Below are 143,679 nucleotides of genomic sequence, written 5' to 3' on the forward strand. Positions count from 1 at the left end.
GCGGTGTGTTTTTAGACGTAAGTGGTGATAAGGCATCACTCATTATCGTTTGTACGTGTTGCATAACGGTTGCTAACTATGACAGTGCAATTATAACTAATTTGCACAGGTGATTTTCGCAAACCACGTTCTCCTCGCAATGTTTCTTTAGCAGTATGTGGAGTTGAGAAGTTCTGTAGTGCACCTTTCCCTACCCGTGTGACACATTTCCTTTGGAAGTAGTAAGCTAAGAGGCAGGGTATCAACCACCACTTGCGAAAAAAGCAAAAGAAAAGGCTAGCCCAAGAACTGCGAAGTGTCAACCTGTTGCGAACTATCATGGCTCTAACAACCCCCCTACCCGCCTTCTCGACATTCGCCGAAAATGAAACTTCCAGACGAAATTTCCAGGAACGAGAAAGTAGGTGCTACCACTTTCCCTATAGCAGAACCAGATGCCTCTGCCCAGTCTTCCCATGAACAGTCGGCTCAGTGAGGAGGAAGCCTATTCTCATTCAGGGAGCACAAGCCGGCCGCAACACTGAAAAGGGGGGCTAGTGTTCTTGCTGGCCCATCTCCCAAAAATTTTATTAGGCTACGTCCCTGCCTCACTTTTCTGTCTGGTGTTGTTGAACTCGTATTTACATTTCTGATCACCCCAGGGCACCCTACTTCCCCATTCTGGCTTGCATTCTTTGTTTTCCAGGTGTACGGCCGAAAAGAGAGAAAACAAGAAGGCACGGATCTCGCTTCCTTCTTTTTATTCGAACCGTCCTACCTACTTCGCTGAGAGTCACATGCGTTCAAAAAAAAAAACACGTAGAAATTTGTTTAGTGCGCCTTTGACAAACTTCCCCATTTGGCGAATCAGCCCATGACGAAAGATCAGATGTGACCAAACGGCCCATTACGGACATGCCTATAACGAAACGCCATGTGACCAACGGGCCGTATCCCCCAAAAAGCTTCCTCATTTGTTGAGTTGTTTCTTTTATTTTTGTTTTATAGGGAATTTTAGCGTGTTCATTGCTACCCAGCAAGCACAATTGAGGTTTATTTTTCATTATTACTGAAAAAACGCTGATGGGGCACGAGCCTTTTTTTCGTTACAATTCGAGCATGCATGCCGGGAAGGACAGACGCGTGACGGCGACATTTAAATTATTTTCCGTCTGTTTCCTTCCCCCTTCACCTGTGAACAGCGGATTCTTTTTCCCATTTCTAGCCTCTTCACATCCTGCGGAAGCGATGTTTAGTGCCGCGTTCGCGAAACCCGCCATTGTCCACCGACTGCCAAACAGGTGGAAGGTCGTACCGGACGGCGCAAACGGCGACGGGCCCACCGAGCACCCCCATGTGTAGGGGTCAGCCCTGACAAATTCCCCGAAGGTGTTGCCACCGCACAGGGCAAGGCAGAACGATTGCGAGTGGAAAGGGCAATGCACGGGGTGGGTGCGTGACCAGGCAATCGGTGCAGATGGTACGCGGATTCCCAGAGAGGACAGAGAGAGGGAGAGGGAGATGAGACGTTGGTGGAGGGGGAAAAAGGGTGAGCTGAAATACTCGGCTACTAGGTGCCACCGCCCCGCCCCCCCTTGGGCGTGCACAGGGCACTTCATAGCTTCTCTGTTTGGTCAGCCTCTCTCTCTCTCTCTTCTTTCTCTTTCTGCTTATCTGATTGGTCAGCGTACCTTTCTCCCGCCTGGACGAAGCGTATTTAAACCAGCACAGCTGGTCGAAGTCACTGGTTCTTTCTCACCGCTAGCAAGTGCCACTTTCTCCGACGACATGGATGTCGACGTGCGTGAAGTTCTCGCAGTGTCCTACGAGAAGCTGGACGCAATGGCCTCGTCCCGCCGAGACTTGCCCTTACGTCATGTGATCATGATAGAGCGCATGATTGAGAAGGCCCGAGCTCTCATCGAGTGGGAAGAGGCGGACAGTGAATGGGGTTCGTCATCCGACGAAGACGACGACGTGACAGTGGTTCTGTGAAAACTTTTCCCCGCCGCTTCAGGCAACTTCATCTGCGGCGGCGGAAGCCCAGCGTTATGTGACTTTCCCAACTTAAACGCGTTTCTAACTTGAGCCCCACCCGTAGCATTCGCCCAAACACCGCAGCACTGCTGACTTCTCACGTGGAAGGTCCCCCAGACCACGCGGGGGAAACTAAACGCAGCAACTTCTGGATGTAAAGCTTTACGACCGCAGAAAAATGAAAACCCTCCAACGACGCAGCCAACCTTCTGAACACCATGATTCACGATAGGCCCTCAGCCCGACCACCCGATCTAACGCTGACGTGACTCCCGAATACGAGGAGAGCAAAACGGCGCGACGCGTACCCGACATGACCATACCTGCCGCTGAGAATACGACGAAGACTACGACGCATAGGGCGCGACCGTCAACACGTACGTGCCGACATAAGACTCCACGACGCACCTCGAACTCCAGGAAGACGGCGTCCGACGTTCATATGACCATCGACAGCTTTGATGTAGTCACCCACATAGACACGGGAGCCGACTATGACGCCGGAACCGAACCCAGAACCCCGTGCTGCTGTAAGGATCGCCGATGATCATGTCCCCCTATCACCCCGCGCAAACTTGATCATCACCGTCTGCTGTGAAGATGCAGTTCCTGGCGTCGACGATCATAGAGAGGGACCAAAGGTTGCTTCCCATCCGCGGTGCCACTGTCGAAAGAAGCATTGCGCGCTTTCAGCAACGCCAATCCCTCATTTTGGTCACTAATTTCACCGACGAGAGCCAGTATTTAAATAAGGACGCTACAATTGCACCCGAAGATACCTTCAACCTTCCGAATCTCTTCGACGTGAATCCGCCATTACCGCAAGGAGAACGGAACCAATTATTCGATTTGCTGCGTCACAGCAGGACGTGTTTTTCGCCGAACTCAAAACTTCGTTAGACACCTCTAGCAAAGCACCGAATAATGTCGTCGACTTAAGTCGACGACATTATACAGCTATCGAAAAGCCCCTGGGCTGTGCCGGCAGTCCTACTGACGGACCTCGTAATGACCTTTACTGCAGAGCTTATGCAAGGAATGTTACGGTACACCAACACGGTTCACCGAAGAACGACGGCATACCTACCCCAAACGAACGGGCTAACGGAACGTCTGAACAAGACGACAGTGGATATGCTGTCTATGTACCTCGAAGTTGAATATTGCCTTTGGACGAGGTCTTCCCATATGTCACGTTCGTGCACAACACAGCGATCCAGGGTACTCCGCAAATGACTCCTTTCAAGCTTGTAAAGGAAGACGGCCACCCAAGATGCTCGACGCAATGCTTCCGCACGTAGAAGACGACAAAAAGGCAAAGACCTTTGGCTGTTTCAAGTTCTTGCGGGGTGCGAGCAACCCCTGGTCCAATTTGACCGAGCATTGCGTGAAGCCATGGTCGCCGCACATGCATCCAACTTTATTTCGCAGCAGGCGTAGATAGTCCCGCATCCGTTCTATAGTTGGCGCTTCAACTGCATCTTCGCCCACCGGGTCTCTGTTCCATGTCTGGGCCACCAAGAGCAGTGTCAGTTTTCTTTGCATCTGTCTTTGGGGCGACCATGGGAGCGGCAGCGTCAGCCAACGCAAACTTATCGAAGTCACCTTCTACCTATTAGCCAGAAATTCTACCTCTCTGCCAGTCACATAACGCTACGAGAGTTTTGCGCTAGAAAGAGACGCAAATGCCGTGGCTCGAGTCTGAGGTTGCTTTTTTTGAGCTCAAAAAACGACTAACTGCTCATTGTGGGTACACAGGGCAATCATGAAAACTAACCGGGTGTGCACTAGAGGCTTTGCATGATCACTGGGCAATTAGTTCCCCATGTGTGCAGCTTTGAAGTTTGCAAAACAAGATTTTTTCGGCGTCCCGTTGTTAACTTAACGACACTGTTGAGTCTACGATGCCAGTGTCCGTGTTTGTGCACCATCGCGACCATGCCATTGTCCTATGCCTAGGAACAAAATTCAATGACAATAAGACGCATTTGGATGGTTCTTCGAAATTCGTATGGCGCGAATGCAGCATGAGCGGCTCGAGAATATCACCGGGAAAACACCAGTCACCAGCTTGCGTTGACCCGCCATGTTGACAGCCTGACTCGCGGCTGGGTCGCTGCCGCTCGGCGATGCCTCCCCTCGCCAGGACGCGCGGTGGCGCTGCAGACGCGCTGAATGCGACCAAAGTATCGTATGTGACGAAAGTATCCGTCCAGTCCTCAGTGAGGGATCCGTCAAGCTCCCGAGGGCCCTTGGCTTTAAGGTTAGCAGAAAAGGGAATTTGACAGCAGTAGCGGTGCGTAAAACAAGGTTGGAATGTTGGTGGGAAAAGTGCAGAGAACAATCTGGGAAGACATGCGAACAAAGAAGTCAGACTAGCAGAAAAATTTTGTAAAAGGATATTCTTTTCATTTTTGTATTTTTATTTCTTCTGTATATATTTTTTGCGAGGTGATTGTATAGTGGCGCTGCAACTTAGGCCGCTGTGAAACGCTACCCCGGTGCAAAGGGGAAGCCGCTAAGCATCATCATCATCATGCAACGTCACATCGCTCTTGATATCCACTGAAATCGTACGGAATTTTCGCTAATCTACCAGAACCATTAGCACGAGAAAACTACGGACATCTTCCTGAGCGGGAGGACACAAAACTTTCTACGGCTCGACCAAAACTTGGCTTTTTACGGCCGCGTTCCGACACCGCTCATGGGAAGGCCGCTCCTATTTATATTCTTGATCAACCCAGGTCGGGTCTAGGAGAACTCGTCGCAGCCAACTCATCATAGGTGAATTCGTCACACAGGGCAAGTCGTCATAGGCCATCTCGCACTAGGGAAACTCGTAACCTAGGGCAACTGGACACTCGGCCAACTCGTCACAATGGACCTTTTTCCAGTAGCGTTCTGCGCATGCCCGGGCTGCCGGTCCGCCATTCCTTGCAGGCGCCTCTGGCAAAATAAACAAAAGGGCACCACCCCCCCCCCCCACGCTTCAGCGCTGCGCGTTTTAAATGCAGAGCATTTCAGTAACTCACGATGTCACCCGCGTTGACGTCCGTAGTCGTAGTCCGCACACCTACCCCTACACTATATAAAAAAAATACTATCCGGCGCCTGGTTTCGATCCCTTGACCCTGCGGGCGGAACGCAATGTACATGGTGCTCTACCCACTGTGCCAGAAAGCCGACACAGAATGGGACGCTACGAACGCAGCTTATATCCTTGACTCATTCAAACTACGTCAAGAAGCTGCTGATACAACGCATTCACTACCACCAACTCCCCAAACACTAAACGTTAACGCAATACACCCACCCCCTATGCGACGCATTTACTCGAGTCCCACTCGCGGGGAGATGGGCCCAATTACGATGGCAGTGCAACGCCGGCACGTGCGGGGAGAAAAGAACAAAGAGAACAGAACTCCCTCTGGCGCAGTTTCAGGCAGGGGGCGCGCGAGCACTGCGAAGGCGGGAAATTTGAATTGCATGGGGTGGTAGCAGTACGCGGATAACGGCGAGGCCACTATGGCGAATCACTGCTCTGCATTTCCGACAGCTTTCACATTGAGTGGAACGGCTTTTAATTTTTTTTTCTCTTTCAACAGCTCAAGTGGGTCCATAAGTGCGTACAAAAATTGGGCCCATCTCCCCGCGAGGGGGACTCGAGTAAATGCGTCGCATAGGGGGTGGGTGTATTGCGTTAACGTTTAGTGTTTGGGGAGTTGGTGGTAGTGAATGCGTTGTATCAGCAGCTTATTGACGTAGTTTGAATGAGTCAAAGATATAAGGCGCGTTCGTAGCCTCCCATTCTGTGTCGGCTTTGTGGCGCAGTGGGTAGAGCACCATGTTCATTGCGTTCCGCCCGCAGGGTACAGGGATCGAAACCAGGCGCCGGATAGTATTTTTTTTATATAGAGTAGGGGGAGGGGTGCGGACAACGACGGTGCGGACTACGACGGACGTCAACGCGGGTGACATCGTGAGTTACGGAAATTCTCTGCATTTAAAACGGCTTTCTAGGGAAAGGGGCCAAGACATTTCAGGCTGACCACGCTAGAAGCACATGGAAGGCAGTGAAAAAAAAGTAAAGAAAAAGGGTGCTTCGACCCCTGCAAATTAGTCACGGTAACGACGCCGGCTACGGTGATATTCACGTGAAAGGCATGGGTGACTGGTTGGTGCGGAAGGGGCTACAGTACCAGGATGTTTTTTGTGGACGAGTTCTACGAAAGCTCGACTTTTTGTGGGCGTGCATTGCTGCCAATTTTAGTTCGCCGTGGCGGCCGCTAGTAGGATCGGTACTTGAAAAAGGTCCATTTACGTTTTTCGTCTATCATGTCCAAATTATAGTCCCATGTTCAAACGAAAGAGTACAGAACCTTGTATAATTCTCACCTTATCCGTAAACATTCTTACACTCCTCCTTCAATTCACCACCCTTAATGTTTCCTTTGTCGCCTTCGAGGAACGCGCCAGCCAGACAGCGTATCTTATTTTTTTTGTGTAGCTAATTACGTGATCTTTTTATATTAGATTTCGTTTGCCAGTTCTTTTTTTCTAATACGTTTTTTTTATATTTTTGGTAATTAAGTGACGGCGCTGTATTGGGATCGCGATTTCGTTCTGTGTTTTCGCTTTTTAGTATCATGATCTTTTGTTTTCATGCCTGCTGACAAACGATGATTGTCAAGCTGGGTAACTTTCATTTTGTTAGTCTTCATATCACCTAAAAGTCAAGGCTGGACTTAAAAGTTGACCCCCCCCCACACACACACACACACTCACACAAAAAAGTGTGAAGAATATTTTTTAGACTGAGAAGAAAAGCAAAAAAAGAAACCGGAAGTTGTGCTGAAACCAAAAAGCATTTCAACCAACACCTTCAAACAAACAAGAGGCCAACATTTTGCCCTATTTATAGATATATGCACAAGCAGGCAAAAGACTTCAAAAGATAACGCAAAAAGAAAAAAGAAGAAAAGAAAAGAAAACGCAAAAGAAAGAAAAAGTCGACCCCCCTCCACAGAAAAAGCGTGACGAATATTTTTTGGAAGGAGAAGAAAAAAAATAAACCTGAAAAGAGACCACTTACCGAGTAAAAAAAAATGTGATTTTTTTTTTTGCAACAAGAAGGGAAATAAGAAGGGGACAGAGGAACATGTGTTAAAATAGAAAAACCATTTCAACCACCGCCTGCAAACTAACAAAAGCAGGGGACCCCCCGAACTCTGAAGAGGTCAACCTGGGAGTAATTATAAGATTAGAAGCCACTAACTTCCTCGCCCCATTTCATCGACATCGGCCAAAAATAGAACCGCGAGACGACTTTTCCTAGCACGAGAAGGTCAGTGCGGGATCCTAGTACGGGATCACCTAGTACGGGAGTAGTTCTAGTAGCTAGTGGTTCCTAGTACGGGTACCTACTAGTTCCTAGTAGTTCCGAGCACCTAGTACGAGTACCTAGTAGTTCCTAGGGGTCTAGGCCCACTCGTCACAAGTCCACTCGTCATAGGCCAACTCGTCACAGGTAAACTGGTCAGGAATGTCAACTCGTCACAGGGCCTTTCGTACGAGGACTTCTCGTATCACCGAAATATTGGAAAACTCGCATTACGAGCTTGTTTTGGAACGTTAAAGCGACGTTTCCGCCTCCTATACGTCGCCCATTTAAAAATGATGTAGGTGAGCGAGTGTTCTTTCAAAGTTTTTGACGTAGAAAGTTAGGTGAATATGCCGTCATACCCTGTTAATTATATTAAAATGATAATTGCATGCAAATTTGTAATAAAAGTCACCCAGAAATGGCACGCACTTCAAATGACGCATTGAACAGGTTGTACATATTGTACTTTGTAGTGTTGTACTATTTGTACTATTGCATTGTTGGCTCGCTGTCTCGTTGTGTAGGCGTCTTCAACGCTGGGTTCCGACGTTGTTCACGGCATCAGTTCAGAAGCGGATGTTGCGGGCAATATTCCGAAGCTTGTTGACTGAGGCTTCGCTGTCGTGATCAGCCAGGATTCTTGCGATGCGATCGTTGACATTTTGGTATTTGCGTGCGAGCCGTGGGGGGTGCTGTCTGACGATGACTACGACTACGACCGTGAAAAGCGACAACGGAACATGTTAACAAACAATTACGCGCCGCGGTGGCGCAGTGGATTTGACGTTGTGCTGTTGAGCCCAAGGAAGCGGGTTCGATACCCGGCCGCTTTTCTGGTGGAGGCGAAAAGCGAAAACGCTTGTGTGTTCGAGATTTCGGCGCACGCGCATTAAACATTTCCAGGGGGTCAAAATGAATTCGGAGCCCTCCACTACGGCGCCCCTTATCAACTGTGTAGCGTCGGCGCATTAAACCCCCACAATCAATCAAATCAACAAATAAACAATTTCAAACCTAATGCAATACCTGGTTGTGTGTCCTTCAGTGCTTACATAGAAAGAAATCATCCAGGTTAGCTATGGTTCAAGCTTAGTGCAAGCTTCACGAATTTTTATTTTTTTTTATTCGCAGACTGAAAGTGGGGGTGCGGGTTGTACTCAAGCGCAGCTTATACGCGCGAAAATACGGACGTACATCACCTCAACACCCGTGACGATCAGAACTTGAAGAAATGCAGGTCGCGCTGGCCTCTCTCCTCCCGCCCCTTCCGCCCAAAGAAAAAAAAACACATCTTTTTATGCCCACCTGCTGCTCACACAGACCTCTGCACGCCCTCCTAAAGAGCCGTAACGAATTTACCATTGTAGAAACCAGCCTCAGACCGGCTTTCAACGCCAATTTCCGGTCAGGGCTTTGAGGCTTTTGTTCACCCGGCCGCGGTGTAACGAAATCCATGTGACTAAAAGGCGCCTTGAACGAGAGTTCCTATCTCGAGATGGCACTGTACCAAAAGGCCGGCGTGACGAGTTGGCCTATGACGAGTTTTCCGGTGGCGAGTGGGCTTGTGACGAGTGGGATTGTTCCCTACATACTATACATACCATAATACTATACGATACTACACTATACAATAAATACTATAAAACTATACTATACGTTCACAATTTTTTTCAATGTTATTTTTATTTCCAGGTAATTGACGGCGCTGTAATAAGCAGACCTTCACGATTTCTCTATTTTTGGTGTTTCCTATTTTGATCTTAGCTTTTTAAGTCTTTTGATACAAAAAACTGCAAAAGAGTATGGGCTAAAATCCCAGACATGCTGGGGTACTACAAGGGGGGGGGGGGGTGAAAAAGAACCAACCTGTGGTATGGTGACTACTTTTGTAACTAACCTTTTTTCTCGTTAGTTCTAAGCAACGGAACGAGAACAGTAGAAGAAGATTTGGTAACCGGGTAATGGGGAGAGACTTTTGCTAGCGCTCCAGTTAGGTTTTTGACATTGGACTCACAAGCGGCAAGGAGTGCCTTACTGATTTAGAACTGGTTAAAGTTGATGCTTTGGCGAGTTGGTGTTCCATAATCTTGAATTCACAGCGCAAACAAGAAACGAGGACGATAGGGAGAGTGTCGGGCTCTCCCTATCGTCCTCGTTTCAGGTTTGCGCTGAGAATTCCAGATGATTTGGAACATACGCGCTGAAATAATTAGACTGTGTGTCGACACAAAAGCGGTTTATACAAAAAAGTACTCAGCATATCGAGGCATTCTACGCTATACGCCACAACGCCGTGACATGATTCGGATGAGAGGGGGACTATAGACACAAGCAGATTCGTTATGGCAGTAGCACCTGCGCAATGAACGGAACAAAAAATTGTGGAGACAAATTTCGCGCGCCAAGAAAAAGGACGCAAGAAATAAAAGACAACTAGTACAAGGACTACAAATCCTGATAAAAAGGCTCACTGTGGAGAAAAGATTGGTAAATTTAATGGCGAGAGGTAACTAAAAAACGTACAGCAAATTTTGTTACGCGAAAAGGCCGGGAAAACACTTTCTATAAAACCGCGTTCGTTAAAACGGCGGTCGATAAACTGTCCGGATCCCGTTCAAGAGCCATTTGTTGCCGTATCCCCAGTTAATCTAACCATCTTCGTTTTTTCTTTTTTTTCGGAATTGTGGTTTTGTTGTTCTTATTGTCAAGTCCACTATTTGGTTTAACTGACATTTGCGCTAAACTAATCTGTAGATACTTCAGTTCGGTGATGTCTCTTCAGTAAATTAGATGCAAAAAAAAGCGGGTGTAGGCCCGTTCGTCACATACGCCTGTTCGTAATAGGCCGTTTGGTCGTATAAGTTCTTTCTTCAGAGGCCCGTTTGCCCCTTGGGTGGTTTCTTCTTAGTCCGACTGAGCCCGACATGGTCCTACTGGGCCTGTCGTACCCTGTCGGAGAGGCCCTGTCGGGGCAAGTTGGACGCCGAGGCCGAATTCGCACGGCGGAAAGTTCGTCCCAGGAAGGTAAACAAAATTTGCAGTGTGTTTTTAGACGTAAGTGGTGATAAGGCATCACCCATTATCTTTTGTACGTGTTGCGTAATAGTTGCTGACTATGAAAGTACAAATATAACTAATTTGCACAGGTGATTTTCGCAAACCACGTGCTCCTCACAATGTTTTTTTTAGCAGCATGTGGAGTTGAGAAGTTCTGTAGTGCACCTTTCCCTACCCGTCTCACACATTTCCTTTGGAAGTACTAAGCTAAGAGGCAGGGTATTAATATCAACCACCACTTGCGAAAAAAGCCAAAGGAAAGGCTAGCTCAAGAACTGAGAAGGGTCAACCTGGTGCGAACTATCAGGGCTCTAACAACCCCCCTACCCGCCTTCTCGACATTCGCCAAAAATGAAACTTCCAGACGAAATTTCCAGGAACGAGAAAGTGGGTGCTACCACTTTCCCTATAGCAGAACCAGATGCCTCTGCCCAGTCCTCCCATTAACAGTCGGCTCTGTGAGGAGGGAGCCTGTTCCCATTGAGGGTGCACAAGCCGGCCGCAACACTGAAAAGGGGGGCTGGTGTTCTTTCTGGCCCGTCTTCCAGAAATTTTATTAGGCTACGTCCCTGCCTCACTTTTCTGTCTGGTGTTGTTGAACTAGTATTTACAATCCTTATCAACCCAGGTCACCCTACTTCCCCATTCTGGTTTGTATTCTTTGTTTTCCAGGTTTACGGCCGAAAAGAGAGAAAACAAGAAGACACGGACCTTCTTTTTATTCGAACCGTCCTACCTACTTCGCTGAGAGCCACACGCGTTCAAAAAAATAAAACACGTAGAAATTTTTTTAGTGCGCCTTTGACGAACTTTCCCATTTGGCGAATCAGCCCATGACTAAGGATCACATGTGACCAAACGGCCCATTACGAACCTGCCTATAACGAAACGCCATGGGACCAACGGGCCGTATCCCCAAAAAAAGCTTCCTTATATGTTGAGATGTTTTTTTTTTATTATTGTTTTATAAAAAATTTTAGCGTGTTCATTGCAAGCCTGCAAGCACAATTGAGGTTTATTTTTCATTATTACTGAAAAAACGCTGATGAGGCACAAGCCCTTTTTTGGTTGCAATTCGAGCATGCATGCCGGGAAGGACAGACGCGTGACGGTGACATTGAAATTATTTTCCTTCTGTTTCCTTCCCCCTTCACCCCTGAACAGCGGATTCTTTTCCCCATTTCTTGCCTCTTCACGTCCTGCGGAAGCGATGTTTAGTGCCGCGTTCGCGAAACCCGGCATTGTCCACCGACTGCCAAACAGGTGGAAGGTCGTACCGGACGGCGCAAACGGCGACGGGCCCACCGGGCACCCACATGTGTAGGGGTCAGCCCTGACGAATTCCCCGAAGGTGTTGCCACCGCAAAGGTCAAGGCAGAACGATTGCGAGTGGAAAGGGCAATGCACGGGGCGGGTGCGTGATCAGGCAGCCGGTGCAGATGGTACGCGGATTCCCAGTGAGGACAGAGAGAGGGAGAGGGAGATGAGACTTTGGTGGAGGGGGAGAAAGGGTGAGATGAAATAGTCGGCTACTCGGTTCCATCGCCTCCCCTTGGGCCCACAGGGCACTCCATGGCTTTTCTGTTTGGTCAGCCTCTCTCTCTCTCTCCTTTCTCTTTCTGCTTATCTGATTGGTCAGCGTCCCTTTCTCCCGCCTGGACGAAGCGTATTTAAACCAGCACAGCTGGTCGAAGTCACTGGTTCTTTCTCACCGCTAGCAAGTGCCACTTTCTCCGACGCCATGGATGTCGACGTGCGTGAAGTTCTCGCAGTGTCCTACGGGAAGCTGGACGCAATGGCCTCGTCCCGCCGAGACTTGCCCTTACGTCATGTGATCATGATAGAGCGCATGATTGAGAAGGCCCGAGCTCTCATCGAGTGGGAAGAGGCGGACAGTGAATGGGGTTCGTCATCCGACGAAGACGACGACGTGACAGTGGTTCTGTGAAAACTTTTCCCCGCCGCTTCAGGCAACTTCATCTGCGGCTGCGAAAGCCCAGCGTTATCTGACTTTCCCAACTTGAACCCGTTCCTAACTTGAGCCCTACCCGTAGCATTCGCCGAGCCAGCGCAGTACTGCTGACTTCTCGCGTGGAAGTTCCCCCAGACCACGCGGGGGAAACTAAAAGCAGCAACTTCTGGAGGTAAAGCCTTACGACCGCGGAAAAATGAAAACCCTCCAACGACGCAACCAACCTTCTGGATACCATAATTCACGATAGGCCCTCAGCCCGACCACCCGATCTCACCCTGACGTGACTCCCGAATACGAGGAGCGCAAAACGGCGCGACGCGTACCCGACATGACCGAACCTGCCGCTGAGAATACGACGAAGACTACGACGCATAGGGCGCGATCGTCAACACGTACATGTCGAGATAAGACGCCACGACGCACCCGGGACTCCAGGAAGACGGCGTCCGACGTTCAAATGACCACCTACAGCTTTGATGTAGTCGCCCACATAGACACGGGAGCCGAGTATGACGCCGTGCTGCTGTAAGGATCGCCTATGATCATGTCCCCCTAACCCCGCGCAAACGTGATCATCACCGTCTGCTGTGAAGATGCGGTTCCTGGCGTCGACGATCATAGAGGTCGACGACCAAAGGTTGCTTCCCATCCGCGGTGTCTCTTTCGCAAGAAGCATTGCGCGCTTTCAGCAACGCCAATCCCTCATTTTGGTCACTGATTTCACCGACGAGAAGCAGCATTTAAATAATGGAGCTGCAATTGCACCCCAAGATACCTTCAACCTTCCGAATCTCTCCGACGTGAATCCGCCATTACCGCAAGGAGAACGGAACAAATTATTCGATTTCCTGCGTCGCAACAGGGAGTGTTTTTCGTCGAACTCAAAAATTCGTCAGACACCTCTAGCAAAGCACCGAATAATGTCGACGACATTATACAGCTATCGAAAAGCCCCTGGGCTGTGCCGGCAGTCCTACTGCCGGACCTCGTAACGACCTTTACTGCAGAGCTTATGCAAGAAATGTTACGCTAAAACAACACGGATCGCCGAAGAACTACGGCATACCTACCCCAAACGAACGGACTAACGGAACGTCTGAATAAGACGACAGTGGATATGCTGTCTATGTACCTCGAAGTTGAACATAAGCCTTGGGACGAGGTCCTCCCATATGTCACGTTTGTGTACAACACAGCGATCCAGGGTACTCCACAAATGACTCCGTTCAAGCTTGTAAAGGAAGACGGCCACTCAAGATGCTTGACGCAATGCTTCCGAACGTAGAAGACGACGACGTCAACACCGACGTCCATGAATATCTCCAACGTGCGGATGAGGCCCACCAGCTCGCTCGGGTTCGCATAACGGACCAGCAGCTGGTGGATGCCGGCCGCTACAACCTCCGACGCCGATTACCAACCAGGGGATCGTGTGTGGGTTTGGACTGCCATCCGACGACACGGGCTCAGTGAGCAACTTCTGCGACGGTATTGCGGACCCTACCAGATTCTACGGCGTGTTGGTCAACTTACCTACGAAGGGGTCCCCAATGGTGATTCCGGCACATCACGACGACACCCGCGGCCCGAAGTCGTCCCCGTGGTTCGCCTCATTTACATACAAAGAAATCCACTGTTTACATAGAAAGAAATCCTCCAGCTTAGCTATGGTTCAAGCCTTGCGGGAGTTAGTGCAAGCTTCGCCATTTTTTTTTTTTATTCTTAGACTGAAAGTAGGGCGCGGGTTGTATACAAGGGCAGATTATACGCGCGAAAATACGGACGTACACCACCTCAACACCGCTGACGATCAGCTCTTAAAGAAGTCCTGATCATGCCTCTCCCCTCCCCCTCCCCAGAAAAAGAAAAAAAAACAGCTCTTTATGCACACCTGCTTGTCACACAGACCTCCGCACGCTCTTCTAAAGAGCCGTAACGAATTTACCCTTGTAGAAACTCGCCTCAGACCGGCTTTAGACGCCAATTTCCGGTCAGGGCTTCTAGGCTTTTGTCCACGCGGCCACGGTGTAACGAAATCCATGCGACGAGAAGGCACCTCGCACGAGAGTTCCTATCTCAAGATGGCACTGTACCAAAAGGCCGGTGTGACGAGTTGGCCTATGACGAGTTTTCCGGTCACGAGTGAGCTTGTCACGACTGGGCTCGTTCCCGTTCCTAGTAAGGGATCACCTAGAAATATATGCCCTCTTTGACCATTTCCCTATGACCAGTTTTCCTGGGACGAGTTGGCTGCGACGAGTGGGCCGGTTCCCCTCCAAAAACTTCATGTGGCACTGTATATCTCCTTTTTTCTATGTGTTTTTAGCCTTATGTCCATTTATTTTTCGGTATTTATGTGATCAAGCTTAAATTTGCGTTATTTTGCATTGTATTGTCCTTGCATTGCATGACCTCGTGGACGCCTCGTGGCAGCTGCCACGTTTTACGCAGGAAAACGTTTCCGCGATTTCACGTCATGTGAAACCACGTGTCGCTTGGGTCTTTTCTTAGAACCTCTTTCATCCCCGCATTCCCCCCCTGCGGTTTCCGCGCCCCAGCCCCCTCTTCCTTCGCTTTCTTTTTCTTTTTTTTTCCCTTTGTGTGTGTGTGTGTATGTTAACGCTTGCACTAGGCATCCGTAATTACCTCTGGTCTCTCCCACCTTTTTCTCCTCATCAGTCAATTTCCTCTGGTTCTTCGCATATTTTCAGTATTTTTGAAACTACCCCACCCTGTAGGTTGGCCTACCAGGCACCTGCCGCCAGAAACAGGTCAACAAACGAGCAGGAAACGAGCCCCTCCTTAGTTCTCACCTTCTTGCTTTCCCGTCGTGACTTCAGTACCTTGCAATGCTTTCCTTTTATTCATTAGCCTCGCCTGCCTTGATTAGGCCCCCTTTCCCCTCTGTTCCCAGGCACCACTGCAACGCCCCCCCCCCCCCCTTTTTTTTTCCCACACCTTGGGTTCTGCGACTTCGTATGCTTTTGTGTCGCGTAGAGCCTACGTTTTTTGCTTGATACATCTTCTTGCCCCGCCCACAACTGAAATGTATTTAAACCCAACTGATCTGCACTATTTGTATCTTTGAAGAAGACCGGCCCCCGGTCGAAACGCTAGAATAAATATGTTTTTCAATGTGACTTCTCTATCGTACAGTTAACCTTATAGCCAGGAACCTTTTCTCCTAACTATTAATGCAACGGATCCAATGATCCGCCGATGTTAATAATTTCTTTTATTAATTTATTATGTACTTATCCATATTCTTATTTATACATGCAACAGTCCAGCTTCTTAACCTTAAGACCCGGCTTGAATTTTAGAACCATTAGACGCGTAGAAGATGGGGCATGAAACCCAGTTGCATGATCATCTTGATTTATTTCGTGTTTGCTGTTCTTGAATTAAGATTGATCAAAGATACAATAGGGTGCGAAGAACCAAAGCCTACGAATATTACATTTTAGGAGCAAATTTCAAGCCATACCTTATGAAATATGACTGCTCCTGCGAATTGGAGAGATGCTATCCGGAAAACGAAAATGCTATACCTTCGAGTATATGCTTAACATCTCATTCTGAATAGCAAGAATGATGTGCGCACCTTTCACGAGCAAAAGCCGCCGATTGCACGAAGTATAGAAATCAAATATAGATATGCAAAACGGGCAAGGAAAGACGTAAAAGTCGCTTTAAAAAATAAGGAAAAGGAGGAGTGGATTTTATATGCCCCACCCTGGACAGTTGACGGAGCCGTGGAGACAAAATTCAACCAGTGTTAAATGGAGACTCAAATTCGTTTCACAGTGGAAGGTGGACTTTATTAGGCGTACCGGTACGTCTACATGGTGTGGTCAGGTGAAGTGAGCACCAAAGTTGTGGCCAATATGGCGACCGAAGCACAAGCCCGCGCGCTTCTTCGCTGTCGTCTTCAGAGATCCGTTTTTGTGCCGTTTCACATTCCATGGCCCATACCCATACGGGGAATGCAGCGGCTATGTCTCAAAGGCGTAGATGCAAACTTGACATTTTTAAAAGAAAAACGAGCCTTTCGTAACTCACTCAGCTCCATATTCAACCACGAAAGAAATTTTTTAACCACCACCCCCCCCCCCCCCAAAAAAAAAAAAAAAAAATTCAAGGATTATTGAAAGGCTTTTAAATTTTGCCCTACATGATGCCAGCCATGACGCAATAGAAAGAACACTAAACCATGGTTATCAGTGGATGTTAACTGCAGCTTAGCATTCAAGTGATGGGATCAAATGGAACTAAAAGACCTGCTGCAATTGCCCAGTCATGCATCTTGGTGTTCGGCTATAGGTTGGCGGCTGCCAATAGGTGACCGGTAAAAAGCGCAAAGGCTCATGGGTACATAGTCTGCTCCCGCGGAGTTCCGCCACTTCCGGTTCGAGAGCTCTCACGGCCTCCCGTACGCCGACGGGTTTCACGCGCGCGTGTACTTGTTTTTTATCTATTTCCACAGAAAAAAAGAACGCTCATATGCATCGCACATTCAATGTGCAACAACGATGAATCCTACTAGGGGCTTCTCTGAAAGGTAAGCACTCTGTGACAAATAAAGAACACGCACACACGCCGTGAAAGCCCCCGGCGTACGGGAGGCCAGACGAGATCTCGAACCGGAAGTGGCTGGAGCCACTTCCTGGAGTCACAAACAAAATTCCGTGACAACATGGAGAAATGGCGGGAACATGGCTATAGGCAGTCACCACTGCTTTATCCGTTTTCTTTAATATGTCGATTATTTGTTTAAAGTTTGCGCCAGAATTGGTATCTTCATTATCAGGACAAGGCAACCTTTTTAATGAACCAATTACACGTTGCCCCGATTCAAGTGCTAGCCACTACTCATGAGTGTTATTCTCGACACATGCAGTTAAAAAGTCTACGAGCACACGCATGCACACCAGTATAGAAGCGTTTGGTACTGGTTGACGTATCAAACAAATATTTGTAAAATATATACAGCATTGCAGCATAGTTAAAAGCTGTGATTTGAGGTAAAGCATCTTGAAATGATAAACATTTACACATTTGTGAAACCAATTCGTCTGATCTTCCCATGCAGGCAGCCGGGAACAAGCCAGCTCCTCAGAAAGCACGTCCACAGACTCGGATGATGACACAGACACTGAGTGAGTAATGGGTCTGCTAACAATTTGAACGGTCATTTTTCTTAATCTCAGAAAGGGTGCGTTCCAATTCAGCCTTTAGACAGCTTCATCGCCGTCTTCGCTGACAGTACGCCATTTTAAGCCCCGTTGCAATTCGAACAAAGCCGTCAACAAAAAATGCTTCACGGAGACAGCATCGAAGTCAGCAACGATGCAAGCTAACCTTCCTGTCCAAACTATCAAGTGACGCCAGCGCCACTGTTTTACATAGCAATATTGTTACAAGCCAGTTTGTTCTTGTATTCGAATACCCGCCGCGGTGGCTCAGTGGCTAAGGCGTTGCGCTGCTGAGCACGAGGTCGCGGGTTCGATTCCCGGCCGCGGCGGCCGCTTTTCTGATGGAGGCAAAAAGAGCGCCCGTGTGTACGAGATTTCGGCGCACGATAAAGACCCCCAGGTGGTCGAAATTAATCCGGAGCCCTCCACTACGGCGCGCCTCATCGCCTGCGTTGCGTCGGCGCGTTAAACCCTGCAATAAATCAATCTTGTATTCGAATATTTAGTATAGTTTTCTAGTGGTAAAGGTGATTTTGTTTCATTTTTAAATCACGTAATGTTTGTAATAATAACGGTATGCTATTTACGAAACCTGCGGCTTGCGTTCTAAACATGTCTGCTACGAGGTTGTCGTCTGCGTTGGTGTTGCTACAGTGAACTAGAATTCTAGTTCAATATAGTGTTGCAGATGAAACAGTTGCAAAAAAAAAAACAGATGAAACAGTGGTCACCCACCAGCTACTCTCCAGTGATTTCTCGACGATGTCTAAGGAATTGTTTGTGAGTTCAGCACCCAACAACAACCTAAGATTAGTTAACACACTGATAACCATGTTTCTAGTTACACTCCATACTACGTCACACCTTCCCATATTGCATCACTGTGGCGCGTCATTTGAAAGTTTTTGCAGATTTGTTGTGTTTTTCCGGTTCAAGAAAACCTCTTTTGAGTGGCTAAGATGGAGCTGAGTGCATATGTATACGATTAGTTCTTTCAAATTGAACCTTGTTGTATTTCGTCTTCATGACCCTGTTAGGCGTTACGCATGAAACTGCTGTGCGGTTCCAATACACTGCACCGCAGAGGGGATTTGTAGACAAACCCGAAGCTGGTGCGTGGTGACGAAAAAAAAGGCAGCTTTTTGCTTCATTTCCCTGTTATTATTTCTGGCTGCGCATACAGTTTAGTATCTATAGGTATCTTATTCCTATCATCATTGATATATCATTGAAGTTTTGTGTTTAAACGCATAAGAGTATACCATCATGCTCCGCCATAAAGTTTGCTTTCCTTCATTACACAAACGCCTGCAGTGAAGCAATTCACATAAAACGCTTTAGGGTAGGGCGCCACTAAATCGGAGCAGCCTACAAGGCAAAGACGCCACTGTTCCACGTGTGGTAAATAACAAGAAAGCTGTAATTTTTAGCCCTAATTAAGGTTAACGTTCGAACTGGTTAAATTTCTAAAATGGGATATTCTTGCTGACCGCAATCAAGCATGTTTGAATCTCCTCTGTTTATGCGGTATCACCTACACTAACCCTGACGTATATGACTTCTTTACAAACGTTAGCCAATGTTTCGGCCTTAAATGCATTGTTTTCATTTCCCTCAGCACTTCGGACCGCTCCCGGCCCTATCTCTGGCCCGCAATACTCAGCACTGCCGTGGTCGTCTGCGTCCTGTCCTTCGTTTTTGCCACCGCCATCTTGGGTGAGTAAGGGATGCCATCACCTTGATGCACCTGTGACTAGCTCGTTCTATGAATTTGTAGACTACCAGAACTGTCCACTCTGAACTCTGTCGCTACAGCGATGCCGTGTAATTCTCCGGGACAAATACTAGCAAGCAAAAAGAGAATATTGCGAATAATTATTACTGTAGTGCATGCCATTATGAACTGGAGACGACGTTGTAGCATGGAAAAGTTGCATAACCAACCGATACCAAGAAAACGAAACCACTTTTAACTGACGAGACTACTATCCAATAAATGAGGTTAGCGGCAAATTAATTCAGGCCACAGAAGTTTTACAAGATGAAGATAAAATGTCCCCTAGCCTCTGCATTTAGTTGATTAATACTTATGCTCATTTGAATATCGTTTCAATGTTAGAAAATTGCTCAGAATTATTCAAGTGCATTGAAGCCCGTGTGTCATGACACTTGGCTGCTGTGCAATTTCGCCTAAGAATTATACATGCACTTTTTAAAGGGACGCTGAAGTGCTTTGTAAACAATGCGGGATTACGAGCGCAAATTGTAGTCCGGAGTCCCTAGGCCCTGTTTCGACCACTCTGAGCGCGTTTACGCGAATTTATTTAGTAGAAAAATCAATTCGAAAATTCTGTCCTTCTCTCTGCACTCTCGCCCATTTTCTTTGGCGTTTTCGTGTGACGTCAGCAGGAGAGGAGCTGGCAATTGGCTGCGCTACTGCAGGCTCGCCGACCTTCCGCGACCGAGTCAGTCGGCCCAACGTTTAGCCCGCCGGCCGCCGACGGGTCATGGCAATTCGCTCGATCAGTTGAAACTAAGCCACAACACGTTTGTCAATGGAAGAATGTGCCTTTCTTTACTTCGTTAGTTTGTACTCTGTATCTATAGCTCCAAGTCAAGGTCGCTTCACACAAACGCTACACAAGCGCACATGTGACGCTTCGCTGACTGGTACGCCAGTAGGAAAATATAAGGCCTCTTGAAGGGGTAGAAGAGTCAGCCAAGTCAGTATAGGTACTAAGAAAATAAAATCAACTGATATTTTTACCGTACAGTGTAAACTAGGGTGCGGGAAGCACTTTTTTGCGCTGGGCGAACAAGCAAAGCGGTCAGCAGCACGACTACGCATCTGCGAACGCTTTTCCGTCTAAGAAATGCAATTGCTAGACGTGAGCTATTGTGGAAACTCGGGGGACGCTTACTGCACGAGCGCAATACAACAACTAGTCACCTAAGCTGCTTGAAATACTAAAACTAAATAAAAGTGTAAACTGGTTATACATTATATACCTTATATTTCAAGTGTCGGCAGCGCTCTTGCCCGTGGCCGTGGGAGCGCTAGGTATAACATCGCAAGTGTTTTGCCCGTCACAAGTTCGAATTGCCGCGGGTACAAGCTTTTTTTTTTTTTTTGTAAGGTAATTTTTTCGTTTTTCGCCGATGTTTTCTATACTGAGTTCACCTTTTTTTGGGCCGCAACGTTCACTGCTCCACGAACTAGTCCGCAGAACTCGCGCAGGCTGACACTGGCGCGCTCGCGAGTTCTCGTTGGCGTGCTGTTGCCATCAGCACCGACTGCTTGCGGGCAGTGGGCACAGGCCAGAATCAACAGACCCTTGGCCTGGTGCGAACACGCTTTTTACGATACAGGCATGAGTGAGGCAAGCTCCAAATATGGGGGAAAAGCGCATGCTTTTCTGCGGGTACGCGGAGGGCGTTCATGCACTGCGTAGGCCTCGGCTAGTGAATGCTACGATTCCAAGCCGTCTTGGGAGGCTTATCTTTATGCATTCTTACAGCTGACAACATGGTAGAAGCGCGGTACTACGATTACTGGGATATTGAGAATGCCCATCCAACGACGTCATCGGATGTCAAACATGTTGTTTTACAGAACCGAAACCGAAACCGAAACTTGTTTGATTGCTAACCTTGGGCATCGTCCAATCACGGTGCCCCCTCCTCCCAACGTCACAGCTTATAGTTGGTGCGGCCGCCGCAAACCGTGCATGGTAGTTTTTCTTCTTTCGCGCTTTGTAAAATAATTACCGATTTGTCAACCGGATAAACGATGAAAAGTGTGCTAATTTGAGCCAGTCTACGCAGTGCAAGCAAAAACGGGAGCTTGACAAATTCACTAAATTCACTTCAGTGTCTCTTTAAGTGCAGAGCACCTTAGGGGCTCGCCTCCTCATCGTAGCTCGCTCGCTCGCTGGACCGAAGTAGAGCCAGGTAGAGCTCCACGGCGTTCCGTTGTAGCGGCTGCCGTCGTGGCGTAACCCAGACGCTTTGAAAGCCAAGCGGTTTATATAGCCATAAGCGTTCGAAATTCGTGAACCTCTGGTGCTTGTCATACATCTCCCTGTTGTATAGCCCAAAAAACGCTGCAGGTACATTTGAAGCAAAATATACGTAATTAACCGGCAGCGCCCGCGTTCAATTAGGTAGGAATACTCGTTGGGTTGGTTTAAGCGAAAAAAATTGGCAGCGCAAAGCCGGCACGTGCGGGAGGAAAAACAAGCACAAAAAGAACAGAACTCCCGCTGGCGCAGTTTCAGGCAGGGGGCGTGCAAGCACTGTGAAGGCGGGAAATTTGAAATGCGTTGGACAAAGGACAAACCTCCATTGAATTCATCAGAAGAGAAATGAGACAGGGCGGCGAAGATCGTGATGGGCGGTAAAAATGAGCGGATAACGGCGCCACAGCCCGTTATAGCGAATCACGTGCTCTGTACTTCTGACAGATTTCACATTGAGTGGAACGGCTTTATTTTTTTATTATTATTTACAGGCGGGAGGGTCAAGTCTGCAGTAGTGCAAACCACCGAAGAAGAGTTCCTCCCCGATTCCAACGAGTTCGGCGCGATTAAAGAGAATATCGACGTGCCCAGCGCTCGGGCACACGAACCAGCTCTGGCAGAAACCATTCCCCCACTAGAAGAGAGTGAGAACGCGACAGAGGACTCACCAGCAGCCAATACGGAATCCCGTTGATGGACGACTCCAACTCCATTGGTTCATTCGTTCTTGTCTCAGTCAGTGGACCATTGCTTGTCTTGAGACTAGTGTGTTGATTGGCGCTGTTTGTTTTTACTGTGCCTATTTTAGTGGCTCTGCATTTCGTGTTGCAACACATTTTGTAACAAAATTTATACCCTCCTCCCCACTCTGTTTAGATACTGAAGGTGAGAAGACGGTGTATGTTTTAGAGCCTCACCGTTCCTAGCTCAGGAAATGTCAAGTGCACCGCCTGATGAGAAAAAAGGGTTAATTGGCACGGACTGCAATCAGTTTGCATATGTGCATGTTTAAAGCCAAGTAAACAATGCGGCAAAATTGCGCCGACTTGCCTCAAGCTGCTGTTGCATTAAAATCTCTGAAATATGTTTTTTTTAATAGCCGACAAGTTAATGTGAGAAAGGCAAAAGGCTGCCTCTCTAAAGGGACAGTAAACACCAATTAGGTTACAGTTTTGACGCAAAGATTCAACACAATACAAGCTAGACAATAGCTAGACAACGCATGATTCTCATTTCCTTAGTTTTCTTTGGGACACCACTCCGACATCGCCAATGGTGACAACACTTCACTTGTACTTAGTATTTGTAGCTTATTATTTGGATGCCTGTCGCACGCGTTGTTGGGAAGCCAGCAAACACACGTGGTAACAAGGTTTGTTAGCCGTATTGTTTCCCCTATTCCGCTTCCATGATATGCGACGTACACAGGTTGAAGGTTGATAGTACAAGAACATGATCACTAAGTCTAAAAAAAGCATTGGATTGGATCAGTTGTCATTCTTTTTCACTAACTATTCTGCTAGGCCAGTTTAATGCGTCAAGATTACACTAAATAAACCTCTGGGCAGATGGCTGGCATTGTATTGACAACAAATTCTAAGCAAATAAAAAATTACAATAAGTATAGTCTACTTTTTTTGCCTGGTGTCCTCAGTATAATATTTGCATTGTTAACAAATAAATGGCACTGACCAAACTTTTTATTTGTGCTGTATCGGATCGTCAATTCCACACCAGTGTTGATGAAACTTCAATTCATGTTAATCCACGACTTTACAAACAGCGCCGCTTATCCTGCTTAACTAGAAGCACCCACGAACACACACTAACCCCAATTTTTTCCGCACTGATCTTGTCAGCATTCTGTCTTTCTCCACACAAATAGTGTAATCGGTTGCCCACGGCCAAATTTTCGGCATGATTCAACTTTTGAAAAAGTGTCATCTTATTGCAATATTTAAAGGGGCCATGAAGAGAAAATACAACTTCGTGTAATTTGAAAGAACTAGGATTCAGTATCTCACTCGGCTCGATTACAGCCACAAAAGATGTTTTTTAACGAAAAAAAAGCAAGCATTTAACAATTTTCAAAATTTGCGCCACAGGCACGTGTTATGAGCAAGAATGACGTCATACGGGCCAACAATAAAACAATTTTCAGTGCGTTAACTGCACGTTAGCATTCAAGTGATGCGGTCAAATGGAACTAGAGGCCCCATTATAGACGTCCAGTCATTTGTCGTCGCGACAGGTCAGTTAGGCCTCCGCCAATCGCACAAACAAGGTTCCGTGACGTCATAGAAAAATTGCAGGAAATTGGCTAGGGGGTCGCGACTGCTTCACGTCTTCTTTAATATCTCCGTTATTTGTTCGAAGATTACGATGATAAATTGGTATCATTGTTATCGGGACTAAGCGATCTTTCTAATAGACCCAACTTGTATTTTGTCTTCATGGCTCCATTAAGCATGCATAGCAATGCTGCTTTTATCTAGTGCTATATCTTTTTCTGCTCCAAGTTCTTTTTCAATTTTTTTCCCTCTGTCCTGCCATATACGCTGGTTTGACATTTTCTAAACATGCACTACGTTAATGTTTGATCTTGCTGTGTTTGTAATGTACTCCCTCTTTTGTATATTTCTTTGCCCACTTGCTTGGTCTTTGGACTGCAGTATGTACTAAATAAATACGTACTAATAAATAAACAAATATTATTACTTGGTGCATTTTACTGCCTTTCAACATTTAACTAAGAATTCCAACTTCTTGTAAAAAGTTGTCAAACATGTCTGTCCTTTAACTCTTTTCTACCACTAGAAATTGTACGATAGTGTGAAAGGCTGCACATGCACGTCTAATTTAAAAATGGCTTGTGTAAAAAGTGTTTGTTTGCAAGTAAGTATGGTGGAACATCGATTATACATCCCCTGGTTTTATGATGAACCACTTCTCACAATGGATTACTGCAGTCCCGGCAAACTCCCTATAGAAACAACGCATTAAATTTCCCCATTATACAATGACCAGGTGCACGTTGGCAGCACGGCCACCGACAAGCTATTAAAGCTCGGCCTGCACAATATGGCAGACAAGCTCATCAAGCCCATCTTTCGAGCCAAAGACTGAGGATGGTTAGGTTAGGTTAGATTAGGATAGGCGTGGCCTCCACGATCGGCTGCCGGCGGCGCGCTGTTGCTGCGGCCGTCCCATTCGGCGCGGAGACAGGCGGAGAGGTGTAATTTTGTTAACTCCTATTACTGCCGCGAGGTGGCGGCCTTAGCCTAAGGCTGATAAGGTCCCTAAAATTTTAGGGGCCCTAAAGGCTAACGAGACGCTCGTCTGGCCAACACTGCCTGCGCTTTGAGCTGTAAATCAGCCTTCGGTGTCATGTTTTCGATGCCAGAAAAATCTCAATATATGGTCTATGTGTTTTGACTCGACGCGACTAATTGTTTAACTTGCGTTGTTTAACAACCACGATTGTCTTTGCACGCAGCTTTAGTGGTCGTTTGTTTAAAAGCCGAATTTCATAGCCCAGGGTTCTGTCATCTCGGCCAGAGTGAATGCCAGCGTGCTGAATTCTTTTTTTGTTACAGCATTTTCACGCGATATCGCAGAGAGAAAATATGTTTTTTTCTTTTCGAACGCTCTGGGTATCCGTTGTGTGCGTGCGTGCGTGAGCGAAAACAGCTTATATCAATAAGCTGTCTACGATAGTCAAATAATCCGTTAGGCTTCCACGGGTACAAATCAATCATTTTTTTGCGTTTTATTTTACGCAGTGTCAGTTACGTCCGACGGAACCCAAAATTGAAAACTAGAGTTACGTCCGACGGAACTTTAAGCTGGTTTCTAGAGTTACGTCCGACGGAACTTTAGGCCAATGTTTTGAGTTACGTCCGGCGAACGTAAAGCATTAAAAAAAATTACAGCTAGCGGCACCAAATACCATGACGCTCCATAGGTGTAATCTGTCACTTGTACGATACACGATGTACGATGCAGCGCTGTGGGTTCGAATCCCAGCTGGGTTGATGGATTTTTCAATTAAATAATTCAAAAATTTTCTGTACTAGTCCTTGTAGACTTCTTTCCATATCCAACACATGCAAAGAAAGGAGAAGGCAGGAATTAACAAAAATAGAATGTCTTGCCCTGGGCGCAGTGCCAGTTTGTAGGGTCTGCAGTTTGTGCCGAGAACGAATTTGCATGGGTCATCAGTCTTTTAACACATCTAATTAATTAGGCTGGGCGTCGGTTAATATTTTGCCCCGATTAATCGGCATCGATTAATGCGATTATGCATAGATGTTGTGTTGGTTTGGCAGAAAAAAGACCAAAAATAATTATTGATCAATATGCTCACATGCTTGTTCAGACACATTCCAGATGAACGTATACGTCATCATCACGACTCATGATGCGGGCGACACGCCTGTCAGCTCGTTCGTCACTCACACTTTTGTAGAATCAGGAACATCAGCACCCGCCGTGAGTGCCGATGGCACCAATTAATCGTGCTTTTCTTAATACAGAAATAGTTTATACAATGGGTTTTTTGTACCGTGTATATTTGTAGTTCTTATTTGAAATTTTGGCCTATCCATGAAAATACACGAGTTGAGAGGTGCAGTCTAAGAGTTGTCGATGAAATATTAAAGAGTTTTAGCAGCCCGTCTGTTCCGCCGTGTACGTACTTACCGCGTTGACCGGGACCCGTCTGGGCACTTGTGCATTTGTCGCGGTAGGGGGAATAGTTCCGGGGGCCGGCCTTCACCATGTCCGCGCATTCGTCACGGCGGGGTGCGCCTCCTCGCCCTTCCGCGCGCGCAGGCGCAGTCGGGTCCCGGTCAACACGGTAACTACGTACTTGACGGAACAGACGGTCTGCTACAGTCCGTCTGTTCCGTCGTCTATGGGTTACCGGGTTGACCGGGACCCGTCTGGGCACTTGTGTATTCGTCGCGGTAGGAGGATTAGTTCTGCGGGCCTGCCTAGCCACGTACGCGCCTCCTCGCCCTTCCGCGCGCGCGGCGTAGACGGGTCCCGATCAACCCGGTAACAATGTAAAAAAATGTGCGTGACGAACGAGCTGATAAGCGTCGCGACCGCATCATGCGCCGTGATGATGACGTACTTACCTCATCCGAATGTGTCTGAACAAGTGTATGAGCATATTGATCTGATATGTACTACTACATAATTATTTTTGGTCCTTTTTTTTTAAAAAAAACCGAATAATCCACGCATAATCGAATTAATCGATGCCAATTAATCGGGTTGAAATATTAACTGACACCCAACCCTATTAATTACTCTTGAAGGTTCAAGAGTCTTCAAGAGCTGTAAATTTTTTGTGCTTTACATTATGCCGGACATAACTCAGAACATTGGCCTAAAGTTCCGTCGGACGTAACTTTAGTTTTCAATTTGGGGTTCCGTCAGACGTAACTCTAGAAACCAACTTAAAGTTTCGTCGGACGTAACTCTAGTTTTCAATTTTGGGTTCCGTCGGACGTAACTCTACAAACGGACCTAAAGTTCCGTCGGACGTAACCCTAGTTTTCAATTTTGGGTTACGTCGGACGTAACTCTAGAAACTGGCTTCAAGTTACGTCGGACGTAACCCCAGTTTTCGGTTTTGGGTTCCGTCGGACGTAACTAGACACTGCGTTTATTTTAATATGAATTAGGGGTCTCAGGTAATATACTGCAATCTCGCTACCAAATTATTTGCCGTGAGTGAAAAGGTCACGGTAAATTTCCGCGATGCGTTTCACACCGCTATCGACTTTGCATGTGTATTTTTTTCGAAAGAATGTTTCTGAATTTCTAGATTTGCTGGGGTAATATTCTGCACATAATTTGTTGACATGACATATAAGGGTATTATTTTTTCGGTGAGCAGTTAAGGTGTTCATAATATATGCACAACATCGGCCGTAAGTAAGTTGTTCGGGATATTAGTAATAAACACACCAAGTAGAGAGCTAGCAATTCGTACCTCGGGTAAATATTTTTGACATTACTAGAGCATGTCTATTTATGGTAGACTGGAAGTCTCTTTGTGCGTTTGTTTATGCAAGCATGTATGCATGCATGCCAATAATAGGCACGTTTACCCTGCCTATTGCGGAAGAAATAGCCATTTGGGCAGTATACACTCCTGATGCTGTAAAAGTAAACTCTGTAAAAGTTGGGCCAAACGTATCAAGTAGTGTTGCCATGTCATTTACTTTATCTGTCAAAGACCGCACGTTTCAAGGAGAGAAAGGGGAACGACATAGGTGGTACTATTTTCGTGTTTACTAATGGTTGGATTTCGGTCGGTTGAATTCCCATAATCTGGTTCTTGCTCGGAGCGCGCGGAACATGCGTTCCGTGCGGTCCAAACATGTACGAGATTTTCAGAAATAAATTAGGGAAACGTGTTGTTTTGGCACCATGCGGGACACTACAAAAAGGACTGCTTTGCATCACCCCGGGCATAGTGTACTCAAAGGTACCAGTTGGTGTGTGGTAACTTTTTTTTATTATTAAACGTCGCACACAGGCTGCGAAGGCCGAGTTTTCGTCCTCTGCGCCCGCCCGCGCCAGGGAAAGCGACCTTCAAGGCCCCTTAAGTACAGGCACCTTAGCGACCTTTACAGCCACTAAATAAGCTTTGCTTCATAAACCTTTATTTAGTGACATTCCTTGGGCTATGCGCGCCGCGGTGCGGCGAAAACGCGGCCACGCCCCCTTTTCAACTTACGCTCTCCGGGAGATTGGGACGGCCAGAGCAACGGCGCGCCACCGGTAGCCGATCGCGGAGGCCACTAGGTTAGGTTAGGTTAGGTTAGGCTAAGTTTGGTTAGGTCAGGTTAGGCTAGGACAGGTTAGGTTAGGCTAGGTTATGTTAGGTGATGCTAGGTTAGGTTAGGCTGGGTTGGGTTGGGTTAGGTTAGGTCAGGCTAGGCTAGGCTATGTCAGGCTAGGCTTGGTTAGGTTAAGTTAGGTTGGGTTAGAGGAGGACTCTTCTTTCTCATCTGGGGCTCACATCCCCTCTGCAGCGTCAGACATCTCAAATGAGAAATATCCACCACGTCAGGAAACAGCTCTACATTGTGCCCCTCCCTTTTTTAAATAGGCGTTGAAATTTTTTCTAGAACCTCCGGATTTCAGCTAGGGGTTCACAAATTACATGAGAATGCTCTAAATAAGTTCTTACCCCACCCGTTGCACGAGACCATCTACTAGGCCAGCATTCACCTGTATTACACCCTCATCATACGACGCTTCCGTGCGGTCCTTCAAAAGTCGAACTATCAAGGTTCGCTACTTCATTAGTGGCTTGCATATTTCCGAGCAAAAGCATCATGCCAAATTTTCAGAATTGACACAGTCAGCCTTGGAACAACTTGGAGCATAAATTTATTATTTACACAGCCGGACAGAGCACAGCCTCAATCAGTCGAGAAAGAAGATGTTTTGAAACTGACTGGCACACAACCTCTTCACTTCATCTGCAAAGGATAAAAACGGGAACAAAGAATGACATTAGGCGACGTTGCTGACAACAGCAACCAAAGCACATTTACTGGCAAACAGAAAAAGCAATCAATACTGAAAATACATTTCTTTACAAAGCGCTATTCTTGAAATGTCAAAGCACACAACGTGGAACGTATGCAAGTTGGCCGTGCGCACTTCGATGGCGTTTGCTGATGCCGGCCTCAGCCAATCACACAGCTGGGCACATATGACATCATAGGTTCTGTCGCGGGAAATGAGCTAGTGAGTCGCATGGCCATTTCCTTTTTTCCTAATTATACAGCTTATTTGAGCGAAGTTTAATTTAAAAGTGGTGTCAGTATGATTCTAATGAGGCAATCTTTCGAATGAACCTAACTTGTGTTTTGTGCTCATTAAACCTTGGTGGCACGAGTGGCAAGGAACCATTTCAAATGCCCATTTCAAACCCCAAGTTTAGTGAGCTGCAAAATTAGTTCCAAGCAGTGCATCAAAAAACCACATCCATTATTGCATTCACCGGGGTTCATTGAAAATAGAAAGATTACAGTTTTATGCGCAACACTGTTTTGTCCAATTTTCCCCACAAAACGGCTAATTACCTTTAAATATCTTGGTAACTAATTGACCAACTGAAAAAATGATGGCACATCTGAAATCAGTGGGAAAAAAGCAGCAAGACTGGCAAGTTGCACAGAGTTTGCTTAACAATTACAGCAAGCTGTTTTAAGAGCAGGCAGGTCCCCCTTAAAGAAAAAGGGGTGACATGGGTGAAATCGTGATGGGTGGTGTGGCTATCCACACTGACCGCACACAAATGGACACAGGGGTAGGCACACAATTAGACATAGAATGAGAGATAGGGAGCCAGCGCGCACGCACCCTGTATCTGGATGATGTTGGCGCTCTTCTGGTTGAGCACCACGTAGAACTCCCGCTCATCAGACAGCTTTCCCACGACCCACCACTCGGAGGTCGTCTTGGCCGTCATCTCGCCCGCATCCTCCAGCCTGCGCTCACACAAGGCGTGGGAAAAGAGGGACACAACAGAGGCTACTTTCAGGCGATACAGTCGAATCCCACTACAACCAAAATGATGGGGCGTGCAAAAAATTTTGTTGAAGCTGAAATTCGTTGCGGCAAAAATCTGCCCCAACACACATGCAAGGGGATCAAAAATAGCCCCGTAGACTATCCGCACCATAACCACACAACGCAATGTTTAGAAAAACGAGTGAGAGGCAATACGTCATGTTTATTCGGATAACAGACGTACGAATGTGTATCTCGTTTTTTACCTGCACGTAAAGTGTGTCACAGGGGCGGGCGGAGGGAGAAGAAATGCAGTCTCAAAACGCATAGCTCCAAACAAGGCATATCATCCGAGCTGATTACTTGTAGATAGCTGCTAGGCCACTGGAAGCCACCCTCTCACTTGTGGCAGGAGCAGCGCCCATTATCTAATCCTCTGACTGGGCATGGCGGCATCTGACCTTGCCAGGTGAGCCTGGTGCGGCACGCTTGCATTTATCGCGACCGCGCACTCGTGATTAAAATAGGATAATGCAGGTTCAAGACTAAACACGAAAACATTATTTTTGCTTTTAAGGGGGGACACTGCTCTTAAAAAAACCTTTTTAATTTTTAAGCAAACTTTGTGAAACTTGCCACTCTTGCTGCTTTTCCCCCACTGATTTCAGATATGGCATTATTTTTTTTGTTGGTACATGAGTTCCAGAGATAATTAGAGGTAATTAACCAGTTTTGGAGGAACAATAGGCAAAACAGTGTTGGTCATAGCACTGTAATCTTTACATTTTCCAACACTATGAACCCTGATGAGTGCAATAAGAGAATCAGTTTCTTGATGCATCGCTTGGAACTAATTTTACAGCTCATTAAACTTCAGAGCTTGAAATGGGCACTCAGAATGGTTCCTCGCCAGTGGTGCCACCAAGGTTTAATGAGCTGTAAAATTAGTTCCAAGCGATGCATCAAGAAACTGATTCTCTTATTGCACTCATCAGGGTTCATAGTGTTGGAAAATGTAAAGATTACAGTGCTATGACCAACACTGTTTTGCCTATTGTTCCTCCAAAAGTGGTTAATTACCTCTAATTATCTCTGGACCTCATGTACCAACAAAAAAAATAATGCCATATCTGAAATCAGTGGGGGAAAAGCAGCAAGAGTGGCAAGTTTCACAAAGTTTGCTTAAAAATTAAAAAGGTTTTTTTAAGAGCAGTGTCCCCCCTTGACTTCGAAGAATGGCGGAAGGAAAACTGCAATGACAGCTGCTCACAACGCATAGATGATGGCACCGTGCCAGCAGCAGAGCCCATTCGCGCGATTTCAACTGGATATGGATTGGCCGTAGCTCTGGTTTGGCGAACTGGGCCTGCACCTCATGTAAAGATGGTCAGCCACACTGTTACCTCTACCGAACAATCGCATCAATCTACGAGTTTGCTTTTGCTTATGGGTGGTCGTGTGGGCGCACGGCGCTGTTTTCGATGAAACTAAGCGCCACGAACGTATAAAAAGCTACAGATGGCTGACATTATGCTAATGTTATCGTAAAATAAATTTTCAAACCCAGCCTCACAGAGGGAAAATTTTGTTGAAGTGAAAACAGGCCAGACGATGTGAAACGTTAATTAAACTTGTTGATGTGCCACACCCAGCTCCTAAACTGAGGTAGAAGGTACCAAACGAACCTCATTTATGGAAATAATATGTATAACTGTGTGAAAATATTGTTTTACAGTTAAAAGATGTCACGGTTCTTGCAAAAAATTCTGGCCCAGCTGGTGGTCTAACTCGGTCCGTTCGTGCTAAAGCCCGTGATTCTATTGGCTGCACAGTTTTCTAGAATAAGCACTCAGGCTGTGTTTCAGAAAGTTTGTTTGTTTATTTTAAGTGTTTGTTCTAAAAAAACCACTCAGGCAAGCTGCACCAATCCCACACTTCAAAATTCAAGATTCATGATGTCACAAATCATGGTGCGGAAAAGTGGCGGCGAAACCTGTTTTGACACTTTCGGCATTTCCTGCGTTAATAAGCAACTGCTCTTCTCCTGGGAGTTACATTTGCATTCTCTGCCCTGTTTTCTAACTGATAGAGGTAAATTTGTTTTTACACATTAGTGTCCTTTTAAAGGTGATGTGAGGTGCAGTTAATGTGAATTTCCCTCCAAAGCGCAGCTTCGCCGCAATGCGCTGTGATACATGCGCTGTCACAGCCATCGTTTCATTCTTTCCCTTCCTCTTCACTGGCTCATTGCCAAAAGCAAACAGAGAGCAACCTTTTGCTTTTTAGTCCCAGACACTGCTTTATCCCATCTTTACGGCAAGCCCTTAAAAGCCTTTTACCGGTCCATGCCCCCATGCAGCCTCATCTACTTAGTTAAAGCGATAAATACGACCAGATAACAGGCGCACCACTAACGGCAAGTAATAAGAGAGCTCCTTACAGACTAGCAGCTAATTTAGGGCAGCTGATGTGGCAGCCACTAACGACGGACAGTGCTTTCTCTTCTGCAACACCCATTACAAGTACAAGGCGCCAGACTTTCATTATCAAAGAATGGATTACGTGAACTACAGTGCACAAAGCAGACACAGTTAAAGGGACACTGAAGTGAATTAGTCAAGCTCCTGTTTTTGCTTGCACTGCGTAGATTGGCTCAAGTTAGCACACTTTTCATCGTTTATCCCGCTGACAAGTTGGTAATTATTTTACAAAGCGTGAAAGAAGAAGAACTACCATGCGCCATTTGCGGCGGCCGCACCAACTAAAGGCTGTGACCAAGGGAGGAGACACACCGTGATTGGACGATACCCAAGGTTAGCATTCAAACAAGTTTCGGTTTCGGTTCTGTAAAACAACATGCTTGACATCCGACGACATCGTAGGATGGGCATTCTCGATATCTCAGTAATCGTCGTACAGCGCTTCTGCCATGTTGTCGGCTGTAAAATGCATAAGATAAGCCTCCCAGGATGGCTTGGAATCGTAGCAATCACTAGCCGAGGCCCACTAAGTGGATGAACGCCCTCCGCGTCACCGCAGACGCTCAAATACATGCGCTTTTCCCCCATATTTGGAGCTTGCCTCACTCGTGCCTGTATTGTAAAAAGCGTGTTCGCACCAGGCCAAGGGTCTGTTGATTCTGGCCTGTGCCCACTGCCCGCAAGCAGTCAGTGCTTATGGCAACAACACGCCAACGAGAACTCGCTAGCGTATCAGTGTCAGCCTGCGCGCGTTCTGTGAACTAGTTCGTGGAGCAGTGAATGTTACGGCCCAAAAAAAGGTGAACTCAGTATAGAAGACATCGGCCGAAAACGAAAAAGTCAACTTATAAAAAGAAAAAAGAATGTACCCTCGGGGATTCGAACTCGTGACTCGCAAAACACTTGCAATAACATACCTTGCGCTCCGGACGACTTGGCCATGGGCGAGCGCAGCTGACTGTAGAAATATGAGGTATATAATGTATAACCAGTTTACACTTTTATTTATTTTTGGCATTTCAAGTACCTTAGGTGACTATTTGTTGTATAGCGCTCTTGCAGTAAGTGTCCCCTAAATTTCCAGAATATCTCACATCTAGCAATTGCATTTATTAGACGGAAAACGTTCGCAGATGCTTACAACTGTGCTTGTTCATCCAGCACAAAAAAGTGCTTCCTGCTCCCTAGTTTTGTGCTTTATGGTAAAAGTTTCAGTTGATTTTATTTCCTTAGTACCTATCTTGACTTCGCTGACTCTTCTCCCGCCTTCAAGTGGCCTTATATTGCCGCGAACCATACATTGGGTTTGTTTATTTGTGTTTTGCTTTTACCGCCCGGCTGCGCCGGTCTGTGTTATCTCTGCGCCAAGGGAAGCGCGTGTTCCATTCTTTCTTTCTGTGCCGCATGTGTTATCTGTTCTGATAGGGAGAGCATTCCGATCTAACGTGAACATCCCGGAATAATCTTCTTGCATCTACAATGTTCTCGATGCGAATCGACGGTTCCAGAACTACGCGCGCCGAAAGATAAAAAGCCTGCAGAGCAGACGCCGGGGCATTCGATTCGACGACACTCGCCAACGCAAGTCACTTTGTTGACCGCTGCTTCGCCGCCTCTGTATTCTTTTGAGTTGTTAGGGGAGCACAAGTTCGCTCCAATAAACGTGTTTCTCATTCAAGACAACTGCATCGTCCTTGTCTTCGCGACATCTGGTGGAGGCGCTGGGAACTAAGCCTTTATGCCCTCTACGACATCTCGAAGCCGCCAAGCCAGTCCAACCAGAGAAAGCCCCCGACTGCAAGGATTGCTACCCGAGTTCGGTCTTCTGCCAGAAGGGCCCAAGAGAAGGAACGCTGCAACCAACACCATGGTGCAAGAAACAACGTCGCCAATCGTCCTGCAGCAGCCCCGAGAACCACCATCGTTCCGGGGAGCCCCCGCTGAAGACCCCGAAGAATGGTTGGAGAAGTTGGAGCGCGTCCGCATCTTCAACAGGTGGGACGACGAAGAAACATTCTGGCATGTCTTCTTTTACTTAGAAGATGCTGCCCGAACTTGGTTCGAGAACCATGAGAGCTCTTTGACCGACTGGACTCAATTCAAGAGGGAGTTCCTTAAGACCTTCACTACCGTGGTGAGAAAAGAGCGAGCTGCGCTTTTGCTTGAAACTCGAACGCAGCACCCCAACGAAGGAGTCGTGATTTTCGTTGAGGAGATGAAGCGACTTTTTCGTCGTGCGGACCCTAAAATGACCGAGGAAAAGAAGCTCAGGTTTCTAATGCGAGGAGTGAAGCAAGAGCTTTTTGCTTGTCTAGTCCGTAACCCTCCGAAGACAGTGGCCGAATTCGCGTCTGAAGCGGCCGCGATGGAGAAGACGCTAGAAATTCGAACGAGGCAGTACGACCGCCCTGTCAACGCGCTGTTCTCGGAGACCATCGGTGCTGCAAATGGAAGCTCCGATACATTGCGAGAGACCATCCGAGCAGTGGTCAGGGAGGAGCTTCGGAAGTTTTTTCCAACGACGCCGCAACCTCAAGTGGCTTCCCTGACCGACGTAATCCGAGAAGAAGTCCAAAACGCACTGGGAACTTCTACGCCGTCGGAAGCACCCCGCGAACCACAAGCCATGACCTACTCCTCGGCTGTTTGTCAACCCCACCCTGCTCCAACCCGTCGTCAAGAGGCCGAGCCATACCATCGTCCAACGCCGCCCGCCCGACGCCCTGTAGACCAATACCAGACGCCAAGGAAGACCGACGTGTGGCGAACGCCCGATAATCGCCCGCTGTGCTACCACTGCGGAGAGGCCGACCACATCTACCGTCGCTGTCCCTACAAGAGGCTCGGTTTGCGAGGGTTCTCCGTCGACGCCCCACGCCCCCGATACGGCCAGCGCCCTGCTGAGATCGAAGAATACCTCTCCAACACCAACCGAGGACCAGCCCGCTTCAACCGTTCACCGTCGCCCTACCCGTCTCAGTCACCGAACCGCCGCAGCACTGCTGACTTCTCACGTGGAAGGTCCCCCAGCCCACGCGGGGGAAACTAAAAGCAGCAACTTCGGGAGGTAAAGTTGCACAACGGCGGAAAAATGAAAACCCTCCAACGACGCAGCGACTCGCTGAAGACCATCATTCACGGCATGCCCTCATCCCGACGACCCGACCTAGCCCTAACGAGACTCCTGAACACGACGACAGCTACACGGCGCGACGCGTACCCGACCTGACCGAGACGTCCGTTGAGAAAACGACGACAACGACGATGCACACTGCCTGACCGTCAACACGTACAAGCAGAGATACGACGCCCCGACGAACCCGGAACTCGAGGAAGACTGCATCTGACGTCAAGGTGTCCATCGACGGCTTTGACGTAGTCGCCCTCGTAGACACGGGAGCTGACTATTCGGTAATGAGCGGACCATTTGCGTCTAAACTGAAGAAAGTTATGACCAGATGGGACGGTCCGCACATACGCACAGCAGGAGGCCACCTCGCGACGCCAAGTGGAATGTGCACATCGCGCGTCACCATAGACGGCACAACGTACCCTGCGGCGTTCGTCATTCTGCCTAACTGCTCCCGCGACGTAATTCTTGGAATGGACTTTTTGATGGACAACGGTGCAATAATCGATCTGCAGACCAAGTCAATAACTTTTTCCCCCCATCACTCCATGACGCCGGAACCGAACCCCGAACGACGGGCTGCTGTAAGGATTGCCGATGATCATGTCACCCTGCCACCCCGCGCAAGCTTGATGGTCGCAGTCTACTGTGAAGATGCTGCTCCTGACGTCGACGCTATCGTAGACACTGATCAAAGGGTGCTTCTCGACCGTGGTGTGTCGGTCGCAAGAGGCATTGCGCGCTTCAAGGAACACCAATCCCACATTCTGGTTACTAATTTCACCGAGGAGTACCAGCATTTAAACAAGGGCGCGGCAATTGCATTCCTCGAAGAAGCGCAAGAAACAAGTGATGTGATCGCGGTCGCCGACTTTGAACGCACACCCGTAGAAACCTTCAAGCTCTCGCTGCCCTTCGACGTGAATCCGGCGCTACCGCAAGAACAACGAAACAAATTATTGGCTTTGCTGCGTCGCTATAGCGAATGTTTTTCGTCGAGCGCAAAACTACGTCAGACCCCTCTAGCGAAGCACCGAATAATAACCGAAGATGGAGCCCGACCCACCCGACAGTCACCGTACCGCGTCTCTTCACACGAACGGGAAGCCCTCTGGACTCAAGTCGACGACATGCTCAGCGACGACATTATACAGCCATCGAAAAGCCCGTGGGCTGTTTTCCTACTGACGTACCAGTCAGCAAAGCGTCGCATGTGCACTTGTGCAGCGCTTGTGTGGAGCGACCCGGACTCAGAGCTTGATACAGTGTACAAACTAATAAAGTAAAGAAGGGCACATTCTTCCATTCACGAACGTGTTGTGGCTTAGTTTCAATTGAGCGAGCGAATTGCGACGACCCGCCGGCGTCCGGCGGACTAAACGCTGGGCCGACTGGCTCTGTTGGAAGGTCGGCGAGCCGTGCAGTAGCGCAGCCAATTGCCAGCTCCTCTCCTGCTGACGTCACACGAAAACGCCACAGAAAATGGGCGAGGGTGCAGAAAGAAGGACAGCATTTTCGAATTGATTTTTCTACTAAATAAATTCACATAAACGCGCTCAGAGTGGTCAAAACAGGGCCCAGGGACTCCGGACTACAGTTTGCGCTCGTAATCCCGCAATGTTTACGAATCACTTCAGTGTCCCTTTAATACTTTGATTATCCACTTCATAGTTGCCTTCAAAGGGGCCACGAGGACAAAACACTCGCCTGGTTCATCAAAAGACAGCATTAATGTCCCCGTAACTATGATGGTGATTTTACCGCGAAAAACACTGAAAATATTAGGAAAACGGATGAACCGGTCACTTTCCAGCAATTTCTCTACAACGTCACTGGCGGCCGCCAACCACAACCACTACCACAAAATATGCCTGAATGACTCCAGTGAAGCACGTAGTTCCGTTTCCTCACTAGGGGGCCTTGAATGCTAACTTGGATGCTAATGTGCCATCAACACACAGATAACTGCGCTTAATGCTAGCCTCTATTGTGTCACTCCTGCTACGTTGCCTCACGGTGGCGTGAAATTTGAATGTTTTTCTAAATTTCTTGCGTTCTTTCAGTCAAAGATAACGCCTCACATGGCAGGAATGGATCTGAGTGGTTTACCACAGGCTAACTCTTTCAAAGTGAACCAGGTTGTATTTTGTCTCCATAGCCCCTTCAACGCACCCAAGCTGCATGTCCTGTGCTCTCACCCGTACCTCTTCGATAGAAGGGCTGTAATTCATTTTCGAAACCTTGAGGCAGTTCTCCCTTGCTCCTATATCCATGACAGTGCAATGCAAGATGCAAATGGCTCATGTCATTCTAGTCACCCTTGCTAAATACAGTAAAACCTCATTACACGAGACACTGTTAGAAGAGACACTTGGTTACAAGAGACATTAGAATGAAAGTGGTTTGGTTGGTTTCCCTATGTTCGCCATGTTAGTGACATTACATACAAGAGACCTTGGTTACAAGAGACGCGTTTTTTGGCTTCCTTGAGTGTCTCTTGTAACGAGGTTTCACTGCACAGCGATTACGACAAGAACACCCACTGCTGGAGGTCCTCGTTGATGTCGGCCAGGAATCGGACCAGTTCCGGCGGAACCACGATGCCGCTCCGGCGCTCCGAGTGCACGGTGGACTTCTGGGCCAGGTTCATGCGGTTGAAGTAGATGTACTTGCTCTGGCTGTCCGCTGGGGAGGAGGACCTGCAACCAGGGGGGGTAGTAGCGGGTGGACTCAGAAGGAATGCCCTATTTTCCTATCCGTGTAGAAACTCAGCAGATGCAGCTAAGGATTGTGAATGAGAACTGGTAAAGGACAGTAATGAATTTCATTTTCTTTTTCAACATTTTTTACCATTTATTTCAAGCGCTGAATCTTGCAAAGCACACCTAAGCGCAACAGCCATGTGCGACACTACAAGCAGACACAAAAACGAAACCCTGATGTACCAATTCACCTTCACGGCCATTATGAATTCTCAGCTTTGAAACTGCAGGCTTCAAGTTGCAAAAATTTCACACCTTTGCCGCTCGCTGCAAGAACTCTCTAGAAGAAGCATCATGTCGAACTTACTCTTGCAAGGGCTACCTGGTCTCTTGGGTTGGTACAACTCAATTTAAAACAGGCTTCATCACCGTTAAAAAAGACTGTTTTCATCACTTTAAACGGACCCTGCAACACTCTTTGAGCAGTGCAAGTAAACCTGCGCGGCGTTGAGATTACACTGTCAGGAATACCTGAGCCAAATATTAAATGTCCATGTGAAGCGGTGAGCACGCAAATTGCTGAGGAAGACGCGGAAAAACCAACCGCGCTCTCTTCAGTTTTCCTCATTATGCGCACTTGGCATGGCCTAAACGACTTCATTGCGCCCATGCCTGCCCTATTGGCGCAGAGTTTCTACCAAACATCAGCAACACGAATACCTGGCTACATCACCTTCTTTTCTTTACCATGGAGTGATGACACGCTGATGTTCATCTGCGCGTTACGCTTCCAAAGCCATTCTGTCGGCTCGATAAATAAGACCAAATTAAAATAAGTTCCGTGCCACACAGGCCGTTCATATTTGAGCCAGGGTGTTCTGGTGAGGAAAGGAAGCAAACTGCATTAAACTTTAACCTCCAAAATTGGTGTCAATACCTCTGTAAATGAATTTGTAACATACTACTTTAAAGGGGCTCTGCAGACAAAGCACAAGTTTGGTTCATTTGAAAGATTGCCTCGTTAGAATTACACTGACGCCACTTTTAATGTAAACTTCGCTCAAATAAGCTGTGTAATTAGGAAAAAAGGCAACGGCCATGCGACCCACTGGCTTATTTCCCGCAACAGAACCTATGATGTCATGTGTGCCAGCTGTGCGATTTGCTGTGGCCGGTAAAAGCAAATGCAAATCAGGCAGCACTTATAAGCTTGCCGAACAAGCTATTTGCGCTTAAATTTAGGGCACATTCTTTTTATAGCAGTAATAATTCTGGGGTAAACAGTGCAAGTTACGAAAGCACACGTAAGCATAGAAGTACCAATGCGTACTGCTGTTGGTACTGCTCGCACTATGCTTGTTTTAGCTACACAGCAGTCCGCCGCTTTGGAGTTGTCTCAGACGACACTGGCCAATCGGCGCCAGTGACGGTGTCTTACGTGACCCTCTTAGTCGAGAAAACACCCTGTTTCATGAAACGATTATTGTCTACCTGAACAAAAACAACTCAGGTGCAAATACAGTCAAAAACAAAGCAAAGGCAGAAAACACCCCGCTATGGTATGGTGGCCTCATATAGAACGACTGACGCTAAACAAGGCTCCGCAGCACACTAGGTTTACCTTGACGACCTATTGTTGTGATGGATGCCATTGCCGACGTCGTTAAAACACAAGATTTGGCGGAAGAATCCAAATTTTAACTTAAACTGATTAACTTCTCAGTGAATAACACATCGTTTGCTGCCGGACAAGTGCTGGGGGCACTACAAAACACGAAATCTTTCGAATAAAACAAACTTGCATTTTGTCTGCATGGCCCCTTTTCAGGTAATGCTACGAGACTGTATGAAATGCAAGAAGAGAAACCCGAAGGTGTCACTCACAGGCTGGACAGCTTGGTGCACTGCTTGCCAATCTCGTTGGCAAGCGCCGTGAACTCCGTGGCGAGGTAGCTGTCCAGGCTCTTCAGGAAGGCCACCGACAACTTGTGGGTAGCTGTCGAGGGGAAAAGAGACAGGCACAGAGGGCATTCTCAATTTAGCAGTCTTGGACAGCCCGCGAGAAGTCAGAGGACTGCATTCGGACCGTAAGTTCCACAGAAATTTATTAGAAAATCAAGCGCCGAATCGTGTCTCAGGCAGTCCGCGGACGATCCGGGACTGATAATCGAGGAGGCCCAGAGTATCGCACCGTGCCAAACCTTTTACCCCACGTTTACAAAAACGAAAAAGATGCCAAAAAAAAATTCCAAGGAGACTTGATCAAAGCAAGAAGTGCGGAACTTGCTGCTCCTTGCTCGCTTGCTTGCTGCTGCCTATGGTACTTGGTGCGCGGAACATTTGGGAGCACTGCAAACACGCGCAAGCCGCCATGTCACATGGTGTTTTTTTTGTATTTCGCGGGCATCTTCAAGAAGCTGAAAAACACTAATACTACTTAATGAACAGAAGGGCAGAAACTGTTTATTCTGACGTCTTGAATACCGTCCTGGAACTTTCTTATTGGGATTTTTTTGCCTAGCTTTTGGGTTCCAAAGTTGGCCAAGTAAAATTTACTAATTATCTACTTAAACAAAACACAAAAAATAACGTGACAAGCTACACACAAAAGTGAGCATCGTGCATTTGGTTGTGCCGTCTTAAAGTGCATCGACACATTTTTAAACTGTGGCTAAAGTTATGTGAAACACCCTGTATATTCATACAAAACTATGGGTTCAAACCAAACACACTAACTTGCATGAGTTTCTACAAGTTTGGCTTCTGGTGAATTTGGTGCCACTTATCCTTACATTTTGCCTTTGTTCTACATTTACCTAGCTTCTCATTAATGCCCTTTTCAATCCACAGAGCACATTTTCCTTCATTCTTTTTAGTTTATCCCTTGAGGCTGTTCGATTAGCAAGACATTGCTGATTTTCTTTGTTAGATGGCCCCAGGTTAGTTTTGACCGACTGAAAACCTTTAATGTGCGTCGAAATCTTGACGCATGGGAATTTTTTTCTTTTCACCTCCATTACAAAAGCGGCCACCGTGGCCAGGACTGAACTCGCATCCTTGGGGTCAGCAGCACAGCACCTTAGCCACTGAGCCCCTACGGTAGGTTATATGGGATAATTTATTATAACGAGTAATTCGTTAAAGAAGAGATAATTCATTCCAAAGAGAGCCAGCGGTACCATTGACGAGCAGGCAGAGGGTGGCGCTGTACGCTCGGAAGATGAGCAGGTGGCACTGCTCCCGCTTTCCCAGGGCGTCCGACACGTAGATCCGTGGGGTCCGCGACAGGGTCTCCTCCTCGTCCACCGCGCCGTAGAGGAACCTGCATTCGCCAAGGGCACCACAGCCGCTTCCGCAAGGGGCCACACCCGATGATTCATCCCCCTCATGCCTTTTCATCAGCGCGTAACCCTCTCACTCATATGGGCGAGCAGTGAAAGCACAGTTATAAGTGTGTTGCCTCCACGTCAAGCAATCAGGGGATACAACTAGGCTTGTGCGAATATTCGGGCACTTCGAATATTCGAACGAATATTACAGTATTCGAATTCGCTTCGACTCGACTTTAAAATTTCCGATATTTCGAAGTATTCGGGATGAACGAATATCAAAACTTCGTTCAAGTTTCGGTTTCGTTAGGCAAGCCGCAGTGCCATCGACATCAGTCCTACATCTTGACTACATGTGGAGCCAAGACAAGCTAAGTTACCCTTCAACCCAGCGTCCCGCCTAATTGTGGTCGTAGCGCCAAATCCTCCCCTGGCGAGCCTGGGCGGGCAAAAGTGAGTTGTAATTGCCATAGCAACGTCACCGCCATCTTGAGCTTGGAGGCGTACTAATTGTCATGGCAACACAGCGAGGAGGCGAAAAATGGGGGGGAGGAGGGAAGGCTGATGCTTTCCTCCCCCCGCTTCTTCCCGCCGCTCCGCTGCCGGCCCCGCTAGCCCTGCGCATCGCCTCCTTTAACTTTAAGGAGGCGATGCCCTGCGCCGCCTGCTAGGCCTCGCCGAGACCGGCGCGCCTCCATGCAGGCGTACGTACGCAGCTGGGACAGTAAGACGGCAGCAGAAATCGCACTTCAACACTTTATTCATGTTACGAAAATACGACCGAGCACAAACGCAACGTGCCGTGATAAGCACTGATGTTCGACACGGCATAGCATAAGTTGACATCGAACACGGTACAAGTAGTTGTACAGCTCACGACACCGGCGCTATCGTTCAGATTAAATTCACGCTTTACGAACAAGTGTCTCACCTTTTGCTAACACGAAGCAAAATCACTTCTTGCTGCGCTTCCTCCCTGTGCATGGGGCATATAACCGCTCTTCTGTGGTCTTCAGAACGCTGTCACGATATTTCCGCTATGCTACGACTCGCACACGAGCCCCGCGGCTTCTCTCGCGCACCGGCGCCGCTGTTGCTCTGGCAGCTGCGGCGACCGTTACCCCGCTGTCGCGCATGCGCGCCTAAAGTTGCGCCGGGAAGAGGTAGAGTGGGAAAAACAGTGAGAGAAGGAGGAGTGTTTTGCTTGCCCCGCGCCGCTGTGACTTCCGCTGTGACTTGGAGCGCGTAAATCAAAGAGGAACTAGCAAAAAGTCACCTCGGACTGGCTAAGCCACATTCAAAGCGTTGTCGCTTCGTCACAGCCTTCGCGCATGTTCGGCAGGGTAGTCGAGACTCCTGTTTCCTTGTTTCAAACAATGAAATTGTTCCCACTGCAACAATGGGAAAAATTTCGGCTCTCGCGAACGGGCCTGCGCGGCCCGGCGGATGATACAAACGAGCCAGCGAGGCGCCCGACTGACGAACGAGCGAGAGACGGTGACGTACGGGCTCTTTCTCCAGGAACGGCCGAGCTGTTGTTTTCTGTTCGCGAAAACGCGCCGCGGACTCCACAGGCGCGCTGACGCCGCCGCGAAACCACCTGCACGTTGCCGGCCGGCCGCGGCAACCAGGCGGCACCTTCGGTAGCGAAGTGGTGCGGGGCGCTCGAGCCACCGCTTCTAACCTCTACTTAAGATACCGCTCAAAGCACACACGAAGTTTCTTGTGCGGTAAACAAGCTAACAATGTGGGCGAAAATGGTGCTATAAAAAATCATCCGCGCCGCGAGTGAAAGCTGCCGAGGTGCTAAGCCTAAACGTCTCCTGTGGAGCCAGCCAGCTGTCTCGAGCGCTTCGAAACTGCCGCCCTGAGGTGCACGCCTTCCCATTGGCGCCAGGCTCCTCCCACTGCCACGCGCGTCATTTTCTGACAGGCACAGGCGACCGCGAGCGCGGAAGCGCCGAGGCGGGCGTTAAAATCGCGCGCGCAACGCCGACGCGCATGAATCGCGTGCAAAAACGCTCCTGTAGTGAGCTTGGGCACCGCGAGTGAATAGACGAAAGTCCAGAAATTACCGCTCGGCGACATGGAGGTTAAGAACAAGCAGAAAAACGTCACGGATTTCTCCATGCGAAAGTAACAAAACAATTAAACGAAAACTTTTTTAAGTGCTCAATTTCTTGGTCTGTGTTGGTTCATACGAATTTCGGATGATACGAATATTTTTCGCGGTCCCGCGATATTCGTATCATCGAGATTTTACTGTAGAACGTTTTTACCGGAATGTCTCAGTGACACCTGACAGCTATTCGAATTCGCTTCGAAAGTATTCGACCACTAGGACTATTCGCTTCGAATTCGCTTCGAACTAAAATATCACTATTCGCACAAGCCTAGATACAACCAAACAGAACCAGGGGCCTTACAATGCAGCGATGTTTCTTGATAGTGAATTTGGTGAGCAACTGCCAGTCGCACAAACAGATTTGGTGACGTCATCTAAACATCCCCAAAAAGTGGCTCGTGAGTGGTCACTGCTTCACTGTTTTCGCCGATACTTCTGTTATTTGTTTGAAGTTTGTGACCCCATCACTGCCATCGCTGCTGGGACAAAGCAGTCTATTTAATGAACCAGGCTTGAATTTTTTTAGTTCTTAGCCTTTTCGCTGTCACTGACGTACCGGTATGTTTTTGCATTTGCCCTCCACTGTCGTTGACGTACCAGTACACTCTCCATTGTGCGTTAAAAAATTCGTTCCATAGCGCAAAGCTGGCTCACCAGGACTGTTCGTGCCATCTGCCGAATCTTTTTAGTAGCCCCTATTTTCACTCACAAGCTCTCGACGACAGTATACTGAAGAGTACGGCGCGACCATGCCAACCCTTCGTTGCTGGGGGGCTTGGGCGCTCCGTGCGCTGTACTCTCTCAGAATTAGTGACCATGCGGCACGCGTGCGATATGGGTGCAAGGGTTGTTGGGCCATCCGCAATAGATTTCTAGTTTTTTTTTATTTTCTAGTACAATAAGAAAATCAGTTTCTTAATGCACCGCTTGGAACTAATTTTACAGCTCATTAAACTTTGGTGTTTGAAATGGGCATTCGAAATGGTCCTTTGCTACTGGTGCCAGCAAAGTTTAATGGGCTGTAAAATTAGTTCCAAGCGGTGCACCAACAAACTTCTTCCATTATTACATTCACCAGGGTTCATAGTATTGGAAAATGTAAACATTACAGTTTTATAACCAACACTGTTTTGTCCATTGCTCCTCCAAAAGGGCGTAATTCTCTAATTATCTCGTAACTAATTGACTTACTCAAAAAATAATGGCCCATTTGAAATCAGTGGGGAAAAAGCACCAAGACTGACGACTTTTTACAGAGTTTACTTAACAATAAAAGGAAGCTGTTTTAAGAGCAGCGTCCCAGATACCGCTCGCAGTGAAGGAAGGACTACCATCTTCAATCATTGCAATGCACCAACACTGGCGGTCACCTGCAGTGGGTGGTGGCACTGGTAGCGGGCCGCGAGAAGCTGAAGCCCGGCAGGAGCTCGCTCTCCACGGTGCTCTGGAGCACGTCGTGCACCAGGTGCTGGTACAACACCTGCATGTCGCACTGCTCCAGGCCACTCCTGCAACGGACCACAGGGGGGGGGGGGGAACAACAACAGTCGATCTATGTAAGTGAGGACCACCACAGAGTTTCGTGCTAATGTAAGCTAGAGGCAAATCTGTCGTGTGCTGTCAGGGAAGCCGCATTAGGAGCTAGAAGCATTCTTCTTTCACATCGCCTAGCTGGCAACATGCCTCTTTATGGCCCCTGGCAACAAAGGAAACAGCAGGGGACACATTCTCATTTTTCAAACATTCTCATTTCTTAATAAGGGGGACCGTTTGGCGCTGCTTGATGTGAAAAGCTAAACAGACCGTGGCATGCACAGCCACTTGCTGACGAGACTCAAGCAAGCAGGCAGGTACTGGCGGGCGGGAAGCTTAAAGGGGCCATGCAGACAAAATACAAGTTCGTTTTATTAAAAAGATTTCATCTTTTATAGTGGCCCAGCATTTATCCAGCAGCAAATGATGCTTTAGTAACTGCAAAATCAATCAGTTTAAGTTGAAATTTTGATTATTCCACCAAATCATATGTTTTAACGACGTCTGCAATAACGTCACAAGAACGGGTCTTCAAGCTAAAAACTTGGTGTGATGCAGAGACTTGTTTACCATTAGTCAACCTAGATGGCGCCACCATACCATGGTGGGCCGTTTTCTGCCGTTGCTTTGTGTTTGACCGTATTCGCACCTGGCTTGTTTTTGTTCAGGAAGAAGATAATCGTTTCGTGAAACATAGGGTATGCTGGACAAACAGGCTCATGTAAGATGTCGCTTACGCCAATTGGCCAGTGCTGTGTAAGACAACGCCAATTGGCCAGTGCTGTGTAAGACCACTGCAAAGTGGTGGACTGCTGTTCATCTAAAACAAGCATAGTGTGCCCAGTACCAACAGCAGTGCGCATCGGTGCTTATATGTTTACGTGTATTTTCCAAACTTTCATTGATTACACTATTATTCTTACTCCTGTAAAATGAATATGCATTACATTTAAGCGCAAATAGCTCGTTCAGCAAGCTTATAAGCCCTGCCTAATTTGCGTTTGCTTTTGCCGGCCTCATTCAACTGCAGAGCTGGCACGTATGACATCACAGGTTCTGTTGTGGGAAATGAGCTAGTGGGTTGCATGTTCTTTCCCTTTTTTTATAATTATATAACTTATTGAGTGAAAATTACATTAAGAATGGTGTCACAAGGATTATAATGAGGCAATCTTTCGAATGAACCAAACCTGTGTTTTGTCTGAATGCTCTAACCTTCGACGGTCCCGCGCAGCAGCAGAGTGCCAACGCGCCAATCGCGAGAACTCAAAGTCCATGTGGCCAACGGACCACCCATTTGAAGCTCCCATGAAGCCGACGAATGTTGTGGCTTCGTTCCTTTCTTTGCTGCCTGTTCTTCCATCGCCGCCTCGTACTACCCTTCGTTTCACTTCCCCTTCCATCGCCACACTCTACGCCACTGCCTTTTCTCCTCTCAATTTGCTCGGCCACGTCAGCTTTACCAGCTTACCCCGTGTGCGCGAGGCACATGGCGATGGGATAGCGCAGACACTGAGGTGGAAGAGGGGGGGCACAAAATAGCCGTTTTCTTTTAGAAACTTGAGATTTCAGTAAGGTTCTCACAAATTATGCGAAAACGCGCTAAATATAGTACTGTATTTTCCGGTTTATAAGTCGCAGTTTTTTTCTGAAATTTTTGTTGGTGCGTCTTATCCACAGATGTGACTTATGTATAGAATAAATTTGGTACGTGGTCCACGCTCAAAAACGTGCCTGTGTGCTGCATGATGTCAGTGCACGTTAAGAGACACAGCTCTATGATCTAAATGAATGAATTTTGTTAGCAAGACGGAAGAAGAAGCCTTCGATGGTTTTGCCTAAACGCCGTCTGTAAGTACATGCCATCTGTGTGTACCAATAAATCATTTTTGTCAAGTTTGTTGTCCAGACTTTGGACGGTATATGCACATGTCTAGCACTGCTTACCGGGGGATGCGTTGAGAGGCCGCAGCTGCCACAACCATGCACTTTCGCCGAACTTTCTAACGAACTGATCCTCTAAGACAGGGGTCTCAAACTCACATCAGTGAGCGGGCCGCAGTCACGGAGTTTAGTCCCGCAAGGGCCGGGTGGGGGGGGGGGGGGGGGGAGGGGAGGGGATGATTAACAAAATGTCAGATAACGCTGCCTTTCCAGCATGGAACTGGGCGTCAGGATTCGCAAAACGTATCGATACCAATCTCCAGAATGACTAAAATGTGGATGCCTATTCTGAAATATCAAATATTTGTTCCACGATTATGCTTCAACATGTGGTGACTGTATTGGGTGCCTCACAAAAATAGGATTCAGGGCAGCTGCGTCACCGTATCGTACTATAATAAACGTTATTGATAGTAATTGAAGAGAAAATATTGCCAGTTTCATTTATGAAAGTCACAAAACTTTATTCCTTGAGAACCTCGATGTAGCTGTTATTGTTCTAAACATGCTGGCTTGATGCCTGGCAACGCTTGGCTGCGACTAGAGAAGAAATGTCCGCATGAACTTCTTGCGCGGAAACGACCCTCATGGTCGATCGCAGGTGCTCATCAGTCATCCTCGACCGGAGAGCTGACTTGTTCACCTTCAGCAAGGAAAACAGATGTTCGCACAAGTAGGTGCTTCCAAACATGGCAGTGATCCTTGCAGCCTGTTGACGAAGCGCCGGGAAAATTGCATCGTCAAGAAACTTGTAGAAGTCTGGTACAGCCACGTCCTGAAATGTCTGCTTCAACGGAGTATTAGCTTGCAGCTCAAGAAGTTTCATCTGTAACTCGGGCGCTGCGTCATCCACCGGCACCGAAAACGGCAACGAAAAAATCCGGAATTCATCGGCGAGGCTGGTGATGTCTTGGAAGCATCCTTCGAATTCTCTTTGAAGATCATGGAGGAGGTCAGCGAAGTTATCACAGGATTGTTTATCCACGTTCTCCAGCGACTTCAGGGTTAGAAAATGATCAAACTTCTGAATTCTCATCTGTCTCTCCCAAAGCTGCAATTTGGATTGAAAGGCTTGAATGTCGTCATGCATTTTCGTGATCAGTTTGTTTTTTCCCTGAAGTTTAACGTTGAGGCAGCTCAAATGATCAGTGATATCACTGAGGAACGCAAGGGAGTGAAGCCACTTTTCGTCTGACAGCTCAACAATGGCCCTGTTCTTGCTCTTCATGAAGGCGCCTATTTCCTCTCGGAGATCAAAAAATCGTTTCAGCACTCTTCCACGACTCAGCCATCGCACCTCTGTATGGTACAAAATTTCACCATATTCGCTGCCAACCGCTTCTAAAAGAGATACAAATTGGCGGTGGTTAAGAGCTCTTGAACGGATGAAGTTCACTGCGCTGAGCACGATTTCCATTACGCTCTTCATTTGCAGAGACTTGGCGCAGAGTGATTCTTGGTGCAAAATGCAGTGAACCGCAGCAAATTGATTGACGATTCCGAGTGCAGCGAGTTTCGTCCGCAATCGACCAACAAGCCCGCTCTTGCATCCCACCATTGATGGCGCACCGTCTGTAGCCAAACAAACCAACTTTTCCCACGGCAGTCCAGCGTGTTCGGCCACTTTTTCAAGAACAGAAAGAATATCCGCCCCTGTGGTCGTGCTTTTCATTGGGATTAAGTCCAAGAGTTCCTCAGTGACGTTCAGGTTTTTGTCTACACCCCTTACAAAGATAGCACATTGTGCCTTGTCAGTAATGTCAGTGCTTTCGTCAACTGCAATAGAGAATGCTTCAAACTCGTGGCATCGGTTGATTAATCCTTTTTCAATGTCTCCACTGATCTCGTTAATTCTCTCGGCGACTGTGTTTGGAGAGAGGCTTATTTTCTCGAATGTCTTTTTCATGCTGGGACAGGTAGCATCAGCAACTCCGAGCAGGCACTGCTTAACGAACAGGCCTTCAGTGAAGGGCTTGGAAGATTTGGCAATAAGCTCAGAAATTACGAAGCTTGCCCTTACCGTTTCGTCGCTTGCTTTAGCCGACTTTTTGAACAGGTTTTGCTGCTTTCCCAACGCCGCCTTCAGTTGAGTCACGGTGTGCTCGCGAACGTTGCCAGTAAGAGCACCATACTTCTCGTGATGGCAAGACATGAAGTGGCGTCAAACATTGTACTCCTTCGGCACAGCCACAGGCTAGTGGCAGACAAGCACAACACCTTGTCTCTTGATTCTGTGAAGAAATAAGAAAGTTCCCGTCGCTCCTGAAAGCATCTCTTCTCGTCTTCCACTTTGCGTTTTGCAGACTGCTTGGACAACGACATTGTGGCTCCCTAGACTTCCACAGCAGAAAACTTCGTTTGCAGATCGTCCAAAAGGTCAAAAAGACACCTGTCAAATTTACGGAGGCGACAGGCACGTAGGAGCACAATTATGTAGTGCGCTCTATCATGATTGACTTGGGGCGCCGCTACCATCCACAGTGCTGTCAACAGCTTGCGAGTCGGAGGATAGGCGCTTGGTTTGGCGTCTCAATTTAGCGCACGCGAACAGATATGTGGCGTTTGATGTCTGGAAGTGCACAGTTTCGAAGGGCAATGTGCAATCTTTTCCTGTCACTCTCTCCCAGGCCATAAATAACGCTGCGACACGCCCCTAAACGCACGTGGGTGCATTTTAGAGCCCGAACCTAGAGTCCGACGTGCGGCAGCGTCCTTTTCTCCACAGCTGCAGCGCAGTAAAAGCATTTTACACAAAGACGAACAGGAAAGCAAATATCCACAAACACCATACAACGCCCGGAAACCGTCGCGCTTTCGAAGAAGCCTGGAAAACTCCGGACAAGCCGCCGTTTTCTCATTAGTGACGTGCAGCCAGCCCCGTTCGCAGAGTCGTAAAACGCCGTGGGCAGTTTCTCCGCGGCCTGCGCTCGCCCAGCCCTGTGCGCACTGCAGAGTGCTCGATCCACAAGTCGCAGTTGCTTGTGACCATTGTGCACCCGACTTAACGCCTTCGGAAAAGAGGGGTGTCCGCTCTGGTAACAAGAAGCCGTGAAAGACGATATCCACACGTTTTCGAGCAGTCTCTGGCCACCTGTGTCCTTGGCTACACAAGCAGGGCGCGCACTGCTCACTCATTCGCTTAAAAAACAAAAATAAACCAAGACACTCATGAGAGGGCCGCGGGCCGCAATAGAAGGGTCCGCGGGCCGCATGCGGCCCGCGGGCCGCGTGTTTGAGACCCCTGCTCTAAGAGATTACCTGCTTAACAAGTGCATTTTGTACACCGGTGGGTCTGATAAACCGATGCAACTTATATACGGTTTTTCTTTCTCGGAAAAACTGCTGTTTTGAGGGGGGTCCGACTTATACAAAAGTGCGACTTATAGACCGGAAAATACGTTAGTTTAAATAAGTTCTTAGTTCACCTGTCGCATGAGACCATCTACTGGCGTGGCATTCACCCGTATTCTGATCACACGATGCTTTCGCGTGGTCCCTTAATTGGAAGTTGTATTACTATGGTTTCACTGTATTTTACACCGGAAAAAAAAAATCTTTTTTAGGCTTCAGCATCTGTTCAGCATGAGAAGCACACAGGATGCAATAGGCTAGTGACAACCCCGTCAGATCAAGATTCCTTTCCAATATGAGTTAAAAGATTCAGTGACTTAAGTTAAACACAAGTGTCTTTAGTTTCAAAGGTTTTAGGGGCGAAGCCCCTTTGGGGTTGGGGCTGTTGGCGTCTCATGTTGTCGCCGTCATTATCGTAATCGTCATTCGTCTCATGTAGTGACGGTACTACAACACCGGAAAACTTGTTTACATCTCTCGTTAGAACGTAACGTGCACTAAAAAGACACTGGGACACTCGTTTACGCTTCATGCTGGAGCGCCTACTAAAAATACACCGGGACATTCACTCATTTACACCTCTCGTTAGAGAGCTTCGTGCTTCAAAGACACGAGACTTTTACAGCAAAGCTGTACACATCTACCCCCCAACGGGTTCATCTCCGTTGGCAAAAACACTAAGGCGCCAAGAATAGACTTATACACTGCAGGCTTCGCCCCTCCCCAGGTTTCACGTTAGTGGGAATGGCAAGGGATTTTTTCCTTCTCTTGTTCATTTTGCAATATCATAAAGAAAGAAGGAAGTGTAACTAAGAAGTCAAACTAGCTCCCAACGCATCCTAACAAAGACAGCAGACCACACATAAGTGGTCAAACTCACCAGACAAGTTGGTCGTTGCACAAGAACACCGAAGACCGGATCTCCCTGAAAAGTTCGGTCTCATATTAGGACCCACACAACCACCACTTCCCTTCACTTCAGGTATGGTTTAGAAAAGGGAGAGAAGAAGATCGAGGTTTGCGGCCTGGACATCTGCCGGTGATGCAACCCAGTACCAAAAAAAATTAAAGCAGTTCCACTGAACGTGAAAGTGGCCGGAAGTCCAGAGCAGTGAATTATCTGCCAGAGGGGCTGTGGCACCATTATTTGCTCATTTCTGCCACCCCTAACTCCCTTCCCCTCCCTGTCTCCCACCTCTCTTAATGAACTGAACAGAGCTTTCGTCCAATGCAATTCGAATTTCCCGCCTTCACAGTGCTAGCGCACCCTCTGCCTGGAACAGCATAAGCCAGAGCTCTGTTCTTGTGCTTGCTTTCATCTCGCCTTACTGCGCAGTTTTGAACAATTTGTTGTTTTTTTTTGACTCCTGCGGCCACCTTTTCTCTCACTTCCATAAAAACCAACCTAATGAGGGTTGCTAACTAAATAGATGCGGGGCTGCCGGTTAATTACACAGATTTTGCTTCAAATGCACCTGCAGTTTTCTTTGCACCAAATAATGGGGAGATGTACGTCAAGTGCCAGCGGTTCAGGAGTTTCAAACAGTTACGACTATACAAACCGTTTGTTCAAGTATGCCATTAAGTCTTGGCCAGAAGGCTGAATCGAGAGACAAGCGGGTTTGGTTCCATAACACCATGTGGCCCTGTTTGGGTTCGCGACACCGCCTGATTGCTGTGGCTAGATACCATGATAGCCAATAAGGTACGACGGCAAGCCGGGCCCCTAAAGTGCTCTGCACTTAAAAGCGTGCTGCCTCACAGGACACAACACAAATGTCAGGGAATGATGAACACAACAAGTTGACCGTTATCTGAGAATGGGCACCTTGATAGCTGAATAAAATGTTTCAGGCACCAACTGAGTGAAAGCGTTTAGACCTCCGGTGCTCTTTATTCCAAGTGAAGTAAAGGGGTGCTATTTTGTGAACCGACCGCTCCTCACCTTGCAAGGGTTTGAATGATGGCATCACTTTCTACAGTTGTTATAAAAACACACCCCATAACCACAAAAAAGCATCGCATCCAATGCTTGACGCCTTACACAAACTACTCAACTCTGCCAAGTGCACAAACGCACACCAAGTAGCATATCAATAGCAGCTTCAGCGCGGCACACTGCTAGGCCTACTACTGACCCCGATCTCCCTTAGCTACCCAGAGTCGTGAGAAAGTGGCACAAAGCGAGCTCCTAGAGAGAAGAACAGGAGCGGGGCTAGAGCGAGCACCTGAAGCGTCCCTCGAGGCGGTTGACGAAACACTGGACCCGCAGAAAGGCATGCTTGTCTAAGGGAAGAAACTGCACCCCTTGGAACACGTCCAGAAGGTCGGCATGCTGGATCCTCAAGTGGGGGATTTGCTGCACACACAAAGGGGAAGGGAGGGGTGAGGAAACGCATTCCTGACAGGACGCCAATCAATGATCACGTAGTACCAGTGAATGCAGTCACATTCACTGACAGCAATACCAGTTGAAACAATGCATTAATGAGGCCGTAATCTGCCGATTCCAAAACACACGTTCCTTCTCCTAGAAAATTGGGTTTGAAAATATCATACGTGCTGGAATCTGGCACAAATTGAAACCCTGCTAGTACCTGCTTATTGTTATTTACATTAGGGGATAACCACAGTTGCCTGATTTGCACAAGCAACACATCAAGTATATTCCAATTGCTGGTCCCCTTTCTCCCTTGCATACCCCAAAATACAGTCTTTACACGTTCTTGAACCGCACTGTATATTAATTTAGACAAGGGAGGAGCACACAAAGATGGAACGATGCACGATCGTTCCGTCTTTGTGTGCTCTTACCTCGTCTAAGTTTTATTACAGCGCGGTTCCAGAACATGTATGACCAACTAGCCCCCGTTTTAGCTTCACTGACAGTCTTTACATGGTTTCAGCTTGCCTTCTGACAGTTCGGACTTATCAGCACTTCTTTACATTCAGCAGAAAGTTACTGCATTCTGCATTTCACGCAAGGAGCACGGAACCAACTGAGTCAAATTATGTGACATTTTAGTTAATTAAGCTCACAAGTAAAGCGAATGCAAAAAGACAGCCGTCTCACCCAGTCGAGAAAGTCCTTGAGCACGGCCTTGTTGGAAGCGAGGACCTCGGACAGCGAACCACAGAACATCTGGAAGAAATAGAAATTGAAAAAGGTTCTACAAATTCATAGAAATGTTTGTAACGGCATAGTTTGCTTCCTTTAGAAATACATGACTTCTTTAGTGAGATAAAAAATGAACAAGAAATGCATTTTGGTTTATCTACTTTTCCCTTGATGGTGCTAGCAGTGTAGCAAGCAAAAGATTTGTTTTGAGTAAAGAAGTGACATATCTCCAAAATAAACAAACTAGGCCGTACTGAATGTTGGTGTGTCTTTGTAAAGCTTTTTGCATTGGTGCCCGACGGTTTGTAAGTACATAGGTCGTGAGTTTGTTAACAGGTGAGTCCCCCTAAAAAGGGAAAAAAAAGTGAGCCCCCCTTATTTTTACAGCTATGATAACAAAAATTGTAGGGATGGGCGAATATAGATTTTGAGGTTCGAAGAGAATTCGAAGCGAATAGTGATTTAGTCGAATAATTTCGAATCGAATAGTTCGAATAGTACACATTGCAAATCACAAAGACAAATGAGCAACTTGTGACCTGACTAATGTACACATTTTTTTCTAATAATTAGAACTCACGTAGGCACAGCATTGTATAAAACTATTACCAGTTGAACATTTATTGCAAAATCTTGCACACAGCTTTCCTTTGCTGTATTCACAAGTTTTCATGAAGAAATGCCTGTTGCGCCACATGCTCTAGGTGCAGCAGTTTCCGCCGGCTGCTCATTCACAAGTTTAAGCGCCGCCTAGAAACTAGAAGCTCCGCTAAAAAAAGAAGTATTGTAGCCACTAGTATACGGCCGTAGCCAATCAAAGCGCAAGTGGCTGGCCGCCATTTTGAATAGGCTCGCTTAGTGCGGCGTACTGCCGCGCTGTGCGAGCCTATTCAAAATGGCGGCATGCCTATTCAAAATGGCGGCCTGTACAAGTCTGCTGGCTTGGTGCCGCTATGTTCGGAGCGGTGTCGTTTCAGTGCCGCCTTTTTTTTTAACCTAAAGTGTGCTGGCGGCCGAGAGCTTCGTCGAACCTCTAGGCAAAGCAGCAACTCGGCAGTGCCGGCACTGATAATAGAAATGTCCGCGTCGGTGGGTCTTGAGCCAAGCCTTGGGGTAACTCTCGGAAAGCTTGACCGAAAAGCTTGGCTTTTAGCTGCCTATTCGGGAGCATCGAATAATTCGAAAATATCGAATACCTGCATTCGGATCGAAGCGAATAACGAATAGAGAGCTATTCGATCGAATATTCGACAATACCGAATATTCGCCCATCCCTAAAAAATTGGGTGGCATATGTAGTTTTTCATTCTGATTGCAGATACTATAAAATTTGTTTTTGACTAAAGCAACTATATTCAAATTTACTTCGATTTTTATATTTGATTTTCTGACAGCCTTTGCAAAAAAAACTGCTGGAAGGATGCAGCTGAACAAAGTACCAGAGAACTGTGCACAACTCAAGGAATGCAATAAGCATAACATTATCATTCCACCTCGTCTGTAGCAGAAGTTACGACTGTTTTAAGTTTGGGCCTGAAAGGCAAGACCTGTTTTTTGGTTCCCAAATTCCAAGCCCAAACTTCAAACTGTCGTAACTTCTGCTACAGACGAGATGGAATGATAATGTTATGCTTATTGCACTCCTTGAGTTGTGCACAGTTTACTGGCACCTTGTTGAGCTGCATCCTCCCAGCCGTTCTTTTGCAAAGGCTGTCAGAAAATGAAATATAAAAATCTGAATCATTTTAACATAGTCATTTTGCACAAAAACAAATGTTATACCTTCAATCAGAATGAAAAAATACATATGCCACCCAATTTTTCTCGTCATAACTGCAAAAATAAACTTTCTTGGTTCAAGACCAGTGTGCCCCTTTAAGATAGACAGGAGCCCTTTAAGATAGACAGGACTACGAGGTTCCGAGCTCCCCACCTGGAAGGTCCTGTAGAGGCCCTCCATCAGAGCTTGGTAGACATTGTCCTGGATGTCGTCCGACAGGTGCTCCACATAGAGCTGGCTGTTGCGGGTCTTCTGCTGCGTCGGAAGGCCGATGGTCTGCACAGTTTCAAAGGGAAAATGTGATTGAAGCACTTGAAGACAGGTTGCATTCTGCAGTGGCACTCATCATCATCATCATCAACAGTCTACTAGGGTCCACTGCAGGACAAAGACGTCTCCCATCGACCTCCAACCGTTCCTGCCGTGCGCCGCTCGAGTCCATTCCTTGCCCTTGAATTTTCTTATTTCACCTCTCCGTCGAGTTAATGGCCTCCCCCTTCCTCTAAACCCATCTCTCAGTATTCACTGTCCTCCGGTTGTCATTTCTTTTCATTAAGTTGTCCTGCCCAAGGCCATCTTTATTTTTACTTTAATACGATATCATCTACTCGAGTTTGCTTCCTGATTCAGGACGTTCGTTTCCTGTCCCCAAGTGTTACTCCAATTATTATTCATTCAATAGCCTGTTGAGCCGAACTGAGTTTGCTTTCAAGTTGTTTAGTAAGGCGCCAAGTTCCAGCTTATATGTCATCACCAAAAGGATGCATTGGCTGTATACTATTCTTTTCAAGGATAGAGGTAGATAGCTGACTTCTCTTTATTCGGGAGTACTTGCAGAGTGCTCTCCAGCCCATACCTATTCTCCTATTATGCGCTGGATTTCTCTCACGTGGTTGGGGTCAGCACTGACCACGTATCCGAGGTAGTTATTTTCTTCTTCTTGCACTCGTGCTTCCTTACCTATGCTGAAGAGGGCACTTTCAGCATGTTTGTTCAGCATTGCTTTACAGCTATTGTACTGGAAAGTTTTGTGGAAATTACAGCAGAGTTTTTTCGCGTCAGAGCACAACAGCAAGTTTTGTGGCACTGTGGCCATAAAACTTCCTGCTGTGACAAAACTTGACCTAATTTCTTCAAGAGGCAGGAGCGCATGGGATGACAGCATTTCACGAAAAATTTCCGCAGGTCACCTAAGCCTGCTTATGTGCTTTAAAGGCGACAGCTGTGTGGCTTCCCTTGATGGCACTCATCAAAGCCTTCACCACTACAGCATGTTTGTGCTGCATCCCTTTCTTCGCTTTTGTTTCTTCATCTTTTGCCATGAATCACTCCGACAGGCAGACTGACGACACTCCGCGCCACAACTCTCCCACAATCAGAGTTCTCCGTAGCCCAAAGCACCTCAACGACAACGTTTGTTGTTGACACAATGAGGTTCTTCAAGCTGTCCGCTCAAGGCTCTTTTAGTGCTGTCGGCAGTACGCAAGACACTCTGACAGAGCATAACCTACCGCGGACTTATTTTTTACTTTCTTCCCATTTCCCACATTTTAGATGCGACGCTCAGAGCATCTCTTGTCGGCAGCCCTGTCCTTCCTGCGTGCGTCCGTTGTTGTCCGCAGCCACTCTCCCCCTCTCCTCTCCGATAGCGAACACTCTCTCATGAGGGGCATTGGATTGGATTCGATTGGCTTGGCTTGGATTAGATTTGGATTGGATTAAAGTGGATTGTGTTGGATTTGTGTTGCGTCACAGCCGCGGCACTCTCTCTCTCTCTGCGGTCTCCTCTCCTTCGGGCGCGCTGCGCATATAAACGGTGTGCCACTCTCCGGCGGCCTTTCGGTCGACGGTTGCTCTCCACTTGCGCTTGACCCTCCCTCAGCGTCGCATCACACCAGGGTTCCCGCGAGGGGAGGTGGGCGTAATTTTTTTAGAGAATCATGCACCTAGGAAAACCACTGCATCAATGCCACTCCCCTTCATCCTTCAGGTTGAAGACAGAAGTTAAAATGAGAGCAAGAGAGAGAGAGAGAAAATTAACGGGCTCGCAGTCACGATGGCTGGTTTTTCCGACGGAGCTGAAAAACAAGAACACCCGTCTGGAAAGCGTACCCTCCACTACAGTGCGAATTATATCCCGAGTGTAGCTTTGATGTTAAAGGGGGGACACTGCTCTTAAAACAGCTTCCTGTAATTTTTAAGTAAACTCTCTGAAACTTGGTAGCCTTGCTGCTTTTTTTTTCGCTGATTTGAAATATGCCGTTATTTTTTGAGTAAGTCAATTAGTTCCCAAACTCTGGCATTTGAAACGGCATTCGGAATGGTTCCTTGCCACTGGTGCCACCAAGGTTTAATAAGCTGTAAAATTAGTTCCAAGAGGTGCATCAAAAAACCGAGTCTCTTATTGCAATGACCAGGGTTCATGGCATTGGAAACTATAAAGATTACAGTTTTATGACAAACACTGTTTTGACTACTGTTCCTCCAAAAATGGCTAGTTACCTCTAATAATCCTGGTAACTAACTGACTGACTAAAAAAAATAACACCACATTTGAAATCACTGGAGGAAAAGCAGCAAGACTGACAAGTTTCCTGGAGTTTACTTAAACATGACAGGAAGCTGTTTTAAGAGCAGTGTCCCCCCTTAAAGGAGTACTGACACGAAATTTCTCGCTTTCAGTTTTTATGCTGCAAAGAATACCTATCGGCCCAGTAATTATGAAAATCGAACCGAAAGCCGTCAGCCGCCAACACAGAATTAATTATAGCACGTTTATTGCAACCAATTTCAAATTTGGTCGCCGCGCGGGAAAATGGCCGTTCGAAGGCCAGCCTGCAAGCGGGCCAGCCTTACGTCACGGTCTCACCCGTGACGTCAGGGACGTTTTTCTTTCCTCCATGCGTTCGCCGCATCGTCTGCTACGATTGCACATGGTCCGCGACTCGCCCGCGCAGTCGACATGTCGTCTGAATCGTCAGACTCGGATGAGTCACTGCCACCCGACAGACTGAACAACTTTATTTGGCCAGGCGATTAGGCCGGCGATGTCTTCGCCGTCGTCCGTTTTTTAATATCACTGCGGCTCGAACCGGCGCAGACCGTGATAGCAACAACTTGTCGCCACTCTTCTAATCAATCTGATCATGAAAAAGAAGCTCTACATGCGAGAAACTGGATGTTAGTGTGTTGAAAATTGTGCTAGGAGTTGTTATCAGCGCTGAATTTAAAAGTGGCGTTCAGATGGTAAGCCTACGCTGACCGGCAGCGGAGGTTCGGCGCTCCGACCCAGCACTGTCGGCACCACGGTGCGGCGAGCGGCCGAAAGATGGCGCCACCTGCGCGCTAGAATCAAAACCGGCCGCGGCAGATGTTTTGGTCACCGATCGCAGAAACGAAAATTATTGCCAAAATAAACCTTCATATGCGAAAAAGGGGATGATAGTGTGGTGAAAAGTTGCGTAAGGGATGGTCATTCGCAGTTGTACAGATACCAGCGATCAAATAGTCGCCACGATACTAACTGCAGAAATTGCAGAGACTGCAGAAATTGTGAGTGTAAGCCATTTTTTGATAAGACTAGGGTTGTAGCTCGTCACGAGGATCAGTTGACACGAGAGATCATCGAGGCCCACCAGATAGTTTCCTTAAAAGACAACTGCGTTAGCACAGCTTCTTTAGCATTGACAAAGAAAGAACTGCAATACTTATCAAATCATTAGATTTTACCGTGCAAAAGTGCATTTGTAACGCGACCTTTGAAATGTCATCCTTCACTTTTTTGTTTTTTGTACTTGCTTGTGCTCCCCCCCCTTTCCTCCTTTCTTTCTTTAGCTGTGTATCTTCCGGTATAAAAATCGGACATCATAGTGAAAATAAAATGAGTTGATAGTAGCGCCGTGTCCCGTTCACTTCGTTCGTCCTTGTCCATTTTGCGCTTACTTACACGATACTAAGTTCCCAACACCCAAGGTGACCCGTGCAACCCCGAGCCCTCTGGCTTGGGCGACAGTTCTTGCGGCCGCCGGCGTGCACGAACTCCACGAAGTCCACATTTAGCGCTGCATGTCGTCGCGCGGAAAATAATGCATCTTGGCATCGTCGTCGATTTGCTCGGGCAGGCTTCCACGAGCAGTACTTCGCATACCGCGAGCTTGCCATAGCACAACTTGGGCGAGCACGGCGACGCGCACCGCCGCGTCGCCGCGGTGCCCGTCGACATCGCGCACCACGCCGTTTTTGGCACCAGTGCCGAACACCATGCGCCGGCAACGAACTGAAGAGCAAAGACGTCGAACACGCAACGTTTACAAGCATTGCTCACACAGCTACGCCCACGTCTCCTGCCCAAACGAATACCACCGACAACAGCAGCGCAGGATATCGTTTCCGGTTCTGAAAACAACTATATGACGTCACCCTGAACCGGCCAGACACGTAGGCCAATGTTTCGTCACGCCGAAAGCGATTGCGCTAGTGCTGCCGATTTGTGGAAGCTCGCGGCCTGGACAATCAAAATCGATTTTAGATGTGATTCCGGCCTCGGATCGCTGCAAAAATTTCTGTGAGGCATCTGTACAAACTACTGAAGCCAATTATATCATTTTTTAGGTATCAAAATTTGGTGTCAGTACTCCTTTAAAGGGCGACGAAGACAAAATACAAGTTCATTCAGTTTGAAAGCCCTAGCCTGTGGCAACTCACTCAGCCCCATTACAGCCACAAAAGATGCTTTTTTCAGAAAAAAAAATAATGCTAAAAATATTACACAACTTGAAAAATCTGCACCACAGTAACGTAATATGGGCAAAGGTACAGTGTTACCGGCTAGTGCTAATAACATTTTCATCAGTCTGATAACTGCACATTACCATCAAAGTGATGCAATCAAATGGAACTGGAGGCCCCACTACAATAGCCCACGACGCTAGGAGTGGGGTATTCCTAGTGGCTCAGTGGCTAAGTCGCAGTGGCCTTGTGGCTAAAGCGTTGCGCTACTGAGCGCGAGGATGCGGGTTCGATTCCCTGCCGCTGCCGCCGCTTTTCTGATGGAGGCGAAGAGCGAAAAGTCCCATGTGTACAAGATTTCGGCGCACGATAAAGCTCCCCAGGTGGTCAAAATTAACCCGGAGCCCTCCACTACGGGTGCGCCTCATCGCCTGCGTTGCGTCGGTGTGTTGAACTTTACAATCAATGATAACTGGTGGCTCCGGTCGGTGGCTGCCAATCGTGCTAACAAGATTCCGTGATATCATAGAAAAATTGCTGGAAAGTTGCCAAGGAGTTACCACTGCTTTTTTTTTTTTCTTAATATGTTTACTGTTTGTTTATAAAGTTTGTGATAAAATTTGCATCGTTATTATCGGGACGAAACATCCTTCCTAATGAACCAAACTTGTATTTTGTCTTCATGGCCTCTTAAAAGGGCCATGCAGACAAAACACGAGCATGGTTCATTCGAAAGATCGTCTCATTAGAGTCATACTGACACCACTTTTAAAGTAAATGTCGCTCAAATAAGCTACATAATTAAGAAAAAAAAAAGGGAATGGCCGTGTGACCCAATAGCTCAACAGAACCTATTCTATCATATGCCCAGATCTGCGATTGACTGAGGCCGGCAAAAGCTAACGCAAAATTCGGCACGGCTTATAAGCTTGCCCAACAACCTATTTGCGCTTACATTTAGGGCACATTCTTTTTAAAGCAGTATGAATGGTAGGGTAATTAATGAAAGTCACGAAAATACATGTATGCATAGAAGTACCGATGCGCGCTGCTGTTGGTACTGCGTGCACTATGCTTGTTTTAGCTGCACAGCAGTCCGCTGCTTTGGGGTTATCTCAGACGACACTGGGCGATTGCCGTAAGCGACGGTGTCTTACGGGACCCTATTTGTTGAGCGAACACCATGTTTCACGAAACGAATATTATTTCTTTACAAAAACAAGCCAGGTATAAATATGGTCAAAAACAAAACAAAGGCACAAGACGGCCCACTGTGGTATGGTGGCGCCATCTAGGTTCACTATCGGTAAACAAGGCTCCACAGCAGCTTGAAGACCTGTTCTTGTGATGTCACTGCAGACGTCATGAAAACACCCGATTTGACGGGAGAATCAAAATTTTAATTTAAACTGAATAATTTTCCAGTGAATTGTTTGCTTCGAGACAACTGCTGGGGGCACTACAAAACACGAAATATTTTGAATAAAGCAAACTGGCATTTTGTCTGCATGGCCCCTTTAAGCCTCCACAAAGTGAAATCCGGAACTGACAATAACTGACACCACAGGGACGCCAAACCAAGGCAACATTCGATGAGAAACTCTCAAACCCACCATGACCATCCAGAAGTTTTCCTCGGGTTGGAGAAAGAATTGCCTCGTCTTCTGGGTGTGCAGCACCTCGCAGGGCTTGGACGGGGAAAATGTCCTGGCAACAAAAGATGGGCATTCAGTTCACCTACACACACTTGCTGCACCCCAAAAGCAATAAGATAGTTGAGCCACTTACTGTGTGAAGTTGACGAGTGCCTCGCAGAAGCCAACATTGCGCAACTTGACATCTTGTTCGACGTCTTGTGGGTAGTAGTAGATTACCTTCTTGTGCTCCTGCAAGATACGAAAGTTTGTGCGTAAGAAATACGCAGTCAAAGACAAAGTTTGAGTATTGGACCCCGCTTGCTTGTACAAGCTCAAACTTTTCCCAAATATTGCAAATGCAATGCTGTGTAGCACTGGCATGAGTGATTACGCTCAAAACATTTATATCGAAATGGAATAAAAACACGTTGCATTTATAAGGCTGGCCTCCACAGGCATACAAGAGCATACCAGAGTGGCAATCGGCGCCACAATTGCATACCAATGTGGGAATTAGGGAGAGAGCAAAGATTTCGGTTAGCTTCGTTACTGGCTTGGTGAGAGCCAGAAATTCAGGGCGCGACTCTTAAGGCGTCTGCGGTCGAGAAAAACTCCCCAGATCTGTACCTACATACAACACATATTCGGGTAGGGGATTGGCTAAGAACATACAGGCGAGTCAATTGTCAGACAGACCTAAAGTCCACATGCTGTAAAGAAAACGAAACTGCGCAGGGCGTAACTGAGGTAACGCAAGATACATAACCATGTAGGGGGATTCGCCAAATAAAAACCTGTGTGCCCCATACTACGAATGCCGCCTTGTTTGCATACTTAGTCATACGTCAAATAAAGATTATTATCATTAGTCAAGCGACTCGTTTTTTTTTTTTTTTTTTAATTTCACGCATTTAACGACTGCGGAAGGTCGACTGGAATTACGAAGCTTTTTGCCACAAATGCTTCAGTGTATCTAATTTTGAGTGCTGCACAGAACTTTGAGGAAAGTGAGCTTTCCTCTGAGTAGCGTCAGTCCCACTTGGTACAACAGTCCAAACAAAACATTGTAGCCTCTTCTGGGCGAAGGCTGCTCAGGCGGCAGCATTTGTAGCGACTAGCTGTGGTCAGTCACCCTTGAATGTTCAGATTGTTAACACGATCCAATCACTTGTACATTTTTTTTTAGCGCCCGCTCCAACTTTTTTTAACGTGTTTGTCCGAGATCACTCTGAACAGCGGTGATCTAGCTTTTACTACAAATATGAGCGCACCCAGAGACGGCGACAAGTTCCCAACTGCGAAGGGTTTGAAGATATGATACAAAGATGAGTCCCAGTAATGCCAACGAATTCGGATCTTCATGCAGGAAGAATACAGAACTCGTCGCGGCTAAAGACAAGAGGTGAAAGGCAGTTTGTGGTCGTGTGGTTTAGCGTGGGTGCAATGACGCGACGACGGTTGAAGGTCAGCGTACCTCGTCCTCCCGTTTTCCGTAGGTTGGGTTGTAGACAAAGAAATTTTGAAGGTAGACCTGCGTTCTTCCTGACATTCCGAGGGAGCGCCTCTGGTGCAGCGATAACGGCCTCCGAGTTGTGACATTTAATCAGAGTTTACGAGCCCTCCTAGCGCGCAGCGACCCATTCTCGTCGATTACGGAAGCTGCCATGTTGGCGTCGCATTGCAGCCAAGACAAGTCAGGACAAATTCATAATTTTGTTTCTTTAGTGTCCTAAAATAATGAACAATAAAAACTACGCTTTTGATATGTAATTGCGCTTATTATTTTATTTTACTTCTAAAATAAAGTAAACTTTAGAACAAAAATGTTTTCTTGTACTAAGTGTCGACACAAGAGGGCAACTAAGAGCGCACTACTTCAAGAATTGTGCGAACATATCGAGGCGGCACTACGCATACATCCACTGTCTCCGTCCACAATTTTTTTTTCTGTGCTTTCGCATTCGTCCGTCCTAATCTGAGCTCCTGCCAGTGGTCAGCTGCGCAGCTTTGGTCGTGTGATTCTTCCACTCGAAGAAGGTGCATTCTCATCGAGCTCGTCGGCGGTTACCCCGACCGTCGTCTAAATCCGCAGACATGGCTAAAATGGAGCGTGCTTCGGAGATTGTCCTCCTCGCCGGAAATTCGCACGTGGATTTGGCGCAGAAAATCGCCGAGTAAGTCGACCACCCCCTGTTTTTCCCTGTGCCAGATTTTGTTCGTAATTTAGTCATTGTTTTTCTCTACATACACGCTTATAACGGTAATTTTGAGTCCCGACGTTTCCCAGCGTTGTCTTTCACCGTCCGGGAAGGTCAGCGCCGCGCGATAACGACGCATGTCGCGCGAGTGTCTGGAGACGTTGATAAGCGCTCCCCGATCGTCTAGTGATCTTGCCCTCTGTTTATCGCGAGACTTTTAACTTCTGGCGCATCTGCGGGCTTTAACTAGTCTCAGACGAACAGTTGTAGGTTGAAAATAACGGAAATCATGAGATATCCACGCTTATTGGTACGGAAGTTACTGTTGTCGTGTCAACACCGGCCGCTTGCAGTTGGTACCGCATCTAAGCAAACAAAAAATTTACAGTAACTAGATCAGTGTCTATAGTTCACAGCCATGGAGTAGCTGGTCATGAAAGTGATAGGCGGGTTGTGTGTATATTCCTTTCCGTATCCGCAGTAAGAATAGTGAGGCTAGTGGCAATCTTTTACTTCGGTGTTTCGTAATTGAAACAGGAGAAAAAGAGGGGGGCGCAAAGGTGTGCGCTTTCACGCGTAGTAACTTGAACGCCAAACTTGAAATTACATGATGAATGCCGTAAGGGGCTTCAATTTCATTACTTCGCCGCAAAGCTCACAGGGCAATGTGCTTCAACTTACACATCATTGTAGCATATTCCTTTCTTTTTCTGCGGGTGTTGGATATGGTACAGTTCTCTTTTATTTTATGAGAGACATCGTGAGGCCACGTGAACATTGACTTGTATTGTAAAAGTTAATTGCAAATGCTCCTACAGCGGCCAGTTGAAATCAGGCAATACCATCGGACGTGAAGGCAGTGGTAATAAGCATCCAACTGACAGCAATGTTTGCTTGTTGCAGATTGCTAATTACCAGTTGTGGTGCTATCGTAATGGCTTCTTCAGCTTCACACCAGCTCGTAATGTCTTCGTATGGGAACAATCTTAGCACAGATTGAAGAATAAGAATGTACAGTCATTGTCGAAGTTTTGTAGGCCGGGTTGAAATCTAGAACAGGAGTGCTTGACACAATGCCAACAAACTCCAAGCCTTTTTGTTTTGTTGCGAAAGTTGCAAATGAGTTCGTAAACGTAGAAGCAGCTTGTGTGGCTCCATGCCGGTCGGTGCTGCTTAAAGGGACCCGGCAACACCCTTTAGTGCAAATAAACCGGTGCGTCGTTTAGATTACACTGCCAGGAATACCTGGGCCAAATATTGCACGTGAATTGGTGAGCGCGCAAATCGCTGTGAAAGACGCGGAAAAACCAACCATGCTCTCTTCAATTTTCCTCATTATGCACCCCTGGCATGGCCTGAACGACGTCATTGAGACCATGGCTGTCCTATTGGCTGACGTGGTCAACTTCGCGGCTTATTGCTCGCGTTTCCTGTGACGATCCACCGTCGTCGACGCTGTGTACCAACCTCTTCTATGCCTGAACCTTACGCACAATTTTGGCTCTTCTTTTGTGTTTTGAGTGCGCGCGGAGTTTGAGTGACAAACTCAATACTCCTCTTTCAATGATACCACTCGACAACAAACGTTTATTGCTTCAAAAATGCCCTACCAGCCTGAGCATGCGGTTGCGAGCAGGCAGCCATGCCTGCTTTTTTGTTGCGCTAGACCGGAAATAGACCCCTCCATGCTGCGGAGAAAAGGAGAAAATTCCCTGGCCTGTGATATGTCAAAGGCCGCTGAAAAGAATGCCGCGAGCAGCCCCCCTCTTTGGGAGAGTGCGCGCAGCCTTTATCGCATTGTCCACGGTCGAGTTGAGAGGGAAGGATTATGTGCGATTTCTCATCGTGCGTAGTTTCGGTGATAGTGAACGGATTTTCATAATTCTTGCGGGAGGAGATTGTTGGTACAATAGACTTTACCACAAAGTACATTCCGAGTAGTCGATGGTAAGTGCTGCAGGGCCCCTTTAACACAGCCGTTGAGCGCGTTTCGCTTGTCTGACACAACGCTAACCTACTGACATAGGTGACAGTGCCACTTATGTGACCCTATTTGTCGATGGATCCTCAGTGTTTTACGGAATGATTATTATCAACTGTAGTACAAGTATGGCACGTGCAGGCACCAGGCACACGTTGTAGGGCACCACCGTCGCTTTGATGAACAGCACCGCCTGTGGCAAAACTCTCTTCAGTGGAATGCGGGGCGGGTCTGTAAAGAACCAAATCTTTTGAATACAACAAACTTGGATTTTGTCTTTGTAGACCCTTTAATTATGAAGTCTGGGCCTCTCCTGTGGATATTCAATTCAGACTTGGCAGTAATGAAATTATGGTAATTAAATTACTTTTTGCTGTAATGAGTAATGTAATGAATTAATTTGGAGTGTTGATAATTTAGTAGTGTTATCACTTACTTCAGGCCGGTAATTTCATGGAAATTACTCATTACTTTCAAAATTACTTTTGACTACGATATAGCCTGTCTGCTTTTCGTACGGCATCACAAGTTGACCAAGTAGAGTTCCAATGCCCTGAGAGTCTCTGGGCATGGGAACTTTACAAACAACTAGGAAACAATGCTTCGATGAGAGCTCTGCCTGCTTTCTCGTGCCTCTTCATTCCCTTTTCATGCGTTCCGGGAATGCCGCGGCGACAGTCAGTCGAGTTGAACAAAAATGTGCAGATTGTGTTCAAGGCTTCGTTACACTGGTCACTGGTGTAAGCCCGCTGCTAGAAAAGAGCATTTTTTCATCCGGCGGGAATAAGCACGGAAGCGCGCGGACTGTTTGTTAAAGTAATTTCATTACTTTTGAAAAGTAACAGTGATGTAATGTCACTACTTTCGGCCACCTGTAATTTTTAATGTAATTTAATTACCTTTTAGGAAATTCTGCTAAAGTAATGAGTAATGTAATTTAATTACTTTTTAGAAGTAATTTTGCCATCCCTGATTCAATTTGGCATTTATTTTGTGAGCAAAAGTTCTAATGTGTGTCTTGCCATTGATGCACTGTTGACTGTTTAGGACTGCAAAATTACAAGTCCTATCTTCAGAGCACTGCCACCTCAAACAAGGGAAGGAGGGGGGGGGGGGGGGGGGGGGCAGAGAATGCATGCAGCATTGCGTTTTAAAGTGTGCGCAGAGCAAGCAACTGCTCATTTATTTAGGCATAACATGTCTTTAGCTATAACAAACAGCCTGTAGCGGAACTTCGTAATCGACAGTAGGTGCCCACCCACTCAACAACACTCTTGGGGGTAGGGTCAATTGCCACCTTCCCCCGAAAAAAAAAAAAAAAAAGGGTCCCTCGGGGGGGAGTGGGGGTCGTGGTATGTAAAATGTTGACGTTGTGCTGAAAAACATTGCCATGTTTTTTTGACGTGCAATGCCATTTATTGTAGCAGTTTTCTAAAGAGAAATAAACATGATGTTAGGACTAAAAGTGACCGAGGTTTTGGTTATTTCTCTGAATGTACTGCACTGAGCTGGTCAAAAACTGGGCAGGTGGCAACCCTTCTTGGGGGAAAAAAAGGGCCAAACCTTCATTTAACCTTCCAGCTTGCTGGTGTCACGTTTTGTTATCCAAAAGAGGCAACTGTCAGTATGCAGACAAACTAGCTGTGTCCGCAATGATTTTTTGCCTTGTTTCTCCGCGACTCGTTCGGTGTAACTGACACCCTCCCCCTCTCTTTTTTCCCCCACGACCAGTCGCCTGGGCATCCGCGTGGGCAACTGCACGGTCGTCCATGCTGCCAACAGAGGTGGGTTGCGCTTGCTGCACGCAACATTTTCCGGGGAGACTTGCACGGGCATGCGCGCACCCAGCTGTAGACACTCGGCATGTCCCCTGTGTTGGGGGGGTAGGGCTTGTTCGGTGGGCATGCTTTAGGAAGGAGCATTGTGGCCGAGCACCTTGCTGTGGTCTTTTTGTTGTGTTTCTTTACACTACTTCCTCTTGGTTGTGGAAGCTGGTGGGGGCGGTGGTATTAGCAGAGGAATAGCGATAAGTTGTAAGCCATGGAAATAAGAAAAGCAGGAGTACCGTAAAGTTCCAAAAAAATGCTCGCCCAAAGTACAGTGATATCAAGTGAAAAAAACGAGATGGGTGAACTTTCGGGTTAGGTGCGAAAAATTACAAAAACATGTCTGCACGGCTAATCAAAACTGCGGAGGTATAAAAAAAACGAGATTGGTGAACTTCTAGGTCAAGTGCGGAAAGGACAAATAAGTGACCGCGTCACCACATGAATAGATAATTTGCGTTTATTTTGTTCACTCATCAGTGCCAAAGCCATCGTGTTAAGGGGCTGGGCTATGATTGGGGTCCTTTAGTAAATTGAATATTTCATCCTTGAATGGGGGGGGGGGGGGGGGGGTGTTTCGGGGGTGGGCATTATCTCGGAACTTTAGAGTTAATGCTGAGAAATAGAAAAACGAGCATCTTGGATTAGGGAGAAAACTCGGATGGTAGGTGTTTTAACTCAAATTAATAACCACCGAAAGCGGAGTTCAGCCGGACATGTGTTGTGGAGGACTGACAGTGGGTGGGCCATCGCCAGGTTAACTTTGTGGCTATACCAACAGACAGGACTACAAGCAGGGCAAGACTTGGCACAATGGAGGGGCGAGATGAGGAAATTCGAAGGCGAAAAACGGACTCGGGCACCCCAGGATAGGAGCAGTTGGAAGCCAGTTGGAGAGGCGTTCGTCCTGCAGTGGACATTAAAAAAAAGATGGTGATTATGAAGTCATAGATAAGTTCACAAAAAGCGACAATGGAGAAATGAATGCTTTTCTCAAATGTGCTCAGGTAGCACTCTGGTAGGAGTACTGTTGTAAAGGAAGAGAGAAAGCAAAACGAAAAAAGGAGCAAGCATCCGGTTCTGATGTGAACAGGCCATCAAACGGACCATGCCACACACATGCACATACGCACTTGTGCTTTATTTCGTAATAGCATATCCTGTATAATATCTTATCGTATTTTGTTTGTTTTAAGCTTCTTTCGTTTCTGCGCTAAATAGGCCAATGCTGAGTATGTCTGTGCAAGGCTTTAATAAAGAAAACTGGTATGTAGCTTTAGGCCATTTCTTCAGGACAATTAGCCAGCACATTTCTCGTTAGAGCCTTCTTATGTGCCATGGTGCTGGGACATGCTGCCTTAGAAAGCTTTTTTTCTTCTAATGGGGAGTTGTTTAGAGCCCTGTGAACCCTCAGCTTATCAGCCTTCGTCAGGTCGCACCTACAATCCCATTTGGTAGTAGTTGGGAGCAGGGTCCCTTGAGTGTTTCCTGTAGTGCTGTGAAAGAGAGTTGTAGTTCAAATGCTTTGCATAGCATAGTGAGGTTTTTCATACAAGCTGTGGACTAGGAGATGATTTTCTTCCCCCAATCTTCACTGTCTGTGCTGTTTTCTCGTCATGTTGAAAGTCTACTGAAATAAAGAAAAATGAAATGGACAGTTAGCACACGTGCTCTTTAGTGTCAGGGACGCCTTCTCATTGACTGGAGATGCCACTGCACTCTTCGCCAAGGCTCTCCATATGTCACCCGCAGATGAAAATGTTCAGGCGACCATTTTCAAATGACTAGTTGATGCAAAGATCAGGGCCGTTAAATTGCAGGTTGAGGTTCTGATGAAGGCTCTTGTTGGCAGAGGAAACAGTGAAAAAAATGGCGAACACAAGGACTGTTTTTTTTTTTATTTGTATCTAGTATCTGTTTTTAGTCCATCGTAGCTGTTCACCCCTGGTAGAGCACAATGGCCTTTTGAAACCCGACAATACGGAGGGAGGGAGAAGAGAAGCTAGTTGACTTTTGAACCAAGGGTGTGGAGGACATTGTACAATCAGGAAAGTATATGCAGTCGCCGATCAGTTTTTCAGACCCTCAAGGGACCACGATAGCGTCCGGAAAATCAGCAGCCCAAAAACACGAATTCGCGCAAAAAAGTCAGTGTTACAGTTAAGGCAGAAAGTTGGGCTAGTTGGTTATCTGACCGCATTTTACTAGTGAAAAACAGACGCGGACGAAGAAGAAGCTCACAGGACACTCGCTAGACTACAACTAGCGAGTGTCCTCTGTACTTCTTCTTCGTCCGCGTCTGTTTTTCACTAGGAAAATGAAGTCAGTGTGTTTACCAAGCACCTTGAAAATCTCGTCAGTCTGTTTCTACAAGGCGCTACGTTGCTGCACCAATGGGCCAGCTTGCATGTTGGTGAGGGTGACGTTCTCGTTCTAAAATGCAGAAAGCGCGTTGAGGGCACGCGTTCAGAACTAGTTGGCAGCATAGCCGGTGGCTCCTCATTGGCCAACTATTTCGTCTTGGGCAAGTTCAGCGCAGAGCTTGATCTCGTGGTCGGAGCTTGCGAACTGCTCCACTGTCATTTCCATGGGAACAGCGCCAGCAGCGCACAAATGCTCAATAAGTCAGCAGATTAAGAAGGTTGATTATGTTCACTGGTGTTACTATGCGACATTAGCTGGCAATGCGCATGCAGTGCTGGTTTGAGCCTAGAGAGAAACAAAATGGCAGTGATGTTTGCGTTGTTGGTAGCTTTTGACTCGGGTTTAAAAGGAAAAGTCAGGAAAATCGAACAAGAAGGGTTTCAGACGCCTGAAATTTTCGTTGGTGTTTAACATTGACTCTACGGAGTGAGTGCGTGGCGGTGCCATGTCAGAATCCAGATATTCAAGCAGGTCCGAAAAATCGATTGGTGACTGTAATAGCATCACACTTTCTCTTTGAAGAAAGGTCGTTCATCCCTGATAATTTTTTAAATAAAATAAACGCGGTGCATACTGCATTATATTATACTGTAGCAGTTGGTGAGCACTCATAATTTGGTGGAGTGGCAGTGGCGTTGGTGTGTGGTCAGTGGCTGATCTGCTTAATTGATTTAAGAAAGGTTTTTCCTTTCTTTTCTTTTTTCTTTTCTTTTTTTCAGGTAAGATGTTTGCCACACACCGCTTGTTCAGCTTCTTTTGTTTTTGTTTCTGGAAACAAAAATACCAAGCCTTTTTTTAAGAAGCCACAGAGGTGTGCGGAGGACCGTGCTTCCTTCCTTCCTTGCAGCATGCTAAGCATGAACCCCTCAAATAAGTTGCTTTCTGTCGTAAGAGCCTGTTCTAAGCTGAATGCAAATTGCAGCGAAACGTTACGTTGTGGTGCAATTGCCACCCCAAACGGAATTTATTCCATTCACGTGCTTAGCAGGTGCGAATTAAGTTCCTTGTATGCCCTTTTCCGGAACTTACAGCCTGCTTTTTTGTTTCGTTTTCCCTTTTTGCCAATTTCCTCCCCCCCTCCCTATCTTCGCAGTCGGGGACTACACAAACTGCGTGGGTAAGCGCCTAAGTGTGGGAGCAAAGTGCGTCTGGCTGCTGCTTTGAGTAGTTACCTGTCGTCATCTGCTTCTGTCTGCACTTCAGTCGTCTGTCGCTCTTCGCGTCTGCTGCCCCTCTCCCTTCGTAGGCAACAGCTGCTGTACTTATCTTGCCATCATCATCACCGTCATAATCATCCTTCTCTTCTTCTGTTGCACAGACACTCCAGACGGTGGGAACAGCAATCCAATGGGGAAACTAATCTGCAGGAACTTGAGCGGCCTGGTTAGCTTTGCACTTTGAGCTTAGTTACGTAGCCTTGCACTTACAAGGAGAGAAAATGTCTGTAGTTAATTTGTGTGAATGGAAAGATAAGAGCTCCTCCGTCGGTTGACTTGTCCTTGGTGATGAATAAAAATGTCAACTGCTTCGTGACAAGCTGTGAAATTGCCATTGGAGCAGGCAGGGTTAGTGCAACCATAGTTAACTGTCTCAGCAGCTAAGACGTTGGGCTCAGCAAATGTAAAAAGGGAACATAGTTTTCATCGTCCATGTCCACACGGATGGTACTAAAGTGGCCACCACTGTAAAGAGGAAATAAACAAACATATTTGGGTTCGTGTGGTATCTGAACTCCAGTGACCGGCACAGTAGCCAAGTGCACTAACCAGAGGGCATACCCATGAATTTGCGAGAGTGGAACAAGAATTAGCTTGATGCATGCCCTGTGACAGGTGAACAATGCGGCATGTGTATAAAACAGGGGCGCACATGGATGCACGAGTGGAGAGCTGCCGCCCAAATTGTCTGTCTAATTCATGTCAGAAGATCAAGAAGCGAATGCAAAGAGAGAGATGCAAACGTGATGGTAGCGGTCTGATAATTGTTAGGCTTTCGCTTTCAAATCACATTAGCTGAACGAGTTTCGTAAGAGTTTTTCTTTTTAAGAGGCATTCTTGTGGCTGTTTATGAAGAGAACTTCATGGACCCACATTTAAGTTTTCTCAAAATATATTTTCTTGGGATGTGGGTGGTAGTTCTGTTGCTGCAAGAGTTTCCGCACTAACTTTTTTCGCTTGTCCAGTCTTGCACAACATCCCTCGTGTAGCATGCTGGTTTCCCTTCATTCATTACCGAGGGGGTGGTGGTAGCACTCGTGTGCATGGTGTCAGTAGTAGTAGTAGTAGTAGTAGTAGTACTAACGATTGATAATCAGTAGTGGTGACGGGTTGTCTGTCTGTCTGTCTGTCTGTATGTCTGTATTGTGCGGGGATGTTAAGAGCCCGTTATCTGGTGGGCTGCGATTATGATAGTTAGCTGTGTGTTGTCTCCTTGTTCGGAACACGCCCTGTAACGAATTGGGAGCACGTAAAAATAAAATAACCTAATTGGTGCAATAATACAACTACTATATTACCGTAAATATCGAATCCCCCATTGCATGCTGCTGAGAAGACGTGTAGTTGTAGTTCTTGCATGTGTAAGCACGTATCCATAAATATATCAGGTAATGAAGTTTTTTTGTTTCAGCATATACCAGTTTATAAGTGAGTTTTTACACCAAGTGAGTCTTCGCTGCTCAGCTGCCAAAAAGGCAGGAAGCTTAGTGTTAGCATTAAGAAAACAGTTTAAAGGCCAGAACTGTGTGAAGTAATGTTCATGCGGTGTCTCCGGTGTTTTGAAGTCGCTAGGGCCACTACTATTTTTAGTTCTGTGCGGAATGATGCTGTCTGTTATGTTAGCTCCAACTACATCTCAGTGTGTTTAGTCGCATAGTCTTAGTGGCTGTAGCAAGATTGAGGCTAGTGGGTTGAGTGAAGGTTCTTGAAAAAAAAAAAATGTCGGCTGTCGTTTATTGGTCTCTGTTTCTTCCTTGGAGGCCAAAGCCTTGCTGTGGTGTTGGGTAAAAAGTGTCAAACCTAACTTCTATTTTTTACAAGCTGCTAAGCAAACTCAGTACACTGTTCTCACAGTTAATTTATTTGTTTTTGCAGTAACCCTTGAGCCGGAACTTTGTTTTGTTGGTTCAAATAGCAGGCAATGTTCTGTTCATGTCATGCGAGATACAACAGTGTGCTTTACATTAAGAAGAATATAAAGCATGTGCTGTATCTAAGTGCATTTCCAATGCAAGCATTCTGTCTAACAAAGGTTAAAAAGACAAACTCTATGCCGAAAAAGTAATTTGTCTTGTAAGAGTGTATGGCATCCTAATTTTTATAGAAAGTAGTTTGCAAAGGTTTTGTGTTATGGTTGCATTGTGAGGCGAGTATGGGCCTCTATTTGTGCCACACAATCTAGGGCTACTTATGATAAATGCTTAAGTGCAACCTAGCATCCACAGTGCCCTCTTTTTTCTTACTCCGTTTTTTTTTTTTGTCACATAATCAGAAACAGTCAAGTGTTGTTTGTGTGAGTCTCTCTGAAGCTTCAGTGTAAATCAAAAGTAACCCGATTCCTTCTCTGTGGCACTTTCCAGGCGTGTGAACTGATAGACATTTGAGCTGTGACACTGACACCGTGCATTCAAAATAAACATGTACTTGCATGCCCATTGTTTAATCGCCACATCTGCGGCCCATAATCATCCCATCGCAGAGACCCTGGTTGACATCGGAGAGTCCGTACGGAGCAGAGATGTCTACATCATCCAGACTGGCTCTAAGTAAGTGGCACTCGGTCTCTTTCAGCTTGACCGAAGCACTGGCGGCCCCACTGTTATTCCTTTTGGGAGACGGTCAAAGTGTAAAGCATGGTAGCCCGCAAGGTGCCATCCTGGGCTGCACGCTTTTTAAAATGGGCTTTGCTTGTGGTTGCGTGGTTGCTGTTAACACCCCTTCAAGTGGCGTTACCTTTATCTGGAGCTGCTCTGCCCTTTGACTTCGGAGGTGTTGAACATCGAGTTGCGATGCCAAGGAGCTGCTTTTGCCCTCTGCCCCCCTCCCCTTCCCAGAGACGTGAACAACAGCATCATGGAGCTGCTGATCATGGCATACTGCTGCAAGACGTCGAGCGCACGCAAGATAGTTGGGGTCATCCCGTACCTGCCCTACGGCAAGCAAAGCAAGATGCGCAAGCGCGGCTGCATCGTCTCCAAGCTCCTGGCACAGATGCTCGTCAAGGCCGGTGCGTCCATGGCGTTTTGTTGCGCGCTCCCGCAGGTCCGCCCCGTGGTTGACCTAGTGCCGCCCTGTTTGCATTCCAGGCCTGACGCACATGATCACCATGGACCTGCACCAGAAGGAGGTGCAGGGCTTCTTCGACATCCCCGTGGACAACCTGAGGGCCTCCCCCTTCCTCCTGCAGTACATCACCGAATGTGTGCGTGTGAAATTCTTCCTCCATATAGTGGGCATTGGGTTTGATTAGAAGAAAATTTCTAGGTACTCCCCAGTGGGTATAGAATAATGCTTAAACGTACACTGCTATGCTGTACACCAAAACCCATTGTCAGCTTTGCTATTATGTACACATGCTTTTTTTAGGGCACATATATGCAGGCTGATGTCGAAATATGAAAGCCTGGGGCCTTTTAATAAATACTGTAAGTGCAAGTGACTGCCGAGCTTCCTTCATCGTTTTCCCTCCATTTATTTGCCATCAATGCATCGTCTTCGTCTTCTTACCTCGCCCGTTCATCATCAGCACCTCATCGCCTGGGCGCGGAACGCTCGATCATCATCATCGTGGTTTGAGGTCCCTTCTCGGGTTCGGGCTGCTGCTTGCCGAATAAAGGGCCTTCTCGCCTTCAACAAAGCCTTCTCGCCGGAGCCTCTCAATACCTCTATTAGATAATGTGCATTATAATTGAGAGGCATGTGCTGAGCCCCTCTGAAGTTGCTTCGCTGCTAAATGCAAATGCAACACTGAGGAGACATTTTTTGGGTATATAAGCGTACGAGGCTAAGTTGAGGCTGCAAAGAATGTTTTTTATTCGTTTATTTTTTTGTTGCTAGCACATGGCCTAGCTCGGGTACCTTAATCTCCTGTTCCATGCAAAGCACGCATACGTATCCTTGTTATTTTGTGCACATTGTATTGGCAATTTTCATAGGAAGAGGGTCAAGCTTTTGGTCCCTTTAGTAGGCTGCTCTTGTCTCATCGGCAATGGTGGCGGCCCAATCCGATACTTTCCGAAACAAGACCACAACAGATAGATGCGAGTCAATACGCCAAACCAATCTGAAGTTGGCAACACAAATGTGTTGCTGGAAAGACATTCTTAGGGGTGTTAAGTGGTAGTAAGGCCTTCAAGCCGTTGAATAATAGAATTCAGTATGCAGACGGATGGACAGGTTTACTCATTGTGTCCGCGTATAAATGCTTACACGTTTAACAAGTCTCTAGGATGTCCTTGTAGGTAGATGATGATAGTGGAGGCAAATTGCGTGTGCTTGATCTTAACGATAAAAACAAAAGTTGAGCTGCTTGATGCAGTAAGCACAGACAGGGCAAGGAGCACAGGTGGAGAAATGTAGAAAGGTGAACTTTGTAGCTTTCCGGTCTGCCTGTCTATTGCTCTTCTATTGTGACAATGGAAAAACAGTGTGAAGCTGGGTCGTCTGATTTTTTTCAATGTGGGGGCATTTTTTTTGGATTGGCAAAGTAAATTAATGTTTACAATGCATTCAAAAAGGCACCAAAGACAGAGCTGTGGTAAATGTGCAGGTGCGAATAGCATCTTGGAAATATTTTTAACTGCGTGCTTTGTTCGCTCTGTGTATTGGGTATGTGGCATCATTTGTAGTAAGGAATTGTTGAACCAGGTTACTGCTGTGAAGTCCTAGAGTGATGATATACCGTATTTACGTGCATAATGATCGCACTCGCGTAATGATCGCACCCCTTAAGTTTGTCGTCAAAGTTCGATTTTTTTATTTCTTGTGCTATGAACGCACACTGAACTTGCCGCAGCAGTATGTCGTATGTGTGCCAAGTCTAGCTGAGGATGATTGTGCTTACCTCTGTTTTCTTCCATTTCAAAGCGGACATGGCTACGTTATTGCCGCAGACTGGCCGATATTCGCGATATAGGCAAGCATGCGTTCAATATTGCTGAGGAAGAAACTCTCACTAAATGCACATAATGTGCTCTAAAGACAAAGAAAAAAATGCGCTCGGGTTACTGCGTTGGCAGCCATGTCTGTTTTGATGTCCCGCACTGTGACAGTGGCGGTGACTTACTTATTGGTCGAACTGTTGTCACCTCGCAGCAGACTTGTTCCGTCGGGTTCTGTAATTGATGAAAACACTGCATTTTGCGTCACTTTGCAAAGTGGCTGGCAGCGGTGTGCGGAGTTTTTATTGTTTTTATTTATGATTTTTCGTATGTTCATGAGGCGTATCGTAAAAATTTTGACCCGCAATTTGCTTGCGTTTTCTATGCTCAAAATTTTTAGGGAGAAATTTACCCCGCATAATGAATGCAATCCTAAATTTTTATCATTTCTTGAAAAAAAAAAAAGTGTGATCACTACATGAGTAAATACGGTAGCATAAAATTTTGTCGGACGTTGTGTCTGCAGATAACATAGCTTTGGTCATCGCATGCTTTCATGCTTTGAGAGACTCTAATGCAATGGGGACGAGTAAAGAGATTAGTTACACGCTTAGCTATAAGTCGTGCACTTGGTATGCACTGCTTCTATACCATGTCTCATCATGAACAAGTGTGGCTGCAAATCATTGAAAAGCTATTTGCATATGATGGAAAGATTACTCATTGAAGCCCAGCTACTGCTTTTCATGGCATCATGAGGTACAGTTGAACATCGATTTTGGAAGTTTCTTGAATAAGCAAACCATTTGTAGCTTTCTTTTGATTGTGCGTTTTGGTGCCGTGACGTCTAGGTCACAGTTGTGGGCGCATTGTCAGGAACAACAACAAAAAAAGAACTTAGTCTGCAATCTTTCTGTACAAATGGACAATAAAGCTGTGGTGCTGTTCGATTGAGTTATCGTTGGTTTTATGCTAAACAAGTAAGTGAAAGTAAAAAATGTTTTTCAGATTCCAGACTACAGGAACGCAGTCATCGTCGCACGGAACCCGTCCACTGCCAACAAGGCTACGTCTTATGCTGAACGCCTGCGACTTGGTGAGATTTGTCCTGTTTTTTCTATTATTTTTGATACGTTGAAAATTTTTGAGATATAATGCAACATTGTTTTTATTGGCATAAAGGAGTCGGCCCTCCAGAAGTGGCTAGTGTCAATTTTGCATGCTGAAGCATGTAGAGCGCAAACGGAACGGTGTGTGTTGCAAGCGGTGTGTTTTGGCACGGCTCATGGACAGGCTCGAAAGTTGCCTGTGACTAGAAAAAAGCATCAATACATGTTGTTGTAAATGGTTATTTAAAGTTGTTTTGTCAATGTAAAGGTGGAGCTCCTAGAGATGTATTAGTTGGGGATAATTTAGAAGCTTCATGCAAGAGGAACAAGACAAAAAACACCCTTTCTCGTTGATTTTCGCTTTGAGAACCAAACGAAGCCATCTGGCTATCCAAGGCAAGTACCGTATTTATTCGAATATAGGTCGACCTTTTTTTTTCGAAAATGTGCTTAAAAATTGAGGGTCGACCTATAATCGTGACCGAAGAACCTCGACTTATAGTCGTGATCAAAAATGGCGAGCGCACCGAGCGATCCGTTTCTCCGTCGCGCCCGGCGCTCCTCAATTTGAGGCGGCAGCGCGGAGCATCTAGAACAAAGACAGGCAAGAAAATAAAGGAAAAAATAACAAAACAATCAGCGTAAGAAAACCACCCACAGTCACTGCCGGCTATCGCGCATTACCTGCGGCCGAACCGACCGAACCGGACACGAGCGAGCTGACGTACTGGCTAGAGAGCCAGATTGGCTTGGCTTGGTGTCTTCGGAGCCGCGGTAGCGGCTAGCGCGAGGTGGGGGTTAAGGTGACTTTCGCCACCTAGCGTAGCCACCTCGTGAACGGAACGCGTTGCCTGCTTCGCTCGCTGTCTCTACTATCTCCCGTTCTCCATTTCATGCGCTTTCTTTGTGTTTGCTTCGTTGTGATTTCCGCACATAACGTTTTTCTCGTGCGCATTTCGCGATGTCACGTCGGACTTTAAGCGGCGGGTGATCCTGTTTGCTGAGAACTTGAACAACTGCGCCTCTCAGCGAGAGTTCGACGTTAATGAAAAGCTGATCAGGGGATGGCGGAAACAGCGGGACGAACTTTTCGCTTGTAGGGGACTGCGTCGTGCGTTTCGTGGCCCTACAATTGGGAGGCACGATGCTCTCGAGAAAAAACTCCGGCTGCACGTGGAAGAGGAGCGTGCGATATTCAGACCAAAGCTCAACAGTTAGCGCTGCGAGGCAGGATTGGCCGTTCAGCCTTCAAAGCCAGTCGGGGGCGGGGGTGGGTAATGAACTACGGCGCATGCGGCGCAAGTTCCGACGACAACGCAGTGTGTGGCTCCGACCAGTGAGGTGACCGCGTTGTAGATAAATGGGAGTTTTAAAAAGTTTCCTCAAGTTTTTTCTTAAAAGTATGGGTCGACCTATAATCGAATATATTATTTTTTTTTTCGGCGACTTCAATTTTTAGGGGGTCGACCTATATTCGTGCTCGACCTATTTTCGAATAAATACGGTAGGTGAGGAACGTTGCTAGGTGCTGTGGTGGTGCCCATGACTCACACGATTGCAGTGACAGATTTCCCCCTGGTATATACAGTCAAATCTCGTTACTATGAACCCCACACGTGAACCCCACACATTTCTCACATTTACGAACGTTTTCAAAATCCCCGCCAGATTGCCTATATTTTCAGTGCAAAAATATTCCAGAACTAGGAATTTCAGTATAGTGCATATTTCAGAATAATGCACATAATTTATTTTCTCCTCTATGGTCGAAAAACATCAGTATTACGAATACGGGTAAAATAACAGTGCCGCAACCCTCGCATGAAACAAACTACCGTTTATGTGTGTGTTCCCCGAAGTGGAGTAGCTATCATCATCACCATGTTGAGTGCCAATTGCTAGCGCCACCACAAAAGGGTAGTTTAATGCGCAGTAGCGTAGCCAGCCTAGCCGCCTTTCCCCCTTTTCTCTCTTGTTGCTTTGGGTGTCAGTCAGTGTCCAGTCGATGGTTCGGTTGTTTCTGACGCTATTCACGTGTGCGGGCAGGTATTTCTCTGTTGTGAGCGGTCTTGCTGCGAAGTTTATGCGAGATCCAACGATGAATGCAGCTAGCAACACAGCCGAGAAGAAGCGACAGCAGTCATAGTCCCAACGCAAATGGAGACGTTTGTGGATCACCGAACACAGAAGAAGATGAGGTAGTTCTAAAAATTGATGTTCTACGTCACATGGCCGGCGTGTCCCCACTTTCATCGCTCGTTACGATGACGTACCCCTTGAGGTATTGCGCAGAGTGGAATCGGTCGTGCATGCTGCACTGGCCAGAAGAAAATGACTGATTCCTTCAAATAAAGCTGCTTTGAAGTGACTGCAACGTTTCGATTTCGGAGTTTGCTTGTGTGCACACGCATGTACCGTATAATGCGGAATATAGGTCGACCCCCTTACCTTGTAGCCGAAAAATGCAAAAAAAAAATTAGGTACCAACCATTGTTTTATTGAGGCTATAACTTGTTTCGTCTCAGATTACTCATTTAAAACTGTCTGAAGTATCGTCGGCCGACTGCTTCTGGCTCGCTGTCGCCCACACAGCAGGTCGTCCTCGGTGCAGTCCAGGTAATTGCTTATGCAGCACTTCTTAAACACTCGCAAAACCATGTCATCGTGGACAAAATTTGCCCCTTTGTACAGCAGCACAGGTGCAAAGAGCAGCGCCCATGAAAGGAGGCCTTTCGAGCGCTGCATACCGAGAGCTGCCCCTTCAGCTAACGCCGCTAGCAACACTTCTTTTGGTGATACCGAACTGGCGCAAGGCGGACACGTCATTGGCCTTAAAAAAACCCCAACTTTTCTTTTAAATGATGCTGTAAACTGGCACCAAGTGCCTAAACTCATTTTGAGCAAGAAGAAAATAGCACGCACACATTCGCCGACAGCGAGAGAAGCGACAAAACAAAGATGGCGTCGCGTTCGATTGATAATGGTGGCGATGGTGCCTTTGGGGTTTGGATGGGCTCGATGGGCTGCCCGGTCGCCAGATGACAACTGCCAGTGACTGCAATATAGGTCGAGGGGTGACTTTTCGGCAAATTTTTCTGTAAAAAATCTCGACCTATATTCCGCATTATACGGTACTTCGAAGGTACGTCATTTTCACTCCTAGGTATGAGCACTGGCATGTAGACGCAAGTTTTTCATTACAACGGTGTTTCAAAATAACGGATGATTTTTGGCGGTCCCACATGATTCGTTATATCGAGATTTGACTGTATTAGTATAAAACTCTTGCCTAGAATACGTTGTTGTCACTAGACTCCACAGGCCTTCGTTATAATCATTTGAAAATAATGTCTGCGGGTTCGTTTCAGGACTGTGTCACAGATAACCAGAGTTACTCAATATACACCAGTTGCGAAACTCCCCATAGGCTCGATGTACTAAAGACCGGTCTGTGGTTGGCCCCCCTGCACTGGGGCAAACGCATGGGGCAAGTTCACTAGCCAGCCATCTGTCGGCAGGAAGTTGAAGTAGTGCTGAAGTCCTTGTGGCTGCTGCCGTAAGTCACACAAAAAAAAACGTGGAAATATAGGTAATCTTTACTTCTAATCTTGAAAGCAAGGTTTATTCTATGAAGTTGTGCTTAGCAAAGTAAATGTTAAGGAAAGCTCAGCTCTGGTCCCCTTGGTGTTGTGCCAGTGTACTTGCCCCTCATCCTCAACGAAGCAGGGGTGTTCCTGCCACCCGTGTTCCAAAGCAGAGTTTCACAACTGGGGTTAACAACTCTGCCTGGTGATTGCATCACTGCCAGAAAAGTGGAATGGCGACCCCCATTGGTTCCTCTCTTGACGTGCACAGGCATAGCGGTGATTCACGGCGAACAAAAGGAGTCCGAGTCGGACATGGTGGACGGCCGCTACTCTCCCCCTACAGTCCTCACCTCAGGACGCATGGAGGTGGCACTCGACATCATGCCCGGTGAGTTTTTGCCCGCGGTCCACCCACGGAGCAAGAATATATAGGAGGCGAAACGGCCCATTACGGCAAGCTGGGCCGAGCGACCAGATAATGTCACAATGAAAACCAAGGCAGACGGCCAAGCTTCCTAGCTGCGACGGCGAAGGAGAGGGTAGCGGCACCTGATGGACGAAGTGATAGTGGCCGCGATTCATTCCGTAGCTGCGCAGTGCAATGCCAATTGCGGTGGCCACGCAGCTTCTTCGCCCACGGCAGATGCCGCTAGCTTAACATCTGATGAGCACTTGTGACATTATCTGGCCGCCCTAGGAAGCTTCATTTCCCCTCCTACCGTATTCTTGCTCAGTGATTCCACCTAAGCGATCAACTCACTTCCCGAAACTTCCACCCATGATTCCACGTGCATAATAGGGAGGCGTAATGAAAAGTTTGCGGTGGTAGTGTGGCTTACATTACAGTGAATGACATTAGCTGTGAATGCATTTATTTAGGCACTACACAAGAATGCCGAATGACATTCGATGCAAATGGCGTTCAGTGAGGAACGAGTTTGGAGAGCAAAGGGATAGTCTTGACAGCAGTGACGCGTCACTGAAAACAAAAGTTTAGCAATAAACTGAAGAACGCTTCGTCTAAAAATTACTAGTGAGTCAGTATTCCTCTCTGAATGTTGCTTTGCAAAGAAAAGGCAAGCAGCGCCTTTAAAAACCTCTGCCCTGTTGCTGCTGCCCAAATACGAATTCAATGCTCACTTGTCTCGGCTTGGGATGTCTGCTTATGTCACTGAGAACAGTGACATAGTTTATTTTTGTTGTTTAAAGAAAATATGATTTATGTAGTTTTCAAAGGTGTAAAAAAAACTGTAGAAGCGTATCCATTGTGATCTCCGTTTGACTTTGCTATCCTCCACTGCTGTCATTATCAAATGGCATTTGTTTTGCCATGTAGACCACCCACAACCGAACCTATTATCATTAACAGCTAATGTCATTCGCTTTGAATGACATTAGATTTTCCGTGTGACAGGGTCACAATTAGTTGCTACAAGGAAGTTGGTAACGTGAACCAGCCTCATTACATTCGCCGTCATGTTTATTGGGGGCGGCTTAGGTTGGTGTCTGCCATTAGTAGAACAAACATATTAAACCCTCCCCCAGATTCGTTCTGAATTTTCTCTTAGAAAAGTGGGTTCATTACGCGAGTAAATAGGGTAATTAGCATCATTGATTTTGGAAAAAAGCAAAGTATGAAATGAACTTGTATTTTGTCTTCATGGCTCCTTTACTTCGGAAGATGGCCATGACACAAGTTCTCTGGGATCGTGCTAACGATGCATGTTGCTGGTTCCCTCTTTGTTTCCAGTGCCCGCGGCCAAGGAGAAGCCGCCCATTTATGTGGTTGGAGACGTCGGCGGCCGCATTGCCATCATGGTGGTGAGCTATCTTTAAACAAAGCACTTGTGGCCTCCTCGGGCAGATTTTCACTGCTCCATTGAAGCTGAAGGGGTGAGGCACCTAGAGGACAAAAACTGGACTTTGTGAGACATTTACCTCAAGGGGGCACATGGGTCTCTGATCAAAAAGATTATTTTTGCAGTTATGACGGTGAAAAGTTTTTCATTCTGATTGTAGATAAAAAATTTGTTTTTGTGTAAAACGACTGCATTCAAATTTATAGAGATTTTTATATTTGATTTTTTGAAAGACTTTCTGAAAAACTGCTGGAGGGATGCAGCTGAACAAGGTGCCGGTGAACTGTGCACAAATCAAAGAGTGCAATAAGACTAACATTATCGTTCTATCTGGTCTGTAGCAGAAGTTACGACCATTTGAAGTTTGGGCCTGGAAGGTGGCAGCCAGAAAAACCGGTTTTGCCTTCCAGGCCCAAACTTTCAACTTTCCCTCCTTCGCAGTGCTCGCGCGCAGTTCGTGGCGCGCGAGCACTGCGAGCACTCCATTTTAAAAATTTGTTTCAAACATTGTATTCTCCACACATTTAGGTATCAGAAGCAAAAAGAGTGCAGTTGTACCTGCTCTGGGTGCCGAGATATCTGAGGACGATATGCTAGCTTCACTTGCAAGAAAAATGCCGTTTCACCATGGAATTCTGCGCTAACTGAGCTGTAGAGTGCACTTCAAAATGCCATTTACAATAAAATATGGTGCCTTTTGATGAGGAAATTGGCAGACTGATAGAAAAATGGTCGTGAATGCCGAAAATGCTGTTTTTCGGAACACAATTTTTTGACTGTTTTTCAGTCCCAAAGACCCATCTGCCCCTTTAACAACGTGTGAGGTTAGAAAGGTTGTCGAAGATTACGAAGTAGCGAACGAGAGGTTTTAGCTGGCTGGTTCTGGTACATTTCCATGTGTTATGTACCAGAACCAGCCAAACTACAAATGAAGGAGAAACAGAAGTGCTCTACTTCTCTATCAAAAAAAAGAAAAAGCACTGGTAGGGCATCATTGTGGCACAAATTCACGGCCAAGCACTGTGGATGAAGGGGTGCTGTACTTGTTACGGCAAAGCTGTTCTTGGTCGATGCTTTGATGAGACGATGTGCCTGGTAACGCGGGCACAGCAATGTCGAGAGGGCATAGCCTAGTGAGGAGGAGAGCAAATGACAAGCGCACGTGCAGCAAGTTAAAAGAATGCTTGAAAGAAATGCTTATACAGGCAAAGCTTTTCTGAACTACTGAATCTGACGGCACTGTTTATTCATTGTCAACATTGTTGAGAAAAAAGAAAACATTGAGGATATTTGAATCTAGACAGCAATGCATAGGTGACATTTGCATTGTTCTTTTAAATAAAAAATGGCTGCTTGATTTTTGTGATGGCAAAGAAAAAATACGCCGTGGAAAAATGTTCTGACCTCGAAATTCCAAATGCGCTTGTGGGGGGCCTCCTTGTGGCAGTGTTCCAAGTTCAACAGTAACAAAAGGTTCCAGTAGATGGCAGGAGCAGTGGAACACAGCAAACGAGAATCGACCTGCTGGCTTAGCCTTGTGATTAGGGAACACCACGCAGTTTTGCTGTTAACATCAGCATTCGCGACATTAAGTCAGTGAAGTGGGACTAATTTTCCTTGGCGTAGATAACATGCCACCGTGTGTGTGTGTGTGTGTGTGCGCACTTTGCTCCTGCCAGACTTCATACCAAATGGTTTTCACCCGCCGCGGTGGCTCAGTGGCTAAGGCGTTGCGCCGCTGAGCACGAGGTCGCGGGTTCGATTCCCGGCCGCGGCGGCCGCTTTTCTGATGGAGGCGAAAAGCAGAAACGCCCATGTGTACGAGATTTCGGCGCACGATAAAGATCCACAGGTGGTCAAAATTAATCCGGAGCCCTCCACTACGGCGCGCCTCATCGCCTGCGTAGCGTCGGCGCGTTAAACCCTACAATCAATCAATCAAATCAATCAATCAACCAAATGGTTCTCGTCTCTCTCTCTCTCTCTCTCTCTCTCTCTCTCTCTCTCTCTCTCTCTCTCTCTCTCTCTCTCTCTCTCTCTCTCTCTCTCTCTCTCCCTCCCTCCCTCCCTCCACCATCTGCTTCCAGGACGACATGGTGGACGACGTGCAGTCCTTTGTGGCCGCGGCTGAGGTGCTCAAGGAGCGTGGCGCCTACAAGATCTACGTCTTGGCCACGCACGGCCTGCTCTCGAGCGACGCGCCACAGCTCATCGAGAACTCGGCCATTGATGAGGTCGGTGACCGTTTCTTTTAAAAGTATGACGGGTGGGTCTGTGGTTTCAGTACAAAAAGAAAACATTTATCTAACGTAGCACTCGCTTCCAATTCACCAAATACTAGCTTGTTTTTTGGGGGATAAAAACAGATCTGTTGTGTTATGTACGGCAGTGCTGGTAAAAATTTCAAGGCCACGTCAAAAGTTTCTGTGCCGCCTAAAGAATTCAATCCAGAAGCCTAATAGTGCAAAAGTTACTTACTTTATGATAGTAAGACAGAAAGCTGTTCTCTCCAACTTTCTGGCATAAACCATTTTGGTTTAAACTCAAGAGGTAAGCTTGTATTTTGGAATATTTGTGGCCTGTAAACTATTAACGTGGCCTAAAAGCTTTTTACAGAGGCTGTGTATTTGTGAAGATGGCACAGATTCAAGGCAGGAGGCATGCATTGAACAATGTGTACAGTCTATGCTTCCTTACAACGGACCCTCTTAATCCGGAAAAAAAGGTCCACTGTATTCCAAGTATGCAGTATCTGAAAGAAGGAAGGGGGGGGGGGGGGGGGTATATGAGCGTAAAGTGGCAACCTTGAACAGCATTGCATATAAATGCTGCTGCAGACAATTCGTACTTTCTACACACGTGCATCATCTCTGCACACAGGGGTGAGACAGCTGCGCATATTGCGCCTTTCTGATACAATTCCGTTTTCCTGCGCCAAGCTGCTCCAAAAGTACGAAAATGGCGAAAATTGCGCCAAACTGCTCCAGAAGAGCCTCAATTGCACGGATTTTGATGCTCATGTCAGTTTCGGCGGGGACAAAAGCCTCCCGCATCCCGGTCACCGCTTTTATCGCCGGTCAATCGCAAACACAGAAATGGCACAAATAGAAAGACTGAAACAAAGCAAGCGATAGCTTCTAAAACTCGATTCGCTTTCCGTCCGGGTTCGCAAAACGGCCTTCTCGATTAGGCATCGCTGTGGCAACAAACATGGCCGCCGCCTGATCTGGCTGCTACCAACGCGCTCAGTGCGTATCGCCGATATTTTCCCTGGTTTATTTTACGCTATCAGCTGAGTTCCAGTCTATTCATTCTATCTGTTATGGCTCTGAACAGTGACGTTAACGCAAGGATATGGTTTGAGATTGGTGCCAGATTACGGGAAGCTGGGCGGCTCGAAAAAAAGTTATTGAAATGTGGGGCCTACGACTTCGGCGTGGTTTGTCCTTGAGTGCGAAACGCGGTGCGCGCGTCTATAATCGGGTTCGGGAAGTGAATTTTTTGGCTTGTTGTGCTGTTGTAAAATGTTGAGGTGTTGCTGTGCTTCGAAGCGCGATCGCGAGCCTCGGGGATGGAACGGTCGACACGAAAGTTGCGTGCTGTGCTGCGGCGTCGCAACCTGTTCAGGCAGTGCCCAATAGCTGCAGGACTACACGGTTGCCATAGAACGCGACTATAACACTTGATGTATGCAAAGTGAAATTTAATGCCAAAATCTAGGTGGCTAAACATTAACGCTACTCAAATGACCATAGGGTCAACCTGCGCCCCGGGGACTGAAACGGGTAGGCTGGTTGGGCTATGCGACCGTTAGCTCGAAGCTGCTCAACTGTTGCCGTGACTGCAGTCGTTCGCACAACACAGCCTGAGATTACAAAAATAATAATGTTAGAATTAAAACAGCAAAAAAAAAAAAACGCCACAATTGCGGAGCCCTTAAATTTGATAAGAGTTTTAGCAGTCCGTCTGTTCCGTCGTGTACGTACAGTTAAGCCTCGTTATAACGAGACGGGCTATAACGAAATAATGGATATAACGAGCAAACCGTAATTCCCCTTGAAAGTCCCCATAGAAACCAATGTATTTAAAACCTCGTTTTAACGAGGTAAAATTTCCCCGTTACGGGATATAACGAACAAATTTCGTTGAGAAATCAAATTTTGAGCTAATTTTACAACAGTGCGCAACGCGGATTTGAGACAGTGCGTGACGCGGCAACTGTATTAGCAGTTCAAAACTCCCGCCACGCGCGCGAAGCTGGCTGGCGCGCCATGCGGACGCTGCGCCCGCGAAGCCCCCACCCTCCTCTCGCTGCGCACGGCATGCAGACAATGGGGCCCTTCGATTTACAGTGTCGGGCTCACCGCGGGCTCCCCGAGAAGCAGTCCGACGTTCCATTTTCCCACGTATCCCTAGGGCTTCGGGGAATCCGCGGACTATCCGCGGTGAGCCCGAGAACCCCAATGCACACGGCGCGCGCGGTTGCGCAACACCACCTAGACTCCTTCCTCTCCCCCCCACCCCCCTCCTCCTCCCCTGTTCGTATCGCCGACGTCGCTGCGTAGTTGTGTGTGCGTGGGTTTTGGCAGTCTTCAGCCTTATCTTTTATCGTACTGCCGGCGTGATTCCAACAACGCGAGTGCGACAGGCGGGGAGCGAAAGCGAAAGACTATAACGCTTGAACAGAAGACGGCAAAAGCCGTCGCATCGGGCGCGAAGGAAGGTAATTAGGTGCACTCCGTGGTAAGGTGGCAAGAGACTTTGACGTGTGGACGAGTACGCTGTCTACCATCGTGAGCAACCGAGAGTCCATCGTCAGCGCTGTTGCACATGGCTTGAAAAGAAGCGCTAAGGACGGCGTCGGAGGCACTAGATGCGGTGGACGCGCTGCGTCGCTACTTCGGCGCGCACGAGGGCGGCGAAGATGGCGTGAACGTAGCGCCGCAGCTGAGGGAGCCATCGCTCGCATTAGGAATTACGGACTTCTTCGTAGCCAAGTCTGTTTGAAATACGAGTTTTGAACTGCAATAAAGTAGGTTCGTGACTTTTCCTTTTTACCTCCGGAATGTGTTTATTTTACTGACTATCGCCGTGCAGCAAGATGCTATTTCGCCCGCTTTTTGTTTTAGGTAACTACAATGCACAATATTTGCAGTAAATGTCGGCTACGGCTATAACGAAATATTGGCTATAGCGAGCAAATCGCGGCGCCCCTTCAATTTCGTTATAACGAGGTTTAACTGTAGTTACCGTGCTCACCGGGACTCGTCTGGGCACTTGGGCATTCGTAGCCGTAGGGGGATTAGTTGCCCGCGCCTCCTCGCCCTTCCACGCGCGCAGGCGCAGACCGGTCCGGTCAACCCGATAACGAAGTAACCAACAGAACAGACGGACTGCTAAAACTCTCTAATGTTAACGGCAGTTTTGTTGTCAGTGTTGCGTGCAGGCGCAACACAATATCACCAGTTAGGAAAAGGTAGTGCAGTTAGTACTTTGTGATATTCTTAAAAACCCTTTCAGGTAAGGCTGTTTGAGTGTTCTGTGCATTCAAAACTGATTGAAACGTGCACTTGACCCTGCAAATTGCTGAAATAATGATTTTTTAAGCTCACAAGACAATGTATTAAATGACCCTAACTGCTCCAAATCAAGATTCTTCTGCTCCAAAATCAAAATTTTGCTGCTCCGAAAACTGCTCCCAAATCTGTTTGGGCTGTCTCACCCCTGGCACAGCATTCACGCGGGAAAAAGAATTGCCTAACACCATTTTCGAAGCTTAGCACTGGCACATGGAAAAGGCCTAGCACGTTCGGTCGACTGCATAGAGACGCACACTAAACTGAGCAAATAAAGTAAAAATATAACTAGTAGCAATTACTAACCAGCTGTAATAATCAGTTAAGGCTGCCAGAATCAGCCAGGCTCTCTTCAAATCCTTCGTGACGAGGCAGGTTTACATGAAACCGTTCATCAAACTATTCAGATCACTGCCTGACGTTCCCCCAAGGCAGCCTCCGCATTTTTAATCATCTTAGTCTGGTCAGCAAAACAGCTGATACAAAATTGTCTGATGAAGGACAGCTGTGAAATCGAAGGTTAGGCCAGTTGTACTGTGCGTGGCAACAACAGATTGCACACAATCGATGGGCACCGTCCCCCTGCTTGTGGCATTTCTTACTACCTTTTCATCGAACAGAACGGGAATGATGTATGCATGGGAATAATAAATAACGAACTTCACTGAAGCTGAGTTCTTTATTTTACATAAAAGGCTTTGGAGAGGGCAGACTCGACCTCCGGGTGCACCACTTGGCGTATTCAAAGGCTCTCTTCTTCAATCTCATCGTAGTCTCGTTTTTCGGCAGCGGCCTCATTCTTGACAGTCGAGCAGACCGTTTGCTTACATATGGCGAAAAACGGGCTGACATTGCCAGAAGTATCGACAAGTTCGACAGTGCTAATTATGCTTAGTTTATCCGACAGTGGAATCAGCAGAGGCTGCTAGTTCCACAAAAAAAAAAAAGAAAAAAAGAAAGAAGAAGAAAAAAAGAAAAGCTAGTGGCACTGGCTTGGCTTGACTACGCCAATGACCCCTTCTGCGCCAGCAGTTGTCCAGACAGTTTCCTCGCCAAAATAAACACAGAAAAAGCATATCGGGTTCCGGCACTTTGCAATTCCGCTATCAACATTCAGGGAAAGCAACTTTTACTTAAAACTTAGTCTGTTGTAGCTGATAGGGTCTGTTATGAGCGGAGTGGACTCTACTTAAAATGATGGGGCCCAAACAAACCAACAGAAATTGTCTGCTGTAACGTAACCAGAAGTCCGTTGTTGCCCTATCCACTGTAACGAGCGTAGACTGTAAATAGATGCATGTGTGCACGTGCGTGTGTTTGAAAAACATTGAAGTACAGCATCGCGCAGTATAGCTTAAAAAGTTGCCACAATTGTAGCATCTACAAAAAATATAAATGAAGAAAAAATAAACTTTTAAGCACTGTGGGAAGTGCTGTAACAATGAAGTATTACAGAAAACTCTGAACAAGCGTGGCCACCCTTGTAAGGGCCTCCCTAAATCCACTGCTAATGTCAAATTTCCAGGAAGGCACCCAGGCAACAGTGGTGTGCCATGGCCAGTCTATAATCCAACCCAACGCAATCCTGGTTAGCAGCCCGATATCCTGATCTCTACACGTCATTTCTTGTTTCTCTTTTGGCGGTGTCAGTCCAACCATGCATTCCTATACAACTTTTCTTCGGGATTGACTCAGGGGACTATTTTGACAGTTTTGAGAGTGACGACGAACATTATTTGGTGAAATGTTCGGTCTGTGGGCATTCAGTTATTCTTCCCTGGCGGGGGTCTTTGTTACCGCCATCTTTAATTTCGGTGTTCCGAAATAGCACCCCCTCCCACACTTGCGGGGTGATCTCGACTTGCCTACAGGGGGACTCTTGTTAAAAAATTTACGGTAGTCCTGTGCTCCTTTTAGTTTTTTCTGTGTAATTGTTGGTGCACTCATGGCGTGAACAGTTTCAAAACACGTATTCCACTGAAAGCATTTAGTGGCTTCATAACAATACATTAAGTTGTGTGAATGCTCTACATGTTTGAATGTCTGAGCTGATACAATGGTCCTCAACTGTGATTATAAACCAGACAATAAATGCTAACTTTAAATATTTCAGAGCTATTTTCGAGTTGTAGCACTGTAGATGCTCCACACACAAGCGTAAATGTCGAGTGCAGAGTTTATAAGAATGACTGGACAAAGAACTTTGGTGCAGTTGTTTTCTTCAAGTTACAAGTGACTCAAACTGGCAAATTTCAGTCGGCTCTACAGTCTATTGCTTCCGAGCGCAAATACTTCCAGTTCCAAGTTGAACTGGTGTACAAGAAAGGCTGTTTTGTGCATTTCTCGTTTTTGGGCTATGATGGCTTGAGTGGCATTAGTCTCATCATTGGGAACAGGTGGGCGTAAGGGCTAATAGAGAATACCTCAGGAACCTCAGATTTGCTGATGACATTGCCTTGCTAAATAACTCGCGGGACGAATTACAAAGCATGATTACCGCACTGGACAAACAGAGTAGAACCGTGGGCTTGTAAACTAAAATGCAGAAAACAAAAGTAATGATCGTTAACATTGGGAGAGCACAGTGGTTTGAGATAGGTGGTGAGGCAGTGGAAGTGGCAAGCGAATATATCTACTTAGGCCAAGTTGTGACCCCGGATCCCAACCATGAGGGCGAGATAATTAGAAGGACAAGAATGGGGTGGAGTGCATTCGGCAGGCATTCTCAAATAATGAATGGCAGCCTACCATTGTCCCTGAAGAAGAAAGTGTATGACAGCTGCATCTTACCGGCACTCAACTACGGGCCAGAAACTTGGGGGCTCACTAAGAGGTTCCACTTAAATTGAGGACGACTCAGCGAGCAATGGAATGGAAGATGATAGGTGTAACGATAAGGGACAAGAAGAGAGCGGAGTGGGTCAGGGAACAAACGCGTGTTAAGGACATATTAGTAGAAATTAAAAATAAATGTGCGTGGTCAGGGCGTGTGTTGCAGAGGCAAGATAACCGTTGGTCATTAAGGGTAACAGAGTGGATCCCTAGAGATGGCAAGCGTGGCAGATGGCGGCAGAAAGTTAGATGGGCAGATGAGATCAGGAAGTTTGCCTGTATAAATTGGTCGCAGTTAGCACAGGACCGAGATAATTGGAGATCCATGGGAGAGGCCTTTGCCCTGCAGTGGGTGTAGTTGCCCTGTAGTTGGCTGGTGATGATGATGATTATGATGATGCCTCGCAGGTGGTGGTGACGAACACGGTGCCGCACGAGGTGCAGAAGATGCAGTGCCACAAGATCAAGACGGTGGACATCAGCGTGCTGCTCTCGGAGGCCATCCGCCGCATCCACCACAAGGAGTCCATGTCCTACCTCTTCCGCAACGTTACCCTCGAGGACTAAAGACGAGGAACACAGAGGGTGCAAGGGGTGGGTACGTGAGCCTCTCCCTAGCTGCTGCCGCTGCTGCTTCCAAACGCTGTTGCATCTCTGCTCAACGAGAATATCAGTTTCACTGTACTTGTGTACAAGTAAGAACGACAACAGTTCATGCTGCGTATCATACCACTGAAGCGACAGGTCCATGGCAGCAACGTGCACACTTTGGAAAAAGATTGCGCCTAATGTATGACATCATCTACTTTTTCCCACATGGTTGTTCTGTCGTCACTACAGTAATTATTAAGCCAGAAAAACTACAAACTGGTTTCGCAGTTCTGCAGTGTCAACACCTTTTTGTCAAGAAACCTTTATATAAGGGTCTAAGGGAATAAAGTTGGAGAAATTCATCGATTTCCTGTGAACTATGCAGGAGCGCAAGAACATGACAAATTAAAAAACAACCTTGCGCATACTTCGGTCACAAAAACTGGGGTCTCCCGAACTATCCCGAAAAAGGCCTACCTCGAGGTAGGCCTTTTTACCTAAAATGGGTTGGCTGGAGCAGCTTACGTGGGACCATATTATTTGGCAAGGAAAAGAAAAATGCGGAAGTGGAGTTGGCCAAATTCCAAAAAAATTCTGCAGAAATTTAGAGAATTATCTACTAATGTGTAGCACCGTTATGCCACCTGTCTTGAGGGTGAGTTTTTTTTTTTTTTAGCCAAGTTTTTTGTTTTTTCTAAATCCTGTCCAACAAATTATATCCATCTACGCCGTTATAGTGATTACAGGTGGAACTTCCGCGATATCTGCATTATTGTGGAAATGCATGGTGTTACACGGTCCTGGCTTGGAGGGTACTTGGCAAAGAATGCTACGCATCAAAACTTATCAGCGGTGCTTCACAGGCACTTTCCTCTTGCTGATTCACCATGCGTTACCAATGCGTTGTGGGAAAGCCTGCCAGTGCTACTGGGGGAAGCCAGTGCATGTTTGTGGCAGTCAATTACAGGCGGCCAAAGTGTGATGCACACGGTGCTCATTTAGCTCAGCTTTGTTGTAAAAACTATATTTTTCACGTGTTTAAGGGGCTGGGAAGACGAAATACAAGTTTGCTTTGTTAAAAAGACTTATGCATCTAGATAACACTTAACACGAATCATATCACGAACTTCGAACAAGCTTAGGAGATATCGAGGAAAACAGGTCAAGCAGCGGCGACTCCCAGGCCGATTTCTGGCGACTTCTTCATGACGTTGCAGAATCTGATCATTATCACTTCAATGGTAATGGAGGGTTAACACGCTGATAACGGTGGTTTTGGTGCTGGTCCATATCATGTCTCCTCTGCCCATATTACAGCCTGGTTGTAGGAAGCTTGAAAGTTCTTCAGTATTTCTTGCAATTTTTCGGCTATAAACAACCTGTTTTGTGGTTGGAATACAGCTGAGCGATTTACCAAAGACTGACTCTTCAAAATTAAGTAAAGCTGTATTTTTTGATAATGGCCTGTTTAACGAAGCATAATTTTATGCATCAAGTTCATTGAAACAACTGTCCTTATACGTTTTCAATTTTTCAGATATTTTGAAAGTGTTTAATGCTTCTGAATAGTGTTGTTTGAACTTAAAGCTGAATTGTTTATTTCAACATTTTTGATCGTTTACTCACCCCTGATAATTACCTCAGTGCTAACCTCGTAACATTCCGAATTTATGAATAAGGAGCCTGCTAACCAGCCCCTGACTTGCTGTATGCTAACATCTTTTTCAGATTTCCTGCCCCTGTTCTCCCAACGGGTGTGCGTCCTTTGGCGCCGTCTAACTACCAGGAAAACCACAGATTCCAATGTCCCTTTCCACCCTGAAGCAAGATTTGCTGTTTTTTATTGTATGTCGTTTTTCGAGGTGCACTTTTTCCATACACGAGTTTGGTGTGAGCTGTGTAGCTACCACGAGGAAAATTGTCAGTTTTCTTTTCTCCTTTTTACTGGCAGCTATGACGGGCATCTTTGTCAGGCACCTGGTCTCACTTTCCACAAAATAAGTGCTATGATATTCGAATATTGAAATGTTCAACGTTTAAAATAATGTTACCATGTCCTTTGTCTTTTTAATTTGCAGATGCATAGTTTCATGCTTGGTACCTACAAGGTCAAACGCCGAAATATTTGATTACGGTCGCATAAGCTTGACCGTGCCATTACGTTTTTTGATAGAAATAATGTGTTTTCGTTGCATCACTACTGTTACAAATGGCTATGCGTACATAAGTTAATGGGCAACAGACAGCCTTGAAGTATAGCCAGGCATGTTGCAATATTGGTCGAGTTATTGTTCAGCGTTGGTTATAAACTAACCAGTGAATATTATAGTGCCTGACGTGAAGTGCGGCACTCGAGGCATTCTTTGAGCTATTGCCTCGCAATTAATTTTAACTGTAATTCTGAATCGTCCGGTTTGAGTGAAGTATCGGTGTCAACGTTAAGAATTTTGCACAATTTGTTGGCGTACTGCAGCCAATTCCATATTATCTTCTTTGGAAGGCTTCGAGAAATATGTTGGTGCAAACCTTATACACTGTGTTGCCTAGATTCTCTGGAATATTGTAGATTCTGTACCATGCATTTATTTGTTTCTGCTCAAGCAATCATCCTTGTAATGAAAAGTACTTAATTCGAGAGCTTTTATTTCTGCGTTATGTACGTTTACACACATGTCCTGTCATAGGTAGGGTGGCTTACATGTGCTCTTGCCTTAAAATTTTCGTTTTAAAAAATACTTTCACTCGTACTCATGCTATTTTGTGCATGGAGCCATGTGCATTTCTGCAAGTAGGCATACAGCTTTGTATCGAATTTTTTATGTAGGCTACTTTTGAACACTATAGTATGAAGTTTAATCCTGTTCACTTCTTATAAAGAAAGCATTTTATTCTGCACCGTAGGAGTTAGTTTCGAAGTATTGTCGCCCATTTTTCTTTTTATTGGCGAGTGTTTCATCTTCTTGTGTCTCAGTCATCTTTATCCAGTATAATGTGGGACGTTGTGTCTGTCAAGTGTGACTGCGTTCTGCTTCGAGTTACTTGATTGTGTGCTTTATTGTTTTTGTATTTTGTATTTCCTTTTGGCAGTAATTAGTAACCGAATGTACCACTGATATAGTAGTCATTTTTTCGTCCTTGTGTAGATAGTTTCAGTTCAAACAGTTGTGGCTACCTGTGACACCGTGTTGGGAAACCTTATTTTGGTGAATAAACAAATTACAATTTGTTAATCTGGTTGTTTCAGCATTTATGGGCAAAATTGGTGCCTTTTGTTCCATCAGAATATTCCATTAATAATAAGTGACTGATGCAAATTTAGGTGAAAAGCACTGGTCACTGAAGCTTCTTATGACTTGACAGCTCATTACCCCCTTGTTGTTAGCACTTTATATTGAATGTGACCTGCAAATAGTTATGATTTGTTGTGGTGAATCACATAACGAAATCATGTGTTTGAAGACTGTATTGGACAAAGCACAGAAGATTGTGGTGTCAACCTGAGAGTTGTGGCTACTTGGCAGCACAATCAGGGTGCTGCTTTTGTGCTGCATAGAAGGTAGCAGCAATTTCACAAAATGGTAGGCGTGGCATTTAAAAACTGCTTTGCAGTTTGCACGATGCTAATTGGATGCACAGTGTCAATGGGATACTTAATTAGATGGATTTGAAAGAGTGAAGTGGGCCATATGCATGTGTGCACCGTAAAACTGCAGTCAAATGGATGGCTGCAAAATATTCGGTCAACATGGCAATTACTCTCGGTGTTAAAGGGGCACTGACACAAAATTTTGAAGGCGAGATAACTTCGGAGATAGATTGGTGGGAACACATATACATCATTTGCAAAATATCAGCGGCGAATACAGCCTAGAACATATTTAAAATCAATTTTAAAGTGTGCGAAACGCAACCGAGCAGCCAGCAGAGGACCATGCGCAATCGACAACCCGAGGATTTTGTGTAAATAAACAACGTCACGAGTTTGTGTTTGCCGCTTCCGCACTGCCGGCGTTTTTCGCCGGCTCGCCCGGCTCGCCGCTCCAATCGGAGGGCCGCAGCTTCTGCTCTCGAGAACGAACGACCCGATCGTTGGCGGCGGAGGCGCCGTGATTTCGTCAGCTCATCGGGCAGCTGGCCGCGACCAAAGTTCTACAGCGGTTCCAGGCACTCTGTTTCTATTACTGTTTATTACCATTGGATGCGAAAACGCGCCGGAGGCACGAAAAGCCCACTGAGCTAGCCGCACGGTCGCTCTGCAGACGGCGGCCACGGCCGCGAAGTGGCCCAGGCCGGCGCAGGTAGCTCAAGTGATAGTTACCGCTGCACGAAATTGTCCCCAAGTCCCGACCATGGTGGCTTACATGAGAAAGGAGTTAATGATGCGATGGCGGGTTGCATTAAAAATTGTCATTTGCACCGCTTACGAGAGCGGCACTCGAATATCCGCCGCAGTGCTAAGCCGAAGTAGGCGGACCTGTAGGCAGACCGGCCGGCTGCTCCCAGCGCGCGTCTTGCCACCCACCGTCTCGAGCGTCGCGCGTCGTTCTTTAGCCGCGGTAGCATTTGCACTCGCAGCGCCTGCGTCACATCCGCGGTCGCTTTTTAATTAAGCGCCTCACGAGATCAGTACGCGGGGGCATTCGCAGAAACTGCCGTCGATGCGGATTCGACAGTGCTACGGCGGCTCTGCTCTGATATCCCTCCGACGGTCACGTGGTCAGCTTTGTTCACACAAAATCTATAAAATCCATTGTTTCGCGGCACTCGCTGAAACCGAAACTGCGACTGGCCGCATTGAAAATGCCTCTAATTAAACAACCGTCGCACGCTGAAGCAAATGAGGTTTCTACAGGTTATAAGTAGGTCACTAGCTACTTATAACAACAAAAAAAACAAGATGCAAAATTTTTGTGTCAGTGCCCCTTTAATGCTTCTACCTTCTGCCTGTTTTGAGGTTCTGCGTTATGATTCGGTTAAATTTTCTGATGGCACATCTACACAGGTTCTGTGCGTTTCCAAACTAACAGGGCAGAGCAGTGCAATTGCACGGAAGTTAGCGATAAACAATGCTTGCTTGCCCAGGCAGTCCCACAAAGGTCATCTTTGATATTTGTGGTCATTGTTGGGCCCATGGTACTGTACATGGCTCTTTACTTCAACAGCTCTGTTGATCTCCACCTTGAAAGAAAGCACTTAGCATTGCAGGCTCTGTATTCATACAGTGCATCCCGGATTTGTCGAACTCCAAGGTGATTGCAAAGGAGTTCGATATATAGATAATTCGAAATACAAACTATGTGAATCTGAAGCTTATCTGAAAACTCTGCACATCGCCGACGGATTTTCGATATCGCAACATGTCGTAGCTTCCCGGTTTGTTCCTCCAAGCACCGAAAATACGAAAAACAGCGCGACAACCACCGCACTCTAACACAGAAGTAGTCTGTGAGCTTCGCTTCCTTTATCTGCTGTGCTACGTAGTTCGCCAAACTGTCTTCAAGCTTACTAACATCATTAAAAGGAGAAAGCCCGGCACCGTCCACTGCACCACCGCGGCCGCGAATTACGCTGATTGCTGACTCAAGCTCGGCTGCTGTATGCGGTTGGGAACATCGTCAGGGTGGCTAATAGAGGTCGATCCATGCCGAGATCGCTGCATCGTTGCGATCCGTCACAGCCTGCACATCGTCCTCAACGCTTGCGAACTTGCGTGCTGTTGGGGCATCTGGAATGTTGCATGGGAAGACGGACAGTTCTCTAATTCACTCTCGAAGCACTCATTGCCGTCGTTTTCTGCGTCCGAACACCTGTCGTCTGGAGCTGCAACAAAGCCATTTTGAGAAACCAGCTGCAGGAACACGCACAGGACACGCTCCAGAATTGCCCGGGCTGCGCTGCCTTCGCTGCATGAGCTTGCAGCGCAGTGTCATCCTCAAACGTGCTGCGGGGAATTTCGAATTTCTAATTTCTCTGCAACCGGCGACTACTTTTCGCTGGCTTTCACCCGTCTAATGTAGTCCGCCTTAATAGCTAAATCCGAATTCTGGATCCGAATGACAATCGCTCTGAATACACGGAGCCACAAACAAAACAAACATGCACCACGCCGTACTGGTCTCCGTGCCAGCAGAGCCACCGCTGGGTCACACCTCCCGTCGCATTCCCCTTCCTCTTCCCCTTTCGCATCCAATTGCACCTTGTGTTCTCGTTGTCGTGAGGCTATCCCCATGCTAGCGCATCAAGCAGGTGTTGAAGGCATGGAGTTTCTTATTAAGTATTGAAAGCCACCCAAGCGACGCGACGCGCAAGAACTCGTCATTATTGCCCACAACTCCATTAGGAGAAGTGCACTTGCAGGGCCACTTGCAGCGCGGCATTCGATGTATAGAATGGGACGGTGAATGAGAATTTGATCATCATCATCATCACCAGCCTAGCCTATCTACGCCCACTGCAGGGCAAAGGCCTCTCCCATTAATCTAACCCGGTCCTGTGCTTACTGTGACCAATATATCCCCGCAAACTTCTTGATCTCATCTGCCCATCTAACTTTCTGCCACCCCCTGCTACGCTTGCCTTCTCTAGGGATCCACTCTGTTACCCTCAATGAACAACGGTTATCTTGCCTTCGCCTTACATGCCCTGCCCACGTCCATTTCTTCTTAATTTCTACTAATATGTCCTTAACGTGCGTTTGTTCCCTGACCCGCTCCGCTCTCTTCTTGTCCCTTAATGTTACACCTTCCATTGCCCGCTGAGTTGTAGTTGAACCCTCTCAGTGAGCCTCCAAGTTTCTGCCCCGTAGGTGAGTCCCGTAGGATGCAGCTGTCATAACTTTCTTCGGGGACAGCTGCCATTCATTATCTGGGAATGTCTGCCGTATGCACTCCACCCCATTCTTGTCCTTCTAATTATCTCTGCCTCATGGTTGGGATCCGGCGTCCCAACTTGGCCTAAGTAGGTATATTCGCTTACCACTTCCACTGCCTTGCCACCTATCTCAAACCGCTGTGCTGTCCGGAGGTTATTGATCAATAAGAAGTTAGTTTAGTGTGTATCTGTGTATCAAACTCTCATTACTAAAGTAATTACAGTTTGATACACACGTGAAAAAGTGCTACACTTTTCTATAAGAATTTCTGAAGGAATGCGTGGACAGTTCAATGCCCAGTTGAACCTTGTAATGAAGCATTTTGGGGCAGTAAATAAGTTTGTTATATCCGATATTCTTTGTAACAGTGGAGGTAAAAATCGACTCTAACAAATAGACAATCTGGCTTGCGCAAACGTCCTCGATACAAAAATGCATTATTCTTGGCTTCAAACACCCTATAAACGAGGGAATCCTTACCTGTCTCCTGCAATTTCAAACTAGATGGACCAGTACATGAGAGCGTGAAATTACGACAGAAAAAAGTTTGTTTCACAACACAGGCCGGCGTTCTTATTTATTTGAAGAATAATGGGGTCTTCGTCTGGTGGCTTTTCTCAGCACTCAGTAGGATGAAGTTTTCCACAGTGTCCATGCTAGCTTTCGAGTTCTGAGCCACAGGGGAACAAAATATTTCTTTGTTACAGCCGATATTGGGTCCAGCTGTTGCGGTTTCGGTTTCGTTAATAAGTGTCACTGAAATAAACCGTTACCAACCAAAGTTCCAATTTAGTTTGCTACAGTAAAACCTCTTTACAAGAGACACTCAAAGGATCTGGGAAACATACGTCTCTTGTAACCAAGGTCTCTTGTATGCAGTGTTGCTAACAGGGTGAACACAGAAAAACCAACCAAACCGGTTGCATTCAAATGTCTCTTATAACCAGGCGTCTTTGTAAAAGGGTCTCTTGCAACGAGGTTCAACTGTATCGCGATAATTCGCTATATCAGTGTTCGTTACAACGAGGTTCAAGTGTATAAAATAACAATTGATGTCGGGTTCGGAATATCCGGGATTAAATGTAGAGCTTGCTAAGCTTCAGTCGTGCATTTAAGTAGCTTTTAGAGTATATATTCTTCAGTGGTGATGACAGGTGCCAGAGGTGATTGACAGGTGTGCTTTATGGGTTATAGATACATCCCAGACGAGGGTAAATTTTTCTTTAACTGCCAAGTTCCTAAGAACGCTGTCCAGCCTTTCTATGTAGCTGTAGGGCTGCATTTCAGGTGGGTGACTGGCCGCGGTGGTTCAGTTGCAGTGGCTAAGGCGTTGAACTGCTGAGCGCGGGGACGCGGGTGCGATTCCCGGGCGCGGCGGCCGCTTTTCTCATGGAGGCGAAAAGCGAAAACACCCGTTTGTACGCGATTACGGCGCACGTTAAAGATCCTCAAGCGGTCAAAATTACTCCGGAGCTCTCCAGAACGGCGCGCGTCATTGCGTGCGTTGCGTCGGCGCGTTAAACCCTGCAATCAATGAATCAGAATTCGCGGATATTAACACCCATGTCGCAGAAGCGCCAATCCGTTTTCAGATATGCAGAAGCCCGGACCCAGAACCATCAACTAGTTCGCTCAAAAGGCTCCTTAATTTTGGGCTATTGCTAAATGAGCACGCTGCTCAGCCTCAGTACTCCAGCCCATCCAGCCCTGGTCTTTTAGATGCAACGCTGAGAGCATCTCTTGTCGGCGGCCCTGTCTTTCGTGCGTGCGTCCGTCGTCGTCGGCGTCCGCACTCTCCTCCGCTCACCCCCTCTCCTCTCCGATAGCGAACAATCTCTCGCGAGGGGCATTGGATTGTATTCGATTGGCTTGGCTTGGCTTGGATTTGGATTGGATTAAAGTGGATTGCGTTCGATTATTTTGCGTCATAGCCGCGGCAGACGCACTGGCGCCGGCGCGTGCCCAGGTGAGAGCGAACACTCTCTCAACATCTGCGGGTGTGCGGCCCAGCGCGCTCTCACTCCGCCGGTGGGCGGCGCTGCGCGCGGTGCTGCGCATGTGCAGTACTCTCTCTCTCCGCGGTCTCCTCTCCATCGGGCGCGCTGCGCATATAACCGGTGTGCCGCTCTCCGGCGGCCTTTCGGTCGACGGTTGCTCTCCGCTTGCGCTAGAACCCCCCTCAGCGTCGCATCACACCAGGGTTCCCGCGAGGGGAGGTGGGCGTAATTTTTTATTTCAAGGAAAACAATATTTTCTGCGTGTTTCCCTAAGTTTTAGGGTCCCATAAGTCCACAAAGAAAAAATAGAGCTCTAAGTGCAAATATTAGGTAATTTATTAATGAGGCAATTAATTAGGACATCTGGCAATTAAAAATCTTATGTTGAGCAACGACATCACTTTTGCATATTTTCATAAACCTATGACTCACTGAACCTACACACAAAAAATGAGCTTCGTAGTGCACTTATTTATACATTTACAAGCTTGGGAATAAAACTCGGACCGCCATTTTTTCGCCTCAATGTCGTAATTCCCTCTTCACTAGAACTTATTTTTCTTTGTAGAGTCAAGCTCCACTAAACTGAAACAAGAGGGATTTCTATTGCAATAGGCATCATCGAAGAACAATTCCCCAGAAAAGTTAAAACTAGCAATTTTGGTTTCGTTCTCTTTTGGCTAGAGCAACTTTTTGGGAATGGCGTCAATTGACACCACCAGGGCCGAAAGGGCTAGAGGTAGAGTCGTGGTATTAAGCGTGAGTGGACTGGGTGCCAGCCCCAGAAATGCCGAAAGTTTTCCCTAACCCGTGGTTGCATCTCTCATTGGCCAGCTGGCCGTACGTGGTTCTTCTGGCGGAATAACACCAATACTTTTTAGCCTGACCTCAAATAAGGTCTTTAAGACCTTTCTCGTTCTCTCTCTACACTCGAAAACGTTCCCCCAGCTTGATTCTACGTTTTGTAAGGGTGTGTTCCTAGGTCCCGTTTGCTCCGAAGCGCTGTGTAGCGGAAATGTACGGATTATGCGGGACCATCTAGGGATCTTTATCAGCACTCCGCTCTACAAACACGGGCGTTTTTTCACCTGCCGGTGCGAGCGGAATCAAACCCGTTGCTCAGTACTGCAATGCATTGGCGTCGCGGCCACTGAAGCAGCTAGCTGAACAGTTATCTCTAATGGGCGGTAGCAATATTTCAAGCCCGCATGAGATCTTACGTGCTTACGAACACACAACAAGCAGATATTGCTGCTTCTGTGGGTTTTTTAGTTTGGAATGTCAAAGGTGCTCAACACACTCCCATATCTGTTACAAAGACATCTTTACTTAGAAGGCTGATAAAACCTAAGAAAGTGAGAAGCAGAAAAATATCTCGAACTTTCTGATTTGCAAATGTACTTAGCGTGACTTCTGTCAACTTCAACGCTAGGAATCTATTCTTCGTATATAAAGAAATTTATAACAAAAATGTACGCCATTTCACCACAATTTAAGAGGCTCGTCGAACCCGGTGTGATGTTTGATGGTTGCCGGAAGGACTCGCTAAAAGCACATTAAAATACCCGTGTGATAGCGAGTAACCGAGGCTTCCTATCATAAAGAGGAACGGCGATGCAGGTTTAATGGACGCTTTACGAGCCTATTAACAACGTCTATAGACAATGAAATCCAGAGCGCACACGTGTTTAGGGTACCATTAGTTGAAATAGTTGAACCTAAAAGTTCGTCCCCGTGCTGACCTTTGCATTGCAACTATCGCGAGTATACATTTTGACACAAGGGTTGAAGCAGGTCGGTTTATGGTGACACATTTATGCTACTCAGACACTGTCGGCGCAGTTCTAACGTAGGTGGATGTTTGAGTTCAGCAAAGCAAGTCCGAAAATACCACTGGCAGCAACCAATACTCTCTGTGAGCACACTTTCTTTGGCTATATGGAACAATCTATTTTTATCATCTTTTGTCGCTTAGTAAGTACACGCTCAGTGCAGTGATTGTCTGCTGAGTTTGGTTGGTTAGGGCTTGAGCACTGCCCATGATCGTCTGAGCGTTTTAGCGAGGACGGTTGTCAGTAGAGCCACTAAGTTGTCAGGTATCGAAGCGGGATGTCCAGACTTAAGGCTGTGTCTAATATAGCATAGCCGGTTAGCAAGAACGCAGAGTCAATGCTCTCGTTCGGACACAGAAGTATACCTTGTTTTTGTTCATTCACGCGATGTTATATTTGTCATTAAACGGAAACGTTGGGCACATATAAGAGTGAAACTTCTAGAGATATCCAATACTTACAGTTGTCTGGTTTTCATCTGTACGGCACAGCTATTCAGGCGATGAGTTAGAAAGGCCCACTGAGAGTACCTGATCACGCCGCCGCAGAATAGTGTTCTATAGCTAGGCAGAACACAGAGGTTCGTGTGAAGTTCGAAAACATTGTCATCATAATTAGCCTCTACGCGTCCACTGCACACCCTGGCATAACCTCCAACCACTTTTATTTTGCAATGCACGAATCTATTACTTGCCACGAAGGTATCATAAAAATTGCGGAGGGCGAACTTGGATCGCATGGGTGCGATGGCTGCAGGTGCGAGGGGGCTGTCGCTATGCGACACAGATGTAGCGCGCGTCTTAGCGAGTATGGGGTTGTCAGCGTGCAATAAGGTACAGGCGCACATTTGTTTCCTTGTGTTTCTCGTTTTGTATATATTCGCGTGAATGGGGTTGTCAGTGTGCAATAAGGTACAGGCGCACATTTGTTTCCTTGTGTTTCTCGTTTTGTATATATTCGCGTGAATGGCTACCGCCACACGTAGGTGCCGGAAGAAACTAGACCTGTGTGAGGATTCCCCGTTCCCGCTACCCGGTGGAAAGTCGGCACGTAAGGTCCCTGTATGTTTCTTAGTCGGCAGTTTCTAGGGCCTTAGTCGGCACGCGCACGTACGCGCCAGCGCCGGATTGCGGTTGTTGTTGTTGTAATCCTTTATTTCGAAGGGAAGGCCATGCGGCCATAATAAGGGAGGAGGGGTAAGAGGCAGGGAGGAGTAGCCGAGTAGCACAAATGGTGGGTCCTTAAACGATTTAGAAGACATCACTGCCGTCAGCAGAGCCAGGCTAGGGTTACTGGGATCATGTGAGTGCAGTCAAGTCAACTTTTACGACCGGGGTAGGCCCCGGTTTACACTAATCTCGAGAGACCACTCTCTAGGCCGAACACACCGAGGGCTGAGAGAAAATTAGCGTCTTCGAAGGGGGGCTCGTCTTGAGAGGAATCACGTGGCAAAGCGTTGACGAGTATTGGGCGGTACAAAGAAAATGCGGCGCAGTGCCAGATTAAGTGGTTGAGGGTGGCGAACACTAACGTTTGACAGTAGGGGCAGTAAGGAGGTGGGGATTTTGCCGGGTGAATCCATTTTCTCATGATGTGGGGTGTGAGGGCTGCGTTAGCAATAGTTTTGTTGATGAAGATTTCCGCAGAGCGAGGCATCGGAGGAGCCAGAGCCAGGTAGCCAGCGGGAGTAACGGACGCAAGGCGTACTTTCCGAGCATGGCGTGCGCGGTCAAGTTGTAGGCGAAGGTGAGGAGAGGGGCGCGACGCGTCGTCGTCCAGGGGAGGGGTACTAGTGAGACACTCCCTTGCTGCATCGTGTGCAGCCTGGTTGCCCCCATCCGAGTCCGTGTGACCCGGCACCCATGCCAATCGTGCAGTGGTCCCATTGCGAGCCAAAATGGCGATCACGTGTTGGATTTCGTGAACAGTTGGGTGATCACTGAAGGGCTTGCGGAGTTCTTGAAGTGCCTGATGAGAGTCCGTGAGGATCCGAAAATGTGGAGGGGGCGGCGTTGCAATATTGTAGGTCAGGTGATCCAATGCGCAGAGGATGCTCTGAAGTTCTGCTTCCAAGGGAGACAAGTGGTATCCTGGCCGAATGACAGAGCCATCCAAGTCCGGCCGAGCTGGGCAGCGCCAGGCCAGACCCATATGGGAAGGCGAAAGGCTGGCGTCCGTGTAAATGTCCACTTCATCTGGCAATTTTGCCGCAAGGACACGCTGAAGGGCTTTCTCACGGGCAACTGGTCGGGTACGGGGGATACCAGTTCGCTGATGGGCCACTGTGACAGGCGGGAGTGACCAAGGGGGTGGCGGTGGTGAGGCCGAGGCAAGCGTCGGAAGAATTCGCAGGTCCCAGGCGGAGAGTGCTGCCCCCTGTGGCGTTAATGTCCGCCTAAGGTCATGTTGTCCGAGAGTTTCCGCGAGAAGCTCTTCCATGGGAGGCATAGGAGCAGCCCGTTCGAGAGCATCGATGCGGGTATGCCTGGGAAGTCCAGTGATGGTGCGGAGCATGGCCCGATAAAGGACCGCTAAATGTTTCTTATGAGTCGGGGATAGGCTGTAGGCCGGAGCGCCATAAGTGAGACGACCGACCGCTACCGCCCGACAGAGCGTGAGGCACGCCGATTGGTGAGCACCGCCAAATTTGTTTGAGAGACGAGAGATTAAGGGGAGCATTGGCTTCCAATTTTTCCGCAGTTGACTTATCCACTGTCGAGCGCTGTTGTGGCTGGCGAGGGGGATGCCGAGCAAGCGAATATGACCACAGTGGGAGGAAATGGGTGTGTCGCTGATGTAAATTGTATGATGCATACTAGTGGGTGGCTGGTGCAGACCGTGGACCAGGAGAAATTCGGTCTTCTCGGGTGCTAACTCAAGGCCGAGAGTTGGAAGAGTAGTGGAAAGGCTGTTCACCGCCGCCTGCAATTCTGTTGCCATGTCCTCCGTGCAGTCGTAGTCGGCGGCCTCAACCCATACTGTGAGGTCGTCGGCATAGATGGCAAAACGAGCTGCAGTGTCCCGTTCTAGGTTGCGGGCGACGCGTGCCATGGCCAAATTGAAAAGTACGGGTCCAAGGACAGAGCCCTGTGGAACGCCCCTATCTAGATAAAAGGTCCTGGGGCTCCATCCTGGATGCGTGCTGTGGAGCCGAATCAGTCGATTTTCTAAAAAAATTCCTGATCTAGTTTTGGGTCCTTTGGCTTGGAAAGGCTATAGCGAGCTCTTCAAGGATCGCTGCCTGACTAACATTGTGAAAGGCTTTTCGCACGTCGAAAGTGAGGACATAATCTGGATTACCAGCTCGTGACGTATGGTTCAGAACGCGTCGCAGTAGCCAAAGGCAATCGTGAGTACCAAGGTGAGGACGGAAGCCAGTCTGGGACGGATGGAACCACGGGCGTACATATTCCAAATAATACTGAAGGCGGTTGTTGATCAGGCGCTCAATAAGTTTACAGATGGTGGGTGTAAGAGAAATAGGCCGGAGATTAGTCAGCACAGAAGGGTCTTTGTTTGGCTTCGGTATCGGGTGAACCAGTGTCAGTTTGAGTTCGTTCGGAACGTCACCAGAGGCCCAGTAAGTGTTAATTATGTTTAGCAGTACTGAGTGTGCAGACTCGTCCAAGTTACGCAGCTGCTGCCATGTCACGCCATCATGACCAGGTGCAGAATGTGGTTTGCCCTGGTGAAGAGCCGCTTGTAACTCCCCCATGGTGAATGGGGCATCGAGATTTCTATCCCCGTCTGAAACCATTATGGTCGGCAGCGGAGGGTGGGGACTGAGTGAGGCACGCGGGAAAAAAGTCGTTATCAGGCGATGTTCTACGTCCGCTGGTGGGTCCCGGAGAGTGAGGGAAGCGAATAGAGTAGGTTTTCCCTTGCGCTTGCCCGACAAGCTCCGAAACGTGCTCCACAGCCTGGAAAGGCCTCGTTCTTTACCGAGCTTAGCACAGAGACTATGCCAATGCTCGTTGGAAAGGGAGCGCTGGTATTGTCGGATGATTTGGTACTGACGACGAATACGAATCAGGTCTCGGTGACGTTTGCCGTTGGTTAGATAGCGAGTAGTGAGGGTTTGCACGCGCTTCCACAGGTTGGTAAGATGAGCGTCCAGTGCGGGTGTTGCAGAGTCACATAAGATTTCCTCTGTAGCGTGTGCTTTCGCAGAGTGTATGGCAGCAGTGAACTGCGGTAAGGTTGCATTCTGAGGGATACGGAGGGCGGTTCGAAAGGTTTGCCAATCAATGTGCGAAAGATATTGTCGAGTGCGGAAGCGCTTGCCTCGGAGAGTGAGAAGAATAGGATAATGATCACTACCCCAAGTGGTGGTATAGGGGCTCCACGTGCGAATCACTCCTGTAGTGGCAATGGTTAGGTCAGGCGAAGTGTTTTTCTGCCGTCGATGAAGACCCACACGGGTGGCTAACGTAGGGTCATTTAGAAGAGAGAGACCGCAATCGTCAATCGCCGTCTCAAGGCACGAGCCTCTACCATCCGTAGAGTCGTATCCCCACGTAGTGCTTTTCGCATTAAAGTCCCCGCCGATGACAATTGGGGTGTGGGGATACTGCAAGACAAGGTGGCGTAACCAATTATAGTTAACAGATTTCTGAGAGCCGGTGACTGGGCGGTAATACACAGACGCCGCGAGTAGTGGTTTCCCATCAGGTAGGCGCACTTGCACTATGACCACTTCGTGATCCTTGGAGCATTGGCCCGGGACGGACACCTTGCAGCAACCAAGGTCTGACCGCACTAAGACAGCCGCTTGTTCCACCACTGATGGTTGGGTGGGAGATGAGACTTTGCCTTGGTGAGTTATTGACGGTTCCGAATAAGTTGTGTAGCCTCTAATTTTTGGCATGGATCTGGTTTCTTGAAGAAGGATTAGAACAGGCAGAATTTGCGCTACTCGACTTGAAAAGTTCATCATAGCCGTAGTTTGCTGAGCATACTGTTGTGTGAATGTCCGGAGCTTGTCCATATCAGCCAACCGAGCGCGACGTTCTTGCTGTATGTCTGCGCGAATGAATTTCAGCACTTGCATAATATCGTTCGTTTCAGTACCCCGTTGCGAGGTAGCGGTACGCTTGACGCTAGTACTACGGCTCTTCCGTTGCTTCGGCATCGGGGGCAGGGGGTTACGGAGGGCCGACTTCGCATGTGTAGTCGGGGATACAGTTGTGGGGGGTTGAGTACCGATAGCTGATGTTGCTGGCGCTGTTGTGCTAGAGGGAGCTGTTTGGACGGGCACGGTATGGGACCCTTGGCGGTATGCTGCAATTTCAGCCTTGAGCTGCGCATTCTCTTCACGAAGCAGATGGAGTTCAGAACGAAGGCTATCAAGCTGGGTTAGTACGGTTTGCAGAATCGAATCACCTGTTGGCGAAAGTGAAGGTGGGGGACCAGCTGTAGCGCTAGCTGGGGGAGGCACTCCATCGGCAGTGCTGGTGCTCGAGGTGCCGTGAGGACGTACACGATCCGCCCAGGATACTCCATCTTGCACTTTGGAATAGGAACGAGGTGGGGAGGCAGTGCGGGCAGGACACGTGGGGTCCACCGCCAGATGACCATCTTTTTTACAAGCCACACAATAAAGTGTGCGCTCGCATGGCTCAGCTTCAGCATGACCGCGTCCACATTTGCGACACACCGGTTGGTGGGGGCAGTACTTCGCCATGTGCCCGATGCTGTGGCATGCGAAGCAGACCATTCGCTTTGGCTGGTAAGGCGACACTTTAACTATAGCCATGTAATATTTTACCACGTGTGGTATCGTAGGGGAGTCGAAAGTCAGGACTGCTCGATTTGTTTTGCCTATTCGTTGCGCCGCCAAGACATCCACTTGCTCGCAGCGGATCCAATTCAAAATTGTTTCATTTGAATCTTCAGGTTCCACTGTGATTACTCCACGGGAAGTGTTGGCACGATTTGGGGAGTGTCTGACCTCTATGGGAAGGTTGACCAAACGGTTATTGGCCTGGAAGGAGAGACTCGTAGTTGCAAGGAGGCGGTTTGCGTGCTCCTGGTCATATAAGGTAATCTGAATGCAGTTTGCAGCGATGTCGTAGCGGTGCGTAGCGAGTTCAGCCATTTCGGGGGTGGGGGCAAGAGTGCCTAACAGATGTGCGAGGGCATTTTTAGGTATATCGCGCACACTGATTTTTGTGAGTGGTCTCAACAAGAAAAGTGCTCGGGGCCTACTTACCCTGTCTAGGCGAGTTATTGCAGTCTTCCGATTTGGCTTGACTCGAGTCCAGATCTTCCAGGGGCCGTCATTATCAGAATTGCTGCCGTCTTGTTCCATCACTTGACCGTCCGTGTCTTCAGGGGTACTAGATTGCGGTTGGAAAATAAACTAGGCACGGAAGGGTTTGAGACGAGGACAGAGTGCGGTCTGAGCGTAGACATGGCCGACCCCGGTAGCACAGCGAGTTTTTTTTTGTTTTCTTTCACTCAGTTGGCACGTGAGCGGCGATGTCGCATTCGTGAAGAGCCTCGCGCTATGGAACGCCTCACGCTTCGAAGACACGTGGAGCGTGGGTAGCTTCGCCTTACGCACACGTAAAATTAATGGAAGACCAGATGTCAATAGCTGCTCTAAGGTTTATGAACATTATCGTTAGACAGTTTTGCCGATATACCTGCTCTCCTCTTTTTAAACGTTCAATATTACGGTATGTATTGTAAGTTGGTAACGAGCCTGTCGTATTTCAACTTCATTTAATTAACCCTTTTGAGTTTTTTTTTCTAATGACATGTACCTTGCTAAGTAGTGGAAGCGCACATTGCTGGCATGGCCCCAAGTAGGTAGTGTACCTGCCAGGAAACAAACATTCATGGCGTAGGAGAAAAGCAGTTGACAATACGCCTAAAAATGCCGTTTTTTTACCATGCAGGTGAACGGACTAATTTTCGTGTGGCGTGGCTGTTCCACACACCGTGCTTGCAGTACAATCCTGATGGTGTTAGTTCAAGCGAGAATTTCTGAGAAGCGGGAGCGCCACAACGACACGGATTACCAGTGAAAGCTGGTTTCCGCAATGGCGGCACTTTCAAGGATTACTTTAAAAAAGGTGGTCTATCTTACCTTCACCACTTTTCTGCTAGCTCTTTCCTGGACACTCTTGTGCGAGGAACGACGCAATGACCACACAGATGCAAGAAAAAAGTCTCCGCAAGCTAAACTTCCAGGATGGAAAGCGCTGGGAGACTGCCAAAAACGTGGCCTAAGATTTCTATACTTCGTTCACACGGCTCCAAACAACGTGAAAAAACGCAACTGGCTTCGCCGGACCATTGGTGCCCCCCACATTGCCTCCCTTCTTCGATCCACCATCGTCTTCTTTGTGGGTACAGTGGCCGACCAGAACGAGACCCGTAAAATCCAAGAAGAAGCTGTCCGTGAGGGAGACACCGTAATCCTAAACTTTGCAGACAGCTACCAGAACCTACCGAAAAAATTTATCAGAGGAGCTGAATGGGTGTTGGACAACTGCCTCCTCGACTCAGACTTGATGATCGTCAAAATAGATGACGACGTAGTTGTCAACGTATTCGCTTTGTCCGCGTACGCCAGCAGCGACGCGGGGAAGCTGAACGGAATTCATTGCCTTGTTTTCGAAAACGTCAAGCCTTCCAGGAACCGGCGATACAAGTGGTACGTAAGCGAGAAAACGTATTCGCGCGACAAATACCCCGACTACTGCGCAGGCGCTGCCTTCATGATGAAACCTGATGTGCTGTCAACGCTCTGTGATGCGTCCGACCATGTTTCCCCGTTTTGGGTTGATGATGTGTACGTGACGGGCATGCTGGCGGAATATGCAAACATAAGCTTAGTTGACATCGGCCCCTATTTAGGTTTCTGGGGTGGGAGTAACGCGAACAGAATGACCAATACCACTTTGTTCATTCATACTGGACCACCGAACAGACTTCACAGAACGAGCGACAAGCTTTGGGACCGCGTAATACGTATTAACCGGACTGTAAACAGTGACTTCAAGTGGACAGTTGGCTTTCACACACGAAAGGTGACTTCCTTTCCTTCTTAGAGGGCTGTTTTCCAGAACGACGTCTGTCTGAACAAGTTGGTTTATCAGAAAAAAAGGGGGCTCTGAAACGGTTGGTAGTTGGCTTTGAACATCACAGTTCACAGCTTGTGTAAAGACATAGCCCTGGTTTTAAAGCAGAACAAAAATATGACACCATGTTTTCGTTGCCAAGAATAGAAAGCAAAAGTGTGCGTGAATTGAGTGTAAATATAAGTGCACTGAGAAAGAGCTGAAGCTGCACAAAATTCATGCTGAATTTTGTTTTCCTGTCGCGTTACGTACTATGATGCATAAAGTGAGTTTTGCTGACGTTTTATCACGAAAACTGCTTCAGTTGTGTAAATAAAGGTGTGATGAATGAGGACTGAACTTGTGAGGCCTTCCGTTGAAGTGTCTAACGGAAGGTTATTATCCACTACTCACATTTTGATGACGCACAATTGTCACAGATAGTACAGAAGTTACAAAGATAGGAACGGAGTGAGTGGGTGACGATTGAGCATAGCATATTTAGGAGGCGAACATCCTAAGCAAGCGCAAAGATCCCGTGAAGACGGAATACAAGTTTGGGTGAATAACAAGAGTGCTTTGCCCTAATAACAATGCTACCCATTTATCGCGAACTTCACACAGATAATCGAGATATTGAAGAAAGCAGGCGACGCAGTGGCGATACCCCAGCCACTTTCCCGTGATGTTTCTATGACGTCATATAATTTTTCTTGTGCAGTTGGCTGCCGCCGATCTAAGCCACCACCAAGACACAGGTCTGGGCGATTGTAGTTTCATGTCATCGCACCACTCTAATGCTGACGGGTACTTAACCCTATGAAAACTATGCTTTTAGCGCTTTCCCATATTACGTTTCTGTAGTGCCAAATTTGAAAGTTGTTCAAATTTTCTTTCATTTTTTGTCAGAAAAGGTTTATCATGGGTGAAGTGGAGCTGAGGAAGTTAGCAAAGGCTAGTTCTTTCAAGTTGAACAAAATTGTAGTTTTCTTCATGACCCTTCTAAAGGGATGGATGGATGGATGGAAAGGACTTTATTGAGTAAATCCTGCAGTAGGTATAGCCCGGTTGACGGGCCGACCTCAACGTGGCCGTGCGTTGCATCCTCTTGGGCAGCCCTACTCGACAGGGACCCCTTTGCGGAGTCCGTGACTTTCGAGCGCCTTGAGAACCTGCTGGATCGCCCACTCTTGATCCGACTTGTTGGTTGAGGCGATGGCGATTTGGAGATCTGCGGGGTATTCTGTGAAGCTGACGTCGTTTTGTATGGCTGCACAGTCCCATAGGATGTGCCAGCGATTGGTCGTGCCTTGTTTGCAGATGTTGACATAGTGTGATTGCTTGAGCAAATAAACGTCTTAGAAAAGAAAAGTCAGTCTGGCAATATAACCTACAATCATCATCATTATCATCATCGATGTTTGCCTGTCGTCGGTCCTTGTTCTTGTTGTGGAACCCGTCTTAGATATTTCTCGGGTCGAGCAAAAAAGCCTGCCGTCGTCCGCGTGCCTTCCCTCATCAACGTTCGACGGCCCGGTGTGTCCATGATGACGCCGCGTTGAACTATGCTGCCACTGGACAACATCCCTTTCAGCGACCTCGTGGCCCCTTTGGCGCCAACCGGCCATCGGCGGTGCTGACAATAGCATAGCTTGGCGCCCCGAATGGCAAGCTTCGGGGGCGTGCCTGCGCATCATTGTCATGCCCTTTTGTGGTGCGTTCGACGACGCTAGAGATGTGTTCAACGAGCCACCCCACAGACGTCTTCCCGGAGCTTCGACATCGAAAGGACGAAGAGGGCTCCGACCTCAGGTGGATTGCCCCAGCGGAAGCAACTGTAAACTTCCCTGTGCAAGAAAGAAAATTCTCTCTCGGTGTGTGCGTGTGCGTGGGGGCGCTACTATCAGCGCCATGAATTTTGTGATTGGTGCGTCCTGACGTCGGCCGAGAAAAAGGGTGGAAGGGAACGGACCCAACGTGCCTATTTAACCTCTCGCGCGCAGGAGCGCACTGCCTGTTTTCTGATATCGAGATGTAAATACTTGTACATAAAGTTTTCTTCTCCTTAAACTTCGTCGTCATGACTGCCCCAGCACGACATCAAACACGGTCAATTTCGACCACGTACGGTACCCCGGTTCGCAACAATCTCCACGATCAGCCGGCGTCATTCCGGCGTGGTGTCCAAGCGAGCGAATCCGGCCCGGCACTCTGTAGAAATGTCCAACGACCGATTCAGTAGCCGGAGTACAGTAGACTCTCGATAAACGGAACTTCAAGGGACCGAAAAAATGAGTTCCGTTTAGCAGGAGTTCCGTTTACTGAGAGAGATGTGCAAAGGTGCAAATTTATGAGCGTACACACTCTTAATGGCATCTCATGGAACTATATATGCACTAAAAGGTGAATCCAGCTGATAGTTTTTCAGGAAGCAAGAAAACTACAGAGGCTTAAGCACCGCATTCACAAAGTTGATTTGGCAACAGTGAGTCGCTGTGCACTACTATAGTGCCTATAATATACTGGCAGTATATTCTAGTCACTATAGCACTACAAAATGCATCAATTATTTTTGTTCCAATCCTTGAAACTGCATCTTCACTTAGAAGACGGCAACGCGGTTATGAAGTGCGAATAGCACCACGATGGCACGAACGAGGCGGCAGGAGCTGTGCCCTGTAATCTCGGCGTCTTGAATCGAGACCGAACGACTGGAACAAGAACTGCGATGTTACATTCGTTGCACCAACACGGCTAACCGCTTACGAGACGAGACTTACGAGGCCAATGAGGCTTAAAAAAATCACGGAGGAAGAAAGAAAAAAACAAAAGCCAAACATCCGGAACCGTAAAAAGCTGATTCTCATGACAATGGGTATCACAAGAAGTTACAATTCTGGCTCCGTTTACACGGTGACGCAGAAATTTTACTTCCGATTACCGGGAGTTTTTTTACGTTATCTGAATACGAAACCAACCAACTTACAGGCTACTGTTCCGTTTAAGCGGCAATTCCGCTTAAGCGATTTCCGTTTATCGAGATTCTACTGTATTTTTGTCCTCCCTACCGAGTGGGGTTTCAGAGAGGCGTTTGTCCACTGTCGTACTTCGAAAGTTTAAGTGCTTCCAGTTCGTCCGGACGTAGTGCTGAGCGCAGCGACAAGCTCATCTCGGAGTCGTATGCTGACCTTTCATCTCTGCGCGTTGCTTCATCATCAGCACAGTACAGTGCATTAATATATTTGATTTTGGTTAACTGGGCGTATGAACGGTCAGCATTGCACCTCATGCAAGGCTCTGCCGCGTTGTTTTCGAATACAAATGGGTACGTGTAGGCCGTTCACGTCGCAGTTAGATCAGCTCCCTAATGTAATCACGGAGGCAAAAGCGGACGAAATGTTTCAGAACTCAAGAGAACCTGCTTCCTACAACAACTGGCAACGAAACATGCGATAACGTATTACACGTGCGAGCTTAAAAGCACATCGATCAAATTACATAACGTTTGGCCTGTGGGCATTTATTTCAAATGGCCATATATGGTTCTCGGTATCGGCAATAGGTGCACGCAGCGTGGCGCAGAAATAAAACAAACAAAATAATCGGTACATAGTTTTAGGCTCTACGGTGCCCAATCTTGAGTAACGTTAAAACCAATGTGTACAGCTGTTTGAAGGAAAAAGATATGTTCCGATCAGACGCCGAAATTCTATTTTCTTCTGCATATCCTGTGGACCCCTCGCGGCCTAGCGAAGAATAGAAAAGTGTGCAGTGACATAGGCAGGAAAAGTGGATCGGGGGTCGTACGACGGTTTAGATGTTGAAACCCCCATAGAGGCTCGTGAGCCTTTTTTGTGCATACATGCGGTGCCAGCTCCTCCGCCTCGCATCTGCAAACATATAATTTTGAACTCCTTTTGAAGTCGATCAGAGGTATCTTGTGGACATATCGTCTTGTCAGGGAAAGAAAGCGTGTAAAAACCTGTATAGACTTAGTGTCCTTGAATTTTGGGCCAGCTTGTCGGTGTCCTATGAATTAGTAAAATTATCATTATTACTGTCTTAGCCAAGTGCTTTCTGGGCTAGAGTTTCACAGCGTGCATGTTTCAAAATGTTTGAGGGCTTGTCTATTAGGTCGTCATATCTTCACAGAAAAATCTTCACTGCCATGCATATCATTTACACAGTTTAATGTTCAGATGCGAGTAGAAAAAGTCTGCAGTGTTCTTCACTAGTGCACATGTACGGACTGTGTGCATGATACGTGTTGTGCTGGATTCATTTCAGCCCTGGGGATGTGCACGGGAAATGCATACGAAGTCTGGAGTCTTTAGCGCACTGGTTTCCAGCGGCGGCCATGGTTGCATAGAGGTAATGAAACAAGCATGCCTGCGGTTTTGCTGGCGCATCTCGCTTAGATTAATTGTTTGTTTGGGAGTGACTCCCCGTCGCGTGGGGGTTCTGGGGTTATATTTCTGGGGTTCTATAGAGAAAATCTTAGGATGCCTTCCGCCGCAGGTGGTTGCTTTGGTCGCCGTGCATGACACTGCGACAGAATTTTAGGAAGGGGGGGGGGAGATCCCCTCCCTACGCCCCTGGTGCCAATGTCCCGCCGGTAGGAGTGATGCCTGCAGCCGCAGAAGGGCTGCCTTACATCTACTAGTGCTACTAAAGCAGAATCGGTACAAAGAACCTCAACCGAGCTGTCCTGCACGGAGTTGCCGCAGAAATGGCGAAGGCCGCGCAGCTTTCCACTTGCTCCCATGACACTAGAATTGGTCGACTGGAGAAGCGTACGGCAAGAAGGCTTAATGGAGCCGATCAACGGCAGATCCTACGACGCGAGAGCGAATGTTGAGCCAGTCGATGAAGTGGCCGCCAGTACAGGAACGCTCACAGCTCTCTTCTGTCTACCCTTCACCGTTCTCACGGCAGCTGGAAACAGGGTACATCATTGAGAGCTGCTCAGGAATGGGCCTACACCCTTGGGCAGCCCGCAAGAATACTTAAAGCCAGGTTAGAGACGCTAATCTGCCCCGAGGTAGGCTGCATAGCACCAACCACGACAACACCGACAAGGCCGGTACTGTTCCAGTCGTGCGCAGCATGGAAGCACACTTCAGCGAGCTGCAATCCTTGAGGTAAGTATGCACAGTCTAGAGTTGCTTCGTAACCAGTATTAAGCAGGAAACGTGCGAGGGTGGTTGCTTGGGCGGGCTGATATAACGCGATGCTTCTGCAAAGCGCGACACAGCGGTAGGAGCAAGAGAAAGGAAACAACCATACAGTGTGCTTTGTTTCATTGTTTTTGTCTTGCTCTTGTCCCTGTCGGTTGTAACACTTCCCAGAAGTATCTGGAATAGCAGTATTGCGATGCTTGAGTTGGGAGCGTAAAGTACAGACACTGAGATATACTTTTCTGTTTGGCTTAACATGTCTAAAATACTAAGATGATTACACCAAAAAAGAACCCGAAGATAACGGTACAAAAATATGAATATTAAAATAGCTTTTTTCACCGTCGTGGTGGCGTAGTGTCTAAGACGTTGGTCTTCTGAGCCTAACATAACTAATGTTCTTTTTCATGGTCCGCTCATCTTCATAATAGCACGAGTCTGCTCCAGTTGCAACTTTAAGCCGAACAAGCAACAACTTCTTCCGAACATTTTCGTTCAGGGCTTAGAACTAACGCTTGCTAATGCTGTTGCATTGAAGCAGAATACACGCCAGCAAGCCAACAGCAAGCTATTTAAGAAGGTTTGGTCACAGCGCGTAACGGCGTCGTCTTTCGGTGTTGTCTTAAAGCGCCTTGCGTGTTCGGAGAAAGGACCGCAAAATTTTACGTCGCAGAAAGATCTGTCACTTGTGAGACGTACACAGTGAAAATAAAAATATTCGGGCTTGTTTCTAACGAAAATAAAATCTCTTTCGTGTTAGAAAGTGGTTTATTCTAGGATTCACGAAGATTTCACTTACGTCATATCCGTCACGGAAGTGACGCCAGTACAACGAAGCAAGCGGCCTGTAAAGGGTGGCGCTCCTGCACACATGGTCTTCTTACGGGGAAGCAACCTTTAGTACTAAAGAGTACGACACACTTATGGTTGTTCGTTTTAGGGTTTTATATTTTAACACGAGAGTGTCTTATGCCGCGATATGCCAAGATTATTCCGCGATACACCAATTAATCATTACACTATGTGGGATGTTTAGAGTGGCTAAAGAGCTGTTGCTTTAAATAATTCGTGGTTGGTTCAAGATTCACTTTGAAAAGCAATGACAGACCTCCCTAAAGAAAAACTATACATCTGAAATATATGTAAAAAAAAAACTTAAAGCACGCTATGTTTTAGTTTCTACCACAAAATCATCATCAGCATACTTGTTTGGCTTGAGCCCCCCCCCCAACCTTGAAAACACTTTCGGAGCCATTGAGGATACGGTAGAGAAATGAGCAATAAGCAGGAGCACGGAGGGTGTCTAAGTGTATGCGTCGAAGAACCCGTAGTTGCGTAGTGGTCAGAGATATGTCTGGAACAGAAAGGTACGAAGAGCTTCTCTGACGTTCTTATGATGAAGCTCTATTTCATGTTTATACCCACCGCGGTGGCTTAGTGGCCAAGGAGTTGTGCTGCTGGGCACAAGGACGCGGGTTCGATTCCAGGCCGTGGCGGCCGCATTTCTGAAGGAGGCGAAAAGCAAAAACGCCCGTGTGTACGAGATTTCGGCGCACGTTAAAGGTTCCCTCCAGGCGGTGAAAATTAATTCGGAGTCTTGCAGTACGGCGCGCCTCATCGCCTGTGCAGTTTGGACGCGTTAACTCCCATAATAAACCAATATTTCTTGTTTGTAGTGGAGAGTAGTGCCCCACGTGGGTAAATAAGGCCGGGGAATCGCAGGCGTCCGGTGCAGAAGTTCGCGGGGGAGGCTATGCACTACCTCGTTGTCTGAGTGAACAGAAATCCACCAGTGACAGTGTGGGACGTCGTTTCGTGAAAGCTTCGTGTATATCAACTTGAATTTGTTCTGGAATCCTACCCATGTGAGTGGCGCGGATAGCTTGCATTGATTGATACAGTGTATATTGAGGAGTTAGAACTTGCTAGGAGACGTCCTGTATACTCGCGATTATTGGGAAGGCCCTTAGATTCGCTGTAGGAGGAAAATTAGTGAAAGAATAAGGGTGTGTGTGACTACTTTGTCGCCACCCGTGGCTGAATAAGCAGGCGCTCCTATATGTGTCCGTATTGCATCCGTGTAAACAATCGTAGAATCAATAGAATGGACGTGATTGGCAACGCGAGGAGTAGGTCTCTCTGGATTGGTATCAGCGGCAATGCTTTGTGGTATGGGAGATTCCTGAGGTTATCTGGGAGCGCCTGAAAACGACTAAGGGTATAGGGAGGTCAATTGTTTTCAGCGCAACTTGATGAAGCATCAAGTGTGGCGAATTTGTTAAAAAAGGTGTCATTTGTTGGTCTTTATGTTGTTGTACGAGATTTCCCAGAGGCAAGACCACAGAGTATAGACGCTCAATTAACGTATTTACAGGAACGCTGAGGGCTGTCTTATGCGTACCATCAGCGTGGGCATTGTGTCACACTCTAAATGCACTTGCAAGCGCCTTTACGCATACAATCGAGGGATAGGATCGGTGCTGTGAATAAAATTATGGCGAAGCCACCCATGTACTTTTCCTTACAGGAACACCGAAATTACACTGAAAGTAGTGTGTCAGTAAGAAGTTATAAGAGCAAAACAAAGCAAAACAAGGGAAATGGGGAAAATGAGTATGGGAAGAAAAAAATGCGACTTTCAGTTTTTAGGGGCGAATCACCTTAACGCCCAGGCTTGTCCGGCGTCCGGCGTCCGTGCTCACGGCACAGCACCGTGTAAATCGAAACACCTGTGAACAAAAGAATCACAAACGGTTAACAAGAACAAAATAAAAGGTTCACGAAAGGTGAGAGAAAGAGGGGGAGACGCATAGCACCGTGTAAATCGAAACATCTGTGAACAAGACGTTCACAAAAGGTTAAGAACAAAATAAAAGGTCCACAAAAGGTTAGACAGAGAGAGAGAGGGGGCGGAGAGAGAGAGACGCACAGCACCGTGTAAGTAGAAACATAGATCTGTGAACAAAAAGTTCACAAAAGGTTAACAAGAACAAAATAAAAGGTTCACAAAAGGTTGGAGAGAGATAGAGAGGAGGGAGGGAGAGTGCTTTTGGAGAGCCGTGCTGCGCATGCGCGAGGAGCATTGGATTGAATTGGATTAAATTGAATTGAACTGGATTGGAAATCGTTTCAGCAGTAGTAAGTCCTCTCACGGGTGATTTACTATAAGGATGATCCCCAGTGCTTCGCCCACTTGTCATGATTCACTTCGTGGAGATGCGTGAATTTATTTCTTTGACGAGAAGACATGGACGAGGAAGGTCGACACAGGAGTGACCTTTGTGCACCCTCGTTATGCTCTATAGTTTTCGCTGGTAATATGTATGCAGCTTAAAACCAACTACTCAACTGACGGCCTTAACTGTAGTCTTCATACGCATCTACTCGTCGCACACTAGGCCTGGTATATAAATCTTGTCTTTGGGCTACTTGGGCTATAGTATTTGCCGTAAAGCTTAGCGCAGCACACACAAAACACAGGAGAGACGGACATGAAGCGGTAGCCCCATCCGTTTGTTTTGCGTGTTGTCTGTTCTGCGCTGAGAGAGAGAGAGAGAGAGAGAGAGAGAGAGAGAGAGAGAGAGAGAGAGAGAGAGAGAGAGAGAGAGAGAGAGAGAGAGAGAGAGAGAGAGAGAGAGAGATCCTCACATTCCAGAGGACCTCTGGCGACGTCTTCAAGCCGCTGCCTGATGTACGCCGCCAGTTGCCTTTGCTCTTCGGTGGTGCTTGTTGCGGTCAGCCATCCTTTGTTGGGTGTGTTTGTAGTGTTGTGTATGGTTGTGCAGTTCCAGAGGATGTGATCTTGGTCGAGTACGACGTTACAGGTGGAGCAAGTAGGGGGTGGTGTGTCAGGATATCCCCATTTCTTGTGTAGTCTAGTTGGAGTGTCCAAGGTGACTGTTTGAGCTTGTCTTATTAGGGTTGCTTGGTGTCTTGTGAGCGTGTCAGCGGGCTGTGGCAGTTCCCTTCTTCCCGTGGAGTAGTCCTTCAATTTAGGTTCTGTTGGGACCGTCAGCCTTTGATTTGGTTCGAAGTTGGCAGGAGCCCGGGCTGCGGCTTCTCAGGCCAGCTGATTAGCTTTTTCGTTGCCTGCCATTCCTTCATGCCCAGGCATCCAGCACACTGCGCTGAGTTTTACTGCGAGTATTATTGACTAACTAGCCCATATTTACTAGGCCTACTTTGCGGTGAGCAGATGCGCATGAAGAGTTTACAGTTGAGGCTGTAAGTTCGAGCAGTTGGTTTTGAGAGGAATAAATTTTACCAGCGAAAACTATAGAGAAGGTCACTGCTGTGTCCACCCACCTCGTTGTAATTTTGTTTTCGTTGGAACGATGTTTCCAGCTAAAATCTAACTACCCGAAATTGCGGCCTTAAATGTAATCTCCATTGTCTGGTAAATATGGTAAACTTAATATGGTAAATTTAATACGGGTAAATATTAGGTGGTAAATATGGTAGACTTAATTGTCTGGCGAATATTGGCTGGATAGTTCCTAGTATTTGCAGAAAAACCCAGCGCAGAAAAGACAAAACAAATGAGAGACGGATGGTGCTGTCGACGCTTCATGTCCGTCTCTCCCGTGTTTTGTCTATCCTGCGCTGAGTTTTACTGCGAATACTACTGACCGACTAGCCCATATTGACCAGACCACTAGGCGTGCGCGACATGTTCATTATTGCCGAATAAATCTAGTTTTTTTCAGCACAGACAAATTTAAATATTCCTTCTTTCCTAGAACAATACTGACTGGAATGCCCCACCAAGCCGCATATTTTTATCAGTGAAATTATCCGGACCTATTGCAAATTTTTGTAGTATCTAAACTTTGATCGGCCTTTTGTTCTTGTTCGAGTTTTTGTAGTGCTTTCTTTACATTTTCATTGCTGCCTTTAAAACTAATCTTCGGATTTAGTGTGTCATTTACTACTGTCGCGTTTATCCATTACTCCCTAGATTTCTGCTCACCCACCTACTTGTCATGAATCACACGGCATTGTATACTGCTCCCACACCTGCTAGGCTTAGCAATTGGCCTGAAGAATATTGGAAATGAATAAAATAAATACACTGCTAATCTCACCTGTTGTGGAGGAAAGTTTTTTTTGCTGCATGCGATTGGGAGACGAAGAAACGTATCCCCTCGATACTCCTCGCTCTCCTCCGACCAGGTCTAGAAGCCTTACATTTAGGCACAATCATGGATTCAAATGTAGCGTGAGCTGCATACTTCGACGAGTGACAGATACAGGGAAACAGACAAACCATACGTTGGTGCGCACACTTGCAAATGGTTTATTGAAGGTGTTGGTAGTTACACATAAAATGCGATTGGGTAGTGTATAATACTATTGTGGAATAGTACAAACAAGGTTAAACCGATTAGACAAGAGTACGAGTGCAAGTCTTCATCTTGTTTCATCTGTTTCACAATGATTGTGCCATACAAAACCGCATCGCATGCCTATATCGATCCGCTTTTTCAGTAGACCAGTTGCACGTTTGCGCATAAATGTGCGGTTTTCCTGTTCTACTGTCCCTTTCACTCGTCTAAGTAGTCAGCGTACGCTAAACTTGAACTCAATACTGTACCAATTAGCCCCTACACAGGCCTTTGTTGGGTAGGATCACAATATTATCAACCTCCGGCTAGTACCATAACTTCGCCGCTCCTTCAGAACGCTTGGTGCTGCTGTTTTCACGACACCTACGAAGCCAAAACGAACACTCTTCGAATCTGTCGCAGTGATGCAAGCGCAGCTGTAGTGTGAGCTTGCATTCTCACATGGAAACTACCTGGAATCGACCGTCATCCCCATCGCCCCCGCATTCCGGAGCATTCCTCTCGAATGTCAAGGTGAATTGTTCGCAGGTGGGTGGCGCTGCCTATGATTGATGGTGGCCACATTACGTTAATTAGGACGCACGCTATTTGCTGTCAGCATTTCGCCTAACCACACGAAACGGCAGCTGTGAATGAAAAATGCCGCGGAGCATCGAAAGGCGCCAATATTGACGGCGTCATTAAGTGCCCATTAAATCCAGAAGTAACATTCTAACACCTCTTGTGCCAGTGTGTCTGGTTTACTACGCACGTGCTGCATCTCTTAACTGCCTTCCGGGAACTAGATAAGCTTACCCGTTTCCGGAGCAAATTATTTTGTGTCACAGGCGTTTCTTGTCGCCGTCCAACTAAGTTACAAGAGAATCACTTTGCTTATTAAAGGCCACAAGCTTGTCCGAGTGATTGTAAAGACATTAAGAACGTGTATCGTGCTTCGTTCGCTCATTTGGTGAGTTCCAAGTGCTTTGTTTCAAGCCTTCTTGCTGTCCACGGTGTTTATTTTGCACTTACCCTTACCCTTTTTTGTTCCTTATGCTCCATCCCCGCTCTTTTATATACCCTTTCCTTCTACTTCAATTCCCCTTTCCCATTTGACGTGTTGGACAGCAAACCGATCTCATCGCAGGTTGAACTCTCCCTATCTATCTTGCACCCATATCCTGCACCGATATGCAACCCTTCGGGAGCCACATCTTTGCGCCCGAATGCGAATGCCACAAAAACCGACAGTTTCTTCGCGGCTTTATTTTTCTTGTGACGTATATTTTTGTTAAAAAACGGGCGCTAAGCAAAGCTAGTTTATAGTTACTATGCAGTTCAGTTCTTTTAGCTTGCAGACGTAGACGGTAATATAATTGCTAAAAGGCTATTCCGTCGACACTTCCGACCGGCAGAATGATTCGCTGTCCTTTTCTTGGCTTTGTTACAACTATTATAGCAAAAACGTAAGTACTATGCCAAGTCTTGCATGGTCACTTATTGCGCAGATATGACCTGGAGCCGCCGGAGCGCAAGTGCGGCAGGTTGACGTCCCACTGGGCCGTCATCCGCTGCGGAGACGCGTCGAAACGCTGCGCTCGCTCGGAGCCTCGTGGCTGTGTTATCACGTGACTAGGGAAGGGTTTAACGGCTGCTTCGCCGGCGCTCGGTCGCTCAGTCTCACAATGGATGGCGCGCCGGCAGGGTCGTCTGTGCGTGAGCTTCAGTGCCAGATACCGGTTGATTACAATAAACGAGTAGCCTAACTTCCATGAAACACTTTTGGCATAGGTTTTGTGCAACCAAGCCAAACAGACCTTTCTCTTGTGATAACTAGCTTAACAACAGTTACACATGTCTCAATCAATTTTTGTGCCGCTGTGGTCGCGGGACTTTGTTGGTGCTCTCGGGAGGCTCAGTGGCGAGGCTGACTGCCGGCAACAAAGGATCGCCGTAGTCTTCGTTTACGCAATAGAAAAGTTTTGCAGTTGGCTTGACTGAACCGGTGTTCTGATTTCTTTCTGTGACCAGTGTATACAGCGCTGAGGAAAAATGTTGCTAGTATTTAAGATAGTCAAACTTAAAAAGTTTATTTTGTCCTTTCAAATTGGAGGTTTGCGCCTCGATGCTACACTTTTGCCCAGAAGTGCACTGTAGCGAACGGGCACAGGAAAGGACAAAAGCAAATGCAAATGCAGGGAGGTTAACGAGGTATAGAGCTCGGGTATCTGCCCCGAACCCCCCTGCCCTGCAGTGGGGTTCGGTGAATAAAAGAGGGGCAGGCGATGAGGAAGAGGTGAGATAGGAATTGGAAGATAGGAATTGCCACAAAAGACGTTATGAATAAAAAAATGAAGAAGGGCTTTTACCGACTTTTGTGAATTTGACGATAGGCACCGATGTCTTATAATTGTAATGAATATGTTACACCATCTAGGGATTTTTATAAGCACTGAACTGTCCATAGAAGAGGCGTTTTTTCGCCTCACTCTGCAGAACAGCCTCTGAGGGTGGAATCGAAGCCGTTACTTGGTGCTCAGTACCGCAAACTAATAATGTCGGAGCCAGTGAATAGGATAGCGAAACAGTTATCTCTTGTAGCTGGTAGCATTATATCAAGTTCACAAGAGATCTTATGACCCCATGAATACACAACGAGACAAATATTGTGGCTTTTGAGGAACTTTTGTTTGGGGATTTTAAAGTTGTTCAACACATTTCGTCATATATGTAACAAATATCGGCGCACGACAGATGCCTTTATCTAAGTAAAATACCTACATTTTTGCTTAGGAAGCTGGCAAAACCCAAGAAAGCCATAAGCCGAAAAACGTCTGCAAATTTCCGAACTTTTGCAAATTCCAATAGCATGTATTCTGTCGACTTCCACGCCAAGAATCGATTCCTTACGTATATAGATTACTTGATAAAAAACATGTACGCTATTTCAACACAATTTAATTGGAATGTAGAACCCGGTTTCATGTTTGATAATTGCCTTAAGGCCTTTCTAAAACACATTGAAACACTGTTTTGGTACCGAGGCCTCCTATTATAACGAGGGATGGCAAGACAGGTTCACTGCACGCCGTCGACCTATTAGCAACGCCTAGACTTCAGAGTGAAGGAGTCAAGTTGCTGCTTAGGGTACCGTTACTTAAAATAATTGACTCCAAAAAAACGTATCCCGTCTTCTTACCGACGTTTGCATTACAACTATTGCGACTGTGACTTCGGTTTTACCGCGAGCGTTGAAGCAGTTCGGTTAATGGTGACATATTTGTGCCACTAAAACACTAAGCAGCGTCGGTGCGTTTCTAACCTTAGTGCATGTGCTGAAGTTTAGCGAAACAAGTTCAAAAAAGGCGCAGCTTGCACCAGGGGTGCAAGGCTGGAGAAACAGCAGAGCTGGCGGCCTCTCTCCCTTCGTCGGAGACCCGACTGTTGGGCCTCACATAGATTTCAAAGGCTGCCGGTGAAAGTTCTCCATGACTGGCAGGCCCGGATCGTTTGTCCGCAGGCTTTCACATCCCTCCCAAAATGGACCGCGGGCACGAGCTAGAACACACGGCCAAGTCCAAAGCCAACGCCCACGTTACAAACCCAAAGGAATATCTGTGTGCCCGGAATGCGATGGCAGCTCAATCGGAGAGACGCCGGTTTCATAACGCGAGAGAACCAGGGCGATAATGGCCACGGGAACCGTTTTTTTAAATTCAATTGGCTGCAAATGTTATTGTTCCCCGCAGCTGCTAACCGAGCACACCAGGGATCTTTGGGGGGCCCAGTGCTTAGGTTGCCGGTTTCAGGGCGTAAATGTCCAGGGTTCGACTGTCCCTAAGCAAATTTTTTTAGGATTCGAGGTTTTTTGGTGCGACGCACGGACCAAGCTGGGCCTAAGCAGCTCTGCTGTTAGAAGTGCTACTTGGAAACGTATGGGGGGTTAAATGTAAGAATCTCTTTGTAAAGTCGTTTCATCGCATAGAAGGTACACGTCGTGTGGTCCAGTGGATCCATTAATTGAACTTGGTTCATTGAGGCTTCAGCAGTGTGCGTGATTCTCTCAGTGCTCTAGCTAGGGCGGTCGTCAGGTATCAAGACGGTTTGCCCAGACTTATGACTGTGGGTAACAGACCATGACCGGTCAGCAAAAACGTAGAGTCAGTGCGGACGTTCGGTCGTAGAAGCACCTTGTTTTTGTTCGTTTCTGACATGCTTAGCGCTGACAATATAGCTGTCAAGTGCAAATGCTGGGCACGTATTAGGAATGAAAAATACAGAGGTATGCATACATACGGCGATGTCTAGTTATGATCTCTGGGGCACAACTACTCAGGGGACGAGCACGAAAGGGCGTGCCTGAGCGGGCTACCGCAGACTTTTTTATCTTGGAGAAATAGCAAGGTTTCTGTAAGCATTCTGAAATCATCATCATAATAAGGCTATTGCGTCCATTGCGGACCCTGGCATGACGCCCAACGGCTCCTATCTGGCAATGCACGAATATATCGCTTGCCCCGAAGGTGCCACAAAAATGGAGTACGACGACGGGGATGGCATGGGTGCGATAGGTGCAGAATAATTTCTTTAAATGGCAGTTACGAAGTGGTTGTCCACATTGGACAGCGATTTAGCACGCTTTATAGCGAAGGTGGGGTTATTATTGTGCACAAAAGGTACCCATGCACATTTATTGTCTTGTGTTTCTCGTTTAATATACATTCTCGTGGGTGACTAGCGTAACCCCAAGATACCGGACGAAACTGCACACGCCCGACGTTTCGTCGTGCCCGCCACCCACCGGTAAGCAGATAGGCGTGACGAACCCGCCAACACAGGATGGCGGAAGGAAATAAAACTAGTACAGAAAGCGCTTAGAACGGTGGTAAACAGAGGGCGTTGCAAGGGTAGACATGGCCCACGCCAGTCACACGGCCGGTTTTTTTTTTCTTTTATACCACCCAGGGTGCTATGAGCGGCGATGTTACATTTGTGCAGCCCCTCGCGCTGTGGAACGATTCATGCTTGGAGGAAACGCCCAGCATCGGGGGTGTGTGCTTCCACAGATGAAAATGGCACAAAACTACCTATAAATAATCGCTTTGCTGAAGGTTTCTGAAGGTGCGGTTAAAGAGTTTTGTCCAGAGATGCGTTATTCGTTTTGAATCGTTGATTATTGCGACATATATTGCATGTTGGTAACGACTTTTTTACTTTTCAACTTTATTTTATTACCCTGCTGCACAGTTTTTTGGATGATAAACTTCTGACCTTTCCATTGTCTTGTAGCTGTAACGCGCATTAATCGCATGGCGCCAATTAGGTATTGTACGTGCCAGGAAGCAAACACTTATGGAGTAAAACAAAATCAGTTGTGTACACGATTAAAATGCCGTTTTGTTACTATGCAGGTGGACGGACAAGTTTCAGTGAGCTGTGGCTGCTTTTCACCCCGGGACGACAGTGCGAACGTCATGGTGTTAGTTTAAAAAGCACTTTATCGAAGTGAGAACGCAACAACGACACATCACAGCAGTGCAAGAGTGTCTCTGCAATGCCCCTCGTTTCGAAGGTTGCTCTAAAAACAGTCATCACTCTCACCTTCACAACGTTGCTGCTCGTCCTTTCCTGGATGTTCTTCTGCGACGAACAACGCAATTATTACACATACGGAAAGAATGAGTCTGTGCAACATAAACTCCCAGGATGGAAAGCGCTGGGAGATTGCCAAAAACGTGGCTTAAGAATTCTTTACTTCGTTCATACGGCTCCGAATAATATCGAAAAACGCAACTGGCTTCGCCGGACCATTGGTGCACCCCACATTGCCTCCCTTCTTCGATCCACTATCGTATTCTTTGTGGGTACGGTTGAGGGCCCGAACGAGACCCGTAAAATCCAAGAAGAAGCTGTCCATGAGGGAGACACCGTAATCCTAAACTTTGCAGACAGCTATCAGAACCTGCCGAAGAAATTTATCGGGGGAGCTGAATGGGTGTTGGACAACTGCCTCCTCGACTCAGACTTGATGGTCGTCAAAATAGATGACGACGTAGTTGTCAACGTATTCGCTTTGTCCGCGTACGCCAGTAGCGATGCGGGGAAGCTGAACGGAATTCATTGCCTTGTTTTCGAAAACGTCAAGCCTTCCAGGAACCGGCGATACAAGTGGTACGTAAGCGAGCAAACGTATTCGCGCGACAAATACCCCACCTACTGCGCAGGCGCTGCCTTCATGATGCGAACTGACGTGCTGTCTACGCTCTGTGAAGCGTCCGACCATGTTTCCCAGTTTTGGGTTGATGATGTGTACGTGACGGGAATTCTAGCAGAATATGCAAACGTAAGTCTAATTGACATCGGCCCCTATTTTGGTTTTTGGGTTCGTAGCAACACGAAAAGAATGGCCAACACTACCTTATTCATTCATACTGGACGTCCGAACAGACTTGGTAGCAAGCGCGGTATACTTTGGAACAGCGTAATACGTGGGAGCCGGACTGTGAACAGTGACTTCAATTGGACGGTTGGCATTCACACACGAAATGTGACTTCCTTTCCTTCTCAGTGGGCTCTTCTACATAACGTCTCAGCTTGAACTGCCAAGTTAAATTATTTACTTTGCTTTATAAAAGAGCGCTAGTTCACATTTAACAGCTTCTGTTAAGACATCCTTAGTTTTAAACCAGAACAAAAAAACATGACACTATATTTCATTGCAGAGAAGAGAGAGGCAAAGATGTTCGTGAAGTGAGTGTGCGTAGTATTGGTTGCGTTGAGAAAGCACTAAATTCGTCAAATATTTATGTAACTTCTTGTGCTCGTGACGGCTTACATATTATGATGCACAAAGGGGGGTTTGCATGATTACGAAGGCTGTGTGAAGTTTGTAAATAAAGGTGTGGCGATTGAGGACCGACGGTGTGGGGCCTTTCGTTCAAGCGTACAGCTCAGTATGTAACTGAAGGTTATAATCCACCACGCACATTTTGACGGCGCAGGATTGTGACAGGTATCACTTTCAAAATCTCCAATGTTGTCACAAACGGAGTGAGAGCCTTAGAATGAAGGTTTTGTCCGAGACATATTCAAATAGGCAAGTTGAGCATCATAGGCAAGCTTAAAGAAACAGACAACCGATTTTTATCGAGTATATTTTCTTTATCCCAAATGAAAGGGCATCACCCGTTAGAATCGACGCAGTTGTTTGGACATGTAACGTAGTGTGACGTCTAGACACTACGTGTCGCCACCTTCCAGACTTCAGATATGTGAATGCCGTATTAAAATTGCCTCTGGCTGTTTATTTAGAAATCCCTTGTGGTTACCCCACTATATTAAACGTTGGCTTTCATATAAGCTAGATGGCATGCACTCCACAAAAATCGGTTGTTTGTCCCTTTACAGGGACGCCAACTTAAATTTCCAAAGCATATTCTTCATATTAAATTTAAAATATACCCCTTGTGTAGTTATGAAGGGGGCAATGCTTCTAGTAAACGATATGGATTTCAACTTAACATCGAAAGTAGTGAAGAAAGAAATCAAACGCAGCTTCACACAGTGTGAAATCTGCTGAAATAGCGGAGCGGTGGTATGTGTCCACGGGCGCTCACCCGTGAATGGTAGCGCCGTCGCCGCGCGAGTTTTACTGTTCGCGAAAAGGAATCGGCAGATGAACGTCAGCTTCGGGAGGCTCCCTCTTCTCTCCCTTTCCTAGCGGGAGGGAAAGGAGCCCACCCTTGCGAGACCACTGCGCCCTCTATCGGTAAGTTTGGGCACCTGTGTTTGCAATAACGCCACCGACGAGACCACTGCGCCCGTTATCGGTGGTTCTGGGGACCTGTTCCTACCCCTGCGTGTTGCCTAGCTTACAGCCGACGGAGGACAGGGCTCGGCCTACCAAAGCTCCGCTGTTGATTGACAGGCGGTGGCGCGGCGAGGGGGAATAACATGGTCACGACGCTCGCACAGGCCGTGTGACGACCACAGCAGCATCCATATCCCCAGAGGAGCTAGTTTTGCGACTCCCCGATCTGTTTGTGTGTGGAGGCCTAACCCTGGAATTCTGAGGCCTTCCTCCACTCAAGCCTACAGTGGAGGAGATCCTTAAAATCGATTTGCCCATGCATGCACGCAGTGGAATCCTCCCCTCAGCCGAGTAGAGGGAGCAAATGGAGTGGAGGAGGGACTTTGAATACGGCCATTAAGACTCGATATTGGGAGACTTGGGAAAGGGTGTGGGCGTGCAGCCAAAGCAGCAAGAGGTACAGCGTGAGTCTTCCCGACATCCCCGTCGGACACCGCGCAGACTGACGGCTTCCCCTGGCGCTCTTTGGAGTCGCGAGGGGATCGCGTTTGTTGTTTTTTTTTCAAAGACCATAGCCTTCATTGGGTTACTGAAACCAGAAAATTATGGTCTGTCTGCCTGTCTATCACTTCATTCAGCCATCCGGCCGAAAGTCGGAAGAATGTTTGAACAAGAATGTTATATAACCAAAATATTTCGAACAATAAATGTGTGAACATACTTTATTTCTTGTCAGCATTGTTGTGCAAAACGAAATGATTCAGCATATTTGAGGCAAAAAGTAAAGCACAACCGCACCTCGCAGTGTTCTTCTAACTGAATATGGATGTGTGCTTGATATTTGCGATAGAAAATAAAAACAGGCCTTGAAGAAAATAGTTCGACCTGAAAAAAATGAAACGAGCTCGCGTGAGCCTGGACATCGTGTGATAGTGTTCAAAGTCCAACATTAACAAAAGGTTCCAGTAAACGGCGCGAGCTGTTTAACGCGGGAAAATTGAACTAACTTTAACAAACCTCCATCGTGCTTGTCGTGGGAGGATCGAAAGGGAGCGGAGGAGCATGAGAGGTTGGCTGGAAAGAGAAGAGAAGCATTTACGTGGCAGGGCCGCAGAAGGCTATTGTCTTTCGACGACATTTGCAGGGAAGTGAGCAGACACGCGGACACTTTTTTAGTAAGGTGACGGCCCTCGCCAGGTGGAACAGTAAAACGACAAACAGGAATGAATTTTTCGCCTCATGGGGCACATAAGGCCTTCACTTTAACAACACAGTAATTACGGCGTTGAGAAACTTCATTTTCAAGCACGCGGGCTCAAACGTTTGGCTCACGCACGCGTGAGTTTGAGTGCAAGTTCACGTGAGGCGAGAATGGCATCATAAGTTTGAGCCCGTGTGAGTCTGAGCACGAGTGAGTTTGAGCGCGAATTAGTCGGAGACTGAGTGAGCCTCGGCCCGATTGAGACAGCTTGGATTTGAGCCGACGGGTGACAGCTAGAGACGCCTTTACCCCGATCCTACCTGCCACTCCGTGGGGCTGAGGCCCTGTGAGAATGTGTGTGCTGAGTCGGCATTCTTCAAGACCTGGGCCTCAGTGAAATATCGCCGGCGAGAATCTGCGCCACAATTGTCGTAGCCAGCCGATGAAACCTATGAATTAAGATGAGCCGATCAGGAAGCCGATGGCTGACTACTAATCATGTGCATTCGAAGTAAAGGAATGAGGCCATTGTTCCCCCCAAAAGTTTTGTAACCCTGAATTCTGTTCTGAGCGGAGTAATGCCTTTTCTTGGATGTACAAATGAGGCATGGAACAAAAATTTAGTAACGCTGCCAAGGACCATTAGTGTAGTTTCAACGCAGTGCGGGGCTGCGCAGGTTATTGGCAAAAAAAATTAATATTCTGTGTATGGATGACTTACATATCATTGTTATGTGACTGGACGGCAAAGCCCTGAAGCTTGCAGACGCCTGTGTTTTCGCATTTTGTAGCATACCAAAGCTTAACAGTTCTTTATAAGATCTCGATGCATCATCCAACGTTGCTTACTCTCGGCGTTCCACTGGCGTACCATGCACTCGCGACTTGCACTGCATGCACAGTGTTAGGCATTTTGACGGATTGTTCCAAGGTGACGGTGAGATCCACTCACGGACAGTGGCTTGGAATCATATTAGACTCAGCAGAAGAGATCAACTACTGTTGGTATAAAATACCACTAATAGGATGATATCTCGGTGTTCAGTGCAGCCATGAGCTGAAAAAGTTTTCGCGCAAACGTGAACAAATAAAATGTGCTCCCACTACGTCGCATCAATCTCAGGTTCTACTGCTATAAGGATGAGGCGATCTGGAGCCAAGCTAGGACTGTTCTTTTTGTTGCTCGATACACGGAAGTAAATCCCACATGAAAGGGAAATAGACACCTGTAAGCACTAACCAGTGCAAAACACATCTCGAAGCTGTGTTTCCATCCTCAACCGATGTGCGTCTTTGACGCACATCGGATGAGGAGGTAAATTCAGGGCGGGAAGTGTCGCAGAAAGAGACCACCAAACCGGAGAGAAGTGCAGTGTCTAATTTATTACTTCAACAAGGATTTATTCGACAGTTTCACCGTGCTAGAATAGCAGTAAAAATACTAGACAATTTTACTGTTATGGAATAACTACATGGCTTTAGGCACTATTTTATGAGCCCTAATAAAATCATGGAAAATAAAAAAAAATATTTATGTGGTTATATATTTACATACCGTTAGCAGCGTCAGGCCATGTAATATGACTGTGTGATGTGAAATATGCACAATAGAGACAGTACGGTGCATGCAATCGTAATCGCCGTCTTCTGGAGAACAACCAAACAAATATTACACTCAATCAGGAGAAAGATGCAATAAAAGATAACCATTCAGGCACACAAAAGTGGTGGACACACCGGTGCAGCAGGGGGGTAAGGAAGTATGTAAAAGAGGACACTGAGACAGCAAAATAGCAGAAGAGAAAAAGAGAGACTGCTGGGCAAGCACATGTGGCGTTTCTGAGGTAGCACTCTTCGCGTGTTTGGCACCAAAACAAGCCAAGACATCTCAATCACGATGTTCCGTTATCAGAAAAAATGGAGGGCTCAGTGTGCTTGCCTAAAATAACAGTAGTCAGTTAAGACCTCAATGTAAACGGGCACGTGGTTGCCATCATAAAGAGCGTTAAGAACAAAGAAATGAACAGGTGACCTTGTGTTAGGGTGGATTCCAATGGATCTATGGTGCTGGACGAAGAGAAAATAGCCATATGCAGACATTGAAGTGAAGTAATCATCTAGGTTTGGATCACAAGGCTTCCGAGGATAGCTTAGCTTTGTTATAAGTGTTGACATTGCAAATGCATGAATGTCCTGTTGAATTCTTCAGACGCCTTGCCTTCGACTCGCCTTGTCGAAGGGCTTTGAGGTCTTTCTGGTGGAAAGCTTTGCTTTGCAATACGAATGAGCATTTATAAATAAAATAATTATTATTACCTTATTCATTCATAACAATTCATTCATTTGAATAACTACAGCGCTCAGTCTTGGGCATTGGAGTAGGGAGGTTTCGAGAAACACAAAACTTGATGAAGGGGATGAAATCCTTCCTGCTAAAACGAAGTAAACAAGGCATAACAGAGGTAAAAAACCCAGAAACAGAAACAGGAATTCACAGTATTCATTTTAACAATATTTTGACAAAACACTCTAAAATGAGGGTGACCGCAATATATTCAGTTAGAATATTCTCTTCATGTGCGGTTTCCAAGATTTCAGGGTTTTTATAGAAGTTTATTCAACATGATCTACACGGGATTATACGTAATCGGGAATATCGATGTAAAAGCCTCTATTCAAACCAGGTCGCACCAATAAAAATATCATCACACATTGAGTCTTAAGAACTTGCGCCCGTCTCGCAGAAATCAACAGAATGTTTGCGAATGCCCGAATAGTTTTTAGTTAGATTATAATTTGCAGATACAAATAACGCGGAGCGTTTCTAAATTCTTTCTAGCTCTAATCCTTTCTAATGTTTTTGATCAGTCTTTTATGTGTTCGCCGCCGCTCGACCTTGTTGCTGTGTAATGCGAGAGTTGACGGCTATATGAGGAATTTACCTGCTTGTTAATCGGCTGCGTTCTTCCAGTCTTTCTATCTGCTGTGCAATGACGTGGACGACCACCTCTCGCCATTCACGCTCGCGGTGTGGAACGCATCGTGCTATGGAACACTTCCGATGGAGCCGCCTCTCGATATTGCCCAGTGTTAGCTCGTGCCATAAAATGTCTCGTGCTCGGGAATGCTTCCGAGGGAGCCGCGGCGGTTGCCGACGCTGACGCCAGCTTTTTTCCTGAGTAAGAAATACGGCTTTCGCCTTTAATAAACCGTGTGATAGAGATGGAATACGTTTCTCCGAAAAAGATACGCTCTATAATGAGACGCTGTTTTTGATTGATGACCTGTTAGCTGAGAAATGTTCCCGATGTTGTAGTAGCAGGGTGAGCCCATAATCGGTCAGCAGGCATCATTTCTTGGTAAACGCGCCGTGGAACGTCATCTTAGCGTTCTCTACGCCATAGAGCTTCTAGTGAGAAACTCTATGCTCTACGCGAACGGCACCGCTGACAGCGTCGCTCAAGGCGCAAGGAGGCGCCGCAGCAACGGCAGCTGAAAACGTGAACAAAGCATTGTTGTGTCAATGTGGCCGCAATGGGGCTTTTTCAACAGATGGCCACCATGTAGCCCGCAGCATGCTATCGGCCAAGTGTGTTGTGCTCCGAATAGAGAAACGATGACATTCACTTAATGATCGGACGCATGCTCTTTGCTCCCGGCATTTCGGCCGGAGAGACGAAGTAGCAGCTGCGAAAGAAAATGCTAAAAAGCTCAGAAAGATGCCGACGTCGCAGATACCGGCGGTTCCACATAGTTTCGAGATGGTCAGTGAAGCTTACGGTAAGCGACCTTAACTCGGCTCAACAGTTTCATCTGGCTCAATTGTTTAGCTTACAAGCGGTGTGGTCGTGTTAGTACGAGAAGGCATCTCCCATCGGAGTAATTCCTGCTGTTACTTTCTGTGCTTTGATGACATTGCTTTTAGTGTGATTATTTGTACTGCTGATCTGACGGGCCCCATCGACGATTTCTGGCCGCGCAGTGACGAGACGTACTGTGATGGTATTGGAATATATCTAAAATTTTCGTTTACGCACTACGACGTTCTTGGTAGACATGACTGAACTGAGGTTGTGATTTAAAGACTTAAATAAATATGCTTATTTTACGCTCTACAAAAGTGGTAGTCGCAACAACAATAAGAGTGTTCACTTTTTAAGGAGAAAGCTATAAATATCTCTTTTATGGAGCACATAGGATGCACTAAATCGTTGTGAGGTACACAGAATTGTACAAGAAATCAGGCACAAGCCTGGGATTGCATGCCTTGATAGTTTTGTTGCATACATGAGCACTACAATTGCGTATTTACCGGTAAAAAGTTCTCCGAGGACATTAGCAATTGATACCACAAGTTATATTTCGCGATACATTGGTATGCGACAGTGGTAATCCCCAGTTCTCGAAACAAAAAACTTTTGTTTCCATCGACATTGCATCCTGCCAAAGTAGTTTCTTTCTCATTTTAAATAGTACCGCTTAAATAAAAAAAAAGCCTGCTACTGTGATAACAATTTTTCGCTGTGCCATTAGGACGCATAATCTCGCTTTTGAAGAAGCAGCTATTGAGGGGCAGAATATTAGAGACCCAACTTTCAATGAGGTCGGGATGCAAAGCCGCTTTAAGAGGTGCCTTACTTTTCGCAATACTGTTGCAAGCACTGACTATTGACAATTCAATAATGTTGAAAGCAATAATTTTAATGCTGCCATATGGTCTTTATTGTTATTCAGTCACCATTTTGCTGGTGCAGCCTACCATCACTCACTTCGGACAGTCTATATATGTACTCTAAAAGCAAAACCTGTGCTCTGAAATAGGCTGTGTTGACGGTTGCGCCAACCATGTTTCCTACAGCATTAAGAAAAACAAAAGCCCTAATTAGTGTGTGCTTTGTTTCCACAGCGGGACGTCCACGTTCGTGCGAAGCCGTGGCTGGTTTTCATGGGTTTGGTGAACTAGAGATTCCACATCAGGACCTCAAGAAAGGCTCTCATGGAAACCTGAAGTTAAACGGCAACAAATTGCCGCGTGTGCAACAGGCCTTTTCAAAGTCCATCGTCCACACACTCACATTACAGAGAATACTTTCATGCGCCTGCGCAGCGTGTTTCGTTTTTACTTTCGTGAGCATATATTGCAACAGTCACAATGCTCGCAAACGGATGCAACCGTACTCTAAGCTAACCAATTCCGTGGAAGAAATTGATAGCCAGCCCCGGTTGCAGAAACTGCCGGGGTGGAAGTCTCTCACAGCCTGCCGGAACTCAAGCCTGAGACTTCTCTACTTCGTCCACACGGCCCCGAAAAACATGGGGCTACGGAAGTGGCTTCGACATACAATTGGAAATCCTGAGATTGCAAGCACTACCGGCTCTGCTATCGTCTTCATCGTGGGAGAGTTGGCGGACCACAACGACACTGAAGCTCTTCGAGATGAGGCTGACCGCGAGGGCGACATGGTGGTGCTAGACTTTAGGGACACCTATAAGAATTTGTCGCTGAAGTTCCTGTTAGGGGCCAAGTGGGTTTTGAATAACTGCCGGCTCGACCCGGCGTCCGTGATAGTCAAGATGGACGACGATGTTCTCGTCAACGTTTTCGCTTTGTCGTCGTACGTGAGGAGCGCAGCAGTGAACATGAAGGCCATTCACTGCCGTGTGTTTCCCAATGGCCACCCGTACAGGAAGAAGAAATCAAAGTGGTACGTCAGCAAGGAGGCGTACTCAAGCGACAAATACCCCGTGTACTGTGCAGGAGCGGCTTATCTTATGCGTCCTGCCGTACTGTCCTCTCTTTACGACGCCTCTACCCATGTTCCTTTCTTTTGGGTGGATGATGTGTACGTGACGGGTTTTTTGGCAGAGTACGCAAATGTGAGCTTAGTTGACATTAGTTCTTTTTTCGGCCTCTATGTCGTCAAAAGAGTATATGCTGTCGGTAACACGACGCTGTTCATTCATACGGGAGCTCCGAACAAACTCAGCAGGCAGCGTCAAAGGCTGTGGCAGAGCGTTATAGGTGGGCGTGCAAGTGTAGACGACGACTTCAAGTGGAAGGTGAAAAGGTACACCAGAAAGCCAGAAGTTTTGAGTGTTGCTCCACCAACTGAACGCACAACATGACCAAGTTTCTTTAAATGGACCAGAAGGACAACATACAACGTTTCTTGTTCGCAAGATCGGGCAGCTCACATCTTGTAACATGTTTGTGCGACGGGAAACATATACTGTCATCACTACAAAATAATGTTGTAAAGGAGGCAGTTCAAGCTATTTGCGCTCTGTTCCTTTGTATGACGAATCAGAAGAGGTGTGATCACGGGGAAGTAGTATGATGGAAAGCCCCGTAACAATTTTAAGCCATGTCATGAAAAATAAATTAGAGCCGTTACACTCAATGTGAAAACGTGTCGGAAATGCAGCGCAGTGATCTGGGTATGGTGCCGTTCTTCGCCTTTTGCTACCACCCTCATGCTCTTTCCCTCTCTTTCTCTCTCTCACTCTTCTTTGATGAATTGAACAGAGGTTAGTTCAATCCGATTCAATTTTCTGGCCGTCGCAATACTCGCGCACCTTCTCCTACGACACCTCACATCCTTTTCTTTATCTTTTGTTCCTTGTTCTACCAGAAACAGCATGAGCGGGAGTTCGTTCTTTGTGTGCTTGGTTTCATCTCGCACGTACTGGAGCCTTTCTGCGCCATTTTGAATGCGTTGTACGTGTTTTGTTCGGCGACCACTTTTATCGCGTACTATTATGAAAAAGAATCTCATGAGCATTACTAACTAAATGGACGCGGGGACAGCCGGTTAACTACATATATGTTGCATCGAATATACCCGAAGTTTTTTTGGCGCGAAGTAGTGGGGACCCGTATCCAGCGGTTCCAGGAGTTTCGAACGGTCCTGCGTACATAAGCCTCTTGTTCAAGTATCTTCTTAACTCCTGGCCCGGAAGGCTGAATCGAGGTACAAGCGGGTACCTTTTCGAAACCTCTGTTTAAGTGCGTGACGCTGCGTGACGGCAGTGGCTAGAAATCGTGACCGCGGGCGAGCTACGACGATAAGCATGGCCGCTAAAGTGCTCGGCAGAACCTAAGGAGGTGGAGAGAGGGAGAGAGAGAACAGCTTTATTGAGCCAAACGAAATTGCTGGGACTACGTGCCGGATGGGGTACTTCCCTCCAGAAGCGCCAACTACGGGGGGGCAGTGGGGCTCGTGCCCCCCCCGGACGGCTTTACGGGGGGGCAGAGCCCCCTCCGGCCCCGGCTGAAGATTTTTTTAAGGGCTTGGCTCGGCTCTGCGCCCGTCGACATCGGACTATTGGCGGTCCTGTCTGCCAACTATTGTTTACAATAGGGGTTGGGATCTTGAAAGACAGTTCCGTCCTCCCGATGGGCACGGGGAAACGCAGGGCCGTGTCGCTTTTCTTCACGGTGAGTTAGACGTGCTCAGTGTGCGGATTGTTAATTGACAACAATGCAGCGCTGCGCTTGGCTATGGTGGCTAGAAGGGTGGCCCTTCTAGCCATCATAGCTTGGCTTCAGCAGCACGCTAGCAAAGCGACATTTTGTCGGGAGCATAGGTCGGCGCACTCACTCGTGAGTACACTCATTTGTGCTCATTTGTACTCAAACTCACTCGTGAGTACGATGATGAGTGAGTACACACCCAGATTAAAAAAGTGAGTATGATGACGATTGAGTACAGGGGTAAGTCCACTACTCGTGAGTACAGAACTCATGAGTACACTACTCATGAGTATGAGTGAGTGCTCATGAGTACAATACTCATGAGCATGAGTACTCATGAGTGAGTACTAGTGAGTATGGTACTCATGAGTACACAGTACTCATGATTACAATACTCATGAATACTGTATTTTCGAGTGCTTGCACTCGTGAGTACATTCACTCGTGAGTACAGCAGAGCAAACAAGTTCTATCACAAACTCAAGTCTGGACGCACCTGTACGAGTTTCAGACATCTAGCGGTGGCGCTGTGCTGCTTAACTCTCATGGATGGTAAAATCAGGCAACGAAAACTGCACCTCCCTCCTTTTCCTGTCCTTGTTTGGCGCTGTTAGCGTTTTTCGGCGGTCGCTCGCTAAGGGGTCGCGGTGAAAAGGGAAAAACGAGGGGGTTAGGTCCCGGTGGGAAGCGCGGCCACAGTTTCTCTGTTTCTACGGCACCTGTTGATTGGAGCAGTTATTTTTGTTTACAAATGCGCGGCCGGGGAACGCGTAGCTGCTTCATTCCGCTTGCTTCATTCAAATTGTTTTAGGGGAAGCGGTGGGGGCTGCTCACAATGCATGCACTACGCGCACCGAAGTCGCTCTTTTCCTGTCTTAAGCAGTTTCCATAGATGCATGTCATGCTCTGGAGTCGTTTCGTGAGCGTAACCGCTCATTTAAACAGTCGCAGTTAGTTTACGTGATTTGCATCAAATTGACTGCATGGTTTGTGTCAACCACATGGTTTTATTAGGCTCTCGTTTTGAAACTTTTTGCTGAGGCTTGGTAGGACTATGTCCTCGTGCTGTCCATTTACAAGTGAGCATATAGCCCCACCGTGCAGGTTGCGAGTTGTTAATCGGGCATCAAAATGCCCAGTCGAACGCGTGTGACGCCTTGTTTCGCCTCGCAAATTTTGTCGAACAGTGCTGGCATCTTGCTGCTGGAGGAGCGTTTTGCTTTCGAATGGCAACCCGATGCGCTGCTTCTCGTTTCTGCCTCCGTGTAATGATGAAGCTGACGACGATGGTGAATTTCGGTGGTTGTTCTTCCCATACGTTCATCTGCTGTCTGTCCACTGGCGGGGCGACCACTCCTCGCTAGCAACTTGTGCCGAGTTTAAGATCGCACTGTGGAAGACCTCGCGAAAGGGCCATTTTATATATGATGAACGCCAATGACCGACGTTGGGATTTTACCTTTAGCTCGCGTCTTGGAACGTCTGGTAAAACATGTTGCTAGCCATAACGACGCCACCGCACTTTTTTATCGATAGCTCTCAGCTTCATCAGCGCTTCTCGAACCAAGAGCTGCAGATTTTCACTCTGCAACCAACGCACCAACACGGGAATACAGTGAAGTCAGTGCAAGCTATCACGCCTCCGAAAAGCCTGTCTGCAAACTTTATTTTCGAGGTCACAAAGCACGCCAGAGCAGTTGGACAGTGCTGTAACGGCTGCCAAGCACCGACAGCAACTGGGTGCACTGCGGCCGTCGACTGCGAGTGATACCCGCTCCAAGCCTCCAAAACACATACACATACACTGTTGGGACTGGGCCATCCCAGCTCAGTCAGTACTGTTGCGACGTTGCCCTGCCCAGTCCACTATCGACGCGGCGCAGACCATAGCGACGAAGTAGCCGAGCTGATGGTTATTTGAAGCAGCATTTATATACAATATACACAAAGGTAGCAAGAGCGTTACATGGCTAAGACAAGCGCGATAGCACTTCTCAACTCAGGGCCTTCGATGAGATGCCGCCGCACCACCGCTGCTTCCGGGCTGGTTTTATACCCAGAGGGTTCCGTTGCAGCCGCGTGCAGTTCCAATGCCTCCAGTCGGAGCTTTCACTGGCCGCATTATGAATTTGGCGAATGGAGGCGAAGCGATTGCGTCAGGCGAGCCGCCACGACCGGGAAAGGGAAGGCGACTCTGCGGCGGCGTCTCCAGGCGCTACTTGCTGCGTGTCTGCGGGTATTTGTTCGTCCCAGGCATGATTTGTCCAGCCGTCGCGATGGGAAAGGGAGAGCAGACTCGGCGGCGCCTTTCCCGCCCAGTCACGGCACGTCTGACGCGGGCGGTTTGACCTAGGCGCGAATCAACCCCGCCATCGGCACGTCGCCAGGTGCAGCGAATTTGTGTCGGGCGCTCTGGCACAACACACACACGGATACAAAAATGAGTGGTCAAAGTCAGACTCGTTTCGGGGGCTCTTCAAGGAAATGAACATAGCAGCGCGTAGCGCCCCTGTCGTGTCCATTTCTCGTGTCCCTTTCTTTTTACCCCCGAACTGCCTATTAAAAGAAAAAAAAACAAATCGACTCGTTTTTTTTTTTGTGCTGATGGTTCAGTCATGCAATATTTTTAAGTAAATGTGACCAGTAAAACACGTATTCAAAGAAATTTCTACTGGATGCGTCAAACCGCTGAAGTTCACGGTTCATAGATTTGCGGGACGTCTTATTTGGGGACACCCCGTAGTTAGCCGACACAATGTAAAAGGCCCTCACTGCTGCAGGTGCCCCTTATGATGATGATGATGATGATGATGATTAGTGGTAGCCTCTTTGTAGCGGGGTGATGACGTGTCACCTCATAGGACCCCCCACCGCTTCCTACCCCCCTCCCTTCGCCGCTTCGAGGCGCACTCCAGGTCTGCCCCCCCGGAAAAATAAGAAGTCTACGCCACTGCTTCCCTCTTTACGGGACCCATATGCTGCCACGGGCCAAGGCGGGGCTGGTTTGCAAGGTCTCCCATCGCTCGTTAAGGGGTGTGGGAAGGAAGGGAGACGGGGGGTGGGTGCCGTGAATAAGCGGCGTTAAGTGGAAAACTAACTCACCGCAACTTCCCTAGTTATGTGGCAAATAAGCGGTCGACGGGCCCTGCTGCGTGCGTGCGTCTGTTCAACACCATCTGTTACGCGCGCTGCACGGCGTGTGAACCTGATGTGCGCAGCCATATACGGTCGAAGAAGTTGATAGTGTCAATTGGCTACCTAAATGCGAACGTTTTCAATCAAAACTTGACATCACTGATTTTAACGTACGATGTGTGTATGCTAAACGCCACCCAGTAAAGGCCACCTGAAGGAGCTCTGATGACGATGATGACCTGACTTCACGTTCAGAGGTCTATGGGTGGGCCACGTACAGGTGACTCGTTCGGCCTGAGAGCAGGCGGTTATGCGGCACGCACTCGACAGCATAATCGTGATCGTAGTGCAAGCCCGGAAGTTAGTAATGCGGAAGTGGAGGCCATCAGGCAACGAAGGCCGCAGCAGCGTTGTGCATGGCGTGTTTACCATTAAGCTTCGCGTGTTTTACCTTTCCGTTAAGCAAAGGAAGAAATAATTTTTGTCTGTCTGGGTCAGTCTATAGAACCATTTCCCGGCAGGCCACGAAACGGTTGAAATAATTCTTATTGTAAGAAAAACCTTCCAATGTTTTAATGACTGGGTTCATACATGTACACACTATCCAGCACAAAGAAAAACAGAAGGCGATATGAAGAAAGAGTAAGGACGCATGACATCTTAAAACCGCGCCTAGATCGCGCGCTCTGGGCGCGAAGAGAGACAAGCGGACGCCACCCACTGGGCCGGACCTCTCACCATCCTGCACCATTAAGCTCGAAATTAAAGATGTTTATTCTCTCTCTCAAAGAACTTCACTCCGCACCCTGCGCGTACACTACGCAGTTCGCGTTCGCGCCGGCGGCGCTGAGCAGCGCCTGTGTGTTGCCTGTAGTGCAATTGAAGATGCGGTAGTTGCTGCTACAAAAACGGCTGACTGGCCGCCGCCTCGCCAGAAACGAGCTATCAGTGCATAAACTTGGTCTAACCGCGTTTAATCAAAGCGAAATGTATGGCAACGGTTTCATGTGTGTATTGTAAGAAAGTGAGTTGGCAGGAACACAGCAGCGCTAGCGTGATGCTGAACCGCTTTCTGCGTTTTGCGCAGCTTCTTGCCTCCCTTGCTGTTCCCGTACCGGACTCGACCCGCATTCTTCGCCCTGATGCCAGTGTGATTGTCAACCGTTTTAGGTGCGAATGCACTTTATAAGCGACCCCAAACCATCCACCGCCGGCGTCGGCGGCGGCGTCGGCGTCCGCAGTGCTCCTCTATATTTAAGAAAGAAACAGCATCCGGCGCCAGGTTTCGATCCGCGGACTTTGCGGCCGCAGTGCGACGCTCTACCGACCAAGCCACGGACGCGACGTGATATCAGCGTTAGTGACGCGCCTTATATCTTTAACGCATTCAAACTACGTCGTCAGCGGCGTAGCGTTGGCGACTCAGCGGCGTTATAGCGGCTTGATAACTGCGTGGTGCACACGTGATACTACAAACCCGATGGAAGAGATGGAAGAGAAGGCGGCGAGGCGGTGGGCTGCGGGGGCCGAGCGCAAGCGCCGCAAGCGGGCCGACAACCGTGGATTCGCACTTTCACATTCTCCCCCTCGGGGAAATGCGGGGGAATTTTTTACCGCAGCCAAGTAGAAAAGGTCTATGGACCTGCGCGTGAGACGGAAGCATTTATTTTGCGGATGTCGAAGTTGATCGCCATCATGACATCACGCTGTGCAAAGACAAGTTTGAGACCGGACTCTGCCAACGCCGCATACTTGAAGGAGTTTCTGATTTTTCTGAACGAATGGGAGCTCGTTCATATCCGCGATTGAAAAAAGGTGTTCCTAAGTGCGAACACGGCGGAGGGCCTCCGCGTGACTGTGCAGTCAACGTTAGATCTTGTTGCTTACCTCTGCGCCGACTGCAACTTTAAATACGTACTCACATCGAAGCTGATCCAGGACAAGCTGGAGAATCTTTTTGGAATCGTCAGGCAGTTCTACGGCACTAACGATCACCCAACCCCAGCACAGTTTCTGGCGACATTGAATGTCCTAGCGTTCTACAACTTGGCACGGCCACCAAAGGGAGGAAACTGTGACCCCCAGACTATAACAGCGTTGCTCGGTGAGGCAAACGCCACGTGCCGTAAAAGCTGCCCTGATGTCGTTAGTAAGTTGGACAAGCTGGTGGACGTGGGAAATCTTGAGGATGCAGAGCACGCCATGAACTCGTTTGCACCGCACGACAATGAATACATCACCCAGAATAGTCCGGCTCGCCTTGTCTACTATGTAGCAGGATACGTAGCCCGAAAAATGATCCAGAAGACAGACTGCCGACCTTGCTCTGAAAGACTCACTATTCCTGGGGAATCTGCTCTGTCAGATGCACGGAACGAGTTTATTGAAGAGTTTGACCATGGTGGCCTTCTTTATCCGTCTGGCGAGCTTGCCAGGCTTGTAACAAATCTGGAGGACTCGTTTACCGTCTTTTTTAGCCACAACAAGATCACCGCATCAAGCATGACAGACCTTGCCACCTTCTTGCAGGGCGTGCAGTTGCCGAAAGTTGGCTGTTGCGACCATGAGCGGGAACTAACACTTGCAATAGTGAAGTCTTACATACTTTTACGATTCCGCTTCTATGCCAAGTCTTTGAACCGGGAGAGAGCGTCTAAAAG

At 47.2% G+C, this 143,679-nt stretch overlaps 4 protein-coding genes across 6 annotated transcripts; 3 read left to right on the forward strand and 1 right to left on the reverse strand.

Moving 5' to 3' along the window:
• Positions 1-29,043: 29,043 nt before the first annotated feature.
• Positions 29,044-63,732, reverse strand: Ccz1 (vacuolar fusion protein CCZ1). The gene is made up of 13 exons (XM_077696256.1): positions 63,524-63,732; positions 62,201-62,298; positions 62,026-62,119; positions 55,838-55,960; positions 53,860-53,928; positions 53,015-53,145; positions 51,667-51,711; positions 45,329-45,466; positions 41,684-41,826; positions 40,389-40,500; positions 38,346-38,501; positions 30,043-30,170; positions 29,044-29,153 (listed from the first exon to the last, which is right to left on the reverse strand). Exons 1-13 carry the CDS (start codon positions 63,596-63,598, stop codon positions 29,098-29,100), a joined length of 1,368 nt encoding a protein of 455 aa, XP_077552382.1. The 5' UTR covers positions 63,599-63,732; the 3' UTR covers positions 29,044-29,097.
• A 241-nt stretch (positions 63,733-63,973) lies between these two features.
• On the forward strand, positions 63,974-95,359 carry LOC144166772 (phosphoribosyl pyrophosphate synthase-associated protein 2). 3 transcript variants are annotated; one of them, XM_077696257.1, is made up of 12 exons: positions 63,974-64,223; positions 67,960-68,012; positions 71,572-71,595; positions 74,175-74,241; positions 74,530-74,702; positions 74,782-74,897; positions 77,584-77,671; positions 81,540-81,659; positions 83,022-83,092; positions 85,218-85,364; positions 91,947-92,136; positions 93,858-95,359. In XM_077696257.1, the coding sequence occupies exons 1-11, from the start codon at positions 64,144-64,146 to the stop codon at positions 92,103-92,105; spliced, it is 1,098 nt and encodes a 365-aa protein (XP_077552383.1). In that variant the 5' UTR covers positions 63,974-64,143; the 3' UTR covers positions 92,106-92,136; positions 93,858-95,359. The 3 variants fall into 3 exon arrangements, with proteins under 3 accessions (XP_077552383.1, XP_077552384.1, XP_077552385.1); XM_077696258.1 differs by having other exon boundaries at positions 91,947-92,132; XM_077696259.1 differs by lacking the exon at positions 71,572-71,595.
• Positions 95,360-109,749: 14,390 nt separating this feature from the next.
• Positions 109,750-110,889, forward strand: LOC144166807 (beta-1,3-galactosyltransferase 5-like). Its single transcript, XM_077696299.1, has one exon. The coding sequence runs from the start codon at positions 109,876-109,878 to the stop codon at positions 110,887-110,889; it is 1,014 nt and encodes a 337-aa protein (XP_077552425.1). The 5' UTR covers positions 109,750-109,875.
• A 23,083-nt stretch (positions 110,890-133,972) lies between these two features.
• LOC144166739 (beta-1,3-galactosyltransferase 5-like) lies at positions 133,973-136,841 on the forward strand. The gene is made up of 2 exons (XM_077696237.1): positions 133,973-134,190; positions 135,317-136,841. The coding sequence occupies exons 1-2, from the start codon at positions 134,130-134,132 to the stop codon at positions 136,534-136,536; spliced, it is 1,281 nt and encodes a 426-aa protein (XP_077552363.1). The 5' UTR covers positions 133,973-134,129; the 3' UTR covers positions 136,537-136,841.
• The last annotated feature ends 6,838 nt before the right edge of the window (positions 136,842-143,679 follow it).

Source organism: Haemaphysalis longicornis, unplaced genomic scaffold (genome assembly GCF_048455015.1).
Source record: "Haemaphysalis longicornis isolate Haplotype H1 unplaced genomic scaffold, Haemaphysalis longicornis Haplotype H1 scaffold_19, whole genome shotgun sequence".
Classification (NCBI taxonomy): Eukaryota; Metazoa; Arthropoda; class Arachnida; order Ixodida; family Ixodidae; genus Haemaphysalis; species Haemaphysalis longicornis.

Bases quoted from the DNA above. Each gene is read 5' to 3' on its own strand.
- Ccz1 (XM_077696256.1), bottom strand. From the start codon at position 63,598: ATGTCAGGAAGAACGCAGGTCTACCTTCAAAATTTCTTTGTCTACAAC. The intron at 62,120-62,200 runs GTAAGTGGCTCA...TTTTGTTGCCAG, and splicing joins GCACTCGTCAACTTCACACA to GACATTTTCCCCGTCCAAGC. The intron at 53,929-55,837 runs GTGGGGAGCTCG...TATTTCTTCCAG, and splicing joins GCCTCTACAGGACCTTCCAG to ATGTTCTGTGGTTCGCTGTC.
- LOC144166772 (XM_077696257.1), top strand. From the start codon at position 64,144: ATGGCTAAAATGGAGCGTGCTTCGGAGATTGTCCTCCTCGCCGGAAAT. The intron at 68,013-71,571 runs GTGGGTTGCGCT...CTATCTTCGCAG, and splicing joins CGTCCATGCTGCCAACAGAG to TCGGGGACTACACAAACTGC. The intron at 74,703-74,781 runs GTGCGTCCATGG...TTTGCATTCCAG, and splicing joins ACAGATGCTCGTCAAGGCCG to GCCTGACGCACATGATCACC.
- LOC144166807 (XM_077696299.1), top strand. From the start codon at position 109,876: ATGGCGGCACTTTCAAGGATTACTTTAAAAAAGGTGGTCTATCTTACC.
- LOC144166739 (XM_077696237.1), top strand. From the start codon at position 134,130: ATGCCGACGTCGCAGATACCGGCGGTTCCACATAGTTTCGAGATGGTC. The intron at 134,191-135,316 runs GTAAGCGACCTT...TTGTTTCCACAG, and splicing joins GATGGTCAGTGAAGCTTACG to CGGGACGTCCACGTTCGTGC.